This window comes from Peromyscus maniculatus, chromosome 12 (genome assembly GCF_049852395.1).
Source record: "Peromyscus maniculatus bairdii isolate BWxNUB_F1_BW_parent chromosome 12, HU_Pman_BW_mat_3.1, whole genome shotgun sequence".
Taxonomy (NCBI): domain Eukaryota; kingdom Metazoa; phylum Chordata; class Mammalia; order Rodentia; family Cricetidae; genus Peromyscus; species Peromyscus maniculatus.
Genome location: NC_134863.1, coordinates 79,573,607 through 79,717,785, shown reverse-complemented (window position 1 = coordinate 79,717,785; position 144,179 = coordinate 79,573,607). Strand labels below are relative to the sequence as shown.

The 144,179-nt window shown below is 49.0% G+C and overlaps 1 protein-coding gene across 1 annotated transcript; it reads right to left on the bottom strand.

Moving 5' to 3' along the window:
- Positions 1-25,645: 25,645 nt before the first annotated feature.
- On the bottom strand, positions 25,646-140,311 carry Hunk (hormonally up-regulated Neu-associated kinase). The gene is made up of 11 exons (XM_076549169.1): positions 139,719-140,311; positions 90,559-90,851; positions 75,845-75,900; positions 69,999-70,134; positions 59,716-59,843; positions 52,820-52,955; positions 48,367-48,529; positions 43,844-43,927; positions 38,136-38,183; positions 32,109-32,289; positions 25,646-29,091 (listed from the first exon to the last, which is right to left on the bottom strand). The coding sequence occupies exons 1-11, from the start codon at positions 139,977-139,979 to the stop codon at positions 28,433-28,435; spliced, it is 2,145 nt and encodes a 714-aa protein (XP_076405284.1). The 5' UTR covers positions 139,980-140,311; the 3' UTR covers positions 25,646-28,432.
- Positions 140,312-144,179: the final 3,868 nt, after the last annotated feature.

The window sequence follows — 144,179 nt, the reverse complement described above, 5'->3', positions numbered from 1 at the left end:
GAGGCAAAAGACCTCCCCCTTGCTAGATCAAAGCACACCGCACAGCCAAATGTAGACCCTTCCAAACACCTGGTAACCACGCCCATGGTCAAATCATCCATTATGCAGCCCTACGGGGTAAAACAAGCTCAGATTCTTGGACCCTGAGTAAGTTCTCACTAGGAAACCTATGTGGTCTCTACAGTGTGTGTGTGTGTGTGTGTGTGTGTGTGTGTGTGTGTGTGTGTGTTGTTGTTGTTGTTGTGTGATAATCCTTTTGTACACTGTGAATATGTGTTGCTCTCATTGGTTTAATAAACAGCTAAGTGGCCAATAGCTAACTGGAAGAGGTTCGGCAGGACTTGGAGACAGGAAGAGAGTGAGGGGATGAAGAAGGGCCGAGTCACCAGGAGACACAGGGAGAAGCCAGCCAGGCTTGGAAAGAGGTGAACACACAAAATGGGATAGAGGTAATAAACCATGAGGCAGAAAGTAAATTCATAGGAATGGGTTAATTAGAGTTATAAGAGCTAGTTAGAAACAAGCCTAAGCTACTGACCGAGCTTTTGTAATTAATAAGCAGTCTCCATGTGGTTATTTGGGAGCTGGCTGACTGGACAGAAAAGTCTACCTACAATCTGTGTCTATGTGTGCATATGTTTCTGTGTGCATGTGTGTCTATGTGTGTGTTTATGTATGCCTGTGTCTATGTGTGTTTGTGGGTCTGTGTGTGTGTGTGCACGTGTCTGTATGTATGTGTCTATGTCTGTGTGTATCCGTGTATGTGTGTGTGTGGTTTTTTTTTTTTTTTTTTTTTTGTGTGTGTGTGTGTCTTTTCACAGTAATGCAGATGTGGCTGATGTTCTTTGGTAAAGCCTTTTGGTCAGGGGATGAATCAACCCTTAGCAGCCACGATGAATTGTTCACAGCCTAAGGTGGAACCAACTCAACCCTTGATCACTCTGTTCTTAACACAATATACCAAACTCTACCGTGACATTATTAAAGGAAACTCAGGCTTTGCTTATTCATAAAAAGTGAAGAGAAAAAAAAGATTGCTTCTGTGACTACAAAAGAACAGGGCATATCCTGTAGGCTGCAATAAAGAGATGAGAGCTGGGAGGACCCAATCCCAAGACACAGTGTGACAGACAATGTTGGCTGAATCATAAGTAGTCATTCCATTTCCTTCTGCAAAAAATATTAGTAACAGTTGATTTTGCAGGTGCGTGAGTGAGCATGTAAAAAAAAAAAAAAAAAAGCCCTTAAGACGAGTCACAGTTGGCCCCTTTCCCTTTGGCTAGTGATTATTCTGGAAATGTGTGTGACCCAGTGCCACAAGGAGACTTAAGAACCTGCATGAGACTTTCCGAGGACACGATTCCATTTCAGACCAAAAGCAGGGCTTGGTAAGAGCCTCCGTTAGGCACCATGGCTCCCTCTTCTGTGTGGCCACATGGAGGACATTTCCATCCATAGGCTGCAAGCTTCCAAAGGACAAGACAACATTTCAGCCGTATTTCTTTCCTCCAGTTTCTTGGTCTGGTCCATCTAGTACATTCTGGAATGTTTGGCAATTTCCTTAGTCATGGCCCACCAGATTCCAGGATATGACTGGTTGGTTGTCACACACATTTACAGCATAGTCTAGGTTGGGCGCTGAGTGTGTCCTGCAAAGTTCCATGTCAGAAGCATGCTCCTTGTAGGGTGATGGAGTCTCCAAGTGATGAAGCCCAGCTCAAAGTAGCTAGGTCACACTCCCTGGCCAGTCACAGCAACCCAAAAATGTCCCCTGGGAAGAATCACCCACACTCTTGAGGGGCTTTGGGGCCCTGTGGTGACTTCTTATTTTAGTTCAAGATTCCAGGAACCACAGCTGGGGTCCAGAGGAGAGGAGGCCTCTTTCGTTCAGGCTTTATGACTTTCACGCTGCAAGTCCCGCCCCCTGAGAGACAAGGCACCTAGTAAACCGAGCCAAACTCCAGCATTAGTGATGTCGACCTTCCTTCTCGGGGGACTGAATGTGAAATTCTAGACCATGCTCTCAGATGGGAGGCCTGCCTGTTTTCACTCCTGGGAATGTCGTTTCCTTACCTTTTCCCTTCCCTGAGTGCCTGTTTATCAGATCTGCAGCAGACTGCCATGGGAGGTGGACAGAGGTCTCACGTTTACATCTCTGAGGAAATGTCTGGCTACACGCGGTCCTGAGTGGGCCTCACTTCTGTGAATTCAAAATCATTACTTTATTCCCTCGGTGGAACTCAGGGGCCACCAGTTGCTGCCACTGAGTCTCTGGCTGTGTCCCAGGTCTATCAGCTCCAGAGGGTGGGAGAGCAAGACCTGTGTGGCTGTTGTCCACTTACCGTGGACCAAAAATACACAGCACGTGCTTACAGTCCATGAGGGGGTTGGGGGAGGGGCGGCCTGCATGAACAATTCAAAAGAGCCAGTGCAGCTCCATAGCCTGCCTTCTCTTAAGGGCACTCTAGATGGAACATTTTCGGGAGGAGATGTCTGCCGTCCTCCTGAGCTGCAGGAGGATGCACACAAAACCCTGGGCAGCACCTGAAAACTTGGGCTTTCAGAACCAGTCCACTGGACCTGTGATCCTCCGGAATATTCCAGGATAGAAGGACAAGCTGAATGCTTTCCATCTGGTCTGCGTCCTCCTCCTGTGGGCTCTGCACCCGGGAAGACCAGCTGTGCAGTGAAAGCCAGCCTCCCTCGGTCTGACCTCAGTGGGAAGCACTGGTGCCCTTAGGGGGGGGGGGGGGGGACGTGCTTGCTTTTCTGGGTATTTATTTCCCCGCTTCCTATTTTGATGAGTTGCTCGAGTTGACTGTGTCCATCAGACAGATGTCATGGGTCCCAGTAGAGGGAACTTGACATGCACTACCATCTTTGACTTGGGGTCACCCTCTCTTTCTCTCTTACCTCTCAGGTAAGGTGGTTAATAGATAAAAGCTCCCTTATCTTGTTAACTCCAAGCTCTGGTCACACCTTTGTAAGTAGTCCTTTTAGCAAAGATTGGCCCCTGAACAAACAGTGCGATGTTGTCTGCTTCCTGCCAGAACCTAGACAGGGTGTAGAGAGTAAGCCATAGGGCACAGGCTGGGCCCGTGGAGGCTGGTGTGAACCAGCACTGTGATTAAAGGGTGAATGTCACCTTCTGCTCCTCAGTGTGAACCATCAGTGTGATTAAAGGGTGAATGTCACCTTCTGCTCCTCGAGAAACCTCTCTCCTGATGCTGAATGGTCCAGAAGCCTCTTCTCACCTACCCTGTCCCCTCCAAAAGACTGAGACCAACTTGTCACATGGGTAGCAAGGAGCCTCTGTGCCAGCTTCCCAACTGTAGAGAAAGGGGCAAGATTTTTAAACAAAGGATGGCAATGCTCACATAGACATCTGTTTCATTCTTAGGGAGCATATCTGCCCATCAATTCTTAATGCCATCGCTTCCGCAGAAAATACTTTCTTCCTTCATTGGACGGAACGTGCACAAAGGCAAAGATGTTCGGCTGTGCTGTTCATTTGCACATCCTGATTGTTTAGAGGAATGCCAGCATTGTGTAGAGGCTTCAGTGAGTGAGAAGGGAGGAAGGGGAGGGGGGACGGTATAGAGGGGAGGGGGAGGGAAGAGAAAGGAGGGAGGGAAAAGCAGGAAGGAGGAAAGAAGGAGAATGGCTGGAGGCAGGGCACAAACGGAAGAGGAGGACAGACAGACAGACAGTGAACTGACAATACAGTCAAGCTCCCCTTGTCTATTTCCACTACCCCAAATCAACCACGCTATGAAAATGTCAAAGTTTTTCTTACTTTTTCCATGACAGATGCCGATTCATAAAGTTTCCACTCTGTCCTCTCGCTGTGCCTAATTTACAAACACTAACCTTTGTCAGAGACGAGAAGACAGTCCATGTAGGCTCCAGCACTATCGAAAGTCTCAGCAATCCACTAGAGGTCTTGGAAAACATGCCCTGGGAACGAGGCAAGAACAGAGGTGTTTGGGCCTCAGCTCTCACTAAGATGACCTGAGAGCTGGGGGCCAGTCTCCTCTGTGTGTCCCGTCTGAGCAGAGAGTAACCACATGACTTTCGGGAAATGGGAAGTCCCTGACCTGTGGCCAGGCTGTCTGGTAGGGCTTCTCAGCCAGTCCTTAAGCTCTGAGATCTCTAGTCCCCTGTGGGGGGAGAGGACCTTGTTTACAACGGGGATTCCCAAGGATCTACCTTGCAGAGAGTCTGAGTTGGGGAGAGGGGAGTGGAGTCTGGATCCCCCACACTGAAGTAAACATCCACTTGTGGCTCCGGAGCTCCTTGGCCCAGGCCTTTGAAAATACACCCCTAAAGCCAATGGGTCTACTTCTAAGTGGGGCCACAGGAAAAGGGTGACATTCCGGTGAGCTGTAAGAAGGACCCGCAGTGAGCACCCCTGAAGAAAAGCTATTCAGAAGAAGAGCTGGAAAGGGGTGTGATGATTAATACTGCTTGTCAACTCGACAGGGTCTTAAATCACCTAGGAGACAGGCCTCTCAGCTTGTTTGTGAGGAAGGTTCTAGGCTGTCCTGTGGAAGTGGGAAGACTCACCCGAAATGGGCCACACCATCCCATGGCGGCGGTCCTGGATTGCGTGAAAGGCAAAAAGGGGAACCGAGAGCCACAGCACCAAGCTCTCATTCTCAAAGCATCACATTCCTACCTCCCCGAGGCTCGTTAAACCAGCGGTTCTCAACCTGTGGGTCGCGACCCCCAAAGACTATCCGGGGAAAATATGGACATTTGCATTACGATTCGTAACAGTAGCAAAACTGCAGTCATGAAGTAGCAGCCAAAATAATGTTATGTTTGGGGGTCACCACCACATAAGGAACTGTATTACCAGGTCACAGCATTAGGAAGGCTGGGAGCCCCTGCATCTAAACTATGAGCAGAAATAAGCCCCTCCTTAAGCGGCTTTTGTGGGATATTTTGTTGCAACAGTGAGAAAAGTAGCCGATAAGAGGTGTGAGCGTGGTAGCCGAGCCCACGTGGTTCGCTCACAGGCATGAGTCCTAGTGCAGGTAGGAGTTCCGAGTTGGGTGGGTTTCCATGCTGAATGAAATGTGCGGAGATGAAGAGTTAATCCAGCTCAGGCAGGCGAGGAAAGCCCGCCTCCAGGAAGCGGTGGTCCCAGGGAGGCTCTGAGAATCTTGCTGTCCAGTGTGAGCCAAAGCATAATCTTCTCCCCCACCCTCGCCCCTGCTTCTCGCCTCCACATGCAGGAGCCTGCGTGTCCCGCCCACCCTTTCTCACGTTACGTCGTTATTTTGAGGGTACACATGTGCCCCCGGAAATCAGGTGACAAGTCACAGAAGTCGGTTCTCTCCTTCCACCACGGGGTCCCGGCGAGGGAACTCGCCTCACCAGACTGGGTGGCAAGCACTTTCCCTCGCTAAAGCCACCTTGCCAAGCCCGAATTCTCCTCTTTTGTTCCTTTTTGGCTTGGGAAGACGGGAGGTCTGGAACGCACCCTCTAAGGGCAAAGTTCGGGGGGCCCTAGTCTGAGGCTCAAAGCCTTACCAGGAGGAGTCGTCACCGGAAACATGACTGACTGAGCTTCTGTTTAACCTAATGGGACACTGTGGAGAGAGCGTCATGTCACCTCGGTCTCCGTGGATGGATGGTCTTTCCACGTAGCCCGGATGCTATGGGAGTACGCTACCTTCTCCACTCCTCACCGCATGCTTCTTACTGTGTGTTTAAGTGGATTTAGTAAGCCACCAGACTTGAGCAGCTTCATTTGCTCTTCCATCCTTCCGCTCCAGGACCACTGGAATTGTCTTCAGGATGAACTTGGAGGTTATGGCTGGACCGAGCCATCTCCCACATGCTAGCAAAGGCTGAGGGTCACAAAGGGGGACAAAAGAAAACCGGAGGGCTGGGGAGACGGCTGAGCCGGTGAAGGCCCTCGCTGCCGAGCCTGAAGATCTGAGTTTAGTCCCTGGCACCCACATGGTGGAACGAGAGAGCTGGCTCCCGAGAACCGTCTTCTGACCTCCACGTTCACGCAGTGGCATGCAGGCCCCTCCCATACATGCATGCATACACACACACACACACACACACACACACACACACACACACACGTCGTGATTTTTTAGAAGACCTAGCCTATGACGCAGCTGCGGCAAGTGGCACTTCCCTTCAAGGCAGAGCAGGGTTCTCCCTCACAGCCTCCTGAGAAAACTCACAGGAGTGATGCTCTGCCCACAACCACAGCCTTCCGGGATTCCCACGCAGGAGAAAAGGCCAAAATGCCGCAACTAGGAAATTCCATTTGCTTCATTTCAAATGAAAGAAAATAACTAAATAAGAATACAAATGGTGGCCAAAGGCCACGGTGACAATTTATCCTTTTCTTCAGGGGTAATTCCAGCTGAAAGGGGTGTGGGATAAGGACTGAATTCTCTCTGTGTGGATGAGCAAGAAGGACCTTGGGGAAAGGCTAAGAGGCTATGAAGACACAGCCTTTGTCTTAGTTAAGGGTTTATTGCTGTGAAGGGACACCATGACCACCGCAACTCTTATAAAGAAAACATTTAATTGGGGCTCACTTACAGTTCAGAGGATTAGTCCATGATCATCGTGGCGAGAAGCGTGACGGCATGTAGGTGGACATGGTGCTGGAGGGTTCTACATCTTGATTTGCAGGTAGCAGAGGGAGACTGCATCACTGGGTGTGGCCTGAGCATGTGAGACCTCAGAGCCCACCCCCACGGTGACACACTTCCTCCGACAAGGCCACACCCACTCCAACAAGGCCACACCTCCTAATGGTGCCGCTCCCTGTGGGCCGATCACTCACACACATGAGTCTATGGGGGCGGGGCATTCCTATTTAAACCACCACAGCCTTGAGGGAAAGCTGGGACTGGGGTGGAGGAATCCCAGCCCTGGGACAAAGGGTGCTTCCTGGGGTGGGGGGTGGGGAGCTCTTGAAAACAATCTCCTTTCTTTAGGACAGACCCCTCCTTTCTTCATTAGTAATTCTCCATGTGGACTAAAGGCTTTGGAAACTTTCCAATAAACAATAAGTATCAGATGTTCAAAGCCACTAGTTACCCCAGAAATGAGAGTCAGAAACAGAGCCATTCCCCAAAGGGGGTTAAATGGCTGGAGGTTATGACCTCAAGGGCCACCAAATGAGGAGACCTTGCCAGGCGGTGGTGGCGCACGCCTGTAATCCCAGCACTCAGGAGGCAGAGGCAGAGGGATTTCTGTGAGTTCGAGGCTAACCTGATCTACAGCATGAGTTCCAGGACATCCAGGGAGCTTACACAGAGAAACCCTGTCTTGGGGGAAAAACAGAAAGAGGGGAACCTTTGTCCTAGTCCTCTCTGAGAATAGATGCCAAGGTTCTGGTCTCCACACTGACAAGTAATTGTGGAAGTGTATTGTCACACCAACAACAGTGCAGCTGTGGGAATTCGGGAAAACAACGACAGCCCGACTCAGGGCCATCCATGAGGCTGCCGTCCTTCCCTTCCCCTCAGGCTTCATTCGGAGAATCGTAACTGACAACCAGCGTTGGGGTTTCTGTCCTCATTTCCTTACCAGATTACCTCTTATAAGCCCACATTAGAATCCCTCGAGATTCCCTTTGGTGTAAATCATTGGCCTTTTACTATAAGTGAAATCGGCATGTTCTTTGTACAAGGCGAAGGGCTTCACCATGACATTTCCATACGTGTGCGTCACATGCTTCTCTTACAGCATTGAGTTCCATCAGGGGTTAGCCAGTCCCCAGGTCACCCAGACTCCCACGTCACCCTCAGACACCTGCTCCAAACCCCAGGTCCCATGCAGCCCTGCATTAGCATGTCCCCCACAACTGGACCAGACCAATGATGACTTATCTAAATTCACATCCAGGTATTTTCATCACTGGCAGCTCTTTGCCCCTCACCAGAAAAAAAAAAAAAAAAACCTAGTGATTTGGAGGTGCAGCCGAAAGGCTGGACCCCTCGGAAATGAAGCTGAAATAGCGTCACGTCGTCTCAGAACGGAAATGCCAGATGGAATGTTCACGCGACCCCTTACCGCGTGCTTGTCGAGGGACAGATTTTATCCCACGTGCCAGGAGGGATTTCCCTTTTCCCCTCCTGTCTGGACTTCTTTGATTCCGTCAGGAAGCGTGTGTTTGTTGAGACCTGAACCTCCTCCACTGCAGAACTAGACTAAGACATTACTTGAGTGTCGTCTAGTCCATGCATGTCCTACCTCTGAAAATGACAGCTCTTCACAGGTCAGGTGCAGGCTGAAGGGTGAGGACACACACACACACACACACACACACACACACACACACACACACACACACACACGGGACTCAGACAGTTCCCACGGCCACTCTGCAGCAAGTGTCAAGGGAGGACATCATCTTGTTTTGTAGTTTGTATTCAGGCATTCTCTGATCACTTTCTAGTTGGGGTGAGTTCAGGAGGGTCTGTAGATTTTAACTGCCCCCCACCCCCACCCCCATCCAGTACCTGTGGGAAAAGTTCACCAAAACTTCTAAACCGGACTGCAGGACCCTGTGGGGGGGAAAAAACACCACCAAATCATCTGACTGCGGAGGTATATATTCCTTCAAGCCTTTGAGACATAAACACTAGGGTTTATGGACTACAAGGAGGACCCCAGACACAGGCTGTTTTGTGTACATCCAGGAGCTATCTGGCACCACACGGATGGGGACAGGCAGGATGCCAGCTCCAGATGCCTGTTCCCAGCTGCAGGTTGTGATGTCTCCGTGGCTGCCTTTCATCACGGCCTCCTGAGTGGTGCCCGTGTGAAGGCCTCCAGGAATCCCCCACACACTGAAGAGGGGGCCAAAGCCTGAGACACCCCGCCACCCACACTCCTGGCAACACACTCACTGCAGTCGGCAGTCTATAGTCGTGAAGAGGGGCAGGCTGCAAAGCCTGGGGCCGCTGGAGACCCCAGAGACCTTCCACAGCCGTGCCAGGATCATGGGTAGCAGCCACCCCAAGCATCCTGTTTGCCCCACTCCCCCCCCCCCCCCGCCCCGCAAAGTACAATGAGACTAACCCAAACACCAGAGGCAGGATGGGCGCCCTGGAAGGCCCCCTCCTCGGCAGCAGAGTCCTGCTGAGGTGTCTGTGACCCGCGGTCTTACGGACTTTCAGGGCTGAAAGTAGGGTAGTCCTGGTTGCCCTGGGACCAAGAGGTTATCTTACCCAGAGGGCCTCCTGCCCTCTCGCACACTGCCTACAATGCCCAACGCGTCAGCAGACCCTTTTCCACCACAGGAAGGCCGTCACTCGGATCACTCCTGCTGTGGCTCACCCTGCATGTCTGAACCACCAGCACGTTGCCCTCCGTGTTGGCGCAGGTGAAGCAGACCCGTCAGGGGCTTCCGAAAAAGGCTGCAGAATGGAAAATAGACTCCAGCAGGTCCGGACTAAGCACCAAGTACCCCCATAGGCTCTTACCAGCCAGTGTTGCTGACGGCTCACAGCGACCCCGTTCAAAATGATTTGAGACCTCGCACACAGTGTTCGAGAGGTTTGGTTTTGAACACCTCGGGGCCAAGTTTCTAGCCTCTGACGATGGGAGAGAGAGCACGTGATGTTCTAAACCATTCAGTGTGGGAGTTTTGATGTGAGAGCCACAGGAAACGAGCTGGAGGCACCTGTGGTTATGGACTTCAGGTTGGGGGTGGGGTGGGAATGACTGGGCCACTATTTGGGGATCTGGACAGTTGGGACAGCTAGGGCAGCTGATGAGGTCCTGAGGTCCAACCATCTTGGGTCCCTGATGCCAAGGCCAAGCCAAGTCCTCTGAGAGTCACTCGGCAATCAAGCCTTGTTAGAGCCAACCTCATCCCCTAATTGCTGCCTTCTCTTCTGAGCCTCCCTGGTGGCCTCGCTTCTTGGCACTTTCAAGTCCCAAAACTTGTTCCAAGAAGCTGAAAAGGAGACCTGGATGCCAAGCACATTCCAGGAAGTCAATGACCCCAAGATGGCGTCCCATTCTTGTCACTGGACTCAGAGAGTCTCTGAATGCACAGCAAACCCAGTAACACATTGGACGGCCCAGGAACAGTGAGCGTCACCAATTTCAGACCTCCTCCCTGCTCCTTATAGGTCCGCCACTCCTGCAGGGAAGCCACGGTACCTTCAGGGAACAGGAAGATGCCAGATAAAATGATATTCATGGAGTCTGGTGCCTGGTGCCAGATGTTTTTTTCCTGTGTCGATGGCTTTTGTTAAGTCAGTAAAGCTGGCGCCAACAGAGATGCACTGCCATAAAAAGAGAAAAGAAAACACAAAAATGCACACATCCGGAGCTTAGGAGACGGCTCAGTGGTTAAGAGTGATTTGTAGAGGAGCAGAGTTTGAATCCCAGCACCCATGTCAGGCAGCTCATGACGGTCTGTAACTCCAACTCCCACATAGCCATGCAGATGCACATACAAAACAAAAAATAAATCTTTTAAGGGGTGGATCTGGAAGGAGTTGGGAAGAGTAGGGAGTGAATATGGTGAAAAAAAATGTTGTATGAAATTCTCAAAGAATGAAAATACATTATTTAAAGATAAATGTTATTCTGAATGAGCGTATTCCTGAGCTGGGACCACGACTCACCCTGTAGACCGCTTGCCTCGCATGCTCAAGGCCCCAGGAGTGATCCTCAGCACTGCGAAAACTAGGCAGAGTAGCACACACCAGCAATCTCAGCACTCAGGAGGCAGAAGCATGAAGTTTGGAAGTTCAAGGTTATCCTTGGCTATATTGTGAGTTCGAGGCCAGCCTGGGTTATGTGAACTCCTGTCTCAATCTAAAATAAAGTAAAAAGCACATATTCTTCAGCACTGTACTCTAGTTTCAGAAGAGGCCATCGCTGGCATCCCCCCCTGTGGAAGATGCTGCGCGGTGATTGATAGCCGCTCTGGACAATGTGAATTCTGCACACATAAAAACGTTATGCATATTTTAACAACTTCAAAAGGAACCATCACTGAAGAAGCAGGAAGAAGGGCGTGGGGGTATTTTACATACATTTTACAACTTGCATGTGCATCTAATGTTATTTCAAATGGAAATTGAAAAGTAAGTAATATCTGGGTCAACGAGACGGCTCAGTGGGTAAAGGCACTTGCTGCCAAGCCTGACGACCTGAATTACAGCCCTGGAACCCACACGGTGGGAGGAGGGAACTGACTGCTGCACGTTGTTCTCTAACATGTGTGTGCTGTGGCATGCACCCCCCTACACATACATAGGTGCCGGTGTGCACGCACGTGCGCATACACACACACACACACACACACACACACACACACACACACACATATGCACACATACAAATAAATGAAAGTGTAAGTAAATATTTTAAATAAAAAATTAAAAGTGTCTGAACAAATCATATAAAAGGCAACGAAGATATTTATAAATACATAAGAAAAATTACATGAAGGTGCTCTAAATACGTTAGGTCACGAGTTCAGGGTTAAATGACTTTCTCCCTTTTTTCTACTCCGCTGGGTTTGCAAAATGCACCTTTATTATAACAACTGTGGAAAAAACTTAGCTTTGCTGACATCACTTGCTACGTTTCTCGTGATGTAGAGCTATGACTCTCCTTTGCACATTAGACGATCAAAACCATCTTAAGATTTCCAACAACTTCCCCAGGACCTAGAAAATTATAGATGCAAATCAATTATTATCAGCATCTATACTGTCAGCAGAGATGGAATCCAGCCCCGTCAGCTGCCGGCAGAGGACATAGAGCCTGGGCGACCCTGGGGCTCTGGTACCTTTCCTCAGACTCCTGCACCCCATCCATGTCCTCCCACAGCCTGCCTGCAAACTGCAGAGACGGTTTCTCTAGAGTAAAAGTGTCTATGGCGTATTTTGAACACAAAGTTCGTTACCCAGCTAGCTGGTGGTCTGTGGTTGGATTGTGCCTTCACTATAAAATATATATATTGGAATACCAACCCCCTATACCTTAGAATGAGACCTTACCTCATGGGAGCTAGAGACCAAATACCTCGTGTCTCTCCCTGCCAAAATTCATATTTTCAAATTCAAAGTGACTATATTAGGAAGTGGGGCCTTTATGGGGTGGTATGCTTAGGATGTAAGTATTTCCCCTGGAAGGTTATGTGTTGGGGACTTATCTCCAAGTGGTACCCTATCAAGGAGTGATTGGATGATGAGGGCACTAATTACATCAATGAACTTAAGCCACAGATGACTTCAAAACTGAACGAGCTGTTGAGGTCACTGGGTGGGAGGGTTGTCTTCAGGGGACTCTGTCTGTCCCAGCATCTCTCTGTCTCTCTCTGCTTCCTGTCTGTGATGCGATGAGCCACTTTGCTCTGCCGGGCTCCCACTATCACAGGATCTCTCCTTTACCTCAAACCGAAAGCAACGGAGCCAGGATCTAACACCTCCAAAACCATAAGCCAACGTGAATCTCTCTTCCTTTTAAATTCTCTCTTTTGGGTACTTGTTACTAAGTCTCTGAGGTACTTGTTACTAGGTATTTGTCAGTGATGAAAAGGTTAATGCAGGAGGAAATAGGTTCCAAAGATGTGAGAAGGATGGGGCCCCTTATGGTGGGATTAGTGCTCTCATAAGAGGAAGGTGCCGAATCTCACTCTACTTACCATATGAGGAGTCAACAAGGAGGCCGCTTACCAGAGCTCACCCTGCCAGAACCCTGATCATAAGTGCCGCACTCTTTACATTATTTACATTTACATTGTATTGAGGACATTTTGTCCGGGAAGCCAAGCTGACCCAAACAGTGTCCTATTACAGACATCTCCAAGTGAAGATGAAGATGTTTAAAGTGGAACCTGACCCAACATAACTGATATCCTTGGAAACAGGGAGAGGTAGACCCAGAGGCAGACACACCAGAGCCAAGGAGAAGGGAAGCTGCAGGGAGAACGCCATCTACAAGCCAAAGGGATGTCCAGGGCCATCAGAAACGGGAGAGCCTCCCTCCAGCATCCAGGAAGCGGCAACCCTACCCACAGCTTGCTGGACGTCCAGTCCCCGGAACCACGAGCCGGCACACTGCTCAGTGCTTGTACTTCCACCTTGCGACTTGACAGACAAGTAAGAGAGAAGGATCCAGTCCAAGACGAGCTGAACAATGTTCAGGAAAGCAGGCAGTGCTTTTGATTCAAGATGTTTCGTTCTGATATTTTCAGTAAGGTTTTATAAGTTGGACGAGAAGGAGAAGAGTGAGGCGTGATACAAGTCTGGGTTCTCTTGGGTCAGGTGAGGGCAGAGCTGGGGTGCTGACCTCACGTGGGGGAGCACAGTGGACGAAAGCTTCACGTGGGATTTCTTGATATGTCTCCTTTGCCTAGGGATTCGCGGCCCTTTTATGGACAGAATGGACATTTCTAACTCTTGGTGCCGTGGCTTTCTGTCCATCCATCGAGGTGGATTTCAGTGTGCCCTAAAAGGCTGTCCTATGAGACTTGTGGAAATAAAAAACTTAATTCAACAGGAACGTGTGCTGGAGACTGGAACAGCACATAGCTTCACACTTCATGAAAAAGATAGGCGCGTCAGGACCAGAGAGTCCCAAATTTCGTACAAAGCAAAACTCTAGACAAGTGGGACGCTTGCTGTGTGACAGGGAACAGTTGGAGAGAAGGCTAAGAGCAGATGGCAAAGACAAAAGTCAGCCGTGGACCACAGAGGGGCTGCTTTGTCACCGACAAACGTTGACAGAGTCCTTCTGCTGGACCATGCACCGTGAGCACGCACAGTGGCTGACGTGCTACGTGCAGATGGAAGAAAACTTTGTCCACAGGGTCGGGGGTGTGTGTGTGTGAGGGGGATGGGGATGGGGGGTGACGGGGATGGACGGCTGTGAAATTTTGCCAAGGAGTCTGAATCATAAACTTAAACTATGAAGTCTTGGCATTTGCTCTGATTTTTCAGGGGAGGTTTGAGAGGCAGGCGGGGTGGGGGGTGGGGGGTGGGGGTGGGTTGGAACACACATGTTTTTGAGAAAAATTGTAACTGATCGTGGAACATGGTGTTTCTATTATAATCCTGAAGCAACACTTCAACCTTATCCCAAGATTTAGGGGGAAACTCATTCAAAACAGGAAGACAAGAGGAGGATTGGGCCCTTAATATCAATGACATTGTTCTCTACAGAAAGGCTGAGTTGATCAGGGTTTTTACGCACAAATATTATGGTGGTAGGAAAGTGCTGGCCAGGTTTTCCTTTGGAAAAAAGCTTTGTCTGTCAGCTTACTTTCTGTAAGAAATTTCTGATGAGAGAGGTTGTGTACTGCGCTTGGTTGCTGGTCTGTTCCAGCACATATTCATCTAAATGACTTTTGACTGTTAATCTGCTTTTCAAGTCCACTCACAAGAGTCAGGTTTGCCACCATTGCTAACAGTCAAAAGAGCATAAACTGAACCAGGGCTCCTTGAGAAATTCTAGGTTTGGGGCAAAGAATATTCTAGATGATCCTGGTGCATCTGGCAGGGCCAGGAGGCAAGAAAGTGCTCGGAAAGCATTGGGAGGGGAGCATGGCAAAGAGATCCAGGGTCATCCAGAAAAGCATTGGGAGGGGAGCGTGGCAAAGAGATCCAGGGTCATCCAGAAAAGCATTGGGAGGGGAGCGTGGCAAAGAGATCCAGGGTCATCCAGAAGGGTTCCAAAAGCCAACGCTGGGACAAGCTGGGGCAAGCTGGGCAACAAACAGATGGTGCAGTATTACATTATAACCCAAAGTATAAAATACGTACCTATGACTCCATGTGGGTAGACAGTACATGATTATGCAAATAACATACTGAGGGGAAGGAAACCATCTTCCGTAGAGGAGGACGTCACGCAATGTGTGTAAAAGCTCCCTCTCTAGGAAGTGGGCTCCATCCTGTCCATTTTTACTCTGAGGGTGGCCTAGACTCAGTGAGTAGAGAAGGTGGGAAGCAAGACTTCGCCATAGAGGAAGCTGAACTGTACTTCAGGAAGAGGGACCTCTTCGGATGCTCTGTGATCACGCACAGCCTGATGGGATGTGCTGAGAGGCAGGCGTCATTGAGGGCATTCTTTAGAGAACCCTGTAACTCCGTCTGACCTCGATGAAAACAGACACTCTCAGGTAAGGGATACCCAGCAGGACGCCAGCCAGTCTCCCGCCCACCCGGCACTCTCCAGGTCACGGAAACAGCACAAGATGAAACGTTGTCACAGACCGCAGCATGTGGGGGAAACGCAACAGCTAAGTGCAATGGAGTGGGTCCTGGAAGGAAGAAACACTTGGAGTTTTGTTCACAGACAGGCCTCAGTGCCAGTGCCTGGGTTTGGACAAATGTACACCGGTTGCAAGAGATGTGAAGCGGGTGAGAATACAGGATGAGGGGCGTTGAAGAATTGTTTGTATCATCTTTGTAATTTTTCTATAAATCTAAAATTATTCAAAAATAAAAGCTTGATTTTTTTTCCAAAAGAAAGGAGACTTCTGCGTTAGTGTTCTGTTCCTGTCACACACACTTGGGACTGTCAACCTACGAACAGCAAAGTTTATTTTGGCTCACAGTTTGGAGAGATTGCAGTCTATGGCCAGCTGGACCTGTTGTTTGGAGCCTGTGGAGGCCTGTCACATTTAGGAGTATGTGGCACAACAAAACTACTCTTCTCATGGCCAGGAAGTGGAAGAGAAAGAAGAAAGGCCCCGGGACCCTCAGGCTCCTCCGAGGCAATCCTCCAGCGACCCGAAGCTCTCACTAGCTCCCGCCGCCTCTCACAGGTCCCACCACCTCACAAAGTCACAGGCTGAACACCAAGCCTTTAAACGGGATACTCAAGATCTCAGGTAGAGTGCATTCTGGGGCAAAATGAAATCCCACAAAAGCACTTGAAAAATGCTGGTAACAATAAAATAGGTGCCCAGTCTTCCTCCTCCTCCTCTTCTTCTTTTTGTTTGTTTATAAGTTGTTTTGATGTAGAAAGTATTCCCTAAGAAGTAGACATCTTGCTTCCAGCTCTTCAATGAAGATCAAGATTGAGCACTCAGACCTGGGAACTCCACAGTAACACAACCACACAGCCACCGTACAATTGCTTGTGTTTCTGGAGCACTTGCCCTGCCCCTGGCTTCACTGACCTACATACACTGTTTAATCCTCCCTCTTAGGCTGTTACCTTCAGCCCCTATTTTACAGAGGTCCCCAATTTGATGTGCCATCTCTTGCACTATGCCAAAAGTCACGACTGTAAAGAACGTGGGTATCCCATCCCCACATCTTGGGTTTGTGTGGCCCTTGTTAGTCCTTCATCTTTGGAGCATTTGATGCTAGCGAAGGAGACAGACATGTTGGGGATTATGTATGGACTGGATGTGGGAGATAGGCTAGTGCTCAGGTTGGGATTCAGACAAGATGGAATCTGTGACACCCTTCATCATAAGAGGGAACCCAGAAGGATCTGGGCTGGGAGTGGGGGCTGTGAGATCGCTAATTTGGGGCATCCTGACTGGCATGTGGACTTTGCCTGGGTTTTAACAAGCACAGCTGATAAGACAGAGTATTCTCTGTTTAAACTCTAAGAGTGTGGGGTCAGAGATATGCTGATCTGTGTGCCTTGGAGTTGGAATACAATAACAAATTATATCAAGATTCCATAAGTCTTCCACACAGCTCTCATGCCTCTGGGTGTCCCAACTGTCTCTCTGGTTTGTTTGAAAAAGTCTGTGTGGAAGTCAGCCTGGCCCCAGGGTCTACCTGCCTTGGAGACAGCCAGCCTATCACTCTACTTACTTAGATGCAGGTCTCACTCCCCCAATTTGTAAAGGCCTCACAGTTTCTATCCAAAAGGTTACCTCTTAATGGTCATTGATCTAGACATATTAAGATTTTAGAGAAGTGATCCTCAACCTTTCTAATGCTAAGACCCTTTAATGTGGGCCTCATGTTGTGGTGAACCCCAACCATAAAATTATTTTTGTTATACTTCATAACTGTAATTTTGCTACTGTTATGAATCGAAATGTAAATATCTGTGCTTTCCAATGGTCTTAGGTGACCCCTGTGAAAAGGGTAGCTTGACCCCCAAAGGGGTCAAGACCCACAGTTTGATAACCATTGCTTTACAATTAAATATCCTACCATGACTAAAGTCACATGCAAGATCCAGACCCAGGGAGCCTTTTAGCCACAGTAACAATAGAAGGTCCCTTAACCAATAGAATCAGTTAGGTAGTATTCATATCCCTCAGAAAGTAATCTTCCCTGGAATAGCGTCATTGCAGGAATAGTTGAGGGGATACTGAAGTAAGGCGGGCCTTAAATCCAGTTACTGATATCCTTACGAGAAAGTTGTGTGGAGACCTGTATACATAGAAAGATGTCACGTGAAGTTAGAGGTAGAGAATGGACCAAACAAACCCAAGGTTACTGATAACAACCCAAAGCATGTAGAGGAGGGGAGAACCAAAGCTCAGAGGCACAGAGGCTCAGAGCATGGCCTTGCTAGAACCTCAACTTCATCCCTTTGTACATTTGTAGATGAACATGTTTCTCTTTCAAGCCATAGCGTTCATGGTAACTTTCTATAAAAGACCTAGGAAATTAGTACAGCCAGGGAAACATGGGTGAGGAGGCATCTGCCCACCTATGACAGACTGATTATACAATGAGGCGATGGTTAGGTTATAGATGACAATGGAATTCAGACCCTCAGCTTCTAAGGTAAATGGCCCATGAAGCCACACTTTTATAGCAATGGATCCACGTGGCCACGGTTTTTTGAATGACTTCATAATTCCCCTAAGTATTAACTTCGCTTCCAACTCCAAACCAATCAGAAGGAAGCCAGATAAGCTCCTTAATCCACACAAAAGATGCCCTATATCTCGTGTCTTAGTTAGGGTTATTATTATTGCTGTGACAAAACACCATAACCAAAACGCAAGTTGGGGAGGAAAGGGATTATTGGATTTTTACTTCTACGTTCATCCATCACTGAAGGAAGCCAGGACAGGATCTCAAACAGGCAGGAACCTGGAGGCAGGAGCTGATGCAGAGGCCATGAAGGGGTGCTGCTTGCTCCTCATGGCTTGCTCAGCCTGTTTTCTTATAGAACCCAGGACCACCAGCCCAGGGACCCACAATAGGCTGGGTCCTCTCACAATAATCACTAATCCAGATAATGCCTTACAGCTGGATCTCATGGGAGCATTTTCTCAACGGAGGCTCCTTTCCTTCAGATAACTCTAGCTTGTGTCAAGTTGACATAAAACAAGCCAGCACATCTAGATAGGCCACCTCCACGTTCCACGTGTCAGCAACTGCCAACCAGAGAGCACCCACAAGCTTCCTCTTTTCTCTCACAGCTTCCCCACCCTCTGCCTGCCTGTCAATCTGCCAAGCGCAAGTGTCCACCTACCTTGCTACGGCAGGTTTGAATAAGCAGGCTGTTTTCCTTGGGTGAGCTTCCCTGCCCTGTGTCTGGTATTTGTGAGTGGTTGACTGGTGTAGAGCAGGCATCATGAAATGCCACACACTGGGTGGTTTAAACAACAAGCCTGTGTTGCAGGATAATTGACCACACACTGTGTGAAGACGTATCTCTTCCTCACCTGCCTAAGGCACCTTCTGATTAATTTAATAAAAAGCCAAACAGCCAATAGCTAGGCAGGAGAGGATAGGCGGGACTTCTGGGCAGAGATAGGAACTCTGGGGCGGGGATTTGCCAGCAAGATGCGGAGGAAGATGGATGTACAGTATGGAGGGGTAATGGGCCACATGGCAGGATGTAGATTAAATTGGTTGATTTAAGTTTTAAGAGCTAGTTGGGAGCAAGCCTAAGCTAAGGCCAAGCTTTCCTACTTAATAAGAAGTCTCCATGTCATTATTTGGGAGCTGGTAGTCCAAAAAAGATCCGTTACAGGCCTACGTCCTAGAGTTCTGGAGACTGAGGTCCAAGTGCAAAGTATCGCTGCTTGGGCTTCTTCTGAGGACTTGGTTCTCAGGTGGCTGCCTTCACACCATGTCCTTGAATTCCCACGTCTGACTGTCCACATTTCCTCCTCTTCCTAGGACAACAGTGAGACCAGACAAGGGCCCGTCCTAAGGACTCATCTTAATCACCCCTTTGAAGGTCCTACCTCTAAATGTATTCACATCCATCCATCCAAATATCCATTCACTAACCTCGCCATCTGTGATGGTTAAACTTACTGTCAACCTGACTGTATTTAGAATCATCTAGGGAACTGGTGAGGCACATGTCTGGGTGTGTCTATGACAGCATGTCTGAAGAGGGGTAACTGAGCAAGGAGGACCTACCCTGAATGTGGGCGGTATCACCCTGTGGGCTGGGGGCTCAGAAAGAATAAACGGAAAGGAAAGAGGAAGCCAGCCTACCATGGATGTTCTCTTTTCTCTATATATCCCCTTTGCCAGGGTATGAACGGCTCTGTTCTGCTCCATGACACTCTCTCTGCCATGATGAAAACTGAACCGAAACTTCATTAAGTCTTTAAATATTCTTTTTGGGTCAGGTATTTGGCTATGGTGATAATAAAGGTGACGAGTACATCCTCTATCTGTCCACCTACCTATAATCATGTGTTTGGACCCTGCACGTAGGTACAAGAATAAGTAAGAGGTTATTCCAAGCTCTTCATAACTTAAAGACTGTCATTCAGTATATCAAGGCTGCAATGCACACTTACCAAGAGGAAGGCAGGGCAAATCCAGCCCACACAGACCCTTTCCCTTTAAGGCCTTCCCAGAAGTCAGTTTTCGGTCATGCTCATCCCCATGTCCATCGTTTCTGAAGCCTAAAGTTTGGCAAAAGGGAATGAGTAGACTCCAGAAGCCATGGTCTCCCAAAGAAGCCCCTGGGTACCTTTTAATTCTAGACTCCTTTTCTGGGTTAGTGGTTTCAGATCTGGGCTTGAGACAGATGCTGCCACCCATCCATGTGTTCTTTGAGGCATCATTTCTCCATCCCGGCCTTAGAGAGAAGCGCAGCTTGACTTCCGCTTCCAGCCATGATTTGCGGAAGCGTCTCAAAGCAGACAGGACAAGGACAGTCGCATGAGAACATTCACTCCGGTTTTTTTGAATCTGAATACAGGACACATTAAAGCTTGCTGAGGAATCAGCAGTGAGGTATAAAATCTACAAACCAAGCAGCTGCTTTGTGGTCATCCTGAGAATCTGTGTCTCCTGGTGTCGCTTCTAAGGATTGGAGCCCGGGAGCCGGGTCAGTTCCAAGGTTGTTGTGAATCTCCGAGATGTCCAAGACGAGAGAGAGAGAATGGTTCACATAATTGAAGTGGCTGTGGGTGGGAAGGACGCTTGAATGGGCTATTTGGGAACTCTGACTCAGATGACACAATTTGTCTTTCAGTGGCAGGGATACTTATCCAGCTCGTGGCTCCGCGTCATCCAGTTGTGAATAACGGTTGTGACTAGTCAAGGAGTATCATTCAGCTCCACATCAGCCCTCCACTTAGATTTTGAGTAAGCACCCCCTTTTGATAGGCAAACAAGAGCCCGTATCTGGGGGCCCTTTGCAAAAGGGAAATGGGAAATGGCTTGACATGGAAAGCAGCTTGATGACTGGGGAGTGTTCCACTCTGCACAGTGGAGCCAGGAACGGATCCCAGTGTGGGGTACTCAGAGGCAACAGCCCACTGACCTCTGCATGGCTGCACCCAAGCATCACTGCACCCAAGCATCACTGCATTCATGATGGCAGAGGACCCTGCCCATCTGCTGTGGTTTGCATATGGCCTGGGTATGTGTCCTAAGTGACTCATGCATTGACGTTTGATCCCCATTGTGAGGTGTTAAGAGTAGGAGAATGTAATCCCACCATGTTTGGAGGAGGCACCTCTGGGAGCTGATGGAGGCTCCACCAGGTCATGAAGACAGAGCCCAACCATGAAGTACTAGTGGCTCCATAGGAAAGAGAGGCCAGAGGATGGGCAGACACATCTGTTCCACATCTCTCAGCAGGTGATGCTTTGCAGCTGCCAGTAAGGTCGTCTCAATCTAGGACCAGAACCCTGAGCTAAATAAACTTTTCTTTTATAAGGTTACCCAGCCATAGGCACTTGGTGATAGTCATGAAAGGTAGGTTAACATCAAAATCAAAACAAGAAAGGATGATAAAATGTGAAAAGTCAGGGCCTCTCCTGACCTCTGCTTCCCTTTAGGTTAAATCATTTTCCAAACACTTGACAAGTTAGCGCACACTGACCCTTCTGAGAATACAAAACCCAAGCATCACAAATGGAATGTTCTCCCTCTCTCTGTCTCTTTGTCTGACTCTGTCTGTCTGCCTGTCTCTCTGTGCCTGTCTGTCTGTCTCCCTCCTCTCTCCCGGCCCCCCTCTTCTCTTTCCTCTCTCCTTCCTTCTTTCTCTGACCTTGAACATATCTAAGAAACAGAAAATGTGACACCTTGCCGGATGGTGGTGGCCAACGCCTTTAATCCCAGCACTCGGGAGGCAGAGGCAGGTGGATCTCTGTGAGTTCGAGGCCAGACTAGTCTACAAAGGGAGTTCCAAGATAGCCAGAGCTACACAGAGAAACCCTGTCTTGAAAAATAAAAAAAAGAAAGAAAAAGGAAAAGATGATACCTCACAGGGCTCAGCCAACCACACCTTGAGGGCTGAAGTCAGCTGTGGTCTGTTTTTGTATATCCACCAGATAAAATGGATTGAATGTTTTAGATCCTTGTGGAAACAACAATTAAATGGACATTTTTGTTAGTTTGTTGTTGTTGTTGTTTAAAAGCCAGACCAAAACAAACAAAAATAAACTGAAAATATTGCCTGTGTGGTCCTTTGTAGAAAAAGTTGGCAGATCACTGTTTAAGGGGATTTTTTTTAATTAGCTGAGTACACAGGGAACACATGGAAAAGGTAGAAGTTTTATTCCCAAACCATGGAACTTTCTGGAAGTCATTTCACGGTAAGGGAAAGAGTAAATGAGTGCAGCAGATGGGACCAAAGTCACAAGATTTGTAGAAAATTATTATTTAAGCATTCCTCTTTGGCCCCCTCTCCATGGGTCTGTAGGACACCCATTAAAAACAAACCAACAAACACACACACACCCTGGACTCGGCGGTTTCCACAACAGCATCTATTGTCCCACAGGCCGGGTCTGAGGTGCTCCAAGGCCAGGCTCCTCGCCACAGACAGCTGCTTTCTTCTCCCCTGTCCTCACATGACCTTTCCGATCGGCTGTCCCTGCTGGGAGTAGATCAGGTCTCACCCTAACGACCTCATTTTAATTTGTCTCTAAAGGTGTCACATTCAGGGGGTGGGGGTGGGGGTGGGGGTGGGGGTGGTTTACTAAAGGCCTCAACACAGGAATTTGAAGAGGATGCAAATCGCCCTAACATGCTCGTCACAAAGGAGATTAGAATTTACCAGTGTGGTCCCTTTCTTTGGAAAAAATAACCGCTGAGCTGGCCTGGTAGCTCCTTTGGTGGACTCTTACCTTGGAAGCATAAAGACCTCAGTTCAATGCCCCAGAACCCATGCTGAAAACAACAGAAACAAAAAACAAACAAAAGCCTGGCCTTGATGGCACATGCTGGCAATCCCAGTAGTGGGGACACACTAACAGGGAGCCCCTGGGGATCTCAAGTCAGCCTAGCTAACTAGGAAAGTTCCAGGTCAGTCAGCAATCCTGTCTCAAAACACAGGGTGGCTAGCAGCTGAAGAGGGATAGTCTAGGCTGCCCTCCGGCCTCCATGCACACACGTGTGCTCCTGCACACACGGACACAAAGACAAGATAAATCCCTCGCTTACTGGTAGCTGGCATTATTGTCTAACGGAGTGAGGCCCGTCCGATTTCAGTGATATTTATTCATCGATGCAGCCTCCTCACTCTGTAGCCCAGGCTGGCCTCACGCTTGCGGTTCTCCCTGCTTTCATCTCTCCATGCTGGCATACACCACCAAATTCAGCATAGGGGCCATGAGGTAGCTGTTTCTTCCAGGTTGGACATGACCACTGCCATCTTGAAGCAGATCGGCTGTGCTGATCTGCCTAGAACCCTCATGAGATCGAGCCTGTCAAATTCCCTCCTAGAAGGAGAAGGTAGCGTCATGAGACTCCTAAGACTTTTGCACATCCTCCTGAGGACCCTCCCCAAGGTCCCAATCACTGTACTATGAGAGGTGAACAACCGTGTTAGGAATTCCCCATGGGATAGCTGTCCAAAGTCACTTAGGGGACTTTTTTGGTGGTATGAGTCACCCATGCTCCCCAGTAAGTGGTCCAGTCATGCTGAGAAGACATTGGTTGGGGTCCATCCTCCCCAACCTCTGCCTCTTACAGTAATTCATCCATCTTCCATGGTGATCTTTGAGTTTCGCTAAAATCTGTGGGGGAGACAAATCTTTACTGAAGAGACCATTAGGATCTGGGGTGTGCTAAGTTACGTAAGTGAAGTCCGAAGGCTCCCACGCCTGGGCTGCTAGAGGGGAGGACCCCGGTAAACCTCTGCTCAATTCTGGACGACAACTTTGTTCCCAATACCAGACTGCCATCTGCCCCCATATCAGCTGTCTGTAGTGTGATAGCTACAAAAATAGAGTTTTGTTATCGTATGAAGTATAAATATAAGTTACAGACTTCAATATAAGTTAAGGCCTTTGCTTTCAACATAGGCCATCTTGTAAGCAGGGGACGCACGTAGCTCCGGCCTGGAAGCCAGCCCCGTTTCTGTCTTCACGGGCAAATCTGTTTCCTGGTGGTGTTCTCTCAGCCATGTGCCACCTTTCATCATGAGCTGATTAACTCCAGTTGGTCCCAGTTTGCTCCGCGTCTAGCTGGTCTACATTCCCGGACGGGATTCCCTCAGATATCTCACTGAATGTACACCAACTCGGATGCGGGTGTCTGCGGAAGGCGGGTGGCAGATCCAAGCCTCCGGGCCCCATTCCCCCACCATCCCTGCGTACCTACAGATATCAATCCCAGAACACAGTGCCCCGAGAACACGTCTGTAGCAAAGAAGTACAAACATGTACCCCGTTTGTCTGCGGGACCAGATGTCTGAGACGCTCCCTTGAGCAAAGGGCTGCCACAGATAATACACTCATTTACCACTCAGGAAACACAATCCTTCCATTGAAAAGTGATGACATTAAGTTGAACCAGCTCCCAGCACTGCTCTGAATTATTCTGTGTGTCTGTGGCACAGAGGACCATACACAGACAACAAATGCAGTAACCAAGAGGCTTTCCAGACCCTGCTAGAAAAATCAGTCCATCTTGCATTCTTTCCGAATTTGCCTCACTTTGTGATAGGTCTCTGTGTAAATGTCCTATTGGTTTAGTCTCACAAACCCCAGTAGATAACAAGGGGCTTCTATCTACATCAGATTCAGAAGAAAACAAGAGTCCAAAAAGGAAGCGGTCTGTCCAGCTTCACGAATCAGTGGAGGGTAGCAGAAAAGGTCCGATGATGCTTAACGCGATCTGCAGGTTCTTGAGACACTACACCATTCTGAGAATGACTTAAGAAAGCTTACACAGTTCCTCCCGGGAACCTCGGAAGTGCCTGCCGCAATGACAGCTTGATTTGCCCTCGGTGATCCTCCAAGCACATGGTAGCCAGTTCACCTGGTAACTCTGGGGTATCCTCTTTACGAAGATTGGGGTAACTGAGTATGGTGGTGCATATCTGTAATCTGAGCACTCAGAAGGTTGAGGCAGGAGGACTGTGACTTCAGGGGTAGTCTAGGTTATTTATATGTGATAAGAACTTAATCTAAAAACAAAAACAAAACACAGAAGGAGATAGTTGGGTATGGTGGCGGTACATGTGTTCTCAGAATGCTGAGGCAGGAGGATTATGACTTCATGGCAAACCTGGACTACATGAGACCTTGAAGAAGAAGAAAAGAAAAAGAAGAGGCAGTAGAAGCAGGAGGAGAGAGGAGGAAGAGGAGGAGGAGGAGGAGGAGGAAGGGGAGAGGGAGGAAGTGGGGGAGGAGGTTAAGGTTGGACCTGAGAATCTTAGGTTCCTTCCTGCTCTGAAATGCTGCGTTTCTTACAATAAAATGTCCAAAGCACACAACTGCTCCTTTACCTCTAACTTCCGAGTGAGCGTGCAGCAGGAACAGAAGTCCTGCCGGCTTTGTAGCCATGCAAGCCTCTGAGCCTGTAGTTCCTGGGAGAAAGGGACACACGGCTTTAAGGACGGTGGCACCTACTGAAAAACATTCTGTGAACAGTTATGAACGGTGTCGTAACCAGGACAATCCGAACAGCTAATGTACACCTATCCCATCACATAGCCACCTCTTTCCCTGACTCGGGACCTAAATAAAGGACAGAGACCAGAAGCGAGATGCATGGCCATCCTTCTGTGATTCTTCCTGGGAAATCCTGACCCATCAATGTGAAAAACATGCTGAGGCATCTTGAGCTGCCATTCAGCCCATGAGTCCTTTGGAAACACTCACTGCAAGTGAAATTAACCAGGGGCTGCTAGAATAGAAAATGTCCCCAAGCCCCCCACCTCTCCATACCCATTGGTACCGGTGCCAAGAGTTTTAAGTAAACAATGGTACTCTGTAGTACACACTCCATGTTTTAAGATGTGTCAATAAATAAAGAAGCAGCCATAGTGAGGAAAAAGTGTATTTCACAGCCATTATAAAAGTACATATATTCAATCATGGTGACATAAATATAGTCCTTACTTATGACCAAACCGTACGACTAAAATGGACTCTTCCTCCTGGACTTCACACAATGACAGTTCGGTCCTTCCCATCAGTAGCCACAGGCTGACTGAAATAAATCACAGGCAAAGACTCATGAAGGACGGTCATGGGTCAAACAGACAACACTCCATACCTAACAAAAGGATAGTCAAGTTTTCCATATAAATATAATAAAACAAGAATTTAACATTTCTTCTTCCCCTTGGCTTCACAGAGTTGTCTGTCAGGTGCATGCACACCCCCAAACACAGCTAAGTCTCCCCTCCTTGCTCCCCTTTGCCTCCCGCTGGGTTCACTACACACCTGAGTTCCGAGTCGGTTACCAGCGGCAACACGGGCAGCTGGGGGTGCTTCTGACACCATTCTTGAAGCGTTCCAAGAATGGGAAACACTTTCTCCATGAGCTAATACCAACACACACACACACACACACACACACACACACACACACACACACACACGGAAAGCATACAGCCAGAAAAGACATAAGGGGCTACAAAAAAGGGGCAGGGTACACAGGTATACATCCTACCAACTTGGAGAGCCAAAGGGTTACAGTTGGCAGTCATCTTTCAAAAAGGATTCTTCACCCATCAAAACTCAAAACACACTGCGCCAATACAGCGTCTGTAGATGATTCTTCTCTTCCCTTTGCTTAGAGAGTTCTGTTTTCAATGTTAAGTCCTGGAAGCTGAGCTGAAGCCATGCTGAAAAACAGCACTGGCTGCTGGGAGGAGACTGGCCTCCTCCTAACGGGCCCTAGGGAGGGGTGAGTCCCTCCCTAGGATTAAGCAGCCCAGGTCTTTCCAAGTTCAGCCAAGACTAGAGCATCTTGCTTCCAGGGTCGGCCAAATGTGTGTTCTCTTCTTGCCCGGTCAGAGCTGTGAGAGGCCGAAGGATGCCACCATTGGTAAATGAGAGACGGTGACGCTGTCTCATCCCTCACTGGCACAGGCTGGGTTCGTGATTTTAATGAAATTAGCTCACTTCAGAATCAATGGACCAAGATAATGAACCTGGCTTCACGGCTACAGGTGTGGTCTCTGATTATATCTGAAATAGCCAAAAAATCGAAGATTCTGGGCTCTTCCATAACTCATCTTCTAAACCAACTGTGACCCAACTTGTACCGATTCTTCCCCTCCTTACAATGCTGCTCATGACTGAGCAGTCCTCTGCTAAGTACCAGGGTCCAGGATCCACATAGAGCCAGTTCCTTGTCAAGTGCCAGCTGGACATGATCAGACAACACCAAATTCCACAAAAGACACAAGGGGTGTCACGGTCACAAAACCAGAAATGCATCTTTGGTTCAATCCTGGAGGGGGAAGGTGCAGACTATAAGGTGGAGGACACTGCTTTCTTTGGGGACGAAACTGTCCACGAACATGCTCCCAGTGGGCAAGCCTGTTCCCAGCCCCCAGCACAGCTAAGCTCCAACCGCAGCAGAAGAATGTACAGCAAATGCCTCCTTCTTGCATCTCGATTCTGCCTTAAGAATCCCTTCTCTCTTTCTCCAGAACCTTCTGGAGCTATGTTCTATGCCTTCAGCTGATGCCACAATATAAACACAGGATGGCTAGGCTGTTGTCCCTCACGCAGGCCACCAGGGTCTAATGCTGCTACCATAGGCACCCAGACCAGCTTTCTGGCCATCTGAGCGGCAGCCTCGCAGAAAAACATGAATTTGGTCGAAGTACTTCCCATCTGGCCACTTAGGCTTTTAAAAATTGTTATTTTGAGCCAGACAAAGGGGTATATACTTGCAATCCCAGCACTCTGGAAGCTGAGGCAGGAGGATGATGAGTTTGAAGTCAACCTGGGCTACTCAATGAGACCCTGACTCAAAGAAAAAAGAAAAAAAGAAAAAAGAAAAAAAGAAAAAAGAAAAGAAAGAAAAAAAGAGTTACTTTAATTTAATAGCATCATATAAAGAAAGATTTCTTTGGACAAGTTCATTCAATCTTAGCAAGTTTCAATTAAAAAAAAGTTAAAATAAAGGCAGAAAAGACCATTCGTGAGAACATTGCATGGGAATGAGTGTTTTCAGTCTTCGTCTTCCATCTGGGCTCTCACGGTGGGGTTCCATCTTTGTCTGAGGCTCTATCCCATCTTCCTCTGGGGTTCCTGGGGTCTGGCGCTGTGCCTCACCGATTCTGCTCTCCCACAGGGACTCACCGGTAGGGTATGAAGGGTTGCTCCCCTCGGGAGGAATCCCCAGGCTGGGTGAACGTCCTTGAAGTGGCATGGTCCCTGTGAGACTATGACTGGCCACTGAACAGAGCGGTCTGTGAGAGGCACACATGGAGCGGAGGCGGGAAGGAAGGCCGGGTACCGATCTGGAAATCCGCGTGGTCCCGCAGATGGGGGTGTGGTTTTCAGCTCTGAGCCCAGCCGGGGGATACTGGAGAGGACTGGATGAGGGGTTGTAGGAAAGAGGGTCTCGGACTGGAATGGGCGGCTCCTACAACCAGTGCCCCCTGATTCTCAGCATCTCGTAGGGTTCCTAAGTGAGACTTGGTGTGTGGGCTTTGAGTCCGTGGATTGTGGCTGATCTGAGCTTGGAACATTGTGTGGAAGGAATAAAGGATGCTCTTGTGAGGTTGACTGCTCATGCCCTGATGTATGTGTGGAGCGCTGTTCCATTGCTGTCCTCACGGAGACCCAGAATCTTGCCATCCCGGGTTAACACTGGCCCTTTACACCATCAGCCAGGTCAAAGGAGAGGCTGGCGGGGGCCGTGGGCTGCAGCGGGGACATGCTGGCCTCCAGGGACCTCTCTGAGGAAGGCTGCAGGCTCTGGTGCCGCTTCCTCAGCATCTGTCCAATGCCCATCATGGGAAACCTTCCCCTGCTTTTCACACAGTTGGGGCTCCCCAGAGGCTGTGTGAGGCCATTGCTGGGAACCGGAGGAGGGGAACACACGCCCTCCTCTTTCGGGGAGCTGCTCTTATCTTCATGACCGAAAGAGACCAGCGTGGAATGCAGTGGAGTTTGGAGAGGTGATGTGCTTCCAGACAGCAGCCCCAGAGAGAGTGTCCGCTCACTAGAATTCCTCCGAGCCAAGCCCCCAGGTGAGTTCAGGATCCTATAGTGGTGGGAAGGGGACAGCAGTTCTATGTGGTCCTCGCGATCCACAGACTCAAAGGAGCGTACCATATCCAGCAGCAGCGGCTCTTCCTTGGGGAGGATGCTGGCACTTCCTGGCCCTGGCTGGTGTGGCTCTAGTTTCTTTACAATCCTGGGCGTCCTGGGAGGTGGGACAGGGATGAACTCCATGGAAGAAGAAGCCACACAATTGGAATCGGAGGTTTTGCGGAAAAGATTGCGGCAGCCGAAGGAATCTACACACCAAGAAAGCAAGACCGTGAAAAGATTTGGAAAGAGCTCACATACCATCCTGCCTGTGCTGTCCCCCAGCTTAACTGAGATAGCAACCTGGTACAGGGCAGGAGGAAGCGTGAAACCAGTGACCTGAGACAGTTAGAGGAAGTGTCAACCAGAGCTCCTGAGGTCCCAGCAGGAGCCCCAGAAGTCCTCCTAGGCTATAGGAGACAAGAGGCTGGACCAGAAGCCCTGACATCCACCATTGATAACTGAAAACTCCTGACTCTACCAAGAGGCCTTTGAACAAAGAGGTTTACCTGCTCAACAGAACATCCATTAAAGCTTCGAGGTCCACAGACTCTGACTTACTGAACCCACACATATCTGGTCTCCTGACTGCTGACCCCAGAAGGACTGTGTCCCTCAACTTTCTTGTTAAGTTCATCATGGTAAAAAAAAAAAATGTGGCCGGGCGGTGGTGGCGCAAGCCTTTAATCCCAGCACTCGGGAGGCAGAGGCAGGCGGATCTCTGTGAGTTCGAGGCCAGCCTGGGCTACCAAGTGAGTTCCAGGAAAGGCGCAAAGCTACACAGAGAAACCCTGTCTCGAAAAACCAAAAAAAAAAAAAAAAAATGTGACAGAAAGTTGATCAACTTAGTGTCTTTCTGTCTACAGTTTGGCAAAGTATACACAGCTATTTCATCCTATAGAAATAATGCTGCCTTACAGTTATTTCATCCTATAGAAATAATGCTGCCTTACAGTTATTTCATCCTATAGAAATAATGCTGCCTTACACAGTTATTTCATCCTATAGAAACAATGCTTCCTTACAGTTATTTCATCCTATAGAAATAATGCTGCCTTACAGTTATTTCATCCTATAGAAATAATGCTGCCCTTACACAGTTATTTCATCCTATAGAAATAATGCTGCCATTACATAGTTATTTTATCCTATAGAAATAATGCTGCCTTACACAGTTATTTCATCCTATAGAAATAATGCTGCCTTACAGTTATTTTATCCTATAGAAATAATGCTGCCCTTACAGTTATTTCATCCTATAGAAATAATGCTGCCATTACATGCTGGTGCACTCTTCTTGTCTCCCTACACTATGGCAATTCCCACTCTACCTGCAGATCCACGAACTTGGCCACTCTAGGAATGTAAACAGCCTCATACAGTATCTGGACTTTGAAGCCAGGCTCATTCCCTTAGTGCAAAAGCTTACGGGTTCATCCAGGCTGTGGATGTCTCTCCTATTTCAAGCCTCCCTCGTGGCTTTGAACTCAACACAGCTGAGTCAAACTTCAAACAGAAATATGAGGCAAAGGCAACCAGCCAATGCCCAGACTTTCCATCCTGAGTTGGCACAGACCAGAATTCAGGTTTGTGAACTGTACCAGGAAAGAGAGAGAAAACCTCCCGAGAGGCTTGACACGTGGGCGGAAGAAAGCCAAGTTCATGCAGAATAAGCTCTGTCTCGGGCTCTTCTCACTGCGTAACGTTTTATGGGCTTCATCATGGCCCAGCTGCAGGAGCAAGCTGCTGCCCAGCGGGGGTGATTTCAGGAGCAGCTCATGGCACTGAGAATCTCCCTTGCCCACATAAATAAATACTCAGACATGGAAGTAAATCTCCTCGGGCAGCAGATGCCTGAGACCTGACAGCAGAAAGAAATAAGATTTCATTAATGGCTAATATTGTCAGTGCTCCGGCTGGCTCAGGAGCATGGTTTCCTCTCCGAGGTCTGCAGCATTAGCGCACTAAGACAGGCTGCACCAGGCAGTGAAGGATAGTTGCCACCCCAGAGGCTCTCTGAGCAAAGCAACAAGCCTGAGTGGACCTCAGACGGCCACACCCCTCCCCGAGCCTCAGATGCTGCAACCTCTGTAAATAAACAATAAAACCTCTGTGACCAGACTACAATAATGGGAGCATCCCTGCCTCAGGATTCCAAGTTAGGACACCCCCAGCTTCCATGTCTCCCTCGCGGGGGTGTTTCTCACATGCACGTCAAGCCTGTGCCATTCTGGAAGGAGCCTCACATGCGTCAGTGATCAATGATGGACTGGATTCTGAATCAGGACACGTTGGATCCAATGTGTAGGTCTAATAGCCAGTGCCTATGACACTGAGGGACTCAGTGAAGACCTTTGGCTCCCAGCAAACAGTAGCGCTGGGACTTAAACTTGGGTCTGAGAACCCTACCATCACTCTAGACCCCAGACTCAGCAGTCACGCTTGAATGCCTCATGGGGCCATGTTTCTAAGAAAAGCTCCAATAAGACCACGCCCAGCACGTGCTTTTGCCCCCCACCTCCTGTGCCTGCTCCTCTCTACCTATCCCACTGACCCCTGTAATCTCATGTACTCACTGTGGCCCCAGAACATGGTGTGCGCCAACCTCTCATCCTACACATCTTCATCTGGTCCTGTGCCCTCATCTCCTTCTGTGATACCTTATACCCTCGCCTCTGGTCCCACAGTACCATGCGACCAAATCTCTGCTCCTACATGCCACGAATCCCCAGACTCTTATGCCACAATTATCTACCTGATCTCTGCTCCCTCAGTCCCACGTACCCCAGCCTCTGCTCCCTCAGTCCCACGTACCCCAGCCTCTGCTCCCTCAGTCCCACGTACCCCAGCCTCTGCTCCCTCAGTCCCACATACCCCAGCCTCTGCTCCCTCAGTCCCACGTACCCCAGCCTCTGCTCCAACAACAGTTCCTACCCCAATTTCTGCCTCTACAGTTCTATGTACCCCAACTCTTCTTCCACAGTCCTGCACACGCTGACAACTTGCTGCCACATCTTAATCCCCTCTCCTGCAGCACTCGGTACCCTAGTCTCTGTTTCCATTATACTATGTGTGCCCTCTGTCCTCTCAAATCCTGCACAGGTGGTCAACACCCCACCGTTTGGCTCCCAAGTCCCATTGCCTTAGATATGCGAATGGTACCTTCCAAAAGGCATAATCACCTCTGTCCTGAGCCTACACAGCCACCCCCAAAGAGCTGACCCACCTTTGTCGGGAAAGCCTGCCTTGGACGTCTTCCGGTCTTTGAGCAGGGCTTTGGTGTTCTGAATCTGCGTGATGAGTGAGGCTGAGGGCTGTTTGTGGGAGGGCAGGCTCTTGTCCAGCTTCTTGGAAAATGGACGGTGGAGAAAATCGCCCCTCTTTTCTTGTTCTTTGGGCTTTTTATCCTTCAAATCAAAAGTGAACACACATATTCAGACACCCACAAGAATATACTTTAGGATTCTTCTCTGAAAAGTCACCCAAATAGAAGAGGGGAACCCCAGCTTTTACATGTTGTATACTTTGCAGTGTGTGGATTAAGGGGAGGGGGTAGGGACTGAGGTCTAGCCCATGCTCCAGGGTGCAGCTCCCTCTGCCTTGGAGCAAATAAATGTGGATTCTCTCTAGCTCATTTGCACTGCCCTGTGTCGACATGTTCCAGAGTGGTCATGTGATCAGGTATCCTGGAAAACTCTGAAGGAACGAAGGCGCAAACAACCCAGAATTCTAAAGAACTACTGCGTGCATCTGAAGTACTGCCCTAGTTGGGCATGCGGGTGCAGACCTGTGATTTCATTATTCTAAGATTAATCCAGGAGGATTTCAAGTTCAAGGCCAGCCTGACCTACACAGTGAGACCTGGCTGTTGTTAATTTTGACTTTCAACTTGAATGGATTGAGCAACATGTAGGGGCTTTAAAAAGCCTGCTCCTGGAGGTGTCTATGACGGCAATTCCTGGGGCCTTCAGCTCTCGAGAGCACTGATCCTATCTATGCATCTGTTGATGGCTTCAAAATTTGAACAGAATGTTAGGACAGAGGTGACAGGGAGGCGGGGCTTGATGGAGAGAGAGGTCACTGACAGTGTGTGATTGGCAGCTACATTTTGTCTTGGCCTCTTCCTATCGCTCCATTTGTTCCCCATCTGCCATGATATAAACAGCTCTGCTATGCCCTTACCCCTACGGCCTGAAACCACTGAATCAGAAGCAAAATAATTTGTCCTATAAGTTGTTTTTCTCAGGCAGATAGCACAATGGAAAAGCCCAACACAGACCCTGTCTAAAAACACCAAACCCATCCATCCATCCACCCATCCATCCATCCATCCATCCACCCACCCACCCATCCACCCACCCATCCATTCATCCACCCATCCATCCATCCATTCATCCATCCATCCATCCACCCACCTACCCATCCATCCATCCATCCATCTATCCATCCATCCATCCATCCATCCATCCATCTACCCACCTATCCATCCATCCACCCACCCACCCACCCATCCACCCATCCACCCATCCATCCATCCACCCACCCACCCACCCACCCACCCACCCACCCATTATCAAGTGGTACCCTCAGATGCCAACTGTAATGAACTCTGCCAACAGAGAGAGAACTGCTTCCGCTAACCTCAGACCCAGTGTGTTTAGTCTGTACTCCACAGGGCCCTGAGAAGTCCTATTAGGTCTGTCACCTTTCCTCTCGTCTAAGCGTGGGAGCATCTGCACAGGGTCTAACCCTCGTAGGTATGCTGCCATTGGTTTTAGCTGTAGAGTTCATCTTTACAGAATCAGATCATGATCCCGCTAATGGGCGTGGACATGACTGTTTGCTTTGCCTTCGACCCCACGGCCTCAGGCATCGAGCCAGGTACGTAGAAGCAGCATTATAAGCAGCTATTTGGAGGGAGAAAGGGTCAGTGGAAACTGAACTGAATTAAAATTAATTGAGTTCAAGTTTCTGGGAACGGTGAGGCCACGAAGCAGCTGCAGAGGGAGAAATGATTTCTCCGGCCCTGACGACTGTATTGATGTTTACCGCTAAACACAGGCGAGGCATCCCTGACCTCGCCCGGCTGAGGGGAAAAGGCAGCTTTCCACATTTTTTTTTTTTTGCCTTCAAGTTGAAGAGGACTTGCAATTGGAGGGAGCTCATCAATTTTTCATTTATGTGCTGAAAGGCTTTGGGAGGAAGCATCACTTTGCACTTGTACAAAGTGCCCTACCCAACGAGGATGCCCGGCACCTTTGTAGAGAGCTCATTATGCCAGGGTCACTGACGGGAAAGAACAACAGAGGAGAAACGGGAAGTGGGGTGCTGGTCTCCAGGGCCACTGCCGGGGGCTGTAGCTTCTGGGAGATCTAACCCTTAGCCAGAGAAAGGGGCGTGAGATGGATGGAGAGGCCCGCCCAGCTCCTACAGGCTTCTTCCACAGCCGCCACTGCCATTAGCAAGGGCACAGAGAGGCGTGATGAGGAAACAGCCTGGGCTGGCCCAGTGATTTACCCCAGGACCAGGCTGAAAACAGATCTCCAAGCCCTCAAGTCAGCCCTGTGGACTGTTGACTCCACATGGCCGGGGGTAGGGTCAGGAGGTGGCAGTTGGGGGGACACGCAGGAGGCGACTCCTAATAAAAGGAAGACCTCAGCTGCACTTCTGCCTCCCAGATGTGCTACCGGACACATGGAACCTTCCATCACGTTGTGAGGCAGCAAGAAGGCCCTCCCTCCCTCCCCAGAGGCCGGCCTCAAGTCCTTGGAAATGTACGAAATAAACTTCTGTGGTTCATAAATGATCTGGTCTCGGGCATTCTGTTATAACAACAGAAAATGCACTAAGACATCCAGGAGAGCATGAGGTGTGTTCTAGGTGATCATGGGAAGGTCAGCAGGAGAAAAAACAGTTTCCACTGCTCTCTGCTCCCCTGTTTCCTGAAACACAAACAGTCCACTTTCTACCTTTTCTAAAGCAAAAGGGAACAAGCTTTTATAGCAAACACACACGGAGACAGACAGACATACACAGAAACAAGCGTGTGCATCAGCATACATAAACACACTCACACCACAGATGTACACATAGACACAGACACACAGAGGGACAGACAGATAAATGCACACACAGAGACAGACAGACAGACAGATAAAAACGTACACAGAGACAGACAAACACACAGAAGCACATATAGACACACACACACACACACACACACACACACGCACGCACGCACGCACGCACGCACGCACGCACGCACGCACGCACGCACACACGCACACGCGCGTGCGCTCCTGAGTAGCATGAAGGAGGATATGATAGGTCTGTCCTGAAAAGTCTGGAAGAACTTCTTTTGTTCATTTGCTTTTTAAAGCTCTGTTCTTATGCAAAGTTACCATTTCTCTCTGTTAATACCACAGCAGGAAGAAACACATGAGATGCACTTTAAAATAAAACTCCATAGAAAAGATCAAATTGCATTCACACTATTTTAGAATTAAAAAATAAAGACCAGCAAAGGCTCCTTCAGGCTGCAATGCATAGTGGTCTGCCAGCAGCTCAGGTCTACAGGTCTACTGTAGCTCCTTTCCAGCCCCTTTGGGGGTTCTTGATAGTTTAAGAATCAGGTTATAAAAGCTCTGGAGCCAGGCAGACCGAACTTAGTAGCAAGAAGTGTGTGAGCTGTGGGGGTCGGCTGCAGAGGATTCCAAGGCTGGCCTGGAAGACCAAGTTCCCCTTGATCAAGGGAGGGATATGGGAGGAGAAGGGGGAATTGCTTGCTGGTCAGAACCTTCCAGGTATCCTCGTTAAGGCCATCTTTGCTGGACTTGGGCCGCATCATGCAAACCATCAGAACATGCATCTCCATAGAGATTTCATTGAAACTATTTCCAGGGAGCTGTCAAGAAGTCGCCCCTGAACACTCCTTGAATGGGATGAACCTTGGGCCAGTTCATGTGTAAGTGCAGATGTCCAAAGGAGAGATGTTTATCTAACTGGCTGATCCCACTGCCTCAAACACGTACTGATGATCACCCACTTAGACCTTTTCATTTGTTTAACCTATTTTCTCTAAAGGAAATCCCCTAAGGAGCTGGATGCTAACAATGCCTTATATAACAGAAAATAATCTTCAGAGAGACAGACTACACTCTTCCTTCCGAGGGCATGTGTCCCACCTACCAGTTCTAGGGCTGGCAGGGTCCCGGTTCCCTGATTCTCCTCAGTCAGGGTTCACTAGCATCCGTGAGGCCTAGAGGACTAGTGAGGAAATTCACAATCTTGTTGAGCTTGGAGAGCACAGATGATTTGGCTAGTCTAACTAGCTAGTCTTGGGGCTCCCCTGTCTCCTGAGTACTGAGGATACAGGTGGGCCACTATGCCCATTCAGCTTTGATATGGGTACAGGGAGTGTGAACCCAAGATCTCACAACAGAGCAAAGTACCTTGTCCACTGAGCCACTGTTCCAGTCCCACAAGCAGAAACCTGACCTCTAGCCACCAATTCTACCCACTAGAGACACATACAAACAGTTACAAATTTTTTTAACGTGGACCCAGAAAGGATGGTTTGCATTAAGCTCCTTAATATCCTGTACCATTCTATGGAAGAAACAGATCCACCGAGCGTTTAGAGACTGTGTGTGTCTGCTCCAGCAGCCAACCTGAGGGGAAGGCCTGGTCCTCGGCCTCTAAGCCCTGAGCTCCAGAGAGCTGGTCCCTTTCAGAATCTCCCTTCCTGACTCTCTAGAGGCAAGGCAGTCACCAAAGAACAGCCACCATGGTAGCAGCTTGGCAGTGAACCCCATCCCTGGCTCTCTGCAACTTGCTGTGACCGCAGGCAACTCCTGTCACCTCCAGGGAAGTGCATCCCCATCTGTAACTACAAGTGGGGTCCTTCCCAGCCCTGCAGCACAAGCAAGAATCCATCCTGCGTCTGCGTGGTACTCAGAATGGCAGACACTCCGCTTTAACAAGGACAGGTTCTGATTTAACAAGGACAGGGACTCAGCGCCTCCTGTCACCCCAGGCTGGAAGAACTGCCCCTTGGGAAGCTGACTTCTCTCCCACATAGAGGGTGACTAGAGCACAGGAAGAGCCCTGGAGCCTCAGGGCACTTGGAGATCTTCCATGGGGGAGGGGGGTGAATTCCATCAAGTTCAGCTCACCGGGAGCTTGACTGATAACTAAGGAGCTTCATCCAGCTGCTTAGAGAATCAGAGCCAGCCACCTCTCCCACCCTGGATGGCCAGCGTTCCCAGATGTCATTAGACAGCTGGCATTGGTTCCGTTATGCTTCTCATATTAGAGAAAGCCAGATTTGGCAAATGCAGAAAACAAAACAAAACAACAACAACAAAAATCTACGAGTGAGTTTATAAAAAGAAGAGTCAATTCATAAATCAGACCTCAGAGCCAGGACCCCTGGGCTGCTGCAAACGCTGTGTCTCATGCAGAAGAAACAGGAATGCAAGACCATGAAAACAGAGTCAGCTCAACACAGCAAGCACCAGCCCGTCTGAGGAGGATCTGATCAACTCTTGACAGGGTTCTGTGCACCTCAATTCAGGGTAAGAAAAGGGGGCTGCGGGGCTTGGTCCAGGACAGACACTGGCTGGCACTCAGGGTCACATGGCAGTGGATTCCACGGTCAGCTTGGCTAGGCCATGTGATCTGGTGTGCGGGTAACTCCAGTGTATACGCTACTGTGTAGAGGGCGTTTAGCATCTTTAACCGCCCCCTCAGTGGGTGCGGTGGCCTTCCTCAGTGTGCTGTGTCTCATCCAGTCAGCTGAGAAGGACAGGAAGAGCTGGAGAGCTGCCGCAGAGTGCTTGCTACCCAACCACGAGCACCTGCGTCTGGATGTTAGCACTCATATCAAAAGCCAGCGTGGTCCTGGGCACATCTGTAACCCTGGCACTTTGAGAGGCTGAGAAAAGAGGATTTCTGAGGCTTTTCAGCCTAGCTGAAAAAACAGTTATAGGCTCAGGGAGAGACTCTGCCTCAAAAGAATGAAGTACAAAGTGATAGAAGAGGTACACCCAATGCACTGCCCTGTCTCTAGAGTTAGTTTCACACACACATGCACACAAACCACACACGCAAGAATTTAAAAGATGGTTATCTGTCTGTCTATAATCAATCTATCTTTCTACCATATCTCTGTTTTCATATGTGTATGCAAGTGAGAGAGCATGTATCTCTCAGGAGAGTCTGGCTAATCCATCAGAAACCCCCAAGCTCTTACCTGCACAGCATGGAATTCAAAGTCTTTTGTCCAGGTGTCCAGGGAGGCCTGGGGAGACACCAATTTTCATCAATTCAAGAAGCTACATCTATTACTTATTCCCAAAACCCCATTCCCAGGCCTCCCCCTACACCTCTGATGGAAAATTAATCATTTCAATATATATTATATTATTATATAATAATTATATATTCATTGTGTGTGTGTGTGTGTGTGTGTGTGTGTGTGTGTGTGTGTGTACACAAAACAACAACCACCCTGAATTGCAGTGTAAGGAGGGAGCAGATGTCCTAATCCACATGCAGGGCAGATCTTCTAGGTGAAGTTATTGAATGCTAAGATTCAGAAGGAAGGTTTGCTCTCCTGACAAACGAGCAATTCAACACGTTTCTCCAACAGTGAAGACGCCCATGGAAATAGCACCCACATCAGGAACTAGACCCCATCAGCACCTGAGAGTTTCTCCTCAGATTTTTTCCCAACCCAAACTCTCTATAAAACTTTTAATTTTAATTAATTAATCAACAAATTATGTGTGTGAGGGCCCACCATGGTGTGCATATGGAAGTCAGAGGGCATCCTGTAGGGGCTGGATCTCCCCTTTCGCCACGTGGGTTCTGGGGAGCAAACCCCAGTCCTCGGGTAGCAAGGGCCTCTACCTCCGAGCCGTCCGCAGGTTCTCCTCTCAACCTCTCTGTACCCAGTATAGTCACCGTTCTAATTTCCTACAGCGCGAACCACTTGACCCGACTCCATGCTTTATTTTTTATTTAAAAAAAAAATCTATGTGGTATAGTCTGATCCTGCTTCCCTCTCTCCCAGTTTCTCCCAGATCCTCCCCACCCGACTTTATGTTCTTTCCGTCTTTCTCGCAAAAACAACATACGCGAAACAAACAAAAACAGCAAACAACAAAAACAAAAATCTAAAACAAAACCCCAATAAGACAAAAAAGACCCAAACAAAACAACAACAACAACAATGATAATAATAATAATAATAACAGCTTACAAAAAAACATGCTGTTTATTTTGTGTTGGCCAACCCTGCCCTAGAATGTGACTGATATACCCAGTAATACTCCATTGGAGAAAACGGATTTTCCCTTTGACAGCAGGTATCAATTGCAAATAGCTCCTTGGCCATACTTTGTGTGTGTGTGTGTGTGTGTGTGTGTGTGTGTGTGTGTGTGTGTGTGTGTGTGTGTGTACGCACCATATATATGCAGGTGCTCCTGGAGGACAGAAGACAGCTTCAGATACTCTGAAACCGGGGTTACAGGCTGGTGTGTGGCTCCACGCCGGTGCCGGAAACAGCACCAGGGTCTTCTGCCAGAACAGTGACTGCTGAGCCATCTCTCCAGCCCCAAGTCATAGAGATGCCCAAGTAAGTCATAAGCTGCACGTCTGAATATTCACCTTTAAATTTACAGTCCCAATAGGTTAGCAATATCTCAAACTTTCTATGTTGGAGTTTAAACCTCTGGAACCATGGGATATAACCCTGTTTGGAGTCGGGTCTTCCTAGAGATAGTTGAATTAAAATGAGGTGGTCGGGACGACCCTTCTGCAATGTGACTGGTGTCGTTACAAGAGGGGAGTCTGGACACCGGAATGCACCTCAGATGGCATGAGAAGGAAGCCGAAAAGGGAAGCTCAGCAGCAGCCATCAGAAGCCTAGATGAAGGCTTGGAGCAGGTTCCCTCTGCTGTCCCTCGGGAAGAACCAGCCTAAGTCACCTGGACTTCTAGAACTGAGGGACGGTAGATTTCGGCCCTGAGTGATATTTGTTACAAGAGCCAGGTCAGAAGCCGCCAGTTCCCTGTTGCTCCATGACCAAGGTCTTGTCTGGAAAGATCTCTTGCTTCTAGCCTACATGTTATAAATCGACATTATTTTTTAGGAGATTTCAACAAAAATGGCACTGCACTACATTTTTTCAAGATAGGTTCTCACTGTGAGCCTTGAACTCACAGAGCTCTACGGGCCACTACCTCCTGAGTGCTGTAATTAAACGCACGCTCCATTACACCTAGCCCATCTGAAGCCATTTTCAATAGCCATTTTAAAAAGGATGACCAGCCTGTCTCCACCCCAGCGGGCCTCAGGTTCTCTGGACACCACACATTGGTATTTCTAACTGAGATGTTCCCTTCTTCCCCCTTTTTGAGACTGAGTCCTTCTACATAGTCGTCTTGACTATCCTGAAACTCACATGTAGAGCAGGCTGATCTCCAACTCACAGAGATCCCCCTGCCTCTGCCTCCCGAGTGCTGGGATTAAAGGCGTGCACTACCACACCCAGTTGGTTATATGTTCCAAATTTACAAAATAGTCTCTTTCTTTTCACAGGAAGAGGCAGAACAATTCTTAATATTCTAGCACTGTAATCCCCAAAGGGAAGTTTTGAAAACTCAATTAAGTTTATTTGTCCTCTAGTACAGAAAAGAAGAGAAATGAGGAAATAAAGGAGGCCACCCACACACTCGGGGCACAGGACACAACTTCATGACATCCTTGGAGTCTTTGGCCCTCCAGCCAAATCCCCGATGAAATGCAACCCTACACTCCATTCCATGCCCTCCCCTGCACCCCTACAGTGTGTCCCCTCTCTTCTCGTGCCAGCTAGCGGAGCTCCAAGTGGCCGCACCAGGGACGCCTGGGCCACCTGAGACCTTCCCAGAACTCTTCCTACCCAGCCTCACTCCACTCTCTGGGTTCCCAGAGACAAGTTGAGCAATCTCATCGCAGCCTGTAATTCAATTAGCGGAAGTAACGCTGCACACTGGAGAAACAAATGGATCAGAGGAAACTGCGCCGAAGCTTGCCCATCAGCGCTCCTATTTAAATCCTAACTGTTCAATATTTCAGTGAATGTTTAAAACGTCCGCCGTGGGCTTTCGGGCCAAGTGGAAATAACCGTCAGAGGGAGGGGATCGGAATGAGAGATGCGGCTCTTTCCCATCAGGGTTCTGGCACTTAGAGGCACAGCCGCAGAAGGCGGGGTGTGAGAGGGCAGACAAGAAGACAGAGCCCAGGCGCAGAGGATGCTCGGGGCACCAGGCACCTTCTTTTTTTTTTTTTTTTTTTTTTTCAATCGAATGCAAACCGAGAAGTGAATTCTGCATGTTCCAGACTCCAGCAGGGCGGCGGGTCTCTGTGCACGGGGTAGTGAGAGGCCTGTTCCAACTATCTGGCAACAAGGCCTCTTGCCCGTGATGCTGTAGGCACTGAACTAAGAGCTGGGACTTGGAACGCTCTACCCTCATCAGTTGCCTCGGTTCAATCCCGTTTTCTGACCTAGGACAAGGACCATTTCATTCTTTCATTTGTTCACTTAGCAAATATTTACTGGTATTACACAGTACTTCCACCATGCCAGGGACCATGCAGGGTCCTTGGAGGTTAACATGGTCCTTGCTCGGGTGGACCTCATGGACCACACTGGGAGTGTCCTTTGTTCACTGGGTGATGATCCCTTAAACAAATGAGAAAGTGCTGAGACCTGGTTGTAGGCCACTATACGGGAGCTGCCTTAGAGTGAACGGGGACCTAGTGGCAGATGTCAGGAAATGCCTAGGGTCCATGAGGAGCTGGCCAGGCCTCCAGATCTGAAGATACATGGGCACTGAGGGAGGAGATCCAGGAAGGAGTAACAGAGTAGGCACAACCCTGGCGGGCAGAGTGATAAACAAGCCCCAAGGCCCAAGGGAGCGGGCACAAAGCAAGAAGAAGGCTGGGCTTCAGTTGGGTGTGAGGCCAAGACACGGGGCCCAAGCAAATAGCACCCAACTCCTGCATAGGTGGATACATGGCGTGGAGCCTCCGAAGGCTTCAAGAAGGGAAGTGACGTGATGTGACTGGAGAGGTCCCAGTCACCTAGACAACTGCCCAGCTGGCTCTGCTGAGTTTTGCCCATACCATCTTCCCTGATCCCAAGGCCTACCAAGCATTCCCCGCTCCTGGATCTCCCAGCTCCTCTGGCTTTTTTCTCCCCTGCCCTCAGGCTCTGTCGAAAACAGACAGCCAGCGAGCCCTGAGCTCCCGTAACACTCCCGCTCAGCCCTCAAATGTGATCACATCCCTAGACAGAGCTGGGTCAAGGGAACCCCAACCGGAGGCCTCGCTAGCAGCCGGTGAGCCTCTCCCATGGCGGGGATGAAAACCTGATGTAGGAAAAGAGGGCCGGACCTCAGTCTGAAGTGGGAGCCCTTTCCGATCTCTCTCTCTCTCTCCTTCAGTAAATGAATTCCTGGGTTCTCCACGAAGTTCCAGCGACAGGGCCCCAGGAGTTCTGACAAATTCTCTACAGGGAAGGGTGTGGCTCGTTGGAACGAAACTGAGTTAGAAGAGCAGCCCTGGTGGGCAGGAAGCCCTGTACTCCTGGTGCGGGGTCTGGAAGTACAACGTGCACTTTGGGGCCAAGTTTGCAACGATCTGAGCGGCCCCAGGACACTAGTTTCGACTGCATCCATGAACTGTAGTGTTTTGTTCTCAGGTACAATGCAGGTCACCTCAAGACCCTGGGGACGGCTGACTGGAAAAACTCACTTCCATCCAGACTTTTCCCTGCCCTTTATCTTGCTTCTTCCTTCTCGGCCCCTTTTGAGTACCCCAGTTTTTGTTTCCACCTGTGAGTGCTCAGGGGACTCATCTGGACGGGGCTTTCAGAACAAGTCGGCACATCACAGAGATGCCCATGCATCATAGTTACTGCAGCTTTGCTCCCAACAGGCAAGCCATGGAACAAACCCTGGTGTCCAGCCGCTGAGGGACGGGTAAGGACGGTGTGGTCTATGGCCTACACACACAAAGGGTTGGGTTGGGTTTTGTGTCTTTTCAACAAGAAAGAATAACAAAGTTGTGTCCTTTGCAGGAAAATGGATGAAACTGGGGAAAATCATATTAAGTGAATCAAGCCAACCCCAGAAGACAAATACCATTTTTCTCTCGTGTGTGGTCCCTAGATCTTATAGAAACACAAAAACACGTATGTATACACCATGAACACAGAAGCAAAACTGTCTAGGGGAACAGAGGACTAATTCCGGAGCAGGGAGAGAAGGAGGGGGAGGGAGGGAGGAAGGAGGGGGAGGGGAAAAGAAAGGAGGGGGAGGGGGAGAGAAAGGAGAGGGAGGGAGAGAGAAAGGAGAGGAAGGGAGGGAGGAGGGGGAGGGAGGAGGAAGGAGGGAGAGGGAGAAAGGAAGGAGGGGGAGGGAGGAAGGAGGGAGAGGGAGGGAGAGAGGAAGAAGGGGGAGGGAGGGAGGGAGGAGGGGGAGGGAGGGAGGGAGGAGGGGGAGGGAAGGGCATACATTTAAAGTAGCTTATGTACTTGCATGAAATGTCCTATGTAAAGCAACACTATATGTAATTAATATATAGAATGGAAATTTAAAGATAAAAGACATTTAACAAATTTCATTGAGCAGACTAGAATAAAACAAAACACAACAACAGCATCTTGTCTCCCAAGATTGAATGTCAATGGTCTGGGGTACGGACTGAGCGCACAGGTGTTTAAATGTTCCCGGTGATGTACGGCACATAAGGCCTGTGGTTTGGAGGCCCAACCACACTGGCTCCTCCGTAAAGCAGTTCTCCGGGGCTCAGCCGTGAGGGTGCGTGTCCTCCGGTGCTTCCTTCCGCGTCCTGCGGTAGGTAGCTGGCTCTCTTTCCTAAGAGCCCTGCATTTGCTTCAGGACCACTCACCTCGTAGGGCTCCCTGGTGGCTCTGCACTTCTCTATCTGGTAGAGTTGGGTCTTGTAGCAGATGCTATCTTGGATGTCAGATTTCTACCGGAGGGAGAAATAAAAAGCACAGCTTAAGTCTTGGGACACGGAAACATCCACGACCGACCCAGCCATGGATTTTTCAACCAGTGCTCAGCTAAGAAAAAGTCAAAGAAGGGCCGGCATGCCAGCAAGCTTCAATGCAAGGCCTCATCCCAGCACTGGGCACGAGGAGAGCCCGGGCCCGGAGTCAGGCAGCCCTGGGCCAGTCTCCGTTCTCCACTGGATCCCGGACCTTTCACCTGCCCAGTGTTTACTGCGGGAGGAGAAAGCGGACACCAAACAATTAAGCTGGAAGAACAACCTACTTGCCACACTGAGGAGGAAGCGGCAGGCTCCCTTACTCACTGCAAACAGGGCCGGCGGGAATGTAGCTCAGCTGGTAGAGGGCTTGCCCAGCACTCACGAGCTCTGGGTTCTGTCTACAGCACCAAGCAAAACCAGACACGGCGGCATACCCCTGCAACCCCAGGGGAGTGGGTGCTGAAGGATCGGGGTTCAAAGTCACCTTTGACTATATAGAAAGTGTGAGGCTAGCCTGGGACAGGAGGACCCGAACAAAGAAAACCAGCGTGAAACCTCAGCACACCAAGGAAGGCCACGGCAAGCCACAGAGGAAGCTAGAGGAGGAGGAGAATGAGGAGAAGGAGGAGGAGGAGGAGGAGGAGGAGGAGGAGGAGGCTTACACTGCCCATCTCTTGATTCTAAGTGGAAGAGAAAGGAAGACACGACAAACGGGCACATGGGCATCCGAGCTCACTGGATTTCGAAATCACACACGGCTTGTTAGGGATCGGCCAAGATTCACCGTGACAGTGCCCGCGGGGCCATTAACGGAGCCACATCTGGATGTTACAGAGTGGACCAGCTGCAGTCGTAGGCGGAGGTCAGTCCACTCCACTTGCCTACAGCTTGGATTCTCAGTCCGGGTCCGTCTTACGACTGAAGAGTTAAGTGTCATTACTCAATAAATCCAAACGCTTCTCCGGTCAGAGCTGCAAGGTCTGGGTTTCCAGGGGATGCTTCCCAGGGGACAGAACCACACTCAGCTTCACAACACTCAAAACAGATGCTAGACAAAGATGAAGAGAGGAAAAACCAGCAGAAGGCAAGGAGCCTAGGCCAAACAAGACACAGCCTAAGTGCTCCCGACACAGCGTCCCCCCTGCGTGACAGGAGCTAAGCCACACAATCAAGAGCGCGAATGACCAAACTTGCTCCGTGTAAATGTGGAAGTAGCCATGGGACACTGCTTCTGGAACAAGCACCCCTCCATCTAACTTTGAGAAACACAAAGACCTAGAATACCTGAGCCTGGAGCAACATTATTCAGTAATATACAAAACTAAGAACTTCCCTACACATCAGCCCCATCAAGACATTCTCAAATCCTGAACAGCATTTGCCATTTAAAAAACAAAATCAGTGTACGCACACCCACCTTTTATTTGGGAACCATTTGAAAGATTAACTTTTAGCCTCTGTCATGGTCTCCAAGTGATATTACCTGGAGCCCAAATGAAAAAGTTGTACAGAGGCATCTATAAAAATACTCATATTGATAATTTATCATGTACCACTGCACTAATACATCGTCTACATCATAAAATATACAACCAAGTAGGAATTTAAAAGGATACGATGAGAAAGAGATTTTGGAGATGCGGTCTCTTAGAGTCTTCACAACAAGGGGACTGGTACAAGATAATCAGGTCATCGGGGGCATCGGTCAGGGAAGGGACCAGTACTGTCTCATACAGTATGTCAGTTACTGAAAAAGTGATGCTTAGAAACTCACTTGGCCATTCTGCCTGAAGTTATTTCCTTTCTCTGGCAAGTTGTGATAAAGAATGGGGATGATCCTCAGAGGCTAGGGCGTGATCTCAACTGTCACTTTCCAAAGCCATGGGCTCAAACAAGCCTTTTTTTAAACGAGTATCCAGCCCCTTGGGTATTTTGTTATAGTAACAGAAGACATACAAACGTACACACACACACACACACACACACACAGTAATATGTTACAATATATTACATATTGCATAATATATATTACATATTAAAACTTTATTATGATTGCAGATCCTTTCTTTCTATGTCAGTGTTAACTGTCAACTTGGCACAGCCTAGAAGCACTTGGAAAACAGTTTCAGCTGAGTAACTGTGTGCCAGGCTGCTCTGTGGGCATGTCTGTGAAGGACTGTCTTGACTATTAATTGATGCCAAGGGCCCAGCTCACTGTGGGCAGTACCTCCCCTGGGCAGGTGGTTCTGGGCTGTGTACTAAAGCTAACAAGCTAGAATACAAGCCACTAGTAACAATCCTCCATTGATTACCGTCTCCAGTTCTCACACCGACCGCCCTTGATGATGGACTGCGACGTGTAAGTATAAGCCAATAAACCTGTTCCTCCCCAAGTTGCTTCCTGTCAGAGTATTTTATCACTGCACCAGAATCAGACTAAGATAACACGTCACCTGATGGCATTGTCCTGTGACTGACGGCCACCACAGAGGTACCATCTCATAGCCTAGAGCTCAAGATGTACAAAACCAGAAGTACAAAACATTTATTATTTCCTCATGATCATCTTCTTGTATGGGAAAGCATTATAGTGTTTCTTTTACATGTCTTTCCTTTTCAGCACACACACACACACACACACACACACACACACACACACACACACACCAAGAAAGCTCTGGGTGTATTTTCTTGGAAGCAAAATATAAGCTGAATCAGCTTGGGAACACCTGCACTCCATCCAGATGTTTGGCTGACCTCCAGTCAAGCTTCTTCATATACATGTTATCTAACTACCTCTCGGCTTATCTGCTAACAAGAGCTTCAACAGGACCATCATGCCTCATGGACATTATTATTTTGGTCATTTCTGCTCTGTCAAGGGGATGCATTTCTCCAGCTGCAGACGAATTTTCATCTTTTGCTCTAAGACAGAAACGTTAAAATGTTTCTAAACCTATTGCTTGGTGGGATTTTTGTGACCCATTAGGCTATCGCATGACTTTAAACAGCACCGAACTATCTCTGGAAGTCCCCGATCTTACCATCTAGGTTCTGTCTTCCTAACAGAGACACACCACCAGATCTCAAGGTGCCACATACACAGGACCCAGGTCATCTTTAAGAGAGAGGGTTCAATCAAATCTCAGATGGGCATCTGTCAACCTTGAGCTTCTCTGGTTGACTTCCTGTTAGAGCTGGTTGGTACTACTCCCACCCTTCTGCATTCACGTGGGACAGTTTTGCACAGACTCCATACATTGTCTTACAGAATTCTTTTCAAGAGATTGTCCATTTGGAGATGACTGACAGATGAACTACTGTGGCCAAGATGATAAAGGTGGCTAACACTGGCGTACTACCATCTACCCATAAAGTGGGTATCCGAGCTGTACTTCACACGCGGCACAAGGCACACCAGGTCTTTCTTTTATTTATTTATTTTTAGATTTTTTTTTTAAATGTGTATGAGTGTTTTGCCTATATGTATGTGCATCGTTTGTGGGCCTTGTGTCAGAGAAGGCCAGAAGAGGGTGTTGGATCCCCTGGGACTGGAGTGTCATATGGTTATGAACCATTTTGTAGGTGCTGGGAATCGAACCCAGGTCCTCTGCAAGAGCAACAGTGCTCTTAACTGTTAAGCCACCTCTTCACCCTGTCGCTTGGACTTTTTAGCATCGGGCCTTGTGACACTGTCCGAGTCAACCCAGCAAAGTCCATTGTGTTCTTATTTTCGGGAGAAGTAACCCTAAATAGATACATTTTTCTCTTAGCGCCTGGTTCCGGGGCCCCCTGCAAATCCCAGTTTTGTGTAAGTCATTTACAGGAAACTATACAATATTTGCTTATAACTATGCACATCTTCTACACGCTTTAAATCTCTGAATTACTTACAATACCTAATACAACGCACGTGCTATGCAACTATTATCTAGGGGATAATAAGAAAGGAGTCTGCACATGTTCAGCACTATCACAATATTCTAAATATTTTGGATCTGTGGTTGGTTGAATCCTGCAGACACAAACCATCAGAGAGAGGGCTGCCCAGTGGCTTTTCCACACCCCATACTTTATAGATGCAGGCACAGCTCCACAACTTTTAATAGCAGGGAAGACTCCAGTTCCTCTAAAGCCAAGAACCCAAAGAGCTAACAGGTGACAGGGTACGGACAGACAACCAAGAACAGAAGACAGACAAAGCTCAAACCCCTCAGGGGTCAGCTAGGGCTAACTGAGGAGAATCTGGAACACATCTCAGGTCAGGAGCGCCATCTACGAAACCGGGTTTTGCGAGCACTTTATACACCACATTCCAGAGACTCGGCCTCACGTTTTAGGCTAAAATAACAGCATGGATCAAGTGTCAGTGTCTGCGCGACACTAGACAGAAGAAACTCCTCCAGGGTCCCACTTACCCCTGACAAATAGCGCTCGAGTTTCTTGTTTAACAGGAAGTAGATGGCCAAGATGTGGCAGGCGCGATTGGAGAGCACCGTGTTGATGACGTCACTGTTCTTGTAGCCCAGCTTTTCAGTCATGTGCAGCACCACACTGGGGCTCAGGTCTTCTAGAGAAATCCTGGGAGGGGTAGACACAGAGACCCAGTCACCTCTCCACCTTCACAGAGTGGCTCACAAACGGGGCAGACGTGACTGTTCACTCAGTCACTCTTTCACTTGATTTTTTTTTTTTTTTTGGACAGGGTCACATGCAGCCCAGGCTAGCTCATCCTCTCTGAGTAGCTGAGAGAATGACCTTGGGTACCAGACCCTCCAGCGATTACGTCCTGAGTTCTCTGAGTGGAGGCACACACTGCCGTGTCAGCTTTATTTGGTGCTGAGACAGAACCCAGGGCTTTGTTCACAGCAGGCAGGTACCGTCTCAACTGAGCGACATCTCCAACCCCACTGGACTTTTTATCTTGAAAAATTTCATGTATGTATAAAGGTAGTGGGTTTCCTACACAATGCACCTTATATACCTGTGGGTTCCCTATAGGATTCAATTTAATCGAGGGAAAAATACTATATTGACACTAAACATAAAGGCTTTTTATTGCCACTATTCCCTAAGCAATACAGTGTAACAACTATTATAAACCACTCAGAGGTGATTTAAAGTGTATGGAAGAATGTGTATGGTTTATGTGCAAACTATGCCATTGTATATAAGAGACCTGAGTGTCTGTAGATTTTGGGGTGGGGGGTGTTTGAAAGCAGCTCACCATGCAGCCCTGGCTGTCCTAGAACTCACTATGTAGACCAGGTTGGCCTCAGCCTCACAGAGATTGCCTGCCTCTGCCTCTGCCTAAGTGCTGGGATTAAGGCGTGCGCCACTACACCCGGTGTCTACATATTTTTAGTGTCTTTTCTGGGTGCAATCATAAGAATTACCCCACTGATACAGGGGGACGCCTGTGATTAGCATGGGTGCACCATCACCTGGGTATACTTCGCCATGCTTGCTTCATTTTGGGTTGTTAAATATTTCAAATTGTAGATAGTGTGCTATGTCATTTCTAAACACTTCAGTGTGCACCCTTAAAACCAAATGACAGCCAAACCTGATAGCACAGGCCTGTCATTCCAGGTATTGGAGAGACTTGAGCCAGGAGGATTCCAAGCTGGGTTACACAGACTTGTCGCAAAACCAAACCAAACTAAAAACGAACACGCGAGGCACAGTTGTATGAAAACTCTTGGTGTCTCCAACGAGAGCAAACCCGGGTGAGACCCTCACTCATGTCCAGTCAAATCATGGCCATGTTGGTATGACCCCACTCCCTGTATGCTGCCTCAGACTGTGTGGGAAGGTGCAGTGGGCCACCCCAGCAGGAACAGAGGGAGGCATGGAGGTAAGCGGAAGGGCATGAACAGGGGCAGAGACTCCATCTCAGCCCTTTATATCTGTTGTCTTGAAAGCCAGGAGACTCCTCCCAGAATGTAAGCTTTTGACTGAGAGACATATGTATCTTCAACCTTTCCTGGTAATGTATATATTTGGTTCTGATGTATCTGTTATGGAATCTTTACATTTTCGGGTGATATAGAGACTGGTACACTTGCAATACCATAACCCAGGAGGTTGACACAGGAAGTTTGCTATTAGCTTCTAGCTTGCCTGGGCTGCATAGTGAGCATCAGGCTGCCCTGGATCATATAACAAGATCCTGTAACAGAGAGCAGAGAGGAAAGACAGGAACGGGAAGGGAGGAAAGCGAATGTTCTAGAATGCAAATTATGATCTGAGCTAAGTAAATTCATATTAAATTGCCTTGATACCATTTTGGTTTCATTCCGGCCCATCTACAGAATCGACTGTGGGTGTGGGCTGTCCAGGTCCCACAGGGAAACAGGAAGAGGAAGCAAGGCCTTCTCTGTCAGAATGTCTGTGTCCACACCAGGAAGGCTGGCTAGGCACCCAGCCAACACCTGTTGACCGGCTGGGAAAAGTATTTACTGTGAAATATTTCTTACAACATTATTCCATCCTGCCCTTTGGAGATCAGCTCGGAGCCCAAATGACTTCACAGGAGAAAGTTGTGCAGAAGAATAGTGTGAAACTAGGGGGGTTTATTTTCTTTACTTTCCCAAAGGGAAAGAAACACTGACAGCATTCTAACTAATTAAACCAAGGACAGCAGTACTGGGGAGCTAGAAAAGACAGTTTACAAATATATATATATAAATGTGTCTTTGGCTGTATGCTTCTTCTTTTATTTAAGGGATGGTAAAACCAGAAAAAGAGTTACCAGAAATTATATATATATAAGATTAACACTTTTTCAAAATAAAAACTGTAAATAACACATATCTCTCCCAATTTTAGAATTTATTTTAGAATTCTGGTCTCCTATCTTAGAAACAGAGTCCTGTTTTGTCTTTTGTCTACAATAAGTCACAGGCCTTAGATAACGGAATACACCAAGCTTCTATTTTCTTTAAACAAGACCTTTTCCCATTTATTAGCTGGTTGTTCTCCCCCCCTCCCTCCTCTCTTCTCTCTCTCTCTCTCTCTCTCTCTCTCTCTCTCTCTCTCTCTCTCTCGCTCTCGCTCTCGCTCTCTCTCTCCCCCCCCTCTCTCTCTCACACACACACACACTCACAAACATTTATGCATTCACACACTCACATACAATACATTTACACACATACACACACTACCCAAGCTGGCCAAACCAGTATAAGGAGTTGAATCTATGTTTCCCTCACCCAAGCCTGCCTCCTGTCCCCTGTGGAGAGGCTGCAAAACTAGAAGCCACATTCTAAGTCTTCCTCACTGAAGAGACAGCTAAAGGGAGGGAGGGGCCCTCTGTGTTTCCAGTGCCAGCTCCACAGCCTATGACGGCCACAGTGGCGACGTGTGGATGATGTGTGGATGCGTTCTGCTCATTTAGCGGTGATTACATTAGTTAATGACTCATTTGGTCGCCACGGAAGCCACTTCTTCACCAGAAAGCAGCCTGCATGCTGCCCTGCAGCGACAAGGCATGGCCCCCCGCTTGTCTGCAGGCCCACAGGGGGATAATTTTTCGGGTGTCTGTTTCCGTGCCTGGCCCAAACGGAGCAGGTATTGGAAAACAGTGTCTATTTCCAGGTTCCCTTGGTAACCCAGACTTGGTCTAAATTACCATCCATGAGCCAAATGCTAGAGTTCTACATGGTGACTGATAAAGTCACCTCCTCTATGCCCAGGGCAAGAGTCAATTTGGTCAAGCAGCCTGGATGCAGATCCTGAGAATGCCCACCCAGGCGCTTTGAGCAAGTCCATCCCAAGTGAGAGTCCTGTTGCCCACCTTGTTTAAGGGACTCGGCACTTCAACCTTCACGAGGCTTGGTGGATATTTCTAGACCTTCTTGACTTAGGGATTCCCAAGACTTAGGGATTTTCAAAATGACAGCCACAGAGAATCTCCCTCCCCTGTCTCTTTGTCTGTAGTTCTCTGGCCCTCATCCAAGTTTGGAAAAATTTGTAGGGCTCTCAAGAGTTAAAAAAAAAAAAAAAAAATGAAGGGAACTGGGTTATCTCGGAAGGCTGGAGTCTGGCGGTCTCCATATGTACCGAAGTAGCCGAAGGGAGGGTCCTTGTCCACTCAGAGTGGTTAAGAGTATGAGAAATGAGTCTAAGTGTACAGGGAAAGGCTGCTGGCCTTCCAATCTGTAGTCTGCACCCTACCGGAGACAGGCCGGGGGGAGTGACTCTCAGTGCGCCCGCCTGTAACGCTCCCTCGGGTCCATTCTCACGGAAACCGGGAGGTAAAGCCTCCACAGCAAGCCCACAATATGGCCGCTGAAGTAAATGATCTGACCTGGTGTGCGCCCACTCCCGTGACTTTCAAGCGAGGGACTTGGAGCTGAAAGAAACATCGAGACTCAAGCAGCAGAAGACACGTCTGAAGGGTGATTTGAAAGACTCAGTTCCGTGGGATACGAGAAGTTTAATGTTGGCAGAGGACCTCATGGGTAGATTCTCTCTCTCTCTCTCTCTCTCTCTCTCTCTCTCTCTCTCTCTCTCTCTCTCTCTCTCTCTCACACACACACACACACACACACACACACACACACACACACACACACCATCGTTCATTTAAATGGACCCTTTAAATGAACTAGAAGTGTCCCTTAGGGAATATGCAACCCTTCAGAGCAAGGCTTGGTGAGGGGTGTGTCCTATAACTTAGCTTTCATTCCTCCAACCAGGCTCCACAGGACCCACTTGGCAGGAACGCATAGGACAGCCCTGGTTGCATCTTCTCGCCCCGTGAGATGGGCCCGTCTGCAGGTGAGTGGCCACAGAGGTGGCTCCAGAGGGATCACAGGGCAGGCCCATCTCACTGGAGAAGGTGACCATCTGGCAGCACTGGTTTACCTGTTGGGATAGGTGACATTACAGGGCACTTTCCCGGTGTAATTCTCATTCAGCCAGCGATTCGCCAGGGCTTGCTGAATATTTGGCCTCTTCACGGGATCTGGTTCCAGGAGAGAGCGTAGGAAGTTGATGGCCCCTGTGAGACAGTCAGCCGAGAGCACACGTTAGAGACTGCATGCAGGTGCGGACGCTGTAGCTGCAGACATTAGTCTTCCACTTCCTTAGCCCCTCTTGGGGTCTCCGGCAGGGTTTTGTTTTGATAATTCACAGATCATGTGTTCAATCCCCACCTTCGGACACCTGGAATTTTAAATTCCATTTCCTCCACACTTATCTTTTAAAGAGCTGCTATATATCCCAAGAGCTTAAGCGATTGGTACCTGAGACAGCAAGAATCAGCTTGCTCTCCTCGGACCATGCATTTCTGGAACAATCTATGGGCTCTTATGGTCACTCAGAGATCAGCCACAGAGAAAAACTATTTACACGCAGAAGATAAAAGAGTAGAAATAGAAAATATGTTCAATATCATGGTGGTGACCGAGCAATCAGTAAGAAGAAAGATAAATGAGTCTGAATCAGACCCTTGAGTCTGATCTTTACCATGGGCATCAGGTCTCATAAGGTCAATGGGGTGCTTTCTGACTGATTGCTTAATTGATTTGTTTAATGTCCCAGGGATTAAGCCTGAGGCATCATACATGCCAGGGGAACATCACTTAACTACATCCTCAGCTCTACCTGACTTTTTATTCTGAGATAGACTGTCACAAAGTAGCCCAGGGTAGCCTTGAACTCCCTCTTGTAGCCCAGGCCCCATCTCAGCCCCCCTAGTAGCTTGGATTACACATGTGCATTACCAGCAGTTCGTTCTTGTTTTTTCAATGCTATTCTCTACTGCCTCTCACGTTTCCCCCAAACTCTGTGAGATTATTATACAGTGCCCAGGCTACCTGAACCCATGCTCAGCTAGCCAAGTGTAGCAGGCTGACACCACATCAAGAAATCTGCATGCTTCTGTCGCAAGGTTCTAGCAAGCAGAACATAGCAACACCACGCCCATCTGATGCTGTCCCTTAAAAAGAAGGGGGTGCCTGCCGAGAATGTGTGCCAATAGCATTTGCTCTCATTTTCAGCCTAAAGACCTGGTATAGTAATGCCAGCCACACCGAACCGCAAGTGTAAGGAAGGACGTAAAAACCAATGACAAAACGGTAAAAGCCTCACGGCCCCTCTTACTTCCATCCCAGGCACAAGTAATTTGTCTTACTACCCTGGGTCTCCTTTCATTAGACAAACACTTTCAGAACACCTGCGATCTACCCAAACACTAGAGCCAGGAAGCTGGATGTCTGCATCCTTTAAGATCACAACAGGAGAGACAACCGTACAGTATGCAAAACTGTGTTTCAGGAGGTCTCAGGGACAGAACTGTTCAGTGAGAGTCTGCACACAGACAGAGGGCCCACACATACACACACACACACACACAGAGTACACACACACACACACACACACACAGAGTGAGAGTCCCCCCCCCCACACACACACAGAGAGAGTCCACTCACACACACACAGAGAGTGAGAGTCCACACACACACACACAGAGAGAGAGAGTCCACTCACACACACAGAGAGAGAGTCCACACACACGCACACACACACACACAGAGTCCACACACACACACACAGAGTGAGAATACACACACACACACATGCACACAGAGTCCACACACACACACACACACACAGAGTGAGAATACACACACACACACACACACACACACACACACACACAGAGTCCACACATACACAGAGAGTTCACACATGGACAGAGAGTGAGAGTCCACACACAGAGAGATTGAGAATACACACACACACACACACACACACACACACACACACAGAGTCCACAGAGAGAGAGAGAGTCCATACATACAGAGTGAGAGTACACACATACACACACACACACACACACACACACACACACACACACACAGAGTCCACAGAGAGAGAGAGAGTCCATACATACAGAGTGAGAGTACACACATACACACACACACACATACACACACACACACACACACACACAGAGTCCACACACACACACACACACAGAGTCCACAGAGAGAGAGAGAGTCCATACATACAGAGTGAGAGTATACACATACACACACACACACACACACACACACACACACACACGAGTCCACACATACACAGAGTGAGAGTCCACACATGGACAGAGAGTGAGAGTCCACACACAGACAGAGATTGAGAATACACACACACACACACACACACACACACACACACACACACAGAGTCCACACACACACACACACACAGAGTCCACACACAGAGAGTACACACACACACACACACAGAGTCTACACACACACACACACACACACACACACACAGTCCACACACAACAGTGTTAAGACTCTCTTCATCCTCAACATTGTCAGTTTTATAGCTAAGTCTCCAAATAAATTTTTCCTAAAATCTCCCCAAAAAGAGGTTCCTGGTTTTAAAGGAATATTTTCCCTCATCTCTGCACCCCAACACTTCAGGAGTCACTTGAGGATTTTTGGGGGGTTAGGTTTCGTTGTTGTTGTATGATGTGTGCACCCACCGGATGGCAGACACAGATGTCAGGAGATGGAGCCGGGTGTCCCGCTCCATCATCCTTCACAGCAGGGTCTCTTCACTGAACTTGGAGGCAGGCCATCAAGACCCAACCTGTCTCTGCCCTCCACACAGTGGGGTTACAGGCACTTGCACAACAAAGTAGGGCTTTCTAATGTGGGGTCTGGGGATTTGAACTCCGATACCCCTGCCTGAACAGCAAGGTCCTCCTACTCACTGAGCCACGTCCCCAACCTACCCCTTGGACCTGAAACAGGGGCATCCATTGTTCAAGGGCCAAGGGATGGGTTTGACGAACTGAATCGGGGGTGGGAGGAGGTATTGAGTCAGGGTGCCTTCTGAGATCTCTGATTCCCACCCATAAAAGTCAGGCATCCATTCACAGCCAGAGTTGGGCTGTGAAGGATGATTAATAAGAAGAGCTAAAGATATCCGGATGTATGCTTCTGCTCTATGACCACCATCAAGTGCTCTAAACCTTCATAAACTGCTTGATAAACACACGTGATTTTAGTTCAAGTCTCTGCTGATAGCCATACACCTCTGGACATCACAGACATCACATCACGATCCCGAAAAGACTTTATGAACATCCTCAGAGTGCTTCCAGGTCTGTCCCTGGATCTTGAAAATACCCGTGGCTCCGGGGCCAAGAGGGACTACACATTCCCCATCAAACCAGAAAGTGGAATCTAGCATGGTCACTGGCCACCCTCCCCTGCTGCGAACTGACTCTTGGGCTCTCTACTCGAGCTGAGAGAGCTGAAGTCAGCCGAATGGGGGCTCCTCCGTCACCCGCACAGGATGATGGGAGGCAGGCACCGCTGCGGGACCAACACCCATGCTTTCAGGAGCACTCAGACATCTCAAGTCTGAACCGGCCCTGGACACTGCCCAAAGCAAGGGCTGCAGGCAACAGACAAAGCCACCTGACGTTACAGCACACAGCCAGATGCAAGCAGAGGCCTGTCCTCGAGGGAGGCAGCCTTCTCATCACCTCTCAGCGAAGAATCCCTTGACAAGGGATGGTTAAGCCTTCTTGGAAATCGTAACGGGTCCCAACCTTCAGCAATGCCAATGTTTCTTCCTCAGCTTCTCTCTTGGTGTGACCGTGGGACCAAATCCTCTTAATTGGAAGTGTCTGTTTGGAATGTATTATAAATGCTATTGCTATGGCACCGTGATGGAAGAGTAAACTGTTGGAAAAACCTCTCAGCCGCAAAAGGCTTTCGCTAACTCTGTGATATGCAAGAGCCAACTTGCAGAAAGCGGAAACCGACTAGAAGAGAGCTGGAAAGGCCCCAAAGCCGAAGGTTTCCAACTCTATGATGGGAACAAGGAGGCAATTCTTTGCACATTTCCTAGGTTCATAAGGGCAGGAGTGCTGTAACTTTTTCCAACTGAAATTTGCCAAAAATAAAAATAAATAAATAAAACTTGGAATTTAATCTAAATGGAATAAGATTTAATTGATGTAATCATTGCACACGGGACTGACAGAATATCAAATTAATGAAGATAGGTGCTCCTGATAGATGGTAACATTGGTGCATTTTCAATTTGCAATGACATCACTCAGAACACAAGACCTAAAGACGAGAGATAAGACTTGCGAGTTCACGGGCGGTGGAGGGGGCAGACCGTGAGTTAAATAAGGAAAGGGGGCCAGAGAGATGGCTCAGCAGTTACGGGGGAGTGCTGCTCTTGCAGAGGACCCAAGTTCAGTTCCCAGCACCAACGTTAGGCAGCTCATCACTCCAGCTCCAGGGCATCAGACATGCTCTCTGGCCTCTGCAAGTGCCGCACACATATGAGCACGTGTGTGTCGGGGGTGGGGGGTGGGGGGGGGATAGGGGATGGACATGTTTTAAAAATAAGGAAAGGAGAAAAAAAATAGCGTAGTCCCAAGGAAAATCCGGGTTTTCAATCAAGCTAACTTAGTCACTCTGAGACTCAGTTTCCCCATTGGTAAATTGGGAACAATGTCATTTACCTTGCCTGACTGAGTGAAAAGGCAGTAACAAGAAAAAGAACTTCATTCTTCTGCTCTGTGAAAGGGTAGCTTCTCTTGTTTCTGGTAAACTAGTATTTCTGGATATAGCAGATGATATCGTAGGCGAGCAAAGGTGGACCTGACTTGTTGCCATGGCCTGCTTCTCCTACAGCCTGTGTGCGTCTCACACTAGTGCTGTCCACATATATCTCTGCCTTTTCACCTTCAGTACCCACGGTGGGGTGGCATTGCTCCATCCCTATTGCCTGACTGAGGCCATGTGCCATGCTTAGATACAGAAGGCATGGGAGGCTTTTACGGCTGGGCGGGGACCTCCATCTTCACCTTCCCTGCGTGGACCAGCAACGGGTTTGGGATCCCACTTGGGCTCAGAACTCTTCTATCCTTGATCCAACTTCCTATTAGTACAAAGCACAGGAAGCAAGCCCCTGTGGTAGCAAGCCGCTGAGAATTGGGAATGACTGCTAATATTTCGACCCAACAATTTTGTTCTTAGCCACTGTCTTTCAGAAACCACGTCCACACAAACGTCTGGAGGTGAGTGCTCATAACAGCTTTATTCAATAGCAGTCCCAAACTTGAAATGATCCAGTGGTCCTTCAACGGGTGAATGGATAAACAAACTGTGGTATGTCCATACCTGGGAATACAACGCAGCAGTGAACAAAGAGTTCTGATGTATCTAACCGCTAAAATGGATCTTCACACAATTGGAGCAAGTCGGGGGACTTGTACACAGTCTCCATCTCTAAAACTCCTCCATTTCCAAAAATGAAGAGCAATGAAGAAAGGACAGTGGCCAGCAGGGGTCCGCAGAGGGGGAGGGAGGGAGGTGACAATGGCGGCACAGGGAAGGAGAGAGGTCCCTGTAATGCAACTGCATGTCTTGATGATACTTTGCTTAAGCCACTAACACTACCAACTATCTGACTTGTTTATTTATCCACATATGTGTGTGTGTATACACATATACAGATCTATGTCTATGTATGTATTTGCCTCTCCCACAGATGTCTACCCTCTACAGGAGTAGAGGCTAAATGTGGCTCATCCACTCTCTTTCTGGCATCTAGAACATACCTGGCCATGTGATTGGTTGTCATGAACTAAGAGAATGGCTATGAAATGATGAATAAATGGATGGATGAATGAATGCATCCCACGGTGACTTACGGCACCTCCCAAAACTTCGGAATGCCCAGAAGCCTCAGTGTGGCAATTCCTTCAACACATTGTGAGTTTCCTAATTCCATGAGGGAGGGCTCCCAGTGCAGAAACATTTCTCCCAGAAGTCAGTACTGTAACCTCTCTTCCAAGGACACAGTGTCTCCCCAGCACTCAACCTCCAGGGATTATACGTTACTTGAAAGGTGAAAGTGTAGCTAGATTGGATCATTACACCCAAGAACTCATTTCAAGTTGGATCCATTGACAAGAGTATACCTCAGGTCAGTTTTCTAGATGCTTAGAAACCCAAGGGAAGAATACTTAACAGTGGCAAAATAAAATGCTCAATTTTATCCATGTCTCAGGAAGGGGAAAATTAAATAGTTATCCTTTCTTTGTCAAAAGCCTTATTTCAGTGAACCTAGATTTATTCTAACAGAACAATTAAATGGCCCCTCCGAGCCAAGACTAGGCCAGGAACTTGATGTGAATTGTGAACCAAACAAAAGATCAGATCCTATTAATTTACTGGGTCTGAAGCCAAATCCTCATTCAAGCCTTTTCCTGCAATTCGAAGCTGCTGAAGTCTGAGAGACGTTCTCAAACACATCTCTGCTTTATTGTAATGAGTAATCGAATCTACACACACCTGAAAGTTTTCGAACAGCCTCAAAAATTCACATGATCAAACAAATCACAGACCCAATACTTGAATGACACCAATATTTCTTTACAGTAAACAGACTAAAGAAAATGTTCCTTTCCAGGACAACATTGCAAAATGGCCAGCCTGCAGCTACTTCTCTAGCAAAGAATGCAAGGCCCTCTTAGAATACGTGTTTTGTACCGAACACAGAAGGAGGGAATTAGAGCTTCCAAATGACCAGGGCAAAGGAGAATGTACTTGCATCAGATGGGCCGGCCCCTTAGGGGTGGGAAGCCCAGCAACCTCTGTTGTTCAGACATGGGGAAGGAAATCACCTCAAACAACCACTTCCAAACTGGTCCAAACCTGTCAAAGCACAGGTGGCCCAACTTGAATCCAGAGCAGTAGGTACATTACCTGTGGAGAGCTGGGTGGGGAGGGGGTTCATTTCTTTGTCCACCATCTTCTGGTACAGAGCCCTCAGGCTGAAAGGTTCCACCGTGAAAGGCAGGGTCCCGGTCAACATAGCGTACATGTTCACGCCTCTGAAAAGAGACACACCAAAGTGTAAGATCAGAAGCGGTCCCGGGGTGCAGAAGACAAAGGGCAGACAGACGGAGCCCGCTTCCTGGCCTCTGCCCCTGGCTGAGCCACCTTTCTAGAACCCTCTTATCATGTCACAGTTGAGGTGTGGACACCTGAAAGGCTGGGGTGAGAACACTGTGTAACGAAGGACTCGGAGATGAGCAGGAACAGGACGGGCTGCTTCTGGAGGAGAAACCACACTGCCTTCACTCTGAATTCAGGCTGAGCACCTGCTGGAAATTTGAAAATCCCCCAAATTCTGAAACCTCTTGACGACCACAATGATGCCACAAACAGAAAAATCTACCTGTGGCTTCCTGTGGCCGGTTATAGTACATGAAGGGTACAATGTCAAACCACCTTCAGGCTGTGTCTACAATGCGTAGGTGAAACACTGACCTCTGTCACATACCCAGAATAGTTCACTCATATATGCAAAGATTCCAAAGCCAAAAATAGTTCTGGTCCTAAGCAGTTTGGACATGGGATGCTCCAGTTGTAATAAGAAGACATCGACACCAGAGAATTCCAGACGGAAGTATGTGGAACACACTGTTAGGATCATCAAGAGTGATCCCACCAGCCTGTAATCTTTCTAGATACGCTATACAAGGTAGAATTTAGAAGGAGCCAGATTAAATGATGCAGGGCAAGATCCATCCCTTCAGAGTTAATGAGGGCTTCCGCTCACCACTCAGCCCTTTGAAACCAAAACTCCACACCCAAAGCCCGTCTTTTATCCGTCTCCTGACTTTTGCTCTGGATTGTCACTAAGGGAAGTCCCTCCGGGGCTCATTTGTCATTCGATTATTTGTTGTGCAATCTGTCACCAGGCCCTGGCCCAATATATCGGGTCTGGTTGAGCTATTGCTGGGCGGACTTAACCGCTTATAACCAAAGCCAACCCAGAGGACAGCGAATTTTCTGGGAGGATTTTATTCTCTTGATGTACAAACCTACTATCATGTTGATGAGATTTCCTGATGGGGAAGAAATGCCTGCTTGCCAAGAGGTCTCTGCTGTTCAAAGGCACCCAGGGCGGATGTGTTTTTAAAAACAGGCAACAGGATTTCCAGTCAAAACAGAGTCAATGAGACCGACTGAAATTAAGACCCTTCAAGCCTAATTCCACAGAAGCACCTCTGAATTATGCATTTCATGTAACGGCAGGTCCTGGAGCCCACAGCTCCAGTCTTAAGCACGCTCAGATTTCAAACGTAAGCTGAGGCCCAGATCTCTCTCTGAACTCAGAATGGAGCCAGGGAGACGGACACACATTCATTCCACAGATTCTTGCTGGATGCCTCTCTCTGAGAGTACTGTCAGCCAGACAACGATGCTGCCATTTTGGATTCGGAACTAGAGAGAAACAGGCAATGGGCGAGCACACAAAATAAATAAATACAACCCTTCTGAGTGAAATGAGATTGGGGAGAGCAAGACAATGCTGGACTGCACTGCTTTTGACACAAGAGTTCAGTTAAGGAGACCAAAGACTTTTAAGACTGGGAAGCCTCTCAGGGAAGTGTTTTATGTATGAGGTTATGCATCTCCAGTTGGCTGGACATGGCCATGTGACAAATTACATAAACCAAGAAACAAGGGACAAGAACAGACAAGGCAGGTGCTCGGTCACAGACAGCAGTAATTCTTGGTGTGTGTTCAGTGCAACACATTCCACAGGGCATGAACAGATAGGAACGAAAAGTTCCACAGCCAAACAAGTTACTTACACGGTGAGTCGCCCTCACATGTCAGTGAACAAAAGGGGCCCAGAGTGGAGAGCTGGAGAATGTGGTGCCAGCACCCGGTATTGCTGTACGTCAGAATGAAGTGATAGATTTCACAAAGAAACCGAGTGGGCGACGGAGACGTAGGAAGGGGTGCACCAAGGTAAAGTTCAGAAAAAAAAAAAAAAAGCCAGATCAGCCATGGTGACAGATGGACCTGAGTAAGCGGAGGGAGGCAGTCTGGATGGGGAGGGCAGGAGAGCCGAGGCTGGGACTTGCCTTAAAGACCCATTGTGCAGGGTTGTATCTTTCATGTGTTTTAGGTAAAGCCAAACACCTGGCTTTGGGGGAGTCTTCGGCACTGAGAGAAAACTAAGAAGTCTTAAAACTATACAATCTGTATCTACGCAGAGGCCTTAGACACAGGCTCTAATGAGTGGAAGACCTCTGGCCTCTTCCACAGTTACTGAGGACCACTAAAGAGTCATCTACAAGATGAACTGATCCCGGCAGCCTGGAGGCAGCCTGTCCCGAGCAGGGCTGAATGAGGAGCATGGTCAAATACTAAGCCAGAGTCTTTGTCTTCCGTACATGGCTTCTCAACAAGACCAGCTGCTCTCGTAGAGTCAGAACTTTATTGTTATCACCATCCCATGAGGAAGGGGCCAACACGGACTTACTACGTCAGTGATGCACGCGCAAGAGTCTTCCTGCCAATCACAACGCTGCACACTTGCCCGACTGTGTTCCTCACCCCGGCGCACCAGCACCGCCCGGACACTTGAAAGTGCGCATTCCCAGGCCTAGCTGCAGACTGGAGTCAGAAACTCCCAGACCACACCTTGCAATACATGGTTCAACAATCCCTCTGGGGCCAGCGAGATGATCCAATTGGTAAGGGTGCTTGCCAGGCAAGCCTGGTGATCTGGGTTTGAGTGCCGAAATGCATGTAAAAGTTAAAGGAATGACTCCACAATGTCCTCTGATTGCCGTGTGCCCGCTGAGATGTGAACCTCCTCCCTTCTCTTTCTCTCTCTCTCTCTCTCTCTCTCTCTCTCTCTCTCTCTCTCTCTCTCTCTCACACACACACACACACACACACACATCATATCACATCACATCTACAATGCACTCATATGCAATAATAATTTTTTAAAAACATCTCTCTGGATGCACTCTGATTTGAAAGCTGATGGGAGGACTAGCAGGGAGGACTACACAGAGAACAGACGGCAATCCAGCTCCTCTTCAGCACTGGCTCCAATGCTTATGCCAATGTCCTCATCGGAACATGCTGGGGCTCCTTAGTCTTTGTGATATTAGTATGTAAACTAGTTTGGGTATTTTCATCATACAAGGTCCATACATTTATTGAGCCTAATTTTGGATTCATGTGCTCATAACACTTAAACAAACAAAGCAAAAAACCACCTAGGTCAACATGGAGGATCTCAAGACCGTTCTTCCTCTCGGAGGGCAGCATGCAATACTCAAGCCTGAAGACACAGCCCCGTCACCTTTCACATCAGGTCTTATCTTTTGGGGACATGTGGCTTCTTTGTCACAGGTGGAGTGCTCTGCATGCTACAGAAAGCCTCCAGAAGCAGAATGCTGTGTGGTGGGGAAGGACCCAGTTGAAGGGGTTGGTTGAATGTTTGAACCAAGAAGAACAATTCTAAAACCACTGCAAAAGTTTCTTCTGGGAGACAGTTTTCTGAGACAGAAAATCACTTGGCTCCTTGTCACCAGTTAGCTTCAAAGGACAAAAACAAACAAAACAAAACACCAACTCCATATGTCCCTGCACAGCACACTGGTCTCTGTCTCTCTCTCTTACCTACTTCCGACCACAGATAAGAATGAAGGATGCTGTGCTCAAGACAGCACCAGGGAACTCCAACCAGCCAGCAAGATCTTGACTGCCTTACCCAAAGGCTTCCAATTATCATGGAGTGATCAATTACTCACAAACGCTAAGAGATCCCTCTCACTTCATCCCAAGGACACTTAGCTTTACAATGTAGATAATATGAAGGCCGAATAACTGAAACCACAAGAGGAGTGGAATTCTGTGTCGGAAGTAAATTAAACACCAAATAAATCTTCTCTGTCGTTACATTAAAAAAAAAAAAAACTCCACCTTTTTAAATAAAACAAAACAACAAGAAGAATTACAATTGTATTGGGGCACTATTGCAAATGATAACGGAAACCCACATTAATAGTCGGGTAGCCTTAGGAGAGTTGAAAAGAGAAATCAAATTGAACACCTTAATTCCTCTCTCCTAGAGTTTTCATCCATGTTTAATATGTGGGTAAAGAGAGACTCAGCCCCTCTGACATTTCACAAGTATGCGAGAATACCAAGGGAGATGTGTGGAATGCAGTTTATAAACCCCTGTAATCCCATAGAATCAGGCAGAGTTTCAAAACATGCGCAGAATTTCCTGAAAAGCCTTTTGAAATATGGCCCAGGGGTTTCCTGGGTTCTCTGCGGCAGACATGGAACTTCTGCGACTCCAAGATAGCTTTGAGAAAAGCCAGCGATTACAGGGGCAGGGAGGGCAGCACTCCAATGGTGCTGATTTCACAACCAACAGGAAACACAGGGGGCCGCGGCAGGGTGGAAAAGCCTACGGGATACTGGATGGTGCACAACAGTCTGATGTCGAAAGAGAAGGAAGGAACCGGTGGCGGTGACGGGCAGCTGGAAGAAGGAAAGACCCCCGTGGAGAAGAGTGTGGAATCCTCGGGACTGTGTCAGAAGGCAAATGCTGGTCCTGATAGTCCGTCCGGCACATTCAAATACTCCCTGGAGGAAAAGCTGCCATCTCTGAGAAGAAAGACACTGAGTCCCTGCTCCCTGGAGAAGGCACCAGAAACTTTACCCCGGTACAAGGAACAAAGTGAGTGTCAGCTCTGTGGAGAGTGAGGTCACTTGTCCTGGGGCCACGTGGCCAGGAGCCTTGGCAACCACCCGGCTCACACAGAGAGCAGGAGAGGGGATCGCATGCACAGCTGGTTCTGGGTGGTTCTACAGGAATTATCTCGAAAAACTTAAAATTAACCCCAGACCAGAAAGTTCTGTCTTTCTTTCTGCATCAATGTTCAATGTAACAATGCCAATATAAGGCCCTGAAGGAAAGGAGAGTCCAGCAACCATCTAAAAAAGTCTCCATCCCCACCCTCTTCCATGAGATGGTCCACGCTGGGCAGGAAGAGGTTGTCTGGTGGATTTCAAGGTGTCTGTCCCTTTCCCTGCCCTGTTCAATAAATGTACCAGCTACAAAAGCAGAGAAATACCAAAGCTGAAGAAAGCTTCGCCTTGGAGTCAGGGTTTCTCTACGGAGCCCATGACAGCCTCAGATGCCTCGTCCTCCGGCCCCAGACTCCCGAATACTGAGATTAGAGGCGTGTACTGCCGTACCCCGCCAGCATGGAACTTCTCCTTTAAAAGTCAAAAGCCTTCAGCTTCCCCAGATGAACACGGTTCTTCTCCCTGTGCGTGCCTCGCCATCTTTTATCATGAATACAGAGAAAATCCTTCTGTCTGTGGCCCCTGTCTGCAGGGAATAACATCTGGTATCATTCTGTAAACACAGAGCCTGGGACCTGGCCCAAATGTTGTCATTCTCTTCCTGAACACCCTGTTCTGCAGAGACTGGAGCACTGGAAACAACATGGTACCCCTTGCCCAACTTAACTACCCAAAGGCACCTGGGGAAAGGCAGAGTCCCTCCCGGGAACTCAGTAAAAGCAGGTTCGGGAGGCTGAGGGGGAGGGGGACACCCATGTGCATGACTCTGCAGTAGGTCCCCGGTCTGCACAGCCACAAGGGCAAAGCACTGTGCTGTGAGAATGTCGCTTCCTCCATCTCTTGGGGGACAAGACTCCTGGTGTCCATTTTTCTTACCCTGAAAGGCTCACTGAGCTAGCTTCTCAAGGAAGTGCTGTAATAGTCTTGGAATTAAATTCTCTTCAATTAAAAAGCACATCCGCATTAAAGTTATTTTCAAATTAGAACATATGCCACTCTGAGGAAAAGCTGAGAAGCAATAATAAATGTTTGATGTACCAGAGTGAACATTACAGTTTTGTGTCTAAAATCCCAAAAGTTCACTGGAAGGAAGTGGGGGAAGGGTGGAGAGGGAGGGAGAGAGAGAATGAGTGTGTGTGTGTGTGTGTGTGTGTGTGTGTGTGTGTGTGTGTGTGTGAGAGAGAGAGAGAGAGAGAGAGAGAGTGAGTGTGTGTGTGTGAGTGTGAGAGAGAGAGAGACAGAGAGACAGAGAGACAGAGAGAGAGAGAGGGAGAGAGAGAGGGGGGGGGAGGGAGGGAGGGAGGGAGGGAGCGTATCAGACCTCTGAGTGAGGTGAAAGGAAGAGGAGAACAGGGTTTTAGGGATTATTTATGTGGTCCTGAAAAACGACACCATTGACAAGGTTGACCACTGCAGGACCCCATCTCCTTTTCCATAGCTGATGCTCACGTTACCAGAGGGATGCTCCAGCACTCCAGGCTGTCTCCAGTCCTCCAAGTCTTCTTCTTCTTCACCAATCTCAGAAGCCTCAGAGTTAGTCCCTGCCACGCAGCAGGCTTGAAAACCCCTGGAGAGGGGCATTTGCCTTTGGTTTTAGAAGCCGATTCTTCACTACGCTGTTTCACAGCAATTTAAAAAGAGAAGGCACTTTGTAATAATGGTTTTGGAGCAGGGAGACAGTGGTCTCCACTTCCGTTCTCATCTTAAGCAGCATTGAATTAAATTCTCTTTGGGTTTTCCATTTCCCAACTCTGTCAACAAAGCCCCGGGTACCACACAGAAACCTAATCCCTCCCGCAGACAGAGGACTCCACAGTAGTGGAAAATCGATCTTCTAACGAAGGCTCTAAGGCCTCATGCTCTCGCCAAGACCTTCAGAGTCGGCTGTGGTCAGATGTCGGTACTGCCCGCACCATACACTCTGTCTGGAACCTTAACCCTCCTCTTTCCCATCTGGCCAGCTTCGTCAGCTCTCAAGAGCAGGTGAAAGGATAGACACACACACACACACACACACACACACACACACACACACACACCACATACACACACACACACATACACACCACACCACATACACCACATACACACACACACCACATATACACACACACACACACACACACACCACACACCACATACACACACATACACCATATACACACCACACATACACACCACATACACACACATACACCATACACACACCACACACACCACATACACACACACACACACACACCACATACACACACACACACATACACCATATACACACCACACATACACACCACACACACCATACACACACACACACATACACCATATACACACCACACATACAACACACACACACACACAGCCTTCTCGGTTTCGTCCAGCCGTGTCTCTCTTCCATGCCACCTGACATTGTTTACAGGGGACTTGGAGGCAGGTATGTGTCTTAGTCAGCCTGGTCTATGCCGTGGTTTGGGTTCGTGTGTTTTTAAAGGCCTGATACCCAGGAAGGCATTATCAGAAGATGTGGGATCTTTAGGGGCGGGGCGGGGGTCTGGTGGAAATCCTCAAGCAGCTGGTGCACGCTCTGGAAAGGACTTGGACTCCGTCCTCTTTTCCTCTGTGTCCCTGGTTTGTAACTTCAGCAGTTCTGCCCCACCACATACTCCATCCCCAGTGCTGGGTCTCGCCACAGGCCCCAGTCAATGAGGCCAGCCAGCCACAGACTGGAACCTTCAGAGGCATTCGCCAAAATAAACCTTTATTCTTCATGAGCTCACCCTCTCAGGTATTCGGTTATAGGAATGAAAAGCTGGCCAACACAGGCTACCGTAACAAAATACCACAGAACGGGGAACCCAGACAACAGACATTGCCTCACAGTTCTGAGGCTGAAAGTCTAAGACCAAGCACCGGCCGGGTTCTGGTGAGAGCCTCCCTCCTTCCTAGCTGGGAGAGGGCCACCCTTGTCCTGAGACCTCACACGGCACACAGACAATATAAGCTCTCTGTGCCTCTTACAAGGACACGGAGAGCATCACGGGCCCCAGCTTCCTTACTGCATCTAAAACTAATACCTCCCGAAGGTCCCATCACCCAACACCTTGACATGGGGGGCTAGGACTTCAAAAGAGTAAGTGGGGACTGGGTGACAATTCTGAGAAGTAGGTAAATGAGTCACAGGAGCTGGCTACACACCCGTCAAGCAGGAGAAGAGCTCTCTCCCGGCTGAGGTTTGGGCCACGCAATTGGGTCTGCCTAGTAAGGATAAGCAGAGGGGTCACAGAAGTACTCCTTGGGTCATGGATGCTACAACTTGCCATTCTGCTCCCGGGGACTCTTGGGGCATGCGTGAAATTCTACACAGTCCATGCCCTGCTCCCACGTCTCCTGGCCAGTAAGACCCTGAGGAGGGTCATGTGGCATCCATAGATTATCTGAGCACCTACAGCTGTGCATTATCTTCTTGGCGAGAATAATTTCACCAAGTGAACACTGACACAGAAGTGTGGAGGGACCTGTCCACGCCGGGATGAGTGACAGACACAAGCTGTTCACTGGCTGCAGACAATCGCTCCTGAGGGATCCAGGCATCGTGGCCGGACATCATCTCCTTTCTCCTTCTCCAGTGTCTCCATCACCTCCAGACAGAGTCCCTGCTTCTAGACAGACCCAGAGCTGGTGGCCATGGGAGGGCAAAGAAGCTTCTCTGAGGGGCAGGACCCTTTATCTCAGTCACAGAACAGAGAGATGGAATGTCGGCAGTTGCTAAATACGAATCCCTTTCCCTGGCCGGGCAACGTGGCAGAAAGGGCAAGAACAAAACCTGACCTTTCCCCGCCCGGGCTTTCATCTCCACGAGGATAACCGACTGGCTTCTGTGTCGCGGTTAGCAGGAGGCGACAGAAGAGCCTGAGCCCGCTGCCCTCCACCACACACTGTCCACACCCAGGAGATCTGGGGACACCTGGAGCAACACGATATCATCCGTCCCCTCAAGAGCCTAACCTCAAGGAGCAAGCTGATCTCCGCTCCCCAACCTTCCGGCTCCACCTCCCTTTTGATCATCTCCCCGTCACCACAGGACACGAGACCCTTGAAAGGTCTCTTGGTATCTGGGGCTTCCACGGCCCTCTCGTGGCTTCCATGTAGTGTTTATGAATTCCCCAGCTGTCCCCAGACTGTCCCTTCTGATGGAGGAGGAGACAGTGAGGGATGACAGACGGCAGGTGGAAAGGGATGTGAGGGAGGTGAGGGGGCACAGGGGTCCTCAGCAGGGAACTCGGGGCGTCCACAACGGGGCTGTTGGAGTGAAGCCGGAGTGTGAGATTGGATGAAGAGCTGGAACAGCAAAGGAAAGGCGGGGGGGGGGGGGGGCGGGCGCCAAGCTGTGGGCGGGGGACCAGGCAGGTGCAAAGAGGCGGGAGAGGTGGGCAGCAGCGGACGGATTTAAAGCTCCTGCTTAGGAAACTATGGTAGGATCCGGTTGTTTGCTTCTTATTTTAGTGAGGATGTGTGTATGGGGAGAGGGGCTGTATGTGATGTGTGTGGGTATGTGCTGTTTGTCTGTTTATATGGTGTGAGTGTGTGTGTGTGTGTGTGTGTGTGTGTGTGTGTGTGTGTGTGTGTCTGTGTGTGGTGCATGTACACATGTGTTTGGTTTGGTGTGTGTATGTGGTGTGCTGAGGGTTTGTAGAGTGTGTGTGTGGTGTGTGTATGCACACACACGTGCCTGTGTGTTTGGTTTAGGGTGTATGTGTGTGTGTGTGTGTGTGTGTGTACATGTGCACATGTGTTTGTTTGGTTTGGTTATGTGGCACAGGTGACTGAACCTAGAACCTAGCACACACTAAGCCAGGATTTCACCACTAGCTGTATTTCCACCCATTTTCTCCTTTTTATTTTGGGATAGAGTCCCAACTCACTCAGTTGCCCAGGGGGCCTTAAACTCAGCCTGTAGCCCAGACAGGCCTTGAACTCGCGATCCTCTTCCCTCAGCCTCCCAGGCAGCTGTGATTTCAGACCTGTACCACCAGGCTTGGCTTTAAGAAAAGGTTTTACATGGAACATGGGTGGTTCCCGGCACACCACAGCAAGTCTGTGAGGACTGGAGAGGAGGCTTTCTGCTTTACCCAGCTCCCCAGTGAAGTGTCTGTAAACGCCACTTTGAAAGTTTATGAAGAAAAGTCTGGAAAAGAAATGAGGAAAGCTGGGCTCTGAGAATCATGAATGACATACTCCACAGCATACACTAGGTTATAGTCTCATCAGTTAGGGGCAGACGATTTCACAAAAAGGGGACACGAAGACCCCGGGAGGGAACACCGAGTTTTACAAGCTGGGTAACTCACATTGACCAGACATCAATTTTGGGGCCGTATTTCTTCCTGGCGAGCAGTTCCGGGGCAGCGTAGGCGGGGCTGCCACACTGTGTGCTGAACGGGTCCGAGTAACCCAGGATCCCTGCGCAGTTGCTCAAACCAAAGTCTGCAGAGAGGAGAAAGAGACAAACACGAACTCTGAATTAGAACACTGCAAAAAATGAGGAGGGGAAAAGAGAAGAAGAAGGGGGGGAGACAGACAGCAGCAAAGGAAACATTCTCTCGGGCTAACACATAATTTAGCATCCAACAGGAAACCCGCCAGCTGCAAGCCATAACCCCTGATAGACTCCTCAAGACAAAGGCGTGCCGGGTGGCGGCTCCCTTGTCTCAGTGGAACATTTTACATCAGCCCTCACCGCACAAGCCAGCGAGACCTAACGGTGTGATGAGCCAAAACATATTTCTATCGAGCCTTGGAAATGAGTCATCCGGGGTAAAGAGAGACTGTTAGCTTTCTAGGACTGAGGCAAGAACGGAGAGCATGCTGAGATCCCGGCTGCCTGGTGGCCAGGCTGGGAGAAGCAGAATGGAGGCTGGTTTTCTCCGGCTGGCCGTCTGCATCCCTGGCCCCTTACAGCTGACTTCTACACCTCAGTTTCTTTCCTTAAAGTCTTTAAGAGACTCCTTCCAGAGGTAGACTGTAATTTGGGGGTGGGGGTGGAGGACAGTTTAAACAGCCCTGCATGTTGGCTGGAAAAAGACCAGCCAGCAGGCTGGTGATGCCAGCCACACTAAGTGACCTCATGGCATTGCTTTGTTCTGAGGGGAGGAAGGCATCTGGGAAGCCTGCAGGAAGGCCCCGGTGTGCTCACAGCTACCCTGGGTCTATTATGAGCTTTGTGAACTCTTTACTTTTGATCGTAAAGATACTGCAGGGTAATTAGAGAGCTGTTAGTGCTCTTCCCGCCTCTAATATCTTCCTTCAATCTTTGTTGATCTCAGAATTAAGATCTGAGATCTTGGGTCCTCCTTTGAACTCCATGGCAGACACTGAGCTCTGAGCCCACAGACATGAGACTCCCAAGCTGCGGGGCAAGGCAGAGATTGGCTCTGAGGCTGGCACCGCGCCCCACACTTTCTGCATGGGCACCGCTGGCACGATTTCAGTCTCCTCTCACTACGGCCTGTCGCTCGGCTCTAGCCTGTCTCCACCTGCAAGGACACACCCACCACAAAAGCCATAGGAAGGAGCTCAGGAAATGACAACCAGCACTGGGAGGACTGGGAGGACGTGAAGCCACCCGCACACCGTGGCACCACGGGTCACCAGGACAACACTGAAGAGTCCCCTAACACTTGCTGCGGTGAACCGTCTAACCGAGCAGCTTATCCAAAGAGAGCCCCACGAACTCTCTCAGGTTCCGAAGAGCATCAAGCCCTCAGCCCAGGCTCCTGAGGAAGAGCCTGCATTGGGGATCTGGCCCAGCAGCCAACAGGGAGACTGTTTCAACACCGACCTTTCTCTTTTGTTTTTGATTTTTTTTTAACCCCCTCCTCCCATCTCCTTACCTTTACCCTCTACCTGCCCATTTCCTCTCCATTTGGTCCAGTTTGTCCCACTAAACACCACAAGACGGGCACAGAAAAGCCTTTCTGGACGACAGAGGATGGCTAGCCTCCCATCTCAGAAGGTATCTGTTGCAAAGACGATGAGGAGCCCTGCTCCCAGAGCCCAGTTTATACTGCGGCATACTGGCTGGGTGGGGTGGGTAGGGTGGGGTGGGGTGGGGAGCGCTAAGAAGAGGAAGCTACCATGCCTCCTGGCTTAAGAACTCTTACTATGGAGTCTGGAGACAGTACCACAGAGTAAAGATGGCGGCGTGACCAGGAGTCAAACTTTTAAGGAAAGTTGTGTTAGAGGCCTGGATCTCACAGCAGTCCCAGGAAAACGTGTCCCTGAATTTCTGAGATTAAAGGTAAAGGGTCTCTGTTAAAGCAAAGGGCGGCCTCTTTCAGGCCACCTCCTCCCTTCTCCCTCATCCGGTCTATCAAGAAGGGCAAGATAAGAGGCCAGATCACCCCACACTGTCCCAGGCAAGCTAGGGAACAGAGCCCGGCCTTATCTCAAGAGCATTCCAAGAAGATAAATTAGCTCGGGATTTGGGAAGTGGGGGGCTCAGAACCTGCATTTAAAGTTGTCTTCATCTAGCCGAGAAGACTTGATTTTAAAGACAGAGAGAAATAAACGGCAGAATATTTCACATTCATAATTATGGTTATTAAAATTTTACACATATGCCTATAATTAGAACGGTGAAACTAGAGAGAAATTTGCCTCCCAGTAATGTCAGATAGGTCGACCTCAATTAGATTTGGTAAATACATAAGCTAATTATCACTCAGTTTTCTGAGAGCTGCAAAATGAAATCTCAAAAGAAGGCCCCAGGACTATTCCCAGTTCCTCTAGGCTACAGCTATCCCCTGTGGTGAGAGAGCATCCTCGCAAACATCAGGCTGCTCCTCTTCTTTTCTCTTCTTTCCTTCTTCTTGTAAGAAGAAAAACATATGACTGGATCAAAAATCTGACTCCTGATAATTCTAGCTCATTTGAAACATGGCTGAAGTACATTTATTTAAACCAAATGGTTTCAAAAACAGGGAAACGATTAAGAAGAAATGATAATAGCTATAATCCTCTTTGAAAAACACCTAAGTAATCCTTTGAAGAAAAGAGGTTCAGAGGGCTTTCAAGTTAACAGTGTAATAACAAGGGTTAGGAAAGACCTTTGATCCACACTGCGCATCCCAGGGGCAAGAGAACCACAAGACACCGGGTGAAAGAACTGGTTACCTTCTAGGCTAGTACAATGTGACTTCCATTTATAGCATCATTTAGGCCATGAGAGAACTGGGAGGTGAGAGAAGAAAGAGACCCAGAGAAACCCAACGCCCAGGGCCTCCTTCCTGGCAATTCTGTGTATCCTGGCTTTTGACAGCAGGTCATTTTTCAAAAGGCTTGGCCCATCTCTTACTACCAGATTCAGTTGGGACCAAAGCTGTCTCTACATACTTTAAGTTTGGACTGAAGACATCCCATGCATAGTGAACTATAGCCTACTGTGACAGGTAACCAGACTGCGGAGCTGAGTCTTACCATAGACGGTCAGCTATGGAAGCCATGCTCACAGAAGGCCACTCCAAACTGTAGCAATCAGGTTCTCTGTGCCTCGATCCTGTTCTTTTCTGTTCCTCACATCTTTCCTTTAGTTATAACCACAACGTGCATGTGGAGTAGGTCAGCATATTCTGAACTGTTTATGGTCAGGACTCTGCCCACTGCTAGAATCTCAAAGGCGAATTTGGTTGAAACAACTAGTTGTCTTTTCACAGTCTTGATGACTTGAAATACCTTGCTAGATGTTAATTCCAGGATTATCAGCTAAGAGGTGAGAACCCAAAGAAAGTGAATAGGGCAGTTCCTGATCTCCAAAAAGCACCCATCATACTCAGTGGGAAGAGAATTTCAGGCTCTAGCTTAAGTATGCCATCTCTTCAGACTGGCGGTTTGAAAGAAAATGGACCCCAAAGGGAGTGGCACAATTAGGAGGTGTGGCTTTGTTGGAGGAAGTGTGTCACCATGGAGGCGGGCTTTGAGGTCTCATATATGCTCAAGATACCCCCAGTGTCTCAGTCCACTTCCTGCTGCCTGTGAGTCAAGATGTAAGAACCCTCAGCTCCTTCTCTAGCACCACGTCTGCCTGCACGCCGCCATGCTCCCCGCCATGATGATAATGGACTGGACCTCAGAACTGTAAGTGAGCCACCACAATTTAGTTGTTCTCCTTTCTAAGAGTTGCTGTGGTCATGGTGTCTCTTCACAGCAATAGAAACCTTAACCAAGACACTGACTGTGTGAGTTTCCTCTCAGAGAGTTTATTACTCGGCCAGTCTCTGGCTACTTATAAAAGCACCTGCTATTTCAGTAGTTAATCCTCAGTGCTGTGGCTGCAGCAGCTGGGAGGCTGCCACATAACCATGATCGGCTCCTCTGAGGAAACGCCTCACCAAGAGAGAGGCCTGTCTTTTGCAGTGTTGCTTGTACAGCAGGGCAGATTTGTAAGTGGTCATCCAGGGCTGCAGCTTGACAAGAGAGAGGAAAGACACCGAGGCAGGAGTGAGGGAAAGACACAGCGTGCACTGTGGCCGGACAGGACCTGGCAACTCTCCACAGACAGTGCTGGCTAGATTCGGCGGCCTCGTTGACAAGCTGGAAACGAACTTCGAGCTTTTTACTGTGGTATCAACCCGGCCCTTGCCAAGCTTGCTCTCTCAGACTGCCTTCCCTCCACCCCTTACCCTCCAGGAGGCTCTTTTGTGAAAGGCCGGAAGTCCCAGAGAGCTGGACCGGAAGACATCCCGCAGGCCTTTCAGCAGGGCCTCTGCTCACTGCTTCTGCACCTGTCATCTCTCAGGGCGGCCACTGAGCAATAGTCAAGCAACGTAACGAAAAGAAAATCATCGGTCTGCTCTAAGAACCTGCTAAAAATAGGGCCCTTAAAGGGCCTTTTTTTGAGTGGGGAAGATTGGTTTCCTCAGAACTGTTAATTTTCCACTAATGGGTAAATCAGTCCATCACCACCTGTCAGGATGCCTAATCACCCAGGGAAGTGGGCTGGAGTCCCTCAGCCCAGGAGCGCATTCCTCACTGGGAACTAAGTGTGATTCAAGCTGCCAGTGGGTCTTTTCAAGCCGCCTAGGCAGAAGAAATGACTTGCATGTGAAGTAGGAAAAGAAAGAAAAGCGAGAAATGGGAGATGGTCCTGGCTTCCTCACAGCTGGGTGTGAACTTGACAGCCAAGAGCAGCTACACACAGAGAGCATCGCCAGCAAAAATAACCCAGTTCTTCCAGGACAGTCATGGGGAATCCACTGAGGATTCACCAGCCACAACTTCTGGTCCCCTGCAGCTTCCCTCCAGGGGACCCAGGCTCTTTTCATCCCTCTCTTCATAAAGCTTCTTCTGTAAAGTTTGCATGAGATTGTGTTTAAAAGGGAAAGCCAGGTCATTCTTCCTTGTCTGGGACATCCTCAGATACACAGCAAAACGGAATAAGATGGGAAAAAGCTACGGGCAATGTTGCTGAGCCCAACTGTTTTCTACTAGTAATAATACATTTTCTTGCTAATTCACATTTAAAAATAAACACTTTACAAGTTGAGGATCGTCTGAATTTAAGACACTGAAGATGGCTCAGTGGTTAAGAGCACTCTGGCTGCTCTCGCAGAGGACTCGGGTTCAGTTCCCAGCACCTATATGGCGGCTCACAACCATCTATAACTCCAGCTCCAGCTGAGGAGGCAGAGACAGGAGGGTCCCTGATGCCCCCTGACCTCACAGCCTAACCAGCTGGGTGAGTTCTGAGTCCTGTGAGACCCTGTCTCAAAACATAAGGTGGAAAGAGACTGAGGAAGATGCCTGCCCTCTGCCCTCCATACCCATGTACACACGCACGCACGCACACACACACACACACACACACATCAAATGTACACCACAGGCACAGACATGTACAAGAAGTTGAAGCTGACAAAGTCCAAAGAAATACGTAACCACTAATTGTTTACTTGGAACTATAAAAGTCATTTCACAATCAAATGACACTATTTTTATCTTCCTAATATGATTAATTTATTATTTAAATAAATCATTAAATTACTTTTCAAATTAATTTTCATCATCAAAGCTATTATTAAACATGAGAAGTACAAACAGTAATATAGAAATCTTTCAAAGTTAATAATCGACAGCACAACGCTTAAGAGGTAATCCTGCTTTAAAATAAATAAATAAAAAAAACAACAGGCAGTCATACCAATCAGCTTGATGTTATTGTCTTCATCTAGCAGCAAATTTTCTATCTTCAAGTCTCTGAAATAAAACAAAAACACACATCTCAGACAAGCATTCGGGAGAAGAGAATGACATTTCACTCCTGAAAGGAGGCGAACGCTTTTAGAGGCCCTTTGAACCCACCCTCGCCATCTCTGCTGAAACCAGGTCATTCAGTAAATAGTTATAAGATGGGATAGAGTTAATTGCCATCAACTACAAAAAGCTAAAGGATTCCAGGGAATGCAGAGTGAAAGATGATGAAAAGTTCCCGGAAGTGGACCCAAATTCTGGAAGTTAAACACAACGGAGATAAAGAATAAAAATAGAGACACAACGTTCCACGCAGGTGCCGCCTGGGAGTCAAAGAATGTGAATTCGGAGCAGGGGGGGGGGTGTCTGTGGCACCGTGAGCAGCATCAATCAGAGTCACCAATGGATTTTGGGGGGGGGGGAGGGCAGTTAAACAAAACAGAGCCAAGAGGGCTAAGGAGGTAAAGGGGCTTGCGGCCATGGCGGAAGAAGGGAACTGACTCCTGCAAGCTGCCCTCGACCTCCGCCTGTGCCACGGTCCACCCTCCCCTGCCTCACGTCAATAAAGTAAGCATAGAATAAATAAAAAAGGAAAGCTGATTTAATTAATCCACTCCACGGGCCTCCACGCCTAGCGCCGAAGTGTCCCAGCACGTCGGCGGCGGCAGATGATAATATTTTAATCTATTTAGCAAACAGATGTTCTCGCAGGTGGAGAAATGGATTCCACAGATGTCAGCCTCCGAATCCCCGGGGTTATGCCTGCGTGGATGTTAACCAGGCACGGTGAAAAGGAATCGGGCGTGCAGATGGATTGAGGAGCACTCCTCTAGGAGAAGGTGATGCCACTCATTGATGCAGAGGTGACAGGGAGGGAGGGGACAAAAAGCCAAGGCAGCCCTCTGGATGGGAGACCTCAGCTCCGTGCTGGAGGACTACAGGCTCCTCCTGGGCAGGAAACAGGCCGGCCTTTCTCTCCACTGGGCCCTGGACCCCTGGTACACCGCAGGGCGTCAGTACCTAACGTAGAGTGAAGCTAGATTACCCAGAATATCACTGGGGGTCTGGAGTTGTGGCAACTGCCTAATGTGCATAAGGCCCTAGATTCAACCCCCATCACCACAAAACAAACAAAAACAACAAGATTAAACCACAGAGAACCTTCTGGGTTTCGGACCCAAACTGTGTATTGGTACGAATGTGTGTATGTGAGCCATCTCGGTCAACACATACATTCTGGAATCTTACATTGCTTACTGAATCTACAGACCCAGACATACACTGAATATTAATGAAGAATACATTTCCAGGGGCTGGAGAGATGGCCCAGCAGTTCATAGCACTTGCTGCTCTTGCAAGGGACCCAGGTTCGGTTCCCAGAACCCACGTGGTAGCTCCTAACTGTCCATAACTCCAGTTCCAAGAGATCCGACACCTTCTGGCCTCCTAAGGCTCTGTGAGTGCACACATGTAGTGCACATACACACAGACAGGCAAAACACTCATACACATAAAATAAAAAATCTTTTTTTAAATAACATTTTTCCATAAATGTACATATATACACATTTATATACCATCTGCTATGGTTGGCCCTGATTTAATTTTCCAATATTGGAACAGAGAAATCAGAAAATAAATCCTCTTTTTCTTATGTCTGTTATGGGGAACTTAATGGTCAAATCATGATGAAACAAAAATGGCGGCCGACACCTTCCACCCATGTCTGTGAAAAGATGAGCACACCAGACAGGGCAGGGATGTCCCACTTCACAGGGACAGCTGCCCACAGCCCAGTCCCCATGCTACCAGCCTGTCCACTTTGCAAAACGCCGGAAATCTTCATTTGGTCTCCATTTCTAGACACTGGCAAGAAACTGGCGTATAAAATAACAACACTGTGCAGGCCAAGCTTGAGGCAAGACCTGGCCTGCCAATAACCAATTCTCCACTCAGTGTGAGTAAGACATGGAGCTCAGGAAAGATGTGGGATTGTTCGGGGACAGGGTAGAGAACTAAAGGAAAGAAAAATCCAATCAGATGTGTGCACAGGCCCCCGGAGGAGTACAGCCATTCGTGGCAGGACTGGGCAGGAGAGAGACGGAAGACGGCTGCCTTGGAACAACCGTGGGTGGATGGCAGAATGAGAAGAATCAAGGAGTCAAATGGGGGTGGATGTCCAGTGGGTTTAAAACCAGGAGGCTGCTGGGAGCCCTGGGGCCTGACACATGGATGAGGGATGTGTTAACACCAAGTCAGAGCTTGTAAATATGTAATGGCCTCTGGATGCACACCTAACTGGGGAAGAAGTCAGTATACCTTCAGCTCAAGTGAAACTATGCATGGCCCACTTGGAAACTGTTTTTAAAAGCCATCCCATATACCCAAATATACTGTCACCCTAAATATAAGGCAGCCCTCCCCACCCAACTTTCCCAACATGCAGACTTCACTCACCCCTTTGAATTGGTTTTAGAAAACACATAGTATCAATTTTCAGGAATGTGATGGGACTAACCGAGTCACTCTGGCTAATATTTAGCTTTGAAGTCAAAATACCACATCAGACCATAAAGTTACACGAAGCCTTGGATTCGGGCCCCAACACCACAGAAACAAGACGAGATAAATGTTCACATAGTTCACTGTGTAGCTCCAGCTGGCCTAGAACTCCCTACACAGACCAGTCTGGCCTGGAACTCGCCGAGATCTGTCTGCCTCTGCTTCCTGAGTTCCGGAAGTAGAGGTATGCGCCACCACACCCGGCCCTAACTTTAGAATTATTATGTGCACACACACACACACACACCCACCTTGCATCTCATGAAACAGTGTCACTACCATTTGTCAAGTGTGAACCAGAGGTTCCTTGGGTCACCACTGTGGCAGTGAACCCTTCCTGAACTGGACATTTACAATGGAACACTTGGCTTTCCTGCACTGCTGGGGTCTTATCCTGGGTTCCTTGCACACTCCCACCGAGCTACATCATTAGCTAACACTGTATGAATTTATATCTGTGTACGTTAATACTTGCTTGAAACCCTAAACCATAAGCACCCATTTAAAATCTCCATAAACTAACCACTCAAAGGGTGGTTTCCAGTGTAGTCTCTCGGGCCATCCCAACCGGGAGCCGTCCTTCCAGTTGTGGTGAATGTCATGTCCACCATCTTCAGCTCCCCTTCTACCAGATTCCTGGGTTGATGGCAAGAGCCCTGGAGTCGTCCGTGACTCAGATCAAGCGTAATGTGTCTTCTCTAACTACAGCTTGGTGGGTGAGAACGTAACAGCTTCCCCTGCGTCCCCGTGATAGGAGATTTCCGGGAAGACTCTGTGAGGGACGGTTTCTTTCCCAGAGATAATGAAGACTTTATGAAAGTCTGACTTTTACTCAGGCATTTACGGTAATTCCAACACGCAGACAAACACACAACAGCGTGCCAGGAAGAGCCCGAAGTGTGATTCAGTGCAAGCTCGTTACACAGCGGCGGCGGCACTATTTCAATCTAAGGCAAAGGCACAGTTTGCTCCGAGTGAAATTAAGCCTCCTTGCCTAAAGGAAGTCACAGTCAGGCATTAAAGGGGGAAAAAATGTTCAGAACAAATATTGTACAAAAAAAAAAAAAAAACAGCTTGAAGAGTCGAGGAAAAAAGAGAGTAATTGATAGGAATAATAAATCGAAGCTGAGTAATTCTGAGGCCATGAATGCCTAGAGAAAAACAGCAATAATTAGAACGAGCACAGAAAAGAAACACTATAAAAGAAAAAAAAATAACTACAAAAAACAGGGAAAGCTTAGGAAGCCAAGAGGAAGTATGAAATATAATTATTTGGTAAAAGGAGAAAAGAATCAAAGCCTCTGTCTTCCCACGCACGACTCTCCCGAAGCGATCGACTCCAGTCGCCAGGAGAGATGGACAGAACCAATCTAGCTAGCAAGGTATCCACCGGGTTATAGCTTGGTTCAGCTTCCTGGACAGTTCTGGCAGGAACCAGTTTCACTACCAGGATGGCCCATGGCTAGCAGTGGAGACAGGAAGTCCTTGGGTGACAAATGATCTCCATTGCTGAGGCAGCAGAAGCAATAACTCTCACGGACATTACTCCCGTTTCCTGCTTTGAAAGGAGGGTGCTTCTCGTGGTCTCCCATGTTCAAATTGTGGGGGGGGAGGCAGCATTTTTTGTTTGCTTTAAGATGAGGTGGAGTGAGGGTTGAGAAGAGATGAGAAGGTGTCTTGCTATGTAGCTCAGTCTGACCTTGAAGTTGTAGAAATGCTCCTGCCTCAGCTGCCCAAGTGGGGGACCAGCATGCATCACCGCCCCTGCCTTAATGTCCAGTTTTCTAATGTTGCTTTTGCCTGGTAAGTCCTCCGGAGTCACGAGTTCTCCAGGCTTAGAATAAAAATACATTGGGAGGAGAGAAACTTCCCGTGTGGCGAGTGCACAGGCCCTTTCCTTGTCGTTGAACGGCAGTGTGACTTAACATGGTGTTTGCCTTGGTTTAGCTATTACAGGTGGTCTAGAGACAATGACGAAGGGTCCAATGCAAACACAAGACAGGCCATTTCATATCAGAGACCGAAGTGTCTCAAAGATGGGATGTGAGGGGTTAGGGTGGTGGTGAATGGCTCTTTGTGGATCTGTGCTGGTGTATCCAGGACATCACAGTTCTGTCGGGGCCCACGGAAAGGTACGATGCAGAGAACCTTAGTGTCAACTACAGTCCTTAGTTAATGTTGGTGTCTGCATTCTAGTTCCCCAACTATAACAAGGACGCTGTGGCTACCACAGATGTGTAAGCAGATAAAATATGTAGAAGAAGGGAAGGCGAACAGGGACCCTGGAGTTTCTGGAAATTCTCTACAAACTAAGTCTATTACCTTTTCAATATAGCCTTTATGCTTTTCTCTTCCGAGTGTTAAGAACATGCCAGGCCTCCCTGGGGCCTTCACTGAGGTACATCTTCTGTTACCTTAAGACATTATCCAAGTCCACTCTGCACAATAGACCACTCAGATACTGCCCAGCTACTCAGCCATAACCAAAGAGGCCAAAAATGATGCTTAAAAAAAAAATCACAAAACCAAGTCACCTTCTTGAGCAAAAAAAGGATAAATTTATTCATAAGGTTTTTGCATTCACATTATAATATAACGTTTAAAAATTACTGCAATTGTCCAGAAAACCAGCTCCATCAGACTCCTGCGGCCCAAATGCAAGCGTGGCACTTAGTCTAGATCCCTCGCAAGGCTTGAACGCCGGGCTCTGTTCCATGCCAGGTTTACCCCGTGGGAAGGCAGGGCTCCAACAGCCGACAGGCGCACAGCGGGAGGAAGGCTCGGGTCCACGTAAGTGGTCCTGGATCGGATTCATCACTTTTTGAACAGGAGGGGAAATGAGGGGACATTCCTTCCATCTTACAATACTAATCATGCTCCTCATGGCAAGGCGAGCATGAGGCTCAGTGTTGGCTTACGGAAGCCACTTCTTCTGGGCTACAGGGCTTCAAAGAGGAGTGAGGCTTATTCCACGTAGTACCGTGTCCGGCGGGCTCACCCAGGTTGCCACAAATGACAGTCTGTCACTCTTCTCTATGACTGAATAGTGTGCCATTGCATAAATGCTCCACATTATCTTGTCTGTCACCTTTGATGGACAGCTAGGCAATACAAGTGCCTGTTTGACTTCTCATTATCTTTCCTCTGGATATGCAACCTCAAGGTAGTGTGTTAAATGAAGTAAGCCGAACACAGGAAGATAAATACTGAATGTTCTCAGCCATTTGAGGATGCAAAAGAAATGCCTTTCTCTAAATAGGAGGCAGAGCATCTGGGGAGGGAGGGCAGAGAGAGGTCAGGGATACAAAACCAAAACCAGAGAAACCAGATCTGGTGTTCTAGAGCATGGCAGGGTGATTAAAGTTAACAATACTCTAGTGTGGACTGAAAAACAGCTAGAAAACAGGCTTTGGAATCTTCTCGCACAAGGAAAAGATGTCTGAAATGATGTGCTAATTACCCTGACTTGACCTTCACACATTGTATACACCTATTAAAACATCACACTGTACCCAATAAATGTGCAAAAGTATGTGTTAGTTTAAAATGTTTAAAAGGAAAGAAAAAAATGAAACTTTTTTGTACTAAAAGGGGGTGGGGGTGAGGAGCAGGCTGTACTACCAGGTGGCACCAGAGATGGGATCTGGGACAGTGCTGGAGGGGAGGGGAGTCTCCAGATCAAAAAACATCACCAAAGCACCAATGGGATCTGCCTGAGCTGCCTTTTGGTAAGGTGCAGGGAGAGAGTCCAGCCAAGGGCAGGTCACCAGACAGACATGCGATATGGGCAGACAAAAGGCCCCGGACCATCTCTGTCAGCTCCAGGGAAAAACAGGCACAGCAGACACTGTAGTGGGTACGTTTGGTGGGGTTCGCAGAGAGGCACAGCAGACTCATGGGAAACCTCACCTGCCAATGTACCTTTGTCCTTTCCAAAGAACAGGCCGTTCCTAGCCATCAAAAGCTCACCCCAAGGCTCACGTGTGTCTCCTCTCTTCTTCACCCACCCAAACTTTCCTTGAAGTTTTTGAAGATAGGCATCTTGATTTTGGGGGACTGGCCATATTGAACTTCAGCCATTGCCTTCCCAGACAAAAGACTGTGATGGAGGAAAGAGCCTGGGGACATTTGTTGTCATATACATTTGGGTCTTGATGGGGCAGGGGCAATTACTCAAACCCTGTGGAACAAAGGGGCACACAGGAGCAGTACTGGGAAGGGGGAGCAGGTGTAGATGTGAGCACGCATGTGTTCACCGTGTGCTTGTGTGCATGAGTGAGCACACACTATATACACACACACACACACACACACACACACACACGAGAGCATCACATGTACATGTGTTCATGCATGTGGAAGAAAACAGGCATGCATGGGGTTCACATATGTGCATATGTATGTCCTAGTACACAAAATCTATGAATACGTCACATGCACACATGTACATGAGATCATGTACATATCATTGTGGACAGAATAGATATGAGTGAGTGAGTGAGTGTGTGTGTGTGTGTGTGTGTGTGTCTGTGTGTGTGTGTGTGTGTCTGTGTGTGTGTGTGTGTGTGTGTGTGTGTCACATGTTTCCAGGATCATGGGAGAGTAAGAAAGGAAGATCTTTGTCCTGACCCTCGCAGACTGAGCTTGTGACAAAGTAGAGGCCTACATTGAGTGGTGGGGATTCAGGAGAAAGCCAAAGGCTGTAGACAAAGTTTTCCTGTGTCCCACCCGGGCCGCAGCAGCTTATAAAATAAGCACACAGAGGCTTAATATTAATTACAAACTGTTTGGTCTATGGCTTAGACTTCTCACTAGCTAGCTCTTATACCTTAAATTAACCCATTTCTATTAATCTATGTTTTGCCATGTGGCTGTGGTGTTACCTGTCTGCTGACATGCGGCTCCTTGGGCAGTGGGCCAGTGTCTCCGCTGACTCCGCCCTTCTTCTCCCTGTATCCCTGCTTGGATTTCCCACCTGCCTCTAAGCTGCCCTGCCATTGGCCAAAGCAGCTTTATGTATCAGCCAATGAGAGCAACACATATTCACAGCACACAGAAAGACATCCCACAGCAAAAGGGGCACACTCAGGGATGAGACCCTAAATCGGTGGTTCTCACCCTTCCTGAAGCTGTGACCCTTTAACACAGTTACTCAGTCGTGGTGACCCCGACCACAAAATTATTTCATTGCTACTTCATCACTGTAACTTTCCTATTGCTGTGAATCATGATGTAAACATTTTTTGGAGATAAAGGTTTGGCAAAGAGGTCGCAACCCACAGGTTGAGAACCATTTCAAGTGACAGTGACCCATGGAAGTGCAATGTGCTGAGGCCGCCACCGGGATTTAAGAGAGGTGAGGGGAACCTGGGACACAGAGGAGCAGTGACCCCCCAGCTGGGGGCTGGGCAGGCAGGCAACAAGCATGACAGTCCTGAAAGTGAGAGCCGCAATGTGGGCTCCATGATCTCTCGTGAGAAAGGCACTATGGGCTTCTCTCTCTCTCTCTCTCTCTCTCTCTCTCTCTCTCTCTCTCTCTCTCTCTCTCTCTCTCACACACACACACACACACACACACACACACACACACTGGCTTGCCCCAAGCAAGTCCTTCAACCTCCCTGAGCTGCAGAGATGGCTCAGAGGCCAAGAGCACCTGCTACTCCTTCAGAGGACTGTAGACTGGTTCCCAGCACCCCAGTGAGGAGGCTTGCACCCCAGTGAGTCCAGCTCCAGGGGATCTGATACCTTGTAGATTCCATGGGCACCTGCACACACAGCACACACACACACACACACACACACACACACACACACACAGTTAAAAAAAAATAAATCTCAAAGAAGAAAAAAAAACAGCATCCTAAGGAGGGACTCTTGGTCAAGGCCATTAGCTGGGTTGGAAATACGGCAATCACAAAAGAGCCCTTTTGGAGAACACAGGTGCCGACCAGGGACAGGCAGGTTATAAAGGGGGACGCTGGGGAAGATGAACACACTGAAGAGTCTAATGTTACATGGGTCATCTTGAAGATTTGGAGACTATGGACTGGGTTCCAGACCCAGCACACACACACACACACACACACACACACACACACACACACACACACACACGATAACAGGAAAGAAGGACAGCTCCAGAAAAGACTTACAAGGGATCAACAATCTGGCAATGAGCAATTAATATCAAAGGCCTGACCCTCCCAAAGAAAGGTCAGAGGGATGGACTCCAGGCTAGACCACACTCAGACAGGATAAAGTTTGGGGAGAAGGGTTTCCTGTGGGGACAGCCACAGATGGATTTCAGTAATAAGTCAAGAATAACAGTGAGGCAAAGCCTCCAGCTCCCCAGGGCAACAGGCTCTTTGTAGTGAACTGGAGTCTTACCTTCAAAAGCACTACACTAAGACCAAGTGATTTATAAACCTGATTGTTTACAAGATAGCATGGTGGTAAAACACACATACAATCTGTTAAGCCTGATCTATTTACCTAAAACAAAATTTTTATTTTCTATTATGTTCCACAAGCAAATCGCTACTCAGTTTAAAAAAAAAAAAAGTAATAACAAATTTTTAAAAAGTAAATACATTCACACTAAGTGAACCAAGAAACTCCCCCCTGAAATCTTAGGGAGACTATGGAATATTCCGGAAGGAACCCAGCCGGGACTGCTCCCAGAAAAGTACTCTCCCAGTGTGAGGCTGACACTGGTTGAATTCATTCCATTTTCCTCCCCAGACCCCTGGGCTGAGCTCAGGTCTAAGCCAGAGTCTGGGCAGAAGACCGAGGCCAGGCACAAAGCACCCAGGATCACGAGTGTGGGAAAGAAACGGCTGGCGCTTGGTGTATGTGTACACGGCCAGGGTGCCTGGCCTGAAGGGCTTCCCAGAGGAGGGGAGCTTGAGGTGGGACCCGAGAAAAGTGGGGACAGCGGCGTGAGCAGAGGACAGTGGCGGCCATGAGCGTCCAGAGCTCGTCGAGGCCGCTCTGACAGTCCCTGCAAACTCAACCCTGTGGAGCAGCTTGCTCATAACTGAGCTAAAAGCATCCACGCCATCTTCTCACACACAGGTTGACCCACAGAAGCCGCAGTCACCACACACAGTGGATTATCCGAGATCCTGGTGGAACAGATTGCCAAAGACACAGGAAGCCTGAGCCCGCCTAGCCTGTAAGCAGCGTAGACAGAATAGAGAGGGGCGGTCTGGCTAATCTGAGTCCAGGTTGCTGACTGTACATGTCAGTCCACAAAGAGCCTGGACTACAGCGTGGCAAAATCTACCACTTGCGACCCTGTTTTTTTCAAACCCAGCCACACATACAACCTTGGCTAGAGCCAGTACCTACAGGCTCCCCACAGAAGGCCCTGGGATCCCCAGCAGTTCCTGGAAGTGAGCAGACAGGATTCCCCCGTCACCTGCCTTCCCCGCCCCGCTCTGCATGCTGAGAAACAAGTACTAAAAGTTAAAAGGATTTATGCAACCTGCCCAGGCAGTGCCTGCTTCTCATCAGCCTGGGGGAACAAAGGGCTCTCTTCCCACTTGCTGTCCTTTTCAGGGAAGAGGACACCTTCCAACGCTGATGAATGAGGAGGGTCGAGGCCCTGGGCAGGGAGGTGCTAACACTTGTCCAAGCACGGGCTCCAGTTCCCCTTTGATCACGGAGCCCTTTTCTCTGGCCCCACAGGCCTGTGGCTTGTCTCTTCCTGCTTAGGGACAGGCGGTATTATATTGCTCTGGAATGCTGTGTCTCTAGACTTTGATTGGAACCTGTTACTTTGAATGACCAGATGAGTCTCAAATTGGTTTCTCATCACGGGTTCAAGTTAAGAGTCGAGCTCTACAGACAAGAGGTGAATTGTATGGTGGTGACATCCCGGTGGGAGAGCATTTTGGAGGAGGGAAAATAAAACGACCTGGCGGGCAGAAGGGCTGGGCAAGAGCTCAGTGGGCAAAGCGCTTGATGCACAGAGTCTGAGGACCAAGTTCGAATCCTCGGAACCCTGAGAGCTTACAGCATCCTCCAACAAACGACCCAAGAGCCTTTTAGGCATCCCTTCCCACCCGTTTGCCTGGTTCAGTCCGTTCGCTCAAAAGTCTTCCCACCAGAGACTCCAGGCTTCTCTGAAATGCTAACTCATCTTACTCGATTGAAAAAAACCTAACCTCAGAATAATTTATGAACTTGACTCCTCCGCGACCACATGAAAAAGAAAATTGTTAAAATGGGGACCAAAGGAGTGACAGTCAAAAATACGGTGATATCCCCTAAATCAAAAACGTTAAAAGTCAGGTTACATGGAATTTCTGAAAGTCAAGACATTTGGATAAAAGCCACCTGTGAATATATGGTGACAACCCACCCCCCACATCCATGTATGGGAACACACGCTAACATGACTTTCAGGGGCCTGGGGAGATGGCTTAGGCACTAACGTGCTTATTGTATATTCATGAGAATTGGAGTTTTGGTCCCCAGCACTCACACTAAAGCCAGGCACGGAGGCGCACGTCTGTAGTCACAGGAGGAAGACACAGAAGGGCTGCCAGTGTGGTCCAATCAGTAAGCTCAGGCTGAGTGAGAGTCTCTCAAAAAATAAGGTGGAGAAGCAACTGTCAACCTCTCGCCTGCACATGCATGTGCTCCTGCACACATGCATGCACACACACATGCACACACTCACATACAGGCACACACACATACACACACAGGCACACATGCTCACACACATGCTCACACACACAGGCACACATACACACACACACACACATGCATGCTCACGCACACATACACACACTCACACACACAGGCACACACACTCACACACACAGGCACACATGCTCACACACACATGCACATACACATACATATACACGCTCACACACACAGGCACACGCACATGTACACACAGGCACCGTGACTTCCAGAGAGGAAAGCAAGCTACACTCGTCTGTCTTTCTGCTTGCTCTCTCCTAACTTTAAAAAGCCCGAGCCCCAGCCAGTATTGGATTATGAAGCTATTTCCAAGGAGAGGAAGAGGGAGGGAGAAAGCTGGAGATGAGAGCTTTTTAAAAGCGTCCCGTCTCTGCTGTGAAAACATTATTAAATTCCTTCCTCTGACACCATGACAGTAATTGCACTGAGGGATTGGGTTTTGTTAAAAATTACTTTAGAGGGGCTGGTGAGAACTTCCTGCAGGAGAGACCCATGTGCACCTCACAGGATTCAGCTGAGCCTCCCCTGTTGTCTTCCGGTCCTGAGAAGCCCGGCACTGGTCTCATTTAGCACAGAACCCTGGGAAAAACCATCGAGTCACGTGGAACACTCTGCCACTTGCTGTCCCCTGGTTCTGTTTTCTGCTGTGGCCCACGGAGTCCGGAGTCCAAGCTGACTCAGCCCTGAGGTTTCTGCCTCTGTCATCTTGGCAAACAGAGATGGAGCCAGGCATCTCTCCACCATCACCCCCCTATAACGGGCAGGGGGTGACAAGGCAGGGCACACAGGCCAAAAGCAGGGTCACAGACGGCAAATGTGTGAATGTTCCCTTCCGTACTGACCTAGAGTGGAGTTCTAACGGAGCGTGACTGCCGGGGAGTGTGTGACTAAGACCAATCATACGGAGTGGGTCCTCACCTCGGCAGGGAGGGAGCGACAGGAGTTGATGGTGGCAAGTCAAGGCCGGCCCAGAAAAGCCACAAGGGACAGCGTGTCCTTGAAGTTGCCCCTGGGTTCAGACATGACAGGGCAGAGCATCCCATGTGCCAGCCTCACTAGGGAGGGCATGACCCTGTAGAACTAGGAAGTGCTGGCTTTTTTTAAGTAGAGTTCTTTACTGATCAGAAAAAAAAAAAAAAAGACTTTCAGGAAGCTAAGAGGTGGCATTCGAAGTTGTATGGAAAGAACGTGTTTCTGCAGAGGTAACACAAGACCCAGTAACTCCCCGTGTAGGAAAAGAATTGCCCAGAAGCAGCAGAAGTGGAAACACATGGCCACATGGAAACTCCACTGTGAACACTTGTCAAAGCATTATTCACAATGGCCCAAGGTGGAAGAAACCTAAATGTCCATCAGCAGATGGGGAGACTGATAAACCACGGTGTAACCACACACGGAAATACTGCTTAACTGTGCAGAGGAAGAAAGTACTAATAGAATGTGGAAGAATCAGAACAGCATTCTGCTGCCCAGGACACCAGCAACAAGAGACCATGGATTTTAGGGTTCCGTTTGTGTGAAACATCTAGAATAGGCAAATCCACAGAGACAAGCAGCAGATGGACAGTCAGCAAAGGGGGGGGTATAGAAGAATGGTGAATGACTGTCCACAGCAACAGGGCTTCTTGGTAAGGATGAAAACTATTGTACAGTTGGCTGCACAACTCTGAACATACTTAAAACCATTAAAATTTTGTGTATTTTATATTGTGAATGTTATAATTATATCTCAATTTTACATTTATTTCAACATGCATTTAAATGCACATGTATAAAATAAAATATGTAAAAAATATATACATGCACATTTTATGCCTTGACTTTGCTTTTTAAAATGAGTTAAATGACTTTCAATTTTTCTCAACAATGTAGCCATTACATAAAATTCCATAAAAATAAAAAAATACCCAGACATTTATTAGAGAGACACACACACTGCTCTCTCTCTCTCTCTCTCTTTCTCTCTCTCTCTCTCTCTCTCTCTCTCTCTCTCTCTGTTTTTATTTTTTATTGGTTGGTTGGGGTTTGGGTTTTGTTTGTTGTTTGTTTTTTCTTTTAAGACAACATCTTACCATGTAGCCCTGGCTGTCCTAGAACTCAATATGTAAATCAGGCTGGCCTTGAACTCAGAGCAATCCACCTGCTTCCATGTGCCACTATGCCCAGCATTTTCTTAAGATTTTATTTTTATTTTTAATGATGCACATATGTGTATATGTGAGAGGCAGTCCGGGAGATGTGCATGTGAGTTGTGTCCACAGAGCCCATAGAGGGCATCAGATCCCCTGGAGCTGAAGTTCCCACCAACACAGGTGCTGGGAACCAATCTTCAGCACTCTACAAGAGCACTAAACACTCAGTATTTCTTAAAGAGAAGAGGGGGTGTTGTAACCTATTTTAAACTTATTTTCATACAAAGACTTGCACCATCAGCAACAACGATACTTCAATGAATACAATCTCCATTCACGTTCTACCTCCCCCAAAAGAACAAGCTGGTATAAGCAAGCTTGACTTTCCTAACTATTCTCAAGGTTTGTAGGCTTCCAGAGAATGCCCCTCACTTTAAGGGGCAAGTTCACAATCTGAATGGTGATTCCACACAATGCAATAAAGCATGTACAGAACCGCTGCCATTAGACGGCACACATACCGAAATCACTGATCTACAAGCATCCACGCCATCTTCTCACCCACTGTTCTGTGAGGCATCTGATCAACCGGCCCTGCGTGATGGTCCTTGCATTTCGCGGTTTGTTTTGTTCTGTACCTTTTCTGCTTGTGAGTATGTCTGCGGGGATTTGTCTTGATTAGTGGGAAGAACCAGTCCAGTGTGGACGTCGCCATTCCCTGGGCTGTGTGAGTGTGGGGAAGGTGAGCTAATGACCAGTTTGCAAGCACTCTCTGTTCACCGCCATGAACACAACCGTTAGGCGCTTCAAGCTCCTGCCACTTTTGATGTCTCTACAGTGACAGACCCTAACATAAAATTTGGGGCCTTTTTCCTTTAAGTTGCCTTTGCCAGGGGTTTTTTATCACAGCAGTGAGAAGTGAAACCAAGATGGCTGCCTTTGGAAATGCTAAGAACAGCGGTAAGCCTTGCCTGGCGCTTCCTATGTACCAAACACCGTGAGTGCTCTCACCCAATGCTGGCTCACCGGACAGACACATATCATCACTCCCGTTTTACAGACGGGCTGAGTTCAGAGAAGGGCAGAGCGAAGACCCAGGCCCGGGTGCTCTGGCTTTAAACCCAACTGTTTGAACCCTTATCCACCTCGCAAAACCAAACCATGAGACCGGAAGAGGCTGCAACTGCTAAGTCTCGCCGGAGTCTCGACTCAGTACGGACTCGGGGATCGGCGCACGCCTGGCTCTCACCTGTGGACCACACCAGCCCGGTGAAGGTGCTCCACGGCAGAGATGAGCTGCCGGATGTATCGGCGGGCCTCCCCCTCCTCCAGGCGCTTCTTCTCATAGATCTTGTGCATGAGGTTCCCCCCGGGGCACAGCTCCATGACCAGGTAGTAGCTGTTTTCCGTCTCTAAGATGTCCAGGAGCTGCGTGATGTTGGGATGGCGGATCATCTGCTGGATCTGGCCCTCTCGCCGCAGGTTCTTGGTGACGTAGGTGTCCTTTTTGGCTCTCTTCTTATCGATGACCTTGATGGCTACCTAAGGTGAACCGGAAAGCATGCTTGTTACCAGACATTGCAGGCAAAGGTCGTTCGTTCCTCAGGAAAGACGGAGCCTAGGAGAAACCTGGGTCTGCCGCCCAGTGGGGGCTGGGAAGATCTCGGCGGCACAGCTCCTGCCTAGCATAGGCAAGGCCATGTGTCCCATGCTAGGCTAGCCTCATGAATTAAAGCAACTAGCTAGTTCATCAAATAGCATCAAATGAAAAAAACTAGAACGTCAGAAAAAAAAATCCTTATTCAAGAAGAAAAACAGGATTAACTTAAGCAAACCCGAACCCCGACAACTCAGCAAAGAGTCCACGTCAAACTTGGCTCTCCCACAGGGAGGGTGCTGAGATGGGGTACTGATTTCTTCTGGAACTAAGGACTCTGCCACTTGCTCCTGGGACTCACTGCTTCTTTCAGGTCTGGTGATTCCCAGGGCCCCACTTCAGAAACAGCTATACCTATATAACCCCATCTTCAGCTGGAGGGCACGGTTGGGGGCCTGGGGAGGGGTCCTTCACAGATGCAGCTGCCACAGGCTCAGTTCCGCCCACTCTGTGACAGTCCCCCCCCCCCCCCGCCAGGCCAGCCGGTCTCTGACCTTCGGTGGGGACTCTTTGTCCTTGGCAAATGACCTTGAGGTGAACTCTCACCCTGCTGTCAAGATCCAAACTTACGTATCACCCACCCAGAGATGCTCCTTCTGGGCCATTTCCACATAATGACCTTGTCCTAAACATGGAAAGGAGGACAGAAGGGGAAGACTATTATCCACCCAAGTCAGCAGTACCTCAGCTTTTCCTTTTTCCTTTGGGGGAGTCATCTCTTCACCTCCAAGTCCTAAGACACACATCCACTGCTCCCTCGGTCCCCCTCCCAGTGTGGCCAGCTGTGAGCAGGATAAACTTCAGTTTATCTTGCCAGTGGTCCATCTGTCCTTCCGCTCAGTTCACTCACACGCTGTCTCCCTTGTGCCCAGAACTGCCACCTCTGAAGGAGGCTCTGGAATAATTGAGGTCGGAGCCCATGGGTGCAGCAGAAGCACAGGGCGCCTCACACTCCTCTCTATTTTCTCTTGAACAACCGGATTTTGTACCTGTTGCACAGTGCACTCTGTGCAACCGAACGCTGGCATAGCTCTACACACACACACACACACACACACACACACACACACACACACACACACGCAAGGTAGGTCTGTAAGTAAATAGGCTTGCAGAGAGAGGCTCAGTTAGTACCTCCTGGACATCCTTCATGACCATCAAAACCCGAGATCTCACCAAGGTCAAGGAGACTATGGCTAATGGTAATGCACTGTGGACTTCACACACTCAACACACACACACACACACACACACACACACACACACACACACACACACACAGGACATGCTCAGTGAGTGACAGAAATATGAATAAGCCTGAGGATGGGAATCATTTTGCAATATCCACACATATCAAAACGTCACACTGTACACAATAAACATGTGCACACTGTGGCTGTCAATTAAGCCTCAATTGAGCTATAAAAATACTATTAATAAAAAGAAAATGAGAAAAAAATACAAGCCAAAGACAAATTTAAATTAGCAAAACTCTGGACATTAGCAGCCAGTCTGGACTATGGCATCAGTATCCTAACAGTTCCATGACCCTTGCCCAGGTCTCCCCTGAATTCAGTCTACACTTCAGCTAGAAACTGGATGCAGGGGGCTGTCCCTGGCTTCTGGATGAAACGCCTTGGGGCTCATTCACTGCTGCATACGGAGGCATCTGCACATTTTCTCATCAGCCCTACAATGAACCACCCAGGGTACAGCCTGTCTCCAGCGTGTGGTCCCCTCAACCCTCCGAGACATGTCTAAGCTATCCTAAGTACATCTGCCATCCCCCTTGTCCCCTTGTGACCCTACACCCTAACAGGCAAAATCAAGATGCCATCCTCCACATCCCTGCACATTGAGCTTCTTCTGTCCGATGGTAAGATTCTCACTGCTAATGAAGGGCCTGTCCCCTCTGCACCTCACAGTACATTATGAACAGTGGTGGCCAAGAGGCCACCAGCCAACGAGATGACTGAAGAGAGCGTGAACGCTGAGTCTACTGTGGCTCCCTGAGAGCCACCTTCCTCCTAGCAGGGAATTTCAAACCCTTAACCCAAAGACATGGAGAGCAAACCAAGGGCACGGGGAAGTCAGCAAGGGGAACAGACAGGCCGGTGGAGCCATGCTCAGCTCCTCCCTCGCAGCAGGTCACCTTCCATCCCACCCCAACCTCCCAGGCCAGGGCTTATGGTCCAGCTAAAGTTACACCCTGGCTGTGGTTTGTCCAAAACTCATTCCAGATGCTAACCTCCCAGTTTTATAGAGTGTACTTATTCCTGGCCCGTGTGTGTGTGTGTGTGTGTGTGTGTGTGTGTGTGTGTGTGTGTGTGTGTAGGTATATGTATATTTCTGGGACTGGAGAGATGGCGTAATCAGTAAAATGCTTGCCTTGCAAACTGAGGACCTGAGTTCAATCCCCAGAACCCACGGTAGGGATAAAAAGCCAGGCATGCTGGTACGAGCTAGTAATCTAATCAGTGGGGAGGCAGAGACAGGAGGATCCCTAGGCCTGATGGACAGTCTGGCTTGCCCACTTGGCAACAAGCTCCAGGCAACTGTGAGACCTTGTCTCAAAAAACAAAGGGGACAGCATCTAAACAACGACAGCCACAGCTGACTGGTGGTCTCCATGCAGATGTGCACACACATATGAGCACCCATACATACATGTGCACATTTATGCACACACATATGTGCATGTACATATGTGTATATCTATTACATAGACAGACAGGTCTACCTTTGGGGGGATGGGAGGATGCTGAAAAGCCACAACTGAGTTCTGCCTCTGCTTGACACTGTGTGAGTGTCTTAAAAAGGACACCCTTTGGCAATGGAGCCTTGAAAGCACAATGAATGGATGGTGGTCTAAAAGCTGGCAGAAATATGACCTCCTTTTTTTTTTTTTTTTTTTTTTTTATAAAACATAGCATCCAGTTACTGCTAAGATAATTATTTAGTTCATTAATTGCTTGTCCTGGGCTGAATAATGGCCATCTAAAGATATTAAGTGCTAACCCCTAGGTCATATCTATGGGACTTTATTTTGGAAGAGACTCTGTAGACATGGTTAAGAGATATGACAAGACTAACCTGAGTCAAAAGAGTGAGCTCTCCCTCCTCACAAGTGTTCTGTTACAACAGCGGCATCAGGAGCTGTGTACACCTCGGCACAGAGAGAAGGCCGTGCGAAGGAGGCCGAGATTGGAGGGATGGGGCCCCACACCGAAGAACCCTAGCAACTCCTAGGAACTGGGAGGGAGAGGGAGCCTGGGGGCAGGGAGGGGGCAGAAAGCCTTGTCCGCACTGATTTCAGACCTCTGGTACCCAGAACTGTGAAAGAATTAATCTCTCACAGCTTGAAGCAATCAAGTTTGGGGAAATGTGTTATAGCAGCCACAAGGCACTAATACCTTCCCCGAGGGGCACAGGGGATCTTTACCTGGATACAAGCTTTTAAGAGCACATTTTCCAGGCTCCATGACCACCCTCCTCATCAGCCACACACGAGGTCACCTTCTACCAGCACCCATGTCTCCTCGGTATTATCAGCAACTTCTGACAGTTCGTATGATCCCCCACAGGCGTGGCCATAGACTAGTCGCCGCATTGCTGGATTCTGTCAAGTTGACAGTTAGCACTAACCAGCACAGGCCCCTCTTTGGATCATGGATCTACGTCCTGATAAACTCAAGGTAGCCGAATACCCTGCGTAGAAAATTCGCAGCGTAACCTTAACATCCTATCCCTCCTGGCTCAGTAATACAGCGCAATGTCGGAAATGGACTGTCACACTCATGGTCACTGACCGGGAAAGGGCACTGCACCACATATTGCCAGCTCAGGAAATGATCCAAATGTAAAATAGTGAAATATACTCTTTTGTTGAATATGGATCACCTTTGTGCTACTGTAGTCAAATAATTCTAAACTGAACCATCGTAAGCCAAAGAATGTCTGCATTCCCCAACCATCTCCACCTTCTCCAACTCCTGAGAAGGGAAGTGGAGGAGAGGTAATGGCATAACCCAGCAGGGAGCACCTCAGATGACCCAGCAGGGAGCACCTCAGATGACCCAGCAGGGAGCACCTCAGCTAACCCAGCAGGGAGCACCTCAGATGACTCAGCAGGGAGCATCTCAGATGACCCATCAGGGAGCACCTCAGATGACTCAGCAGGGAGCATCTCAGATGACCCAGGAGGGAGCACCTCAGATGACCCAGGAGGGAGCACCTCAGCTGACCCAGGAGGGAGCACCTCAGATGACCCAGCAGGGAGCACCTCAGATGACCCAGCAGGGAGCACCTCAGATGACTCACAGCAGGGAGCACCTCAGATGTCTCAGCAGGGAGCACCTCAGATGACTCACAGCAGGGAGCACCTCAGATGACTCAGCAGGGAGCACCTCAGATGACCCAGGAGGGAGCACCTCAGATGACCCAGGATGGAGCACCTCAGATGACTCACAGCAGGGAGCACCTCAGATGACCCAGAAGGGAGCACCTCAGATGACTCAGAAGGGAGCACCTCAGATGACCCAGAAGGGAGCACCTCAGATGTCTCAGAAGGGAGCACCTCAGATGACTCAGCAGGGAGCATCTCAGATGACTCAGCAGGGAGCACCACAGATGTCTCAGTAGGGAGCACCTCAGATGTCTCAGCAGGGAGCACCTCAGATGACCCAGGAGGGAGCACCTCAGATGACTCAGCAGGGAGCACCTCAGATAACCTAGCAGGGAGCACCTCAGATGACCCAGGAGGGAGCACCTCAGATGACTCAGCAGGGAGCACCTCAGATGTCTCAGCAGGGAGCACCACAGCCCTTCCCCTCAAACCATCACCTCCGCCATGCCCTTGAGCTGTCTCACAGAGGCCCATGGTAATAATAGTGGGGAAACTAAGAGCCCCAAAGACAGGTTCATACCCAAGCCCTGGAACCTGTAAATGTTGTCTAACTAAGCAAGGGGTCTTTGTCAACATAATGACCTGGTCTTGAGATGAGGAGATTGTCCTGCACCAATGGAGTGAGTCCCAGAGAGCTTCTGAGATGGCCTCGGAGGATGAAAAAGATGAGACAGGCACACAGAGAAGAAGGCTACACGAAGGAGACGATTAGCACAGCCACCAGAAAGCAGAACAGAGTCAAGGCCCCCCTCCATCCCCCCTCCTCACCCCCTGCCTGGATCCGAGGAGGAAATACGGCCCTGTTGTCATCTTGGTTTGGAACCAATAAAGTTGATTTTGGACATTGCATATCAGATACTGAAGAATAATTTCCTGTTGTTTCAAGCCACCAAGTCGATGGCAATTTGTCACGGCAGCCCAGGAAACTAACATCGCATGTCACCATCATATGATGTCTTATTTCCCAAGTTCTACCAGTCCAGTGGCGCTGTGGGAACATCCGGAAGGGTTAAAGCTACCTCACAGACAGAAGGCTGCCCACTCAGCTCTCCCCATCTTCAGAACAAGTCTTGTTTCCATCTCTCCCGACCCTGACAGGCTTCACCCTGATAATGCTGGAGGTGGAATGTCATTCGGATTGCACAAAACCATTTCATCAACTGTATGGACCACAGCTGAAATGGGAAACAACCCGAACGGGAATTAAGGGGAAAAACAATCAATGATCGACACAGGGCGGCCTGGATTTAATAAGATGGCAATCAGAGATCTGCAGGAAAATGTCTAACACCCATTCCATCAAGGTAAAAGCCAATGTGGGCATGGGTCTCTGCCGGGAAGAAAAAAAGGTGTCAGGCAGGAGAGTTTTAGAGGAAAACTATGTCGTAAAATAAGCAGATTTAGCATGGTGTAGATGGTAGCAGAGGAGAGTCCAGTGGCTAAGACCATCGCTACTGAGCCACTGACGGTCAGGGCCATAGCAATGCTGTGTAGGAACTCCCAGCCAGAGTGCATGTAGAGTTTTTAGTTTTCCCATGTTGGGTAGTATGGAGAAGGTAAGTAAGGGGTGCTCAATAGGTCTACACATCTCCCTGAGAAAATCAAGAAAACCAATTCTCGACGAGGTCCATGAAACCAAGGATCTGAGTTGCAAAGTCTGAGAATTTTACAAAGGTGTCTTCTTTCAGGTCTGGAGAGGTGTCTCTGTGATTCAGGTCTCCAGAGGACCCAGGTTCGATTCCCAACACCCACCTGGTGGCTCGCCACCACCTGTAACTCCAGTCCCAGGGCATCTGACAGCTTCTTCTGGCCTCTACAGGCACCAGGCACACATGTGGGGCAGAGGCATCCATGCACAAAACATCCAAACACAAAAAAGAACTCTATTTTCAAAGATTGTGCATATTTCCAGCACGCTAAGTGGCAGGGCTGTGGACAGCTGCAAGCGGTTCACTCATCCACTTACGCGCTCATAAGAAACAGTGGGCCTCCCAAGACTGTCACCCTCCAACTTCCTTCCTCTTTCCCCGTCCAAACAAACCCAGAGCCCACCCGCGATGGCTGAAATCAGCCAATCTACCTTTAAATAATGAGATAGGCTCACTAGAGAGAATGGAAATCCCTTGAGATTAATTAAAAAAAAAAATCAAACAGCAGACCTAAAAGGAACCTGCTTTGTCCTGCATGGAACGGTGGTGTCGCTGTCCGGCACAAGACCTTTGGGAGAGGGAAGGGACTCTCGTGGGTCCACACCCAGGAGGAAAAGGACCTCAGAAAGGAGGCCCAGAGCCTTTGTCAGATATTTGGGGGGGGGGGATGATATATGAGTAATAAGATGGTGGACAGCATCGCATGTGGACACAGTAATGGTCCACGATTCCATAAGCCAGTCGGTCCCTAAGAACGCAGAGCACTCAGTACTGTGTCCCGCACCTCATCGGTTCTCCTTAAATTGAGGCCATCAGTATCACCACTCTACTTCAGCAGACCAGCCAGCAGGGGGTAAGAGAGCGTTTGGCTCCAGTCAGCTGACGGAAAAACACACCCGGCCCTGACCAACGGCCGAGGCCCATAAACAAGAAGCCAAACCTGCATTTCAGTGGTTTAAACTCTCCGCAATTTTCAGTCCCGAGGCAGAGGTCTACCAGTCTAGTCTCTTGGTTGAGACTGTCTACACAGGACCAGAGTTAACAGCACTTCCAATTCATTCCTTTCTCCTGGATTCTCCAACGTCTTTAAAATTCATCATTTTGAAGCCAGATCCAGAATGATGTACCAACTCCCTAAAGAGGAAACTTGGGCATAAAATGAACCTTCTGCATGGCTGAAAGAAAAATAGACCCCTTTTAACATCCCAGAAGCATACACACATTTGACACTTTTCACTCTGGATGCTGGGTTTTGGGGAGCTCATGCCTTCATCAAAGCACTTTTGTACTGTAATGTTTTAAAGGATCAAACCCGCTCAGGGACTAGAGGCCCTAACAACTAGATGTCTCTTTACGTGGAAATGAGCCCCCAAAAGCTTTCTTTTCAGAGCACTTTGGTTTCTTAATGGATATTTTCTGCTAAACTGAAATGAATCTTTCCTACTTTAATGAACAGGCATTCAGCATTACAGCCCACTGGATACTGTTCCAGGTAATGACCATATGCCATAACTGACTTGTGAGTTTTCAAATGCATTTGTAGGGACCGTTCAGGTTATTTGTAGTGGTTTGAAATTACTGACTCTTATAAAACAAATTGTCCTTCCTTAAATGCATAAGTTGAGGCCCTGACTCCAGTGTGACTGTATTTGGAGACAGGGCTTTGAAAGAGGAGATGAAAAGTTAGGTAGAAGTCACGGGGCGGGACCAATGCTGCTGGATCCATATGGAAACAGAATTGAGAGCCAAGTTTTGTCTCTTCCTTTGTTATCTACAGAAAAGGCCATCGGAGGACACTGCAAAGGGGGAGACAACCCTGAGGAGGGAACTGTCGGCACCTCCATCCCTGACCTTCTAGAGCCGTGAGAAAATGTGTGTTATTTAAGCCACTCCGTCCATGGAATATCATTCTAGAACCCAAGCAGACAAATGCCCCCGCCCGCCCCCCCCCCCCCCCGAACATCTTAAAAGCTCTCTAGGACTCCTCACAGTAAGAACAAGGGACCAGGGCTCAGTCCCAAGGCTGAGGCAGCTCTCGGAGCCTCTCCCCTCCCCTCAGCCTGCTGCTTGCCACAGGCAACACAGGTCACCTAGCACCACAGTTCAGCACTGGCAACGCTCAGGCTACAAGCTGGGCACAAGACTTCCAACTGTACAGCTTGGTAGCGGCTCAGACCTCTCCAGCCTTCTTCACCCATCTGAATAACGGAGAAGGGATTATAATGCCTGCCTTCTGGGATGCTGGAGAAATAAAAGACCCCTTGGTGAAACAATCGCCAGATGCCTGTGGGTGGCGGTTGTCAGGGCTTTTGTGTGTTGCCCAGGAGGAGAAGGTGAAAACGGAAGCCAGGAAGCCCCTGCAGCCCAACTCCCCCATCCCCTGCAACTGTCCCCCCTCACGTCCTTGGGGGACCTAGTCCAGTCTCCCAATTCTCTCTGGCCACATGTTACCTTGCTCCCAGGCATTGCACCTCCTGCTTCGCTGGAGCCCCAAGTCTCCGGACCAGGCCACTTTCCTCACCTAAAGAAGTACATGTCCCCTCCTCTCCTGCCCTGACTGTGATGACGTCCACAGGCAATGTCTGGGAGCACTGCTCTGCTCCACATGAGCTGTAGTGCTCCACATGGGCTGTAGTGCTCCACATGGGCTGTAGTGCTCCACATGAGCTGTAGTGCTCCACATGGGCTGTAGCGCTCCACATGGGCTGTAGCGCTCCACATGGGCTGTAGCGCTCCACATGGGCTGTAACGTGCCTGAAGCCATCTGCATGTGGATCTTCCAAAAGCCACTCAGCCATGTCACCTCTGTCTGTATCCTCCAGGTAGCCACAGGCTGTCCCAGCTGGCAGCCTCCTCCACTTCTCTCTCCACTCCCCCTCCCATTCCCCAGCCCCATTCCTAATTAATCATCAAGGCTTGTCAGTTCCACCTCCTCAAGTCTCCCTTCTCTTCTCCCTCCCTCCACCCCTCACCACTACACTGACCCGGGTCATGCTTCCCTGATAATATCCTTGTCTCTCCGGCTCTGGTCTCCGCTCAGCCTGGCCTGGAAACTCCTCCCCGACACACTGCACTCCCCACTCCCTCTCCTCTCTCAGACTCAGGTCACACTCCCACCCCACCACTTCCACCACCCTGCTCCTCCTCCATCGCTGTCACACCACACACAGAGAGAGGTGGGAGCGAGGAAGGGAGAGAAGGGAAGAGGGGCTGAAATACCCCCACAGAGGCAGAAACTGTGCTTGGCCTTCTAGCTCTTAGTAAAGTATTTAGGGTCAGCAAGAACCAAGAATGAGGGAAAAATGGAAGGTGGGCATGGATGAATGGATGTGGTGGGTAGATGGGAGGTGCGTGTAGACAGACGAATGGGTAGGTGGGAGGGAAGGTGGGTGGGTGGATGAGTGGATAGGTGGGTGGATGGATGGGTAGGTGGGTGGATGTGGATGGTGGGGATGGATGGATGGACAGATGGATGATGCATGGATGCATGGATGGATGAATAGATGGATGCATGGATGGATAGAAGCATGGATGGATGGATGTATAGATGGATGGATGGAGAGGTGCATGGATGGGTGGATGGATGGATGCTTGGATGGATGGATGCATGGATGGAGAGGTATGTGGATGGATGGATGGATGGATGGATGGATGGATGGATGGATGGATGCATGCATGCATGCATGCATGCATGCATGCATGGATGGATGCATGGATGGGTGCATGGATGGGTGCATGGAAGGATAGGTGCATGGATGGATGCATAGATGGATGGATGGATAGGTGCATGGATGGATGGATGCATAGATGGATGGATAGATGGATGACGAATGGATGGGTGGATAGTGGGTGGGTAGATGGAAGAATGGAAAATTCCACCAATACTCCACAGAGTATGTTCTCGGTCATCCCTATGTGGGGGAAAGTTAAGCATTTGAGTCCTCAACTTCCTAAACTGTAACAGAAGCATAATTACTGCATCGGTGGAAATGAGAATAGTTGATACCACCTGCAGACATGAACTCTGGTGGAAATGGACATCTGGTGAATGACTATGATGAAGATATCACAGAGCCCCCTCTAAGAAACACCCCATCCTGAGAGTGTTCCCTACAGCCTAACTGCAGCTTCCTCCCCACCCCAGCACCCACAGTCCACTTAATCAGGTCTACTTTTCCCCATGTCACTGGACTTCAATAAAGATGCCTCTTTTAAAGCACAATCCTCCCACCTCCACCCCCTCCCTGGCTCTGAATCAATCCTACTTCACCCTTCCCCGGGGCTCACCCTTTTCCTAGAAGACGCTTCCAGAAGCCATACCTGGTGGCACTCCCCATGTGCCCAGAGCCCAGCTGTGTCAACGATAGAGAAGGAGCTTGATGAACATGCTCTTAACTAAAGATGGGAAGGAAAAAAGGAAGAGAGGAATGATCCCTTCCCCAACCACGCGTGTGCTCCATGGCTCTACTTCCAAAAGGACGGCAGGCATTTGCTTAGGCTAAATGTTAATTCTAGAACGTGTGTTCTAGAACATCAAGGAATAGATCAGCTCTGGATGAGTGTTACCAGAGACACTGAGGACCACTGCCAAGTTCAGAGTAGAGCCAGCCAGCCTTCCTGCTACAGAAACCAGTCTTGCTTCCTGAAAGTGTAGTTAAGAGTGGAGACTGAGGTACAAGATGGAAGAGTACTTAAGACTCACATCACCAACATTAAAGCAGGAGCTCCAGGAACCCTAGACCTCCACGCCAGAGGGACCCTCACTGTTCCCATCCTGCCCCCTTGCTATGGAACAATCTTTGTACACTGTAAATATGTACTGCTCTCATTGTTAATAAAAAGCCGACTGGCCAATAGCTGGGCAAGAAGAGATTGGACAAGACAGCCTGACACAGAGAGAATGCTGGGAGGAAGAAGGGCAGTCAGAGGAGAGAGATCCCAGCAGATGCAGAAGAAGCAGGATGTGTAGAAAATGAAGTTACAAGCCATGAGCCACTGTGGCAGAGGGTAGATAAGAAATATGAGTTAATTTAAATGTAAGAGTTAGTTAGTAGCAAGCCTGAGCTATTGGCCAAGCATTTACAATTAACATTAAGCTTCTGAGTGGTTATTTGGGAACAGCTGCCAGGGCAGGAAAACTCCACCTACACCCCCCTTGTGTCTTCCAAAGTCCTTCCCTCCCCATCAATTAAGTCTGGATTATATCTCAGCCAGGTACCCCTTCTACCTCCCAGACGTATCTGCATCACCTGCTACCATCTCAAGATCAGCTGATTTAGGCATATAGGAATGCTGCCTAAAAGCCAGGTCCATGTGAACACACCCAGACTCCCCATTTCTCCGAGAAGAGCCGCCATCCTGATGATGCCTCTCCCACCTGCCCTTGCCTCCCTCAGCTGCCACGCTGACTGACACCCTCTGCTGTTTCTCAGGCTACACAGGGGTATTACTCCAGAGACTCACTCCCACACCTCAGGAGACTTTGAGCAAATGTTTCCTCTTACAGAGAGACCACCTGTGGACTCAGAATCCCCTACCTCTGTCCTATCCTCCCACCCCCCCACAAGGCACTTATCACTTCTGCAATCCATTGGAAGTCACTGAGGACAGGCTCTGCCTAAGACACACAAGCCTAGGAAAGAAGGGGACCCCTTCTTTACTGGCATGTTCTTAGACTCTGCCATACACAGAGGCACTCAGCTGAGTGTTTCTTGAGTGAGTGAGTGAGTGAGTGAGTGAGTGAGTGAGTGAATGAATGAATCCTAGTATACTCGCTTAAATGGGGGAAGATTCTGGAAACTAGAAGCTGTCTAGATTGAATCTGTCCCTTGATACATGCATGGGCCGAGTCCCCAGCACGACTCTATTTAGAGAAGGGGGGACCTTACCACGGGAAATCGAGGCTAAATGAGATCCTAAGAGTGGGTCCTCAATCCACTGGGACTGAGGAGTTCATCAGAGGGAGACACGGGTCATGAGCACAGGTAATGTTAGCTGTGTTAGGGTCAGGGCCTGGGCCACATTAGCAAGAGGAAGAAATAAAGCGGTCCTGTGACCTCCAAACCCACACCGGGGGTCCTGACATGAGGTCTGGGTTTAAATACAAGTCAAGTGATACACCTAACAAAGCAGTCCTGGCCAGGTAGTGATCCCCACCCATCTCAGCTTGCAGTCCCTCCCGCAAGGTGGTCTGACAAGTAGTCAGGACCATGTGAAATCTCTCTTGGGGAGACAAGTGCCCCTCCCAGTACCTGGTGGCAGATTTTTCCTTTTCTCGGCATGAAACTCCTGGGGAAATTAGTTTGAGGGGAACCATTGCCTCAATAGTTTGATCACCCAAAGGAGGGGTGCCAATGTCTCTCTTCAGAGTTTCTCCATCCCTGTCAGGACAGTGAAGAGAAGGCCATGTGAGGACATGGCCAGAGGGCAGCCATCTGCAGGACCAAGAGAGACCTCAGGAGAAGGCAAACCTCTGCGCCTGGCCTGCCGAGGCCTGGACTCTTGTTTACCCTGCCCATCCTAGGGTTTTCTTACCAGCAAACTAACTAGTTACTAGTACCGCTCTTGTGAATCTCATTGCACACAATAAAATCTGGGTGGCCACGCAGCATGGAACCAGCAGAAGGAGAAACTCCCACCTCCAGAGAAGCCGGGAAGAAAAGGGACAAGGGACTTAGAGCCCTGCTTCTCCAACCCCAACCCGAATTCAGTGCAAAAGGCCTGAACAGGCATGATTAGCATGACCCAGTGGGAAGTTCTGAAAATCAATTGGCTTCATGCCTTCTTCCCCAGAAACTGTGTGTATATGCATCCGACTGGAACATGCCCCTGTGTGGATGAGACTTATTTAACAGGAAGCAGGAAATATCCTTTGCCGTCTTCATAATTAATTTCAGTGTTGCTCTGATTCACAGAGAAAGAGATGCCAGACAGCCAACACGCATGACTGTCCTTTACAGGGACCCACTAATTGCGGCTGTTTATGTAGCCAGACACAACCGCTCCTGACCCCTGGCTCCCTGCTGGCCTCCCACCACCACCATGACCACCACCCAGGCTGCAAGCTAAAATTTATTTCGTAAATGAGGGGAGGAAGGGCCTTCTCCCTCGGTATTAAAAATGAGTGGGGGAAAACTTCCTTCCCCAGATGGAACCACGAAGCTCATTAGAACGGGTCTCCCCGACAACCGACATGCCTAGTACTGAGCAAAAGCCAAAGCCCCGACTCTATTTTAAGAGGAAAAAAAAAAAATGATCAGCCGCTGCAGGGCCGGGAAGCCCTCCCACGCCCACCCTGTGGAGCCCGGGAACTGCCTTCCCGGGGTTACTCTGTACACACACTCCACTCGGCTCTAATTCACTGGGCAAATCACCCTGGAAACACACCCTGCTGGTGGGAAACAAGAAACTGGATCCTGCTGGACTGGGGAGGGGAAGGGGAAAAAAAAAAAGCAAACGCAACAAACCGCAGCTTTCTGAGATACCGTGGTAAAGGCCGGACTGCAGACACAGTTGCCTGCAGCGCCTGGAATTCTTACCCAAATCCTGCCTCTTCCTTCTCCGTGATCATGCTGCCTTTGGAGGCCATGATAAAAGGACGCCAAGTCAGCCTCAGTATGCACACAGTAGGACTGAGAAAACTGGGGCCTCTTAGGGGAAAATGAAGTGCTAATGAGATAGGGATGCAGAGGTCATGTCGCTCTCATGACAGAAGTTTCTAGAGGCCATGTGACCCTTGTGAATACTCCCACCCTTGGTTTCTGAAGCCAGTCTATAAATACTGGAGCTAAAAAGCTGCCCTCTGGTTGTCTCAAATCCCCATCAGTTCCCCACCAGCCATTTCTGCTCCATTTTTTTTTTCCTGGCTCAGCCCCATATTATCCAGAGTCTCTGGCAACACAAGGGGAAGCCTCAAATTATATGAGCTGAGAGCAAAGAGAGCCAAGAACTGCAAAAGGCGATGGGTGGGTTTAACAGTGAGGTTCCCAGGCCACTGAACTCACTCACGGAGATCAGCAGCAACCCCTCTGTCCAAGGACACCCCAAGGTGGGCATCCTGTACCCCACATTCCTTATGCACCATCCCTGAGATCATAACTGAGACTCCCTGAGAAAAGTCCCCTGGGCTCAAAAGACTGTTATCCTCATCTACTGCTTCAGTGACCCAAATCCCTTCCTCCTTTCGCCTCCTCTCGACCAAGTTTCTTCTTCCAGAACATTCCATCCGGGCTATCCTCCTCCAAGACTGCACGCATAGCACACGCTCTTAGCTCTCTCTTCCTCCCCATCCGTTACTCACTGAGGCTGAAGAGTTGTCCTTGACCGTTGGTGACTGGAAACCTTTAAATAAGATTCCTTAATAAGAAATGTGAAATTCTTCATGATCTGGTACCAGCCCTGCTCCCTGCCCCTCCGTTTTATTTTTCTTGGACCAAATTTTATTTTGACTGCTTACATTCTATCAATTTTTGTTTGGCTCCGTTACTTTCGGTCAAATAAAGTTTTCATTCTTTAAATGTCTTTGCATAACAGTCATTGTGAGACATCGAATCCTTTATTTTGTTCATTCTCTATTTTATTATGGTGTGTGTGTGTGTGTGTGTGTGTGTGTGATGGGACAGGGGAGACATATCACAGCCTGAGTGTGAAGGTCAGAGGGCAACTGTGTGGAGTCAGTCAGTTCCCTTCTTACACTTTGATATTGCCCAGGGATCCAGCTCAGGCATGGCCAGCACTTTTGACTGGCTGGACCACCTTACTGACTTTCACATTCTCATCCTCCCTCACACCCCACTCTGACTTTTTCTCCCTCTCATTCTTTTTAGGTGTTTTTTTTTTTTAATAATGACTTATAACAAAACCATCTTCAACGTTTTATATGTCTATGTATTTGTGTGTGTGAGGGTGCACTTGAAACGCTTGGAGTGGGGGATGCATCATACAGAAGGCAGAGGTCAACCTCAGGAGCTTTGCTTTCTGAGATAGGATCTATCAGTGGTCCACAGCTCATCAACCAAGCAGGCTAGGCTAGCGAGTGAACCCCAGGGATATGGGTTGTGCGTGCGTGCGTGCGTGCGTGCGTGCGTGCGTGCGTGCGTGTGTGTGTGTGTGTGTGTGTGTGTGTGCGCCACATGCATGACTGGCGCCTGAGGAGAGCAGAAGAGGGTGTGGGATCCCTTGGAATTGCAGTTACAGAGAGTTGTGAGCCACACTGTAGGTGCTAGGAACCATACCTGGGTCTCCTGCAAGAGTAACAAGTGCTCCGAACTGCTGAGCCATTTTTTCCAACCCCTGTATTCAGAATCCTTAATGCCTTGGAACTGTGACATGTATTTTATATTTCTTTTATACTCAGGCACATGTCTAGTACTCAGAAGCCATCTGTGGTGAGGGGCGACCACAGCGGACTGTAGGGAAGTTCTAGCCATGTGGCTTTATACGAATCATTAGTTCTCTAAGCCGGCTGAAGACCCAGAAATCAGTCAAGAAGTCTGGCAAAGGCATGAAGGGATGACGAGGCTCATATGGAAAGTGTGCCTGAAAATACCTGGCCCTCACATCTAAGTCAGGGTCCCGGAACTGAGAAATCCCAGGCCGGAAACTTCCTCTCCAGGGATGTGGGCATAAGAAAGGTAGTTGAGGTGTAACCTGCTGTGCCTGGCACTCGGGGACCATCATCCATTGTCACCTAAATAACAATGACAACAGCTGCCGGGAGGGCACAGAAGTCAGCACTGGGGGCAGAAATGACAAGAGGGGAGTGACAGACACCATAGCTCCAGGAGAGGAAGGCTGAAGTTCACACCTGGCTCCAGCAGGTCTCCCAGTCTGCATTTACAAAAGCGCCCCAACAACCCCATGCAGGTGGCTTCTTCCTGTCTCGCCACCCGAGCCCCACCTAAATCATCAAGAAGGCCCTTCCCTGACTCTGCTCTGATTTATCCGTGCGCAATTATGGTGTCAGTCTGAATAAAGCAGAATTTGTGTTCCTGCAGGGCCTCCATAAATCCTCCTGGCCTCCTTTCCGCCCCATGGAAGAGTAACGGAGAGGAGCCGATAACAGCTCAGGAAGGGCACAGAATCCATAAGAGGAGAGGGGAACCCGGTGGGAGGCAGCCTGTTTGCAAGCTTCTGTGAACAGGGCAGGGCTGTGTGGAGTGCCGCTGGCTGAGACCACCCTCAATTGAGGTCTCTCTCCCTTTTCTTTTTAACACAAGTTGTTCTTTCGACCTCTCTCAGTAACGATCTCCCGACATACTCAATCATTCCTTAGGTCTACCACACAATGGCGGCCTCAAATAACGGAAGTCTGCGGCCTCGTAATTCTAAAGGTCAGATGCCCAAGATCAAAGAGCTCATGGGGTAGTTTCTTGTGAGGCTTCGCTGTGGTTTGCAGATGGCCTCTTCTCACAGTAGGGCCGGATGCTCTATCCTCAACGAGCCCGTCCGTGCCTGGATACAAACTTCTCTTGTTTTTTTTTTTTTTTTCTCTTTTTAATTACATTTACCTTAAGGGATGTATATGTGTGTTTGGTTGCAAGTGCCACAGTGGATACGGAGAGGTCAAAGGACAACTTTTGAGAGTCCATTCTCTCCAACTACAGTGTAAGTACGAGGGATCAAACTCAGGTCATCAGGCTTGGTGGCAGGCACCTTTACCACTGAGCCATCTCAACCAGGCCCCTTGCAGGTTTTCTGGAATTATCTCCTTGGTTCAGGAAAGGGCCTCGCTCTCTCGGCTCTCCTCAGCATTCCTAGGGCCAGCCCCCTGCATCCCCTCCCCACCTGGGCCAGCCCCCTGCGTCCCCCCACCTGGGCCCTCCTCACCACGCACCGACTCTTTGAAGGACATCTGAAGGTGATACAGTCTCCCACATCTCCTCTGTGCCTTCCTCTTCCACTGCACAGGCCAGGCCACCACCACTTCAAAGAATCCAAACTCCTTACAGACACCAATCAGCCTGGACCAGGGCCAGTGCTGAGGATGACCCTTAAGCTTATTTTCCTTTAGAAAGACTGTTTGTAAAAACAGCCATCTTCCAGGTCCTGGGAGTCAGAGCTTTGACATGTAAAGTGGAGAGTCAACAGATTTCACTTACTTTAACGCTAAGGAAGGCGGATCTGAAGGACAAGAGCCCCAGCCCCTAGGAGGAAGGATGCAACTGAGTAAACTGAACCCGACCTATCTCCAGACAAGTTCCCCCAGCTGGGACACTTCAGTGTGCTTCCTATGAGGTCATTAACTTCCTTGTAAATAAATGTAACCTTCACTTTGGGTCTTTATCTTTGAAAACCAAGTCACCATGTCTTTTTTTGTTTGGTTGGTTGGTTTTGTTTTTGTTTTTTGAGACAGGGTTTCTCTGTGTTGTTTTTTCATGCCTGTCCTGGATCTCGCTCTGTAGACTAGGCTGGCCTCGAACTCACAGAGATCCATCTGGCTCTGCCTCCCGAGTGCTGGGATTAACTCCACCACTGCCCGGCTAGTCGCCATGTCTTTATCTGCATTCACCACCCCAAGTTCTCTCTTCTCAGCAGCTGTTAGTGAGGAAGTTTAGGGGACAACAGGTTAATATCCTTTCTGCTCTTTATCATTTAAAGCTAAAGTTCAGGAGAGAGAGAGAGAGAGAGAGAGAGAGAGAGAGAGAGAGAGAGAGAGAGAGAGAGAGAGAGAGAGAATGAGGCGGCAAATAGCCCAGCCAGGAAAAGCTGAGACGGTTAGGTCCTAGGCCTCGCTAGCCAGCCAGTCTAACCAACAATCGGTAAGCGATGGGCCAGTGGGAGACCCTTCCTCAAAACACAAGGTGGATGGCTCCTGACAGCTGAGGTAGTCCTCTGGCTTCCACACCCATGTGGGTGCACACATATCACACATTTGCACCTGTATACACATGCACACACAGATAAGTATTAAAGGGTAGCAAAATATTAAACACAGAGAAAGAGACCATAAAAGCGGTGCCCCAAAGAGAATTTCCTAAAGTAAGCCCATGTCAAAAATCATCCAGGACTTCAAGGGTGACATGTGTGAGCATGTCCTCTGTTGTGGTCAATGGCCATGGTTTGTGTACAGAACCACAAGGGATTGCTTAGCTTACAAGAGCAGGGGTGGTCAGGCTAATTCTGGGAAGAAACAATCGCTGGCACCACGTCCCAGAAAACCGACTCTGAGCTTTTACGGTAACGGAGGCTGCCCCGTGATGAATGCCCAGCCACCTCCACAACAGGCATCCTCCCTAGCTGCTCCTCTTTCGTTTGCTTGTGTTTTGGGTTGTGAGCCCAGCCTGTAAGAGCTGAGCCATCTCCCCAGACCCTGTCTCATTCTCTTAATGGTATCATGACACAAAAGACATCGTTCTTCCCAACCTCATGTCGTCATCTCCTCCTCCCTCCTCTATAGCCCCCTGAGTCTAATTAATGCTGCCCATATGTTCATGGGTGTGGGGCCAACCACTGCAGTGCTGGAAACTTCTTGGCGGCCACACCCTCAAAAAAGAATGATTCTTTCTCCCCCAGAGTCTATCAACTGCCAACAGCGCCTCGGGAAGGGATGGGGCCTGGAGGGAACCCCCACCTCTGCAGGAACCATGGCTGCTGCTGGCCTTGTACAGATCTGACGCTTGTGCAGGCAAGCTCAGCTGCTGTTGGGGCATTCCTGCCAACAGCCACGTCGTCATATTCTGAAAACAACATCACAGCTCTCTTCCCCATCCTCTGCCTCCTCTTCTGAGACCCTCCCTGAGCCTTGTGGGAGAGGGAGGACGATAAAGATGTCCCATTTAGGGAGGAGCGCTCCGCTGTTGGTTCTAAGCATCTTGACGGATCATATATCTCGGGTTGAACCTAGTCTTGTTCAGCCTGAGTCCATTTTAACTTGAAGCATTTCTCTTCCAGTCTCTAGCATCTCTGGATCCATCTTGGGAATACGAACTGCCTCACCTGCCCTGAACATGTGTCCTTTAGAGAAGGACTGAGGGTTTCCATCTAGCTTCCATCCACGGGAGGGATCAGCGTGGGGACCTAATTAGAGTCACACAGATGGACGGACATCCCAAGACAATGAACATCCTTCTTCTACCTGCAGCATCAACCTTCAGAATTACGTTAGATGAAAACCTCTAACATCACTCAATCAACCACCTAGTTATAAAAGTAATTTATTTCTTTTCTTTTTTCTTTTCTGGTAAGAATAAGTTGATCTGTGTGGATAAAAAATAAATAATTGAATTTATTTATTTATTTATTCATTCATTCATTCATTCATTCATTCATTTTGAGACAAGGTCTCACTGTACAGCCCTGGCTGACCTGGGATTCATTATGTAGATCAGGCTGGCCTTGAACTCAAAAAGATCCTTCTGCCTCTGCCTGCTAAATGTTGAACTTTCTTTTTAGCTCAATAATAGTTACAGGGGGAAAAAACAAACAAACAACAACAACAACAACAACAAAACCCTATTCTAATAGTTGAAAAAAAAAAAACTAGCTTGGTGGTGATAGTGCTCGTCTTTAATTCCAACACTCGGGAGGCAGAGGCAGGTGGATCTCTGTGAGTTTGAAGCCAGCCGGGTCTACAGAGTAAGTTCCAGGACAGGACAGGCACCAAAACTACACAGAGAAACCCTGTCTTCAAAACAAAACAAAAAAAAACTAATAAAGAAATGTGAACCATTAGACCAGAGAGACGGCTCACCAGGTAAAGGTTCTTGCCGCAAAGCCTGAAAGAACCGGCTCCCCAAAGTTTCTGACTTCCACAACTGTGCTGCGACACACAAGCCACACCCTCCACACAAAATAAACACACAAAAGTAAAAAATTGTAGTTAAAGGAGGAGAAATGTGAAAGGCAAACATCTAGGGATATGAATATTTATATAATCAAGTCAATAAAAGAACCACTTCAAGAAAGGAGACCATCATAGACTTCAAAGGGATGCTTTCCACTTAAAAGAATGTGATCACTAGCTGAAAACACACTTTAACTTCTGAGGTGCTGCCTTGTTTTTTGAGCATGGAGGCCGCTGTGATCAGAGTTACCATTTTCAGATCTTAAGTGGCCGCCCCACTGGGCCTCATCCTGAGAATCTGGGTTAACGACTGACTTTATCTATTTGCTTCATCGCAATTAATAGAGCTTTGCTAGGTCAAAATCAGGTCGGATAGATTTGAACGTTGCTTTCATGGGACACAAGATACACTGGTTACAAATCTAGACTCTCACCCATCAAAAATAATAAGAATTTTTTAAAAGCTGAGATAACTTTGAAAAAAATGGTCAAGCAGGGGCCCTCATTTTGCTAAGCACCTTTTATTAATCATTCACCAAGAAAAGGTTAGCGGACGGGGGAGATGGTAAAGTGCTTGGACCACAAGTCTGAAGACCTGAGTTCCATCCCCCAAACCCCAAAGACTCAGGTGTGGGCGGTGTTCACAATCCCAGCACTAGGGAGGGAGAGGTGAGTGTGGATCCCTGGGCTTAATGGCCAGCCAGGCGGTCAACCTAAGTGGTGAGAGGCTCTGTTACCAAAATAAACAAACATGGCGGAGGGCTCCCACAGTTGACCTCCCGACACATGGGCACCCACCCGAACACACACACACACACAGAGAGAACGGCCTACTGTGAGTGCTCACCTTCCCTGACTGAGCTCTTAGTCTGTATAAACGGAGAAGGTGACCTCAGCAGCAGCAGCAGCAGACATTCATCACTCTATGGCTTGACTAGAGGTTCGGCATGACCAGCTGCTCCAGGCTCCGCTATCCTGACTTCCCCATCATGATGGACGTACCTCGAACAGCGAACTGGAAGTTCAGCCTGAAGTTGCTTTGGTCAGAATATTTTATCACAGCCACAAGAAAAGAAACTCAGACTCCAGCCATCAGAACTCAACCACTGATCATCAGAACTTGGTGACCAGCCATCAGCCTTCATGTACTGACCACTAGAATTTGGTCACTGACCATCACTCACCATGCACCAGAACTCAGTCATGGATCATCAGAACTCAGTGGCCAACCATCAGGCCTCAGTGGCCGACCATTAGAACTCCTTCAATGATCAGCAGAACTCACCAGAATTCATAAATGGCGACTCTTTCACCCACTCTCGGAACTCAGTCACGGGTCATCAGAACTTGACCGTAGACCACCAGAACTCAGTCGGAGTTCACAAGAACTCTGTTACCGGTCAGAACTCAGTCATCAGCCATAAGAACTCAGTGACCACCGGAAAAAGAGACAATACAGGCAGAGCAGGGTTAACCAGACAAGGGCGATGGGCAACTTGAAGTCGTCACTAAACACAGATGGGGCTGACATAGGACTCAGATCTCAAAAGCTGACGCTGACGCAGCCTCCTAGCCTCTGTACAGAGCAGGCAGGGCTGAGATGACAGCATGCTCAGCCCAGGGTGACTGCCCTTGGCTCTCAGACCAAGGCTCCCAGGATGGGGAGAACTGTTAGTCATGAGCCGGATGTACCAACCTAGAGCTCTCTTCCCAGGGACTAAATGGGGCCAGAGTGCACCGTTATATCCTTCTGACCAGACAAACTTCAATAATCCCCAGGAGACATGCTTCAGGCTCTGCAGGAGAGCCTAGGCTAGCAATGGCTGGCGTCGAAATGTGTCTCCAAAAGCATTTGAAGTCTTACCCCCAGGACCTCCACACAATAGATGAAAGAGCTTCTTAGAAAGCTGGGCTTATGAGAAGAAGATAATTGGCACACCGGGAGAGTACTGTGTAAAAACTGTTTTTACACTGCCATGGGAAGCCTCTAGTTAGACCTAAAAACGAGACTTCCCTAGCACCTCCAGAGGGTATGTGCCCTCTCAGCACCCTGATCTTGGCCTTCCAGCCTTCAGAACCATGGGATAGTGTATCTCTGCTTCTCTAACCCCTACCATGTACCATGCTATTAAGGCAGTTCAAGGAATCAAACACATTTCTCAGGGGCTCCCTCCATTGAGTCCAGCCTTCAGCCTCACTGGGAATTCCTTCCAACAGCTCAGTGCCCAGCCCATCAAGAGGTTAAAACATAAGCCCCCATACACCCAGTGCCTTTGGAGAAAGGCTGACTCATAGATACTGATTAACTTGGGTGTCACTGGGCACTCAGGGCTCAAAGAGGAAACCTTTGGACCATGACAGAGCCTCCTGACTACAGCCAGAGCTTCCCAGAGAGCCCTGCTTCCCTGAGCTTGTCTAAGCAGTCACTGTTTAGGAACCATCATGACGGGCAGAGAAGAGCATGTTTTCAAAATTTCTAAGTGCACAATTCTACCAGAAATAATCCTAGAATTTGATGAGGAAGCCAATACACATTCATTAATGCTGAAAATGTCACATGCAGTATGAACAGTGACATGGAATCGCAGCGAAGAGGTAGGAGAAAATGCCTGATTCAGGCAAATGACAACAAGCTCTGTGGATGAATGTTAGCGCTCTAGAAATTTCTGCTCACCATGGCACCAGGGGAGAGCAGAGGGAGCCAGCAGGTCCCCACAGAGGACAGGGTGCTCATCAGCAGAACTGAGGATTATGGGGACTGACTCGACGGTCTTGGACACACAGAACCAACTGGAATCTTCTCTGAGATCAAGCTTTATTAGCAAGGCTGTGGCCTGATTAGAGTTCATATCTAGACAGTCAGGATGGATTCTACCAGGAGGCAATGGAGATGGGAGGGTGATGGAGGACCAAGTCAGACTATGGTGGACACTGATCATTCAGAGAGAACTGAAAGCAACTCAAATAAACCAATGGATGCAAGTGGGTAGAAAATCCAAGATAATGCCAAGACACTGAGATAGAGAAGTATCAAATCACACTGAGGGAGCAGAGGGGAGGCAGAGTCCTCCATGGTGACAGCCACTTTGGAACACATTAGAGTCTGAATCGTGTTTTCCAGAAAGATAGGAAATCATACCCCCGCCCAGTACATCCAAATGTGACCCCTTAGATGTGACCCACTTTGGAATAGGGTCATTACAGGTCTAATCAGTTAAGATAAGGCCATTTACGTGGACTCTTAGTCTGTAGTGTCTCAGCCATGGTGGTCTTACAAGAAGAGGGGACACAGGCATACGGGGGACTGGTCATATGAAGCATCAGACCAAAAATAAAGAGCAACACAGGCCTGAATCCATCTTCTGCCACCATAACAAAATACCTCAAGTGAAGAATTTTATAAAGGAAAGATGTTTATCTAGCCCCCGGTCTGGAAGCTGAGTAGTCCAAGAGCAGGAGGCTGGCTGGCATCTGCTGCCGACGAGGGCCTCGTGGATGGATCCTAACCAGTCAGAAAAGGTGACAGACAAGAGGACATGTGCAGAAAGGCAAAACACAGGCACAGTCTCTCTTTATCATAACCCACAGCAACTGCAAGGACAGCACGGAGCCATTCGTGCAGGCGATGATGCCCCACGAGCTCTTCACCTCCCAACATTCCTCCCACGTCACTGAACTGATGTTCTAACACGCACATTCCTGGGGACCTCTTCACACTGCCACATGGAGCTAAGCACCAAAGAAGGCCACAAACCATGGGCCACCACTAAAAGTCAGCACAAAGTAAAAAGTACCTCCTCATCATCACCCCCACCCGCCCCGGAGGAAGCGGGGACACTCTCCATCTCCTGCTGCCGGCCTCCAGGGTGGTGACAATAAATCTCTCTTGCCTTCAGCCCATAGTTTGTGTCCTCACGGCCATCTCAGACACAGCAGGTCTAAGAGAGATTGGCACAGCAGGAACTTGTCAAAGCCTTTCCTCTGCGGTTCCAAGACTGAGACAGCTTCCTCCCTTCCCACTCATCTGCCCGTTGGGAAGAGGGAGGGTGAGGACAACCGTGGAGCCATGGCAAACACACCTCCCTGACATGTTACAAATGCTTGCAACACTAAAGCACAAAACACAAGAAGGGCTCCTACCAAACTACCCCATTAGCTCCATCGGGTCTTCCTGGGCATCAAAGGCTTTGCCTTAACATCAGCTCTCCGTTTCAATAAAAACTAGCTTTCCACTCTAACTTTCAAATGCACCCATGAAGAGCTGGCCTGACATCAGGCATCCTATCACAACCCCATTTCGTGCTTCCAGAAGCTTCTAACCGCTGCCCACTTTGCTCTATCCACATCAGAACAATGATCGATACAGGGATGAGAGAAGACCCACAACATCTCAAAGAAACATGACCTGTAAAAAGCATGTTCAATACACCAAGTTTTGCCCTAATTTTAAAACCACAAAATGTAAAGTTCATTCTAACAATAACTAGGAAGCTTTGCCGGATGGGAGCTCAATCACCACAGGGCATGTGGGTGAAGTATAAGGTTGAGGATACGGTGTGGTGGTGCCCGCCTCTGCCTTTCCTGGGAAGTCATACCACCTGAAAATGGCATGGGTCCAGACTGCTGCCAGGACCACGTTAGCAGGTCACATGACCACCTTGTCTCTTACTATGCATTTCTCCAGCACATGGGCTCTGCCTCTCTCCACACTCTGACACCGCACTGTTAGCCCACGCACCCCAACAGTGACTCCCGCCTAGGTGAGAGCTATGGGTGTGATAGGAGGTTTCTCCCGTGGGCTCGTGGGTTTGAACACTTGGCCCCCAGGCAGTGGTGCTGTTTTGGGGGTAGGCCCTAGCTGGAAGAGGTGGCTGCTTGGGCGGCAGGCCTTGAGGATTATACCCCAGCCCTACTTCCATGTTGGGTCTCTGCCCCCTGCTCTGGCTGAGATGTAAACAAGGTACCTCATTATCCCAGAGCTACAGCCCGAAGCCACTGCTACCACCCACCGTCCCTTCCCCAGGATAGACAGCTTCCTTCAACCACGAACACGGAATCCTTCCTCCCTTCAATGCTTGCGTCAGATATCCCCTCACAACAAAAAAAGAAACTAACGATGCGAGCATTTCAAAAGCCACGACGCAGGGAGAGGCAACCAAGCCGCCCCTAAGGAGCAAGGAACGTGGAGGTCCTGGTCTGCAGCCACTGGTTCAACCTCGGCTGGAAGGAATTTGGGGAAAGAAACTGGGGTCTGTACTGGACATCATCTGACTTCTCCCAGTCATTATTCCTTCAACAAGTATAGCAACGGTTTGTACAGGCTTTGCATCTTCTTAAACAATCTGGGAGTACACAGGTACACAGATTGGATGATATAGTGCATTTCTTTACTACACGTAAGGAACTTCAGCACTTGAAGATGTTGGTATCTGAGTGGGATCCTGGAATTAAATCTCCACAGACCCCTAGGAACAACCGTGTATCTCTTGGCTACGACTACCTCACCCCCACCCTTCACTTTGCCTGTATCGTGCTCTTTGCTTTGTGAGGCCAAAGACCTTTGGGAGGTGTATTCGTCAGGGTTTGTTTAGAGGAACAGAAATGACAGACACACACACACACACACACACACACACGACTCATTAGAGCAGATTACAGACTGTGGTCCAGCTAGTTCAACAATGAGTATCTTTAGATAGAAAAGCCAAGAATCCCAACGTTTTTCAGTCCCTGAGGCTGGATATCTCAGCAGGTCTTCAGTCCACATTGGAACCCCAAAGAAGTAGGTTCTAATACCCAGCGAAGGAATGAATGTCTCAGCAGCAGCAGAGGAGATGAACTTGCCTGTGAGAGTGAGGGCAAGCAAGCAAGCAAAAGTCAAAGGCTTCCTTCTTCCAAGTGCTTTCATGGGGAATTCTACAAGGTGTGATCCAGATGCAGAGTGGGCGTTCTGACCTCAAATGACTCAGATTTGGGGCAGTCCTCTCATCACAAATGACCCAGTCAAGAAAATCCCTCACAGGTGTGCCCGGCTGCTTAGGTTTTAATTGATTCCAGATCTAGTCAAGTTGACTAATATTAGCCATCACAGCAGGCCAATAAGAAAACAGGTCAGGGGAAGATGGCTCAGTGGGAAACCGAGTACCGTGCAGACCCGGGGACCTGTGTTTGCATCCCTGGAACCCCACACAAAGATGGGCATGGTGGCACACCTGTCATCCCAGGCCTCTACGGTGAGATGGGAAGCAAAGGCCGGAGAGTTTCCAGAAGCTCATGGGCCGGCTAGCCTGGAGCACACAGCAGCAAACAACACAAGATCTCGTCTCAAACAAGGCAGAAGGTAAGAACAGACACCTGAGTTTGCTCCTGACCTCCACACAGGAACCATGGCATACACATGCCTCCGAGAGCTCAGACGTCACAGGCATATTAAAGAAAAGAAAAATCAGAACATCATCTGAATGACTGCATTGTGTCTTCCCCGCAAAGAAGCCGGAGTCACACCCCCCAGGGTCTGTAAATCTGACCCTGTAGGATCTTTGCAGGTGTTCACGTTAAGATGAGGCCCCAAGGCTGGACCCTCAGCCAGTGCAATGTCATAAGAGTCAGACTCTTGGCAGGAAAGAGACAGAGACGGGAGACAGTGTGACAGGCCAGTAAAGACCCGGGATCACCTGAGACTGCCAGAGCTGGGAGAGAAGTCTCCATAGAGTCTTCCTCCGAGGGCACTCGCTGCCCATGACACCTGTGAGACAATGTCTGTGGCTTAAGATGCCAGGTCAGTGGCGCTTTGTCACCACAGCCTCTGAAAAGGACTCCGCGTGAAATGCTATTAGCAAGAACCACGGTTTTAATGGCAACACTTTAGAAGCCACACAGAACAGCCTTTCAGGTTCACCCATCTCATAGGTAAATTACCAAGACTCACAGGCCACATGAAAGTGTCCTACAACCAACCTAAAGACCTCTATGGACACCCTAATAATTTCAAATACACACCCTTGAGGAGTTTCTAACTGGAACTTAAAACACTTCATTCTTTTAATGAGGATTTTTCCCCCCTGAGACAAGGTCTCATTATAGCTCAGGCAGGCCCGAGATTCACCATGGAACCCAGGCTGGTCTAGCACTCCTGGCAATCCTCCTGCTTCAGCCTCCTTTCATTCTTTAGATGGTCACAGAAAAGTGCCATGGACGTCAAGAAACCAGTATTAGGACCAAGTGTTTCCAGAAAGGGCTGCCTCCCCTCCCCCACAGGACTCAAGCAGACAGCCCTGAGCTCGACCTCAACTACAGGAGCAAACAGGGTCCAGTCAGCAAGCTCGGTCCCTTACTCCGTGGGGAGGCTGTGACTAGGCCCAGCCACGGTGGTATTGGGACGTGATGAGTTCACTATAAAGCAAAGAGTTCAGTGAAGCCAAGGGTGTGAGAGCCAAGGCTCCTTCCAGAAGCCAGAAGAGGTGGGAGGGTCTGGTTGGAGAAGCTCTCACTAACCCGTTTCCACCATGACTCTGCAGCAACCTCGGCATGCAGGGCGTGCAAACGCCAAGTTTGCCGCCACTACCATCCCAAAGCTCCGCAAGCCGGACAGCTTATACGGCAGAAATGTATCGTCTCCCAGCTATAAAGGCCAGAAGTCCAAGACGTGGGCAGAGTGGAGTTCTGGTGAGTCCTCCCCCCACCCCGCAGATGGCCATCTCCATCCCATGTCTTTTCCTCCGCTGGTCTTTTCCATGTGCACACGGCTCTGTCCAAGCTTCCTTTGGGGAGGAGATAACATTGTATTGGATCAGGGCCAATAGGTACGACTTCAGTTCCCCTTCCTTCTTAAAGATGAACACACGCGCATCCAGAGGTCCTTTAATAAAGGAATTGGGGGGGGGGGCGCAACTCAGCCTCGACACAGGCAGGACTGGATAGGGGCCAGGTGACCCCTCCTTCATCTGAGCTCCCCTACACGTGCTCAGAGTGACAGTTCCCAGCAGCCACTGCTGCACACAGAGCCCCAGCTCACAAGCCTTTTGGGGAAGGCAGCGAGGCCTTGCCCAGCAACTCGGCTTGCTGCTGGGCACGGAGAGGCACCAGTGAGCCGCAGCCCACCCAGCTGTGTGTGATAAATCAGCAGAAGTTGCTCTCCCAATGCTCAGCCGTTCTGTCAGGAAGAGATGGATGAGCCTCTCAGGTTACACACCAAGAAACCCAAAACCACCGAATTCCTTTCCCAGAAAGAAAAAGGGAAAAAAAAGTCCCAGTGCAGAGGCTCTGGCTTCTCCCTTCTCCCCACTTGGATGCCATTGTCACAGCCTCTCATTAAACTGTCACACTGTTCACTCATCCGTGGGACAAGCCATGTGGGAAGGAGTGAGAAGGGCCGAGTAGCCGGAACTTTGAGATGTTCCTTTGTCAGACGTGCAGACTGGTGTCTCTCTCACCTTGCTTGAACATTTTCTGGGGCTCCTGCCACACTACAAATCTGAGCCCTCAGGTCCTCCGGTATCCAGCTGAGTGAAGACTCTGGAGGTCTTGAGGCCCAGGGCAATTTCCTTTAGGCTCTACCTGTTCCGTAAGATGGGGGGGGAGGGTCTGCGGACAGTAAGCAACACACACTGAACCGTCCCTTCCAGACTCTTCCCCCTCCACAGAACAGACTTCGCCAAGGCCGAGAGGGGCCAGGACTGCTGCCAGCCGGCTTTTACTTACAAGTTGCTGGACTTGTGGGATATTGTCTGTTACTCCATTTCTAATTGAGCTGTCTCTAATTTGTATAAAAGCCCACACAGGTGACTAGCAGAAACTTTTCACGAAGAAGGAACCAAGAGATGTTTGAATTAAAAAAAGAAAAAGGGGGTGCGGTGGCTGGAGAGATGGCTCAGTGGTTAAGAGCACTGGCTGCTCTTTTAGAGGACCCGGGTTCAATTCCCAGCACCCACATGGCAGCTCACAACTGTCTGTAACTCCAAGATCTGACACCTTCACACAGATAAACATGCAGGCAAAACACCAATGCACATAAAAATTTAAAAAAAAAAAATTTTTTTTAAAGAAAAGAAAAGAAAGAAGAGGGTCTAGGGAGATGGCCCAGCAGTTAGGACCCTTGCTGTTCTTGCGGAGGACCAGAGTTCGGTTCTTAGCACCCATGCTGGAGCGCTCACATCCACCTGTAACTTCAGCCCCAGGGGACACAATACCTTTTTCTGGCCTCTGTAGGCACACGCATTCATGTGCACAAATCCACACCCAGACACACGTGCTCACTCACAAACACAAAAGCAGAAAGGGGATTCACCTCCACATTGAGTGTTTATCGCCGTCTCGTTTCCAGCTGATTACAGCTGGGGCATTTCCCCGGTGCCCGGCATTCGGACTTTGCAGTCTACCTACCAAACGACTTTCCATTAAAAAACCAAAAAGGGCAAGATTTCGAGCTACCTTGTCGTAAATGACTTTTTGATAGGGGAATACTATGGCGGACTTGACAAAAATGGTGACTTTTCCAGGACTGTGGGGAGCCATTCCGTCCCGGGCGGAAGGAGTCGGCTCCTTTCTCTCTCCCATTTCTTTCTTCCTCCCCCTCCTCCTAGGCCTTGGATGACCTTCCCGCCCGCAACAAAGAAGTCTTAGACATGTTCTCTTTCAAATTTGACATTTAATACTTCAAACTCCAAAATTAGCTTTAATTCGAGGAGCATTCCTGTCCCACAGGCAACAGGAAACAATCAATATCCCGTCTCCACTCTGGGACAACTGGCAGCCACATGCAGCCGAGGAGGTACGGGAACGAAACGGCCCTGCCTAGCGGGAGGGGAGCATGGGGGGCACTGTGAGATTGGAAACAGACTCCAGGAACTCCTACCCAATCCCATGTTGTCAACGGAGGCCTTGAAGACTCCAGGGGTTGCTGACCACGGGTCAGCTAATGGCAGCACACACTGAAAATGTTCAGCGGCCTGCTGGGAGAAGAGGAGGCCATCAAACCAAAACCACTTCCAGGGAAGCTTTTCCCAACCTCCCCATGGTAACCGGGGGAGAAGTGCCTACAGATTCATTCCTGATCTCGTTTTGTAAAGACGTCTCAGGGGCCACAACAGTGACAAAGAGATGAGGCCAGTAAGGGTTCAGTGATCGCTCCTAGCATGATCTCATGAATCCTAGAAATGTAAGGAAACACACACACACACACACACACACACACACACACACACACACATACACACACACGTTAGGTCTAAAAAGAGCAAGAAGTGAAAGCTAGGAGACAGAGAAGCCCCTTCCCCAGGCAGAGGAGGGAGGCTGCCAAGAGGCTCATGGCACCGGCAGATACGAAGGGTGTGGAAGCTGAGGAATGCAGACGTGTGTGTCTCCGCACGTCCAGAAGCATTCCTGCCCTGGGGAGGTGACTGCGGCAGAGGTGTCCCATGATCCTCTCCACCCCATCATCTCCCTCCGTCCTCAGAGGGAAACTCCATCATCCAGATAAACTCAAGGAGTCTGACCTCTACATACCTTTACGTTTAAAAGCAGGTTTGAGGGTCTAAAGGAAAAGCATAACCGACTGCCATGCGGTCTCCAACACCATGATGAATACACTTTAAGCTAATTAAACAACACACACACACACACACACACACACACACACACACACACACACACTCACGCACCCACCATTTACATATACATATGTACATGATTGTCACTGAATATTCATGGGATACATTTCGCTGTGCTACAGATGGGGAAACTGAAGTTTAAGAGGTTTCAGTACCTTGTCCAAGACCACACAACTGCTGAGAAGCAGAAAGATGGGGGGCAGGAGCAGTGAGCCCCGGAAGCCTGCAGCCTGTCACCATGAAGCAGTCAAGCCTCTCCCTACCCAGCACAAGGACTCCTGCACAAAGCAAGCAACAAGAAACCCGCACTAGTCACTGACAGTGCATGAAGCAAAGCCAACAACAGGTCCTCCCCGCAATACAAGCTCGAAAATGAGGGGACACTAAAGAAAAATGTTGTAAATTGGTTGACTTGACAGAACAAAGCCTTAATATGCCTCTGCCAAAAATGGGTCATGAAACGAATCGGAAAGTGAATGAGTAAACAGAAGATCTGCAACACAACAAAGATAAAGCGAACATCCTTAATATGTAAAGAGCTCATAAAAGCCAATAAGATAAGTAGACGAAACATGGTGAAAATCACTAACAGTAAATCAAGATGCATATTTTAAAAGCCAATTTCATACAGTGTTGTCCTGCAGCAGGATCCTTCTGAATTGCAATTTGACAGATAACATGTGAAAACTCTTCAAAGCCTTGCTCCTAAGGAAAGGCTCGGCAATACAGACACAAGGACAGTCACAGCAGCCGCGCTTATACAGGGGGAATCTTGAAACAATCAATGTTACGATAACTTCAAGTAAGGAAATAAGCTCAAAACATCAAATTTTCAAAGAATATTTTACAATGTGGGAAAAAGTTCTCTGCATTTTTCAGCAAAATAAGGGGTACTTACAAAAAGGTATGAACAGTGGATATTAATGCTGTAACCTATGTAATCAAAGGGGAAAAGGTCAGCAATAACATACATTCATGTACTACATGTAACTATAAATAACTATTAGGTGCATGTGCTACATGTAACTACATATAACTACTAGGTGCATGTGCTACATGTAACTATATATAACTATTAGGTGCATTGCTACATGTAACTATGCATAACTATTATGTGTGTGTGATACATGTAACTACATATAACTATTATGAGTAAGTAGTACACGTGAAGGAAATGTTCACACTGTTTTTTTTTGTGGACTGATGACTCAAAGCGATTTTTACTTAAATTTGTATTTATTTTCAACAAGAAAGGGGGGTATGTTTAATTAAGTGGGGGGAGTAATGTTATCTAAAATGAAAGGGGAGCAGATTGTGGGATTTAAAGTACACAGCGAAAGAGAGACTTGGTGAAGAGTTCTGTTAAGAGGCCCTGCAAGAAGACACGGCAGCCACTGGCCCAAGACCTACCTGAGCATGCTAAAGGCCTCAGAGATCACAAAGCACTCCTGAATAAAGCACTGAATTTTAAAATTGGAAAGGGTTTGCGAAAATGCTTTTCAAATGTTATTTTTACAGTATTTAGGTGAGAGTTACTACTCCAGTAGAGTGTGTAAATTAGCATGTATGATCCCCTAGTATCACGTGTACAGTTGATCTTAAGAAAAAGCGAGTTAACATCCGGTGATTTACACACACACATGAACACGTGCCACACGCACATGCACACAGACCCACGTGTAAATCAACATTCTGTTGAGTAATGACCCCTTGGAAGGCAGGAAGCCGCTGTGCTTCATCTGTTCATTGGGGAAAAAAAAATAGCCTGTTTTTATTCCGCATGCTCTGGGGTTCTTCATCAGCTGCTTTGATGACTCTATGATCAGAAAGAAAAGACGAGAGGAAGGAGGGAAGGAGGGGGTGGAAGTGAGAGAGAACAAGATACCTCCTTTCTGAGCTGGGAAAGAAAGTCATGAATTAGGTGGGAGCGCAACAGCCACACCGTGCTTGCCCTCCAGAGGGAAATTTGAGTTTTATTACTTCAAATTGGCCTTGAAATTGCAGCTGGTGCTCACAAGCGCTCCTTTTTAATAGAATAAAATGTCATCCTATGGGAACAACACTTCACAAACCTGCAGTCGTGTTTTCAAAACAAGCTTTCTTTATTAGTGCTATTAGATGTAAATGTTCGACCGAGAACTGAGTCAGAGACTGGCTTCTGTAATTAAATTTTAACCTGGAATAAAGGATGCACTTAGAAAAGCCCACTTCTGCACGGGAGCAGGGTGATTCCAGCTGAAAGCCAGATTACGTAAGTGACGACACGTATCTTTAGCCACGTGATTTCCCTGGCATGGGGCTCTGATGATTGCTCTCACAATAGCACATCTGCCCATGCCACCCCAACCCCCACCCCAAGACAGACAGACAGACACACAGACACACAGACACACACACAAACACACACACACTGCAGCCAGCCTTCCCTCAAAGTTTCACTTTGGGGGCGTTTCCTCATTCCTTAGGCCTTGAAGTCCCTTCTCCACTAAGGGAGGCCCCACAACGATGCTTGAGAAAGCTGTGCTGGCTCCGGACGGTCCACACGATCAAGTAGGCAAATGGGCGGCAGCAGTTCCAGAATAGTCACTGTTCTAGGGGTGTGGCGAGAAAGTAGAGAAGAGCGCACATATGAAAGGAACCAGACAAGAAGCCCCGCACGCCACAGAGACACGTAACTGAATATGCACAGAAAAGGCCCGTGCTTTCCGAACGACCGATGAAGGTCCCGATCCACTGGAAGGGGCACCCACGGAGCTCTTAACTATTGCTCTCCGCTCTTGCCCACTTCCTCACAAATGCTCCGTGAACAAACTGTTTCCCCTTCTCCCACTCTCCGAGTGTCCCTAACGCAGCTTCTTGTCCCCAGGACACAGGAATCTGGAAACCCTGGTGGCACCGGGGAGACCTTACTATGCGCTCATGTAACAGGGAGAGGTACTGACCGGAGATTCCCAAGATACCAGCTCAGAGCTTTGCAATTTGATTTTCAAACTTATCCAGGTGTGGTGGTGAACTCTGATCCCAGCACTTGGGGGAGGCTGGGGATGACTGTGAGTTCCAGGCCAGCCAGGATAATGGTGGCTGTAACACTGCTCACACGTCCAGGAGGAAATCAAGGGACGTGAGGACACCAGCTCCTCTGGTTCCTCTAACTCCTCTGACCTCACAGCGGGGAACTTGGATCCCAAAATTCCTACAGACCCAGGTGACTTCACAGAGCGCAGTGGCAAATGGCAGAGACTTCCCACTGGGACCGTCTCTGTCTTAAAAGCTGCCCTCCCTCCGCCAACTGTGTGCGGCTTTCCAAATCCTGTGACTACAAATCTGCTCAAAAGAGCCTCCAGCTGGCCCAGGGCAACTTTCCTCAGGAGATAACGTGGCTCCTGCCTCCTGCTACTGTCCTACCTAGCCAATCTCCTCCTCGGATCACATGACAAGATGCCCAGCTTCTCCTAATGGTGGCATCCAGCTTCTCCTGCCCAGGTGTCTCCCACACTCGACAGGGCTCCGGGCTGCCTCTCTCCTTCCCTCTGAGATCTTCTCCGTAAAATCTTCCCTTTTGTCTCTGCGCCCCACTCCTCCCTACCCCCTCCCCCGCCCCTCCCCCACGGGTAACTCTCTTGGCTGTTCCCCCTCTACACGGGCACCCTGCCTGGATCCATCTCCAGGGCAGTAGGCCACAGGAAACAGCCACTGTTTCTCCCAGTGAAAATTCTCCAGACCTCCATCTACAACTGTTCAGCCCCTCCAAATGGTGAGTGTACCCCTCCCTCACCACTGACTCAAAGTAAAACCAGACTTAACTCCACATCAAACAAGAACCCACCGAGGGGTCCCCTCCTGCGCTGGAGCCCACACCAAAAGCTCTTGAGTTACAGGAGAGGTGGGGGCGGGGCGGGGGGGGGGGGGCTGGAAGGGCCTGGAGAAAGCCAGTCAGCTTGATCCCTGGCCGTCAAAGCTACCTGTTGGCCAAACCACGTAGTCCTCACAACAAATCTCTTGAATTGGGTTGAGCATGCTACCCCAGTACCGAGTAAGTTTGGGGGCCTTGGTTCTTCTTGCAAACAATTCCAGAGTTGAGTTCTGATTCCCGGACAACCTGATAGTCTGGGCTCAATCAGAAGGCCCCACCTTGCTTTTCTTTGGCTACCAAAATCCTTTTGGCCACAGCTCCTCCCCTCCCTCTCCCCGTCCCTGGGGCCACACACCTGAAAGAAAAAGGTCAGGTCACCCACATCCCTCCTCTGCCCTGAAGCTTTCCATACCAAGTAGCAAACACTTCCTAGAGAAAAAAATGTTTCAAACCGCCCACACTGGCTCCCAGCCACTCCTCCCTTCCACAGCAGGGCTCCCAAGTGCTCAGCGGACCCAGATATAGACCTTCGTTCTCTGCTCAGCCCCTCTCACAGGCTAGATGCAACCATATTTCCATCACTTTGTACTGTCACTTTGTCTGCATGCGGCCGCTGTTTGCAGCCTGTGTGTAAACAGTCTTTATGAGTCATTCTGTGTTCTAAGAAAAAAAAAAAAAAACCTAAGACCTGTGGCCACCATCCAGGTTACAGAGTGCTACATTCCTGATTTTAAGATGTGTTCGTATGTCTGAGTGGGTGAGTACGCACAGGGCAAAGAGGGTTGTTGTTTTCTAAGACATACAGGGACATCTTGGAACTTACCGATACTATTAATGAATTTTAAATATAAACTCTTCTCAATGTCTTCTACAATGTATTTCTGCAGTGAACTGTCACTTCCTGAGTTCTCACTGGTTTATTAAGGCATGCACATATAAAGTACTTCTGATAAAGAAGTTTAAAGAAAGGAAAGGCTTTGGGAAAAAAAAGATTTTTATCTGGGAAATTTACAAAAAGATGGTTTTATTAGTTCCAAATTAATTATAATTCCTGTGGCCAAAATTCTGTTACACTCAGATTAAATTGATGCCTGGTTCTCAGTTTACAGCAATAAAATTTTCTGAAGTACAGATCTCCTCTTAGGAATGTTTACAGAAATGGGCTTAGAAATATAATGATTGTGTTCTATCCTTTTACTAAATGAGACATGTAAAACCTGTGATTAGATTTCTCCAAATCCTGTTGGCATGAACTCTCAATGAGCAAAGCTGTCTCTCACTAGATAGACACTGTCTAACAGTGGGAAAAATTCTGTTACAAAGAATTATGCCTACTTGAGACATTCTGGTTAAACTACAGTGATCATAAAACTTAATCTTCTGGACAAATAATTCAATCTATTTATAAATTTGGCCAGTAGACAAAATCCTCATCGTGCCTCAGATTTTCAGTCATCTGGATGGATGGTTAAATAAGTGATGGCTACTAACAGATCATGAGTTCATCACAGTCAGTTCCTTCCAAGAGAAGACAAGTAGACTGAGTTCATTTGCTGGAAGAAAACTCCGCCAGCCTAGAGGGAAGGGACTGTATTCTAACATTTCTTCAATCCTGTTACACTTAAAAAATGTTTACAATTTTGCTGGGCTACTCTTCAGTGATAAAATGATGCTAATCTTGATTTTCGACCGGACTACAGAAAAGGATGGCATTGCCTTCCTTTAACCGTGTTTTTGATATAACTGCTCACGTACCCAGACTCCACTCTACTGTAGCCCAGTTTTCATGTTCAAAAGCATTCAAATGTGTCACTGTCTTTGTAAAAGTATTTTATGATTACAGCAGCAAGCACCTTGACCCACCATTTTGCCAGCACAGTTCCTATATTTTATATCCAAACTCTAAGTGCCAAAACCTTTTACTATTAAGAAAAGTAGTAGCAGAGTCCAAGCCGTTGGCTACAGTTAGGGATACCTAAAGATTTAACCGGTCTTTCCCCATCTACATCCGGGCACTGATCGGAGACCTTTGACACTCACTGTGCTTTTTTATCTCGTTAGTATTAGATACACTACTAACAATAAACGATCAGGCTGGATCGTGAAGGCTAACAGAATGACTTGACCCAGAAGTTTCTTCCTCAGTGGCTCTGGTAGCCTTTCTCTCTCCTGAGAACTCAGCCTCATCTTCATCAGATCCAAGGAAAAGCTACACCAGTGTTTGTACAACTTCAGCAAGCTGCCTGTGTCGCCAGCACTTCGACGAGTGTGGGGAGTTGGAATGTGACAGGCCCAAAGCCAAAGGTCATATCTTGGGCTATCTCAGCCTTTAAAACAAAACACACAACAACAAAAATGGGCAATCTATTGCCGTATCATGTGACTGAACAGCCTTGCAACCAAATCAAAACAAGGTAATGATACCCACTCTAAGGAGAGCTCCACCAGCCTGACGGAAGTCTATCCTTACTTCTGCCCACACTTCACAACAAATACAACTCAAACTGATTCCAAAACTCTCCGTGGACATCCTGACATCCTTTTAGTGATTATCCCTTTAATAATAGTTTTATTCTTATGTCCATCGGCCCTCTCTACAATCCCTCTGCTAAGCCAGTTTATGCAGACCACCATAAAGTACACCATACGTGTTTACATGGACAAGGCCCTCCTGGTGTATGAGTACTGATCCTGGCCTCTGAATCATCACCCGGGGATGGGGAGGTCTCCAAGATACGCCAAAAGTCTGCAGGAAGCAGCTAGAAATTGACTGTGACATCCACACCCCCAGAAGGCCCCTGCTCCCCTTCCGTCTTCCTCCCTTCCTCCCTCCCTTCTTTTTCCCTTTCCTGTTATGGAAAGAAACAGAGCGGAGATGTTAGACCCCAGACCAGTCACTGCTAAGGTCATGCCAGTTTGCAGCTGTATTCCCCCACTCTCACAGCTGAGTAGACATACAGGCCTCAGGCTACCAGACTCCATGCTCTTGGCCCCTGGGATGGACACGCATTAACTAAAAGGGACCCTCCTCCACTCTTCTCTACAAATCCTCACAAGAGCATACATCCCTTCCTCAAAATACAGGGCTTCCCTCCCCACCAATAAGAAGCAGTGGCCTGTACTCTGGACTAGTCATCCACCACGTGGCGCCAAGCTGCTGTCCACGGAAACCTGTAAGGGACCCCACTCTGCCACATGGACCTGGACACTACTCCGAACCCCTGCCATCTGCTCACTGCTGTGGATATCGCTCTGTATAAATAAAACACTGACTGGCCAGTGGCCAGGCAGGAAGTATAGGCGGGACAAGGAGAGAGGAGAATTCTGGGAAGTGGAAGGCTGAGTGTCAGAGACACTGCCAGCTGCTGCCACCAGGATAAGCAGCATGTGAAGACACCAGTAAGCCACAAGCCACGTGGCAAGGTATAGATTTATGGAAATAGATTAATTTAAGCTATAAGAACAGTTAGCAAGAAGCCTGCCACGGCCATACAGTTTGTAAGCAATGTAAGTCTCTGTGTTTACTTGGTTGGGTCTGAGCAGCTGTGGGACTGGCGGGTGACAGAGATTTGTCCTGACTATGGGCCAGGCAGGAAAACTCTAGCTACAGCTAACTGTCAGTGGCATTAATAACTTTTCTCTTACCCAAAAAGACAGCCTTCCTCCTTGAACCCCTTGAACTCAAATCCAAGATCTTTCAGTGGCCACACTGGGAAAAGGAACACATAAAAAGGTCCAGTTATTACCCCCCCCCCCCGACTCCATCCTTGGGGGACCGGTACTAGGTCTAGGCTGAAATACAGACCAAAAGGCATACATAATGAAGCAGTCCTATGGGAGTGAGGCCCCATCCATCATCACTGCGGCTGGTCCATCACTATCTCACCTCCAGGCTCTCCTGAAAGACGTTCTGCCAAGTTATCAGAACCGTGTGAAAGCTCTTTCTGGGAGACAGTTCCTCCTCCTGCTGGCACCTGGGCATCAGCCTTCCCCTCCCCACAGCGCAGGATTCCTTGGGGTCGACAGTTTCAACAGAATGATAAGGGAAGGGAGAGTCGTGGTATCTCTCTTCGGAATATCTCCTCTTCTCCTAGGGCGCTTACAAAAGTTGCTAACTGTCCTGTCTCTGCCACCCTCTACCCTTCACTGAGAAACTGCGCTGCCAAAAAGTTGTATTTGTTTATATCTATGTCCAGTGTAATATCATATAGTTTATATTTAATAGTGTATATATATATATGTATATATATATATCCATGTGTACTTGTTTCTTTGTGTGTGGGTGTGTGTCTGTGTGCATATTCTTAATCTCATGGTGAACCTGTAAAAGGCAGAAGCTGGATATTACAGACGTGGGCACGTGTCTCTCATTCCCCAGGACCACACAGGAAGGTTATACTACCCACAAGCACCCCAGCTCTGCCTAGGGCGCCAAGCTTTCATTCTGCACTGATCCGTGAGCTGGTTAGCTGCCCACTTACCCACGCTTTCCTTTGGAAACTCTCAGCCAAGACCCCAAACACTTGTGAAATGTTTTCTTGGGTGAACCCAGCTTTGCCATTCTCTAATGGGTTTCCCAAAACGTGGATCTTCACATGCTAAACTTAATAGATTCCTAGGATGGTGGTCAAAGCTGGAGGGGGAAATTAAGACAGGAGTACCCACTGCAAAATGCTTCATGGCAGAAAATGTCTTCTTCAACACGACACGCAAGACGTGGCCTGCAGCTGGTATGAACCAGTGTTCACCCTTTTATGTCTACTATCCTGCTGCTCATTTGTTTCTTCCCAGCACATCAGGGATCCGGGAGGCCAGGAAACCCATTTTGTTCCACACAGCGAGTTGTGGGACTCTGACCTCTGACCTATCATTGCTTGAAGACAGCCTCCTCAGTGGCGCTCTGTGCTCAGTGGACACTCGCGCTTCCTGCCCAGTCTAGAAGCAAAGGGCAGGTGACCAACAGAGGTCACGTCTCACAGAAAAAGAGTTCTAAGAGGGGACTGGAGAGATGGCTCAGCAGTTAAAAGCACATGTTGCTCCTGCAGAGGCCCAAGGTTCGGTCCCCAGCACTGGTCTGATGGCCTCTTCTGGCTTCCACAGGCTCCTGCACACACATGGTATGTATAAACTCATGTAAGCAAACACACACACACACACACACACACACACACACACACACACACACACACCCATTAATAAAGAGTGTTCAAACCATGGCAGAAACGTTCCCCTGACAAGTTACCAAAGAGCCCCAAGACAGGCAGTAAGACAACCAGAACTCACGCAGAGGATGAAGACGGCCAAGGTTAACAACAGGAAATGAGACCAAAGCTCATCAAATAGCTCAGAAAACAGGCGAGCAGAGCCTGCAGGATTACAGACTATTTTGGCAAGAATCTGGGTTAGCAGACTAATAAACTTATGGAGAAAATTATAGTCAAAGAGACAGACTCCAAGCCTACGTATATCTCCATGGGAGACATCCAAAAAAAAAATGTATGTTTGCAAATAGCAACCTTCTCATCTGCTTTAGTGTGGGTTCACATTCTCTGGGAAGAGCTGAGGGTCCAGGAACGGTGCTCAGACTCTGCAGAATGGGCGTCTTCTGACTGATCCCATCACTCTAATAACTAGCTGTCTACCGTAACGAGTCTCTATAGAAAACACAGCTATTGCTGGGCCAGGGTTTTTCTTCAGGATGGCAGCCCAGCAACCCGGCCAACCCCAGACATGCCCAGCAGCATCAGGAAGAGAGAAGGACCGTTCTTGCTGTGGACTCACAGCCTGACAACATGCATGTCACCACTCAGAAATCCCTCCCTGTATCCTGGTTTGTGATAACTGTCCCTAGGGAGACAGAAGGGGACACCCATTCACCCTAGATTGGCACCAATGACAAGCCAAAGTGCAATTTCACCCAAGTCCATTTTGGCGAGACCAAGGAGTCATTGGGCTATCTTACATAGCGTGAGTGAGGGGCCACTTACAGGAATGTGGGCGACTCCCCAAGACAGCTGCATCACTGAAAAGCCCCATCCCATCATAGATGGCGACCTCATTGAAGCTACAGCATGGAGTCCTGCTTTTAATTAACCCTTTCTTTTCCATGCACTCCAAATCTCCTGGGATCCTTTGCCACTGTTGGAAAGGGGCTGGGAATAGTAGCTGGAATCCCAGGGGAGGTTTCCCGACTCTCTCCTCTCCTGCATCTACTGGGGAGTGTCTGTTAAAGGTTCTGTTGCCATTATCTCAAGCCTGGCTTGCACTGTCTTGTTCTGCTCTAGTTGCCATGGCTACCAGGCAAAGTCCAAGATGGCATCTTGTTATAACCAGAAGAAAAAGTGCTATACAACACTCAGGAAGATCAAAGCATGCATCTGTGTGTGCCAGAGGTTATTATTGGCATCAGGAATAGGGCAGTGGTCTCCTCCTTGTGGGGCTTACGGTCTAGTGGGGAGGTGAACTCATAAGCATATATCATGCATGATGCGAACGCATCAATTAGAGTCCCATCTCACCCCTCCCATACTCACAGCTCAGAGGCCTGGCTCTCCACACCTCTGAGTATGACCTTATTTGGAGACAAGGTCTTTAGAGAGGTAATGGAGTTGAGGTGGGGTCATTAGAGGGGATGCTGACCTATTGCGGCTGCTGCCTTCGCCAAGGGGGAAAGGTGAGCAGAGATACAGAGACAAAAACATGGGAAGACAGCTATCTACAAGCCAGCGGGACAAGTCTGACTTCCCTCGGCTCTCAGAAGGCACCAACCCCACCAACCCTGACCTCCAGAATTCTCTCTCTCCCTTCCCAGGCCTTGGAACACATTCCCCTCTTCCTCAGGGTCAGCTTGCCAGGAAATCACTCATGATACAATACACTGACCTAAGGTGTAGCAGATTGAACTATGCCCAGCTCACACAGACAGCTTTAAGTCCTAACCTCCAGCACAGTGGTTCTCAACCTTCCTAATGCTGTAAGCTTTTAATACAGTTCCTCACGTTGTTTGTGACCCCCAACCATACAACTATTTCCATTCGTACCTCATAACCGTAATTTTGCTACAGTTTTGAATCATAATGTAAATATCCGAGATGCAGGACACTGCTATGCGACCCCCGTGAAAGGGTTGTTCCACCTCCAAAGGGGCCGAGACCCGCCAGTTGAGAACCACGGCTCTAGTGCCTGTGAATGTGGTCTTATTTGCAAATGGGGTCTTTGTAGATGTAATCAAGTTAAAAGAAGACAAAACTAGATTAGAATGGATTCTAAATGCAATGGTGGAGCCTTTATCGGAAGAAGGAAGCCACTCAGCCGGGAGACAAAGGAACAGCCCCGTGTAAAGGGAGACAGAGGTTGGTGGGCCACATCAACAATCTCAGGATCTGGAGGACGGTACGAGCACCAAGCATCAGAAGAAGCAAAGTGCCTCCAGAGGGTGCATGGCTCTGCCCAGGCCTTCTTCCTGGACTCTGATCTCCAGAAATGTGACACAATAAATAACTGTTGCTGAAGCCACCTAATCTGGTAATTTCTCACAGCCACCCTAGCAAACTAACAGAGAAAGTCAGAGCGAAAACCTGCTCAAGGCATCCCTCTGCCGAGGTGGTGCAGGTCAAAAGGCCGGCAAGGTGAGAGTCACCTGTGCAGGCTCGTTGCCAGCACTGAATGAGAACATCCATAGAAGATCCTGAGTCCATCAGCGAATATCAGCCACCGTGCTGGCACTCCAGACAAGGGCTCTCAAAGCTACCAGCATCATCCAACGTGTGTGATATCCAGGCCCTGCTTTTCTACACTTACCAACAGGGGAAAACGAAGGAACCTGGGGGGAACAGCAGCCCCACCCAGGAGTCTGATTGAACCCTCTTATGAGCTGAGAGTTGAGGATCCCCACACAGTTAACATTTGCTGTGAAGGTTGTCTGCATAGAGATAATACCCCTTTCACGGAGATACTTTAAGTAAGAATGTTAAAATAACAATGAACCTCACTCAAGGTCTAAGCCCAGGTGGCCCTTCTTCATATACCCCACCCCGCACCCCAAGCTGGAAACCAGCCATGTTCTAGAAATCTCATAAAGAAATGCCATCTATAGTAAAAGACAACCTTTATGATGCATGGCTTTTCCTTACCAGACAGCAGTCCCTCCCGAAGCATCTCCAGGGCCACCCTGCAATCATGATTTCATTTTTTAAGGAGGGGGAGACAAAGGAAGGGGGCTTCTTAGCAAGCTTTTCAGACATAACTTGAAAACCACCAAAACCGTATGCATGGATTGCTGAGACACTGAGGCAGAGCTCTCCCTTGCGGAGACAACACGCACATTTGATGTGCATGTTGTCTCTAGTAACCTCCTAGTTAAGAATCTCTGTTAAAACTTCTTTGTGTGTGTGTGTGTGTGTGTGTGTGTGTGTGTGTGTGTGTGTATGCGTGTGCATTCACATGTATGTGGGTGTACATGTATGTGAGTGTACATGTATGTGGAAGCCTGCCCATGTCACAGGTCTCCACTTGTCTTACTGAGGCAGAGTCTCTCACTACAAATAAGCTCATCTCTTCGGCTAGTCTGGCTAACCAGCTTGCTCTGTGGGTTCTCTGTCTCTGCCCCCCCCCACTAGTATTATCTGCCATGCCCATCTGGCTTTTGTGTGGGTTCCGGGGACCCGAACTCTGGTACTCACATTACACAGCTAGTACTTCCCACCCTGAGCCATCTACCCAGCCCTAAAAATCTCCTTTTACAATTTTAAATTATTCTACTTATTTACGGGGATGGCGGTGGGGGCATGTGCCCTGGCACGCCTGTGGAAGTCATAAGGACAACTGGCAAGAACTGGCTGTTCTCTTCCATCGTGTGGACCCTTGGAGATCGGGCTCAGGTCATCAGTCTGGGTGGTCAGTGCCTGTACCCACTCCTGAACCACTTCCCCAGCCCGAAAGTCTCTAAATAACTGTCAGCTCCGCTTCTTGCTTACCCTGAAACTGTTCGGTCGACATCGAGAATCCAGCCAGCTTCACCGGGGCGGGAGCCCCTGAAAAGAACGCCTCGGGACGTGTCCAACTGCGGCTGACAATCGCAGCATCCAGCCACACTCCCGTGAGAGAGCAGGGAGGGAATTGAGGTCAGGTCAGGCTCTGTGGCCAGAGCCGGGGCACAGCAAGGGTGAGACGGAAGTACCTCGATGGGCAGATGCTGGCCTAAGCATGCACGAAGGCCTGAGGCCAATCACCGTGATGCTCTGAACAAGAACGGCCCTCATAGGGTTGTGTATTTGAATGATTGGTTCCCAGCTGGTAGAACTGTTTGGGAGGGATTAGGAGGTGTGGCCTTCTTGGAGGAAGTGTAATTACTAAGGGTAGGCTTTGAGGTTTCAAAAGTCCATGCCCAGCCCAGTCTCCCTCTCAGCCTCCTGCTTATGGATCAGATGCAAGCTCTCAGCTACTGGCCCAGCACCACGCCTGCCTTCCAGCCCCCATGCTCCCCACCATGACAGTTATGGACTCTGAAACGGCAAACAAGCCTTCAGCTAAACGCCTTCTTTTACAAGTTCCATTGGTCATGGTGTCTCTTCACAGCAATAGAACAGTAATTAAGACAGTCCCCATCACTGAATAAACTGGGCATGATGGCGGACACCCACAATCCCAAGACTCTAGAAGTGGGGGCAGACGGACCAAACAGCTCAAGGTCTCTTTTCCCAATGACATGGCAAGTTTCGAAGGCAGCCTGTGAGACCCTATTTCAACAACACAAACCAAAACCAATGAAGTAAGGCGCACTGACTGGGGTGCAATTAGGCAAGACGAAAGTCTCTCAATTAACATGAATGATAGAGAGGGGCAAAAAAAGAAAAACCTCCAGTACAAATGCCACTTCATGCCCAAGCCATCGACCCAACCTGCCCATCTCTCCAGATGGTTGTGGCTGGCTGCCACGCCCCACCCCTGCTGGGAAGAAAAACACTGCTCTGGGTAATTGCCATCTCCCTGGAGTAGCCGCCAACATGCAGGCATTGATGGGCCCGAAGACCAGAGTCAGATTAGTAAGTGCAGTCTGGACTCAGCACCTGCAGAGAAAATACAAGCTGTGCTCCTCCTCGTGGGCACCCTTCTGCACGGTGACGCTGGCTCCCGGCACCCTTTGAAGTCCGTTGGCCCTGTATCAGTGAGCACGAAGAAACAAGCCCTGCATGCCAATCTCCCTCGTCATCACCAAGTACTTCAAAAAGATGAGGCCAGGCCGGAAGTTCAAACGAACGTGCCCACAACCGCACCACCTGTAATCCAGGAAATTATAGGCACTGCCGTCACAGGCGACTCACAGGGCAGGTGCCTCTGCGAATCTCCTCTTCTTGCCAACAGGGCCCCTGCTGGAGGTTAATAGGAACTTCCAGTTCTCCACGAAGGCCTTGTGCCGCAGAGCCACGGCCCCTGAAATCTCTAGCACTTCAAAAGAAATACAGGATTTAGCACCTGTTTGTTTCAGAAATACTTGCTAAAAACAGATCTGCCAAAAGGCCACCTCTAAAATTAGTCCTATTTCCTGCTCCGCAAAAACATAGTAAAAGGGTAATTTTAGTAACTTCTTCACTCCAGGTATCTGGTACCGTGGTGTTCTGTGCAGGATGACTTGTAACTTACTAAGCAGCCAGTCCTTGTTTGGGGCCCCAAAATAACTCTAATGAAATATGTCAATGGGCTCTTTAAATAAAAACCGACGGTTAGAATGAGTTATCTGAGATAGTTCAGTGTACCCTTGGCCTCTTAATCACAGGCGCAGTGAAGGTGAAGGAGCCCGCAGCCCCCCTCCCCGCCCCTCCCCCGCACCCCTGCTTACCCTGTGCCCGAGACATCCCTGTTCTTTCCCCTACTTTGCTTTGTCCTTAGGTATTTTTAACTTCATCACATTTGCTGGGGTGGGGGTGGGGGGCGCACAGCAAAGGGCACCTGGGGAAGTCTGAGGGTCAGGGGACACCTCTTACAAGTTGTCTCTCTTCTTCCACCACGGGGGTACCAGGGAGGAAGCATAGGGTCACCCGGCCTGCCAGCAGACACCTGTCACGGCTAAAGACCCTTCCGCTTTGTTCTGCTCACGTTTTCAAATGTGATAGCAACGTCTCGTGGGTCTAACACAAGCATCTCTTTACCTACGGAGAACCACTCTGAGGCCACAAGCACAGCCATTCCCCCCCCCCCCCCCCCGTCAGGTTTGCTAGCCCACACTCCTGCCCAGCAACTCCGTTCTCTAGGTCAAAGCCACAATGAGTGATGCTTTCCAGAATCTAACAGATGGTTCCTGGTCCAAACATCACTTCAGCCATGAATGAGAACAGAGTAACTTAAGAGTCCCACATGAAATTTATTTATGTGGATATTTATTTCTACGGACAGAGACCGTCTTCACTAAAGGAGAGCAAAATTAGGTCTCAGGCCTAAGCCATCCTTTGGGTCCCGCAGTAAAGGGGGCCATCCAGAGTCAGGTTACTTCCAAACTTTAGAGGCCCTTGAGGTAAAAACACTGCCCTGCCTTGCAGGAAGCAGGGTCAATAGGAGCCTCTTGAGGAGATAGAGCTGAGCCCAAAATGAAAGTGGGGGGAAAGGGAACTAGTTTGTTATCTGGACTCAGCCAGGAATGCCCAGCAAACCCCGGAGGATTTTATCCAAAGCATTTTGGAAATATGCACCTTATCAAAAACACATACCCTCCCCCCACCTCCACCGCCCACACTGCTTCAAAAGCCTTCCACTAGCACGAGTCTGGATCTGGCCACAAACCAACCAAAATAAAAACTCATGCTCTGATAAGAGATGCTCTGAAACAGATGGAACTCAAGATCATGTGCCCTTGTCTCCCTCCTCGCCTGGTCCGCGCATCCATTTCTCAGGACGAGCTCCTTCTGAAGGCTTCCACACATGGTTCTCCCTGCGGTATTCATCGCTGCATTTTTAAAAAGAAAATCTGTACCCACCGAAAGTGAAAAGCAAAGGTGAAAGGCTTTAACTGGAGTTATGCATCCCGAGAAAGGGGTAATGCCGGGTGGGGATGCTGAAGCGGGCTTCCACGCCATCTGCTTCCCCCGGGGCAGATGGGGGGGGGGAGCCCCTTGGCCTGCAGTTTGCAAATAGCTTGAGGTTGCCTTCACTTTTTAACTTTGCTTAATAAGGCAAAACCCAAAACAAAGGAGGGCTGAGGACTCATTAACTCACTCATATTTCTCTCTCTCCTTCTCCCCACCCCCTCTTTCTCATCTCTACGATCTGCTAAAGCCCACATCTATTAGTTAAGCACTAATGGTGTAGGGTTAGGGAGATAAAAGCTATGTACGAAACCACTGTTTCTTTAAAGTTGACAGCTGAAGGAGCTAAAACCCAGGTTCCTCCTGATGCGGTTGTCCTCAGAACAGGGCTGGTCCTGGCTAGAGAAAAGCACAGCAGGAGAGACCAAGGTTTGAAGTATCACCCCCTCCCTGGCCTCTACCTCTCCATCCAGGACTAGAGTGTCTAACTAGACCAGATCAGTTGGTTCAGGGAAATAATTTTACATCCACCGAGCAGCTCCTCATTGTACAGACGAATTAAGCAATCATAAAGACAGGAAGAAAGACTCTTCATCTGGACCCCAGGTGGGCAGAAATTCCTTGTATCCCAAGGGATCCTCATTGGGCAGGAGTGGCATAGGACACCAAAAGTGAAGCACTGGGGGGTTGGTGGGCAGGGGTAGAGGGCTGAACTTTGAATACATCCTCAGGCCAAAAATGTCAGGCCATGGGGCAAAACTGCACTATTGAGGAGCTGAGGTCCAGCCCAACGTGGCAAGAACCTCTAAGGAATTGTGAGCCACGGGACAAGAGAAAAAGAGGTACTTAACACCATGTGACTAACACCAAGACTCACCTCTTCAGAGAGGTGATGTGTATGGCCAGGAACAAACTCCTTCACCTCCCCCACCACCACCAGAAAACAGGAGAACCCAGCAACCCAGCACCCTGAATGGACCTCCGTGTGTCAGGCAGGCAGCGCACTGCACACCAAAGAGCAAATAAACTTTTGCTTGCTCCAGTCAGAGCGACTACAGCTAGCGCCAGGTCTGAAGAGTTTGCTCTTCTTAGAAGGGCTAAAGTGAGTTCATGCTGAACTCTTGCATTTTGCTTGGAAATGCAAGCAAGAGGCACTTTTGAAAATGACTCAGCCTGGCCCTGCTTACCCGGTATACAGGGGCACCCCACTTGGGACGGCTACAGAAAAAGAGGACAGCTCCTAAGGATGATGGAGCCCAGTGCTCAGATGTAGGAGTCTCCCGGACAACGGAACCCAGAAGGGAAACAAAGTATCAGGAGGGCTTCGGCAAGGCAAGCGCAGCCCCTTGGCACAGTCACCCGACTTCTCACAATTTATCACTCTCACAAACTCTTAGGCCAGGCAGGGGAACCTAGGCCAGCAGACGTAAGGGTTTGCCCTTGGGCTATTTGCTGCTGGGAAATATTTGCCCCCCCCCCCGCCCCAGCTCTCCTCCTTATCCCGCATGAACCCCCAGCCTGGGGCAAGTGTTGGAGTGTTAGGTCTATGTGAGGATACCAGTTTGGCAGCCCGGAGCAATTCCCTGTGTGGGGCCACCCGGCCTCAAAAGTAAGTCAACCTCTTAGGTTTCTTCTCACAAATCTAAGTTACACCTGAGCTCTGCCTGCACCTGGCCTGGCAAGAGTTCACACCCTCTAACTTCTAATTAGGTCGAAGTAGTGGCACTCCCGGTATGGGGGGAGAGGCTCCTTTCCTTTACCCTCCTCTAGAAAAAGATTTAAAAAAAAAAAAAATGGTTATCTCCAAATCTCCAAAGTCCGCGGCCTAGCTGCGTAGCTCTGCACCTGCCAAAAACAGGGTCTTCGCTGCAACGCTACAGCTGCCCCAGCCCACGCACGCGGCTGGAGAGGGTACGTCCCCGGCCTCAACTCTCCTCCATGTCCTCACCAGAGCCCAGGAGGGACGAAACTCTAAGCAATCTCAGAGCCTGGCTACCCTGTTTTCCCGCCTCACATTCCAGACGACGCAAGGCTGACCCCCCCACCCACCCACCCACACACACACACACAAACACAGGTCTAGATCTAGTTCCACCTCCCGTACGGTCAGAGACAGCAGGACCCCCCGCCCCCCAACGCCACCTCTACGCCCGTCCCCCCGCCCCGCGTCCCCTTCTCTGGCGTCCGCCAGGCGGCACCCTTCCAAAACAAAACAGAAAGGCAGTGCGGGGTAGTTTCGCGGGTCCATCTATCTGTCCGGGTCCCCCACCCCACGAACCTGACCCCCACCCCACCCCCATCACCCATCAGTGGGTGCCTGGTGGCCCACTGCGAGAGCCTGAGAGTGCGTCTAGCTACACCAGGTTGGAAAAGCAGGCAGGGTGCTCGCGGGACAGTGCTCCCAGGTCCTCCCGCCAGGCCCGCGCGCCCCGGCTCACCTTCTCCCCGGTCAGCACGTGCAGCCCCTCGCGCACCTTGGCGAAGGAGCCCTCGCCCAGCTTCCTGCTGCCGATGAGGTAGTTGCCCACGCGCTTGTGGTGCTGGAAGTCCCGGAGCCGCTCGCGGGACACGCCGCTCACCCAGGCGGGCAGGAAACTTCCCTCGCAGGCCGCCGCCGGCCTGGCTGCGTCCTCCGCGCCCCCGTCGCCCCCGGGAGCCGCCGGCTCGCCCAGGAGCCCGTCCCCCGCCGCTGCCGGCATCGCGCCCGCTCGGCTCCCGCGCTCGCAGCCGCTGCTCCTCCTCCGGCTCCCCGGGCTGCCCCGGCTCCTCCTGCCGCCGCCCTGGACCCGGCCCCGCCCGGCCCGGGTCTCCGCGCTTACGCCCCCCGCGCCTCCTTGCGAGCGCGGCGCGCAGACAATAGCTGGCGACGGGGCGACCGGGGACCCGCCCCCGAGAAGTTCGTCCTCGGAGGATCGGTCGCTCAGATCGCGTCCGCCGTCCCGTCGGGTGCCCTGCTCGGGTGCTGGAGCGAGCAGCTGCTGGTCCGAGAGGAGCGAGGTCGGGTAGCGGGGTCCCCCAAGCCCAGGCGCCGCCGCCCTCTAGCCCGCCGGGTCGTCAGCGGTGCGCCCCGGGGCCGCTCCCGCCGGAGAGGAGCGCGCGGCGGGCTGCAGGCGCCCTCTGGAAGGCAGCAGAAGAAAGCCTCATTCAGTTTGAATTTGCAGAAATTTAATCCGCTCGCGGGCGGCGGGGACAGACGCGAGCTCCACTCGGCAGCCCGAGCACTTTCAAATCCCTCCTAGCCCCTCCTTCCTTTCCCCGCGCGCAACAGCCGAACTCGACCCTTGCAGGAGAGGGGAGGGGAAGAGAGCGGCGGAGTGGGCGGCGAAGTCACCTGAGCGCCAGACAGGGGGACCCCGCGCGGCCGCGGAGACGCGCGCTCCCGGGCAGTCCAAGACCTGCCGCCTCTGGCGGCGGGGATCGCGCTGGTTCTGTCTGGGCTTGAGCTTTCTGGACCTTTAGGGAGCGAATTTCCGCACTAGCCGCACCCACCAGGGGCAGGGGAAAGAGAAAGAGGAGCTCTGGACTGTAGGAGGGTTGGGTACCCAGCCCAGAGCGTGGCACACAGTAGGGACCCCGGACGATGGATGGATGGATGGATGGATGGATGGATGGATGGATGGATGGATGGATGGATGGATGGATGGATGGATGGATGGATTTCCGGGAACGTAGCAGGCTGTGTGTCGGGGTTCGCGCGCAGACCAGATGACTGGGTTGAAGAAGCAGCCGCCACAGTTAATAGAAGTGGCGGCAGCGTAGGAACCAGGGCGTTTGCTGCCTGTGCGGGTACGTTTGCACCCTCTCTGCTTTCCATAGCGATGATGTCGGTGATTGCAGGGTGATCCGGACCAGAGCTTCGCCGCCGCTCCTGGATGCTTTTGTTCTGCGGGCTCTGTACTGATCTCACATAAACAATTACATCTGTTCTGAGACACCCGATATCTCCAGGATCCCCAACATCTTCGTGAACCAAAATGAGGGTTACAAAAAAAAAAAAAAAAAAAAAAAAGGATGCAGACAGGCCTTTCCAAATTGCGACCTGTTGAGGTGGCCGTGTCTAATGCAAATTAATTTAACCTGTGGTCACTCATCATCTGAGCTCAAGGGGAGGATTCCCTCCAAGCAAAGTTCATTTCATTGTTTACCCCGCAGTAAACAGGTATGACATCATCGATCCACATTAATACTCTGAGATGGGGGAGGGGACATAGCTGTCACCCTTCCAGTGTGCGTGGGGCGGGGAAGGGGGTTCCCTAACCTATCTGAAAAATAACCTGAAAAAATGCCTGTTTTCAAGTTTGAGCATCATTTGTTTTGAATCACGACATGCTGTCAGTCTCCTCCCTGGCTCTCATGACCCAGTCTAGTGCTGGGCTCTCCTTGATCTGGATTTCCCACAATAAAGACAAGCGTTCCACTGCTTTCTTGCTGTGCTTAAGGGACTTCTCAGCTCCTACACTTTCTGCAGGGCGCATCCAATCGCTTTCGCGTTTCCCATTCAGTAATTTAATTTTGAGAAGACAGGAGGTAGGGAGAGAGGATTTGCTAGGTCTACTGTGTGGGGAGGATGAAGCCCACTTTGGGGGGAATCTTCCACCAGGAAAGGATTTAAAGTTTCCCAGTGTTGTGTCATTTAATTTTAGGAAATCAGCTCTTTGTGAAAACTTAAGAGATTTGTTTGTTGCCATTTAAGGCAAATCCCAGAAAGTACTCATCATTTCTGGGGGAAACACTTCACAAGGGGTGCAAGTCCCTTACAATGAAATAAAGACTTTCTTTCCTTTTAATGTTTTGATTATGCCCTCCCAGGGTAGGGGTCAGGAAAGGGGTGAAGAAGAGAGAAAATGCAGGCCCATTAAATCTTCTTCAGGCCCTGCTGCCTGGGTCTGATCCAAGCCCACTGCTAATTCTACTGCCTGGGATGGATGCCAAAGAGAAGTTCAAATCCCACCCCTGCCTGGGGTTAGGAGCTGGTTTTTGAACTCCAGTTCCTGCTGCCTGATGTGAGTTTACTCAATAAGGAATGACTCCGGGGTTCATTTCATGAGACAAACAACCCCACAAAATACGGCATCACCCTCACACTAGGTACTCTGGAGGTACATGGCTGAGTCACACTAGGTACTCTGGAAGTACATGCCTGAGTCACACTAGGTACTCTGGAAGTACATGGCTGAGTCACACTAGGTACTCTGGAAGTACATGCCTGAGTCACACTAAGTACTCTGGAAATACATGCCTGAGTCACACTAGGTACTCTGGAATTACATGGCTGAGTCACACTAGGTACTCTGGAAGTACATGCCTGAGTCACACTAGGTACTCTGGAAATACATGCCTGAGTCACACTAGGTACTCTGGAAGTACATGGCTGAGTCACACTAGGTACTCTGGAAGTACATGGTTGAGTCACACTAGGTACTCTGGAAGTACATGGCTGAGTCACACTAGGTACTCTGGAAGTACATGCCTGAGTCACACTAAGTACTCTGGAAATACATGCCTGAGTCACACTAGGTACTCTGGAAGTACATGGCTGAGTCACACTAGGTACTCTGGAAGTACATGGTTGAGTCACACTAAGTACTCTGGAAGTACATGGCTGAGTCACACTAGGTACTCTGGAAGTACATGCCTGAGTCACACTAAGTACTCTGGAAATACATGCCTGAGTCACACTAGGTACTCTGGAAATACATGCCTGAGTCACACTAGGTACTCTGGAAGTACATGGTTGAGTCACACTAGGTACTCTGGAAGTACATGCCTGAGTCACACTAAGTACTCTGGAAATACATGCCTGAGTCACACTAGGTACTCTGGAAGTACATGGCTGAGTCACACTAGGTACTCTGGAAATACATGGTTGAGTCACACTAAGTACTCTGGAAGTACATGGCTACGTCAGAGCAGTCACACATCATTGAAGAGCCTCTTCTAAGCCCCTAAACTTGGAGGGTTCCTATGACAGGCTAGCTGCCTTTGTGTACTGGGGAGATGGCTCAGTGGTTAAGAACCTAAATTGCCCTTCCAGAGGACTGGAGATTGGTTCCCAGCATACACATTGGTCTGCTCACAACCACCTGTAACTCCAGCTCCAGGGGATCTTATACCTTCTTCTAGCCTCCAAAGGCGCTTGCCCTCAGGGGCACATGCTCCCATACATACACACATACATAATTTAAAATAAAGCATTTTTTAAAAACAAGTTATCTGTCCTCATCCAGGCTGGGCTGTTCTAACTCCACACTTTCACTTACTCCACACTTGCATCCGAACTGCTGCTTCTGATCCATTTTCACCCATCATGGGTGTTCTGTAAGAAGCCCTTCCCAAACAATGAGCTGCTATAAGCTGTTGAACGCTCTCTTCTTCTCACTGGGTACCATTCAGCTTCACATCCACCTTCTGTCTTCCATATTGCTTATTGGATGTCCTTCTTTTTTAGAACCAGTGGACAGGGGCTGCACCTTCTTGGTTTGGGTTTTGCCCTACAAGCACCCTGCACAGTGTCTGAGCTACAGACTTGTCTAACTAAAGAGTATTTGTCAACTAAGTGAATGAAAGCTATCAGTTACTGAATGTCCAGTGACGTTTTCTTGCTTGGGGACAGCAAGCCCCCCACCTTCCCTCGGGTAGACTTTACAAATGACTTTCTAAAGTTATTGTTACATTGTTGCCTTTGGGGAATCCACAGATATAATCATTGATCATTCTCAGACTTGGAGGAGTTGACCCTTTCCAAGGCGTCATCACTTGCGAGTGGCCAGGCGAGCCTGGAGAAGCTGTCTCGGTTGACTTGTGCCAGCTGCTTCCTTCTAGCTCTTCCTTTCCTCCTTTTCCTCCTTCCATATGGCTGAGAGACTGTCTGTGTGCTCCCAGACTACGTACACCAGCTA

Bases quoted from the DNA above. Each gene is read 5' to 3' on its own strand.
- Hunk (XM_076549169.1), bottom strand. From the start codon at position 139,979: ATGCCGGCAGCGGCGGGGGACGGGCTCCTGGGCGAGCCGGCGGCTCCC. The intron at 75,901-90,558 runs GTGAGAGCCAGG...GTTTTATTTCAG, and splicing joins CGGGCTGGTGTGGTCCACAG to AGACTTGAAGATAGAAAATT. The intron at 43,928-48,366 runs GTAAGTGGGACC...TCCCTCCGGTAG, and splicing joins TCGAGCGCTATTTGTCAGGG to AAATCTGACATCCAAGATAG.